Source organism: Lepidochelys kempii, chromosome 11 (genome assembly GCF_965140285.1).
Source record: "Lepidochelys kempii isolate rLepKem1 chromosome 11, rLepKem1.hap1, whole genome shotgun sequence".
NCBI classification, from domain to species: domain Eukaryota; kingdom Metazoa; phylum Chordata; order Testudines; family Cheloniidae; genus Lepidochelys; species Lepidochelys kempii.
In genome coordinates, this window is record NC_136390.1 from 73,175,602 (window position 1) to 73,319,780 (window position 144,179).

Consider the following 144,179-nt stretch of genomic DNA (forward strand, 5'->3'; position numbering starts at 1 on the left):
ACATGTTAGTTTGAATGTTCCCAGGAAAGCTCAGATGTGGATTGGGATTTCCCAAAATTCATTGTCAGTTAAGTGTTTCTTGATTGGGCACTTACTTTGCAAATTCCTTTCTCAAGAAGCTGACCAAATGCTTCACTAATGCTATTTAGAATCAAACACATGGAGATACAAGTACATGGCCAATATTCATAACTTCAACTACAAAAATGGTACACACATACAGATAGCACAATTATAATCAGCAAATCATAACCTCTTCATAGACACCTTACATGACAACCTTTGTACAATATTTTCTGAAAATATATAACAGTGGTTGCAACAATGATCTATACGGTCAGAGTTCATGTCAATAATGTCACAACAATACATAATATTACCAAGATTTACATTATCTCTGATAGAGACAAGGAAGGTGAGGCCCAACAGAAGTTGATCCAGTAAAATATATTACCTCACCTACCTTGTCTCTCATATTCTGGGACCAACATGGCTATGTCAACACTGCAAACATTAGCATTGATAGACCTGTTCATGCAAAGCCCAGTGTCCAGGGCATAGTACCATATATATAATAAGAAAAGGAGTACTTGTGGCACCTTATAAGCTATGCTCAAATAAATTGTTTAGTTTCTAAGGTGCCACAAGTACTCCTTTTCTTTTTGCGAATACAGACTAACACGGCTGTTTTTCTGAAACCTGTCATATATATAATATTATATCATTATAATTTCTCTTCCTGAAGCTCCATTATACAGCAACACTTGCAAATATAGGTATTTCTAAGTTGGGGAGAAAGTCAAAATCCAACAAAAGTCACTGGAACACAATAGTTACAGCAGGCCCTTTTGCTTCTCACACTGCTCCACTGCTGAGCCCTGTCATCTGGCTCCAACTCCTCTTATTTATAAACTCCCCACTCCCCTTGAGTTCCCATTTAGTTCCATTTTCAGAGAGTGTGACAGGGTTTGGAGGGCAATCCAGAACAGCGAAGGGTTGTGTCACCACTTGCCTTGCAAACCTGAGTGCCTCACGATGCTTTGCTGCTATAGCTCCCAACCTGGGATGCTCCCAACCAACCTGCAAACATGCAAGTCACACCTTGAAGTGTCTGAGGGCTTAGATGGCCCTGGTTCAGCAGCTCTGACCAAAGCAACCTGTCTACAGCCCCACTCTGGCTTCCTCCAGCCTTGGTTACAACCAGCAAGGTGAGCCCAACACAGTCCCAATCTCAGATTTTCCCAAAACCATGTGCTCTGTAATGTTCAGCCCTTTCCTGGATAGTTCAGAGCTGTTTGTGCCCCTAAAGACAAAAAAGGACTCTGGCAAGTGTGAATGAAGACAGGGGTGTGCGCAAGCAAGTCAAACAAGTGTACAGGCCTCGCCAATCAGTGGGGGCACAGAACTCTTCTGGGGCGAGCAAGCGCCTCAGGGGCCGGGCTGGGGGATGACAGTTTCTAGGCCTGGGGAGAACCATGTTCTCTAGCTGCGGGGGGGGGGGTGGGGGTGAGCCAGGTCTTCTGGGAATGGCGGGGGGAGGGGAGACAGGAGAGAGGAGAGCCAGCTCCTCTGGAAGTGGGGGGCCCAGAAAGTGCCCCTCCAAAAGTGGCCAAATTTTTATTCCTGTGCATGCCCCCGCATGCAGGGTCCCCCCCAAAAAGATAAGAACTATGTATCCTTTCCACTGTATCTTCCTTTATTTACAACACTAAATGCTACAATACAAGTATGTGGGTACACAACCAGTCCACGCCTTGGTGGGAAAACCTGTGCCTAATCCTAGGAAACAGGAGATACATGGCAAAGATGGCATCACACTGTGCAGGAACTTGCCACCGAACAGGAATGGACAGTAATGATAAAGAAATGGGCACGTAGCTCTGTCCTGTGTTGATTGTATCTACCTCTGACAGATAACCTGACACGTTTCTTTTTACTGTCTGGCAATCCTTGCCTAAACCAGTCGGAGAACACTTCAATCTCTCTGGTCACGCAATTACAGACATGAAGGTCGCTATCTTACAACAAAAAAACTTCAAATCCAGACTCCAGCGAGAAACTGCTGAATTGGAATTCATTTGCAAATTGGATACTATTAATTTAGGCTTAAATAGAGACTGGGAGTGGCTAAGTCATTATGCAAGGTAGCCTATTTCCCCTTGTTTTTTCCTATCCCGCTCCCCTCAGACGTTCTGGTTAAACTTGGATTTATGCTGGAAATGGCCCACCTTGATTATCATACACATTGTAAGGAGAGTGGTCAGTTTGGATGAGCTATTACCAGCAGGAGAGTGAGTTTGTGTGGGGGGGGGTGGGGTGGGGTGAGAAGACCTGGATTTGTGCTGGAAATGGCCCACCTTGATTATCGTGCACATTGTGGGGAGAGTGGTCGCTTTGGATGGGCTGTTACCAGCAGGAGAGTGAGTTTGTGTGTGTATGGGGGTGGGGGGTTGAGAAAACCTGGATTTGTGCTGGAAATGGCCCTCCTTGATTATCATGTACATTGTAAGGAGAGTGATCACTTTAGATAAGCTATTACCAGCAGGAGAGTGGGGTGGGAGGAGGTATTGTTTCATGGTCTCTGTGTATATAATGTCTTCTGCAGTTTCCACAGTATGCATCCGATGAAGTGAGCTGTAGCTCACGAAAGCTTATGTTTAGATAAACTGGTTAGTCTCTAAAGTGCCACAAGTCCTCCTTTTCTTTTTGCGAATACAGACTAACACGGCTGCTACTCTGAAACCAATCCTTGTGTAGCTTGTCACACCAACCCCCCCCTAGTGAATTGAATGTATTAAGTATGGTGTCAGACTTGAATACTTAACCAATGGTGATTGCCATAGCTTTATTTTTCTTTAATACTGTATGCAAGGTGTCTGCGTTGTTTGGGGTAGCCTGTCTGCACTTTAAGTGTTAAACAGTGAAGATAGTTTGGGAATTAACATTGGTTACAGCTGCCTAGAGCAATGGGCAGGCAGACACCTGTACTCGTGCAGAGCACCACTTATTTCAAACGGTAACAGGGTGGGTCCGGGGGGGCAGAGGGGCTCCCCTATGGAGCTGATTGCAGGACAGTGGCGATAGCAAGTAAGCTCTCTGAAGACATGGCAGGGCCCTTATTTGCCCTTTGTTATGTGCAGAGCCATGCATGTCCTCAGGGTTAACAAATAACGGGTGGCCCTACAGCTGAGCTACCCCTCGCTGGCAAGTGAAGTGGGTTGCTCATCTCTCCTGCGGTGACCTAGGGAGTGCATGGCGATCATTACACCCCGTCCCACAGGTGCTTTATCCAGCCCCATCAGCATAGCAGCTGAGCCCTCCCTGCTTTTGAATCATTCCCTCCCCCCATGAGGCAGGGCAACAATGCCGCTGTCCCCACGGGGCACTTGGGGAAACTGAGGCACAGAGAGACTGGTGCTTTGGCCGAGGTCACAGGGGGAGTCTGTGGCAAAGCAGGGACTTGAACCTGGGCCTCTGAGGGCCTGGGTCACCCTTCCAGCCCGCAGAGAGGGGCCATGCTCGGGCACGGGCTCCCGGGTGGCGCCGTGGGGCCCGGAGCTCCCCACGCCCGGCCGAACGGGGCACTCCCCGTGGCGGCGAGGGGCCGCTCAGGAGAGAGGAACCAAGCAGAGGGGGGACTGAGAGCAGGCGCCTCGCCCCAACTCGCCCTCTCCACTCAGGCGCTCGCCGCAGTTACCTATGCACCGGGTCCTCTGACGTCATCTCCGCGCGGGCAGCCGGTTAGGCCCCCCTTGAGGGTCCTTCTGCTGGTGGCGTCGTGTCGGTCTCAGCGGAAGGGCGTCCTCCCGCTGCTGTGCTGGGTCCGCGATGTCCTTGCGGCTGGGGAAGCTCGCCCGCCCGGGGGCTGCGGCCGTTCGGGGCCGCCCGGGGCTCGGCGCCCTGCGAGTGGTGAGGCGGCCTCCCGCTGGCCGAACGGAGCGGCGGGCTTGTGGCCTTCCGCGCCCTAGGGCGGACCCTGGCCGGGGGACTGGGCGCTGTGCAGCGCCTGGCAGGCCGGGGCCAGCTCCCGTGCTCAGGGTCTGACCGATCCCCCTGCGGGGCGGGGGGGAGTTTCCCCCAGGAGAGACTGGCAGAGGCCTTGGCGGGTTCCCACCTTCCGCTGCAGCGTGGGGTGTGGGTCGCTTGCTAGGATCATCTGGGGAGAAATTCCTGCCATTGAGGGGGGCCTCGGGCACTGGTGCAGCTTGGTCCCTGCTGCGCTCCGCCTGTGGCACGTAATAGTCTAGTGTAGCCTGTAATGCTTAGGTCTCATTTTGGTGGCTGGGTTTAATGTGCAGGGGCTAGGTCATGGTGGTGATCTGTGATCTACAGGAAGTGGGACTAGTCCGTTCGGCCTTAAATTCTATGACTTCTTGTAGCCTTCAAATGTTACCTCAAGCTGTGTTTAGTAATAATCCTGGGGAGAAGTACTGGATCGGTACTGCATCTTGCTGTCACAAGTGACGGGATACCACAGAAGTGATGCAACTCGACCTTTTGCAAGGGTTCAGAGTGAAAAACGTGACATGAAGATTCTTTATAAAATTCATGTTTGGTAGCCACATTTTATTTATGTATATATATCTATGCACGCACACATCTAGGTGAACTTAATTCATATTCTAACCTGGAATTCATTACAAATCTGAAGACATTCCTTGTGTTTTCTAACAATTTGGCTACATGTTACACGTAATCATTGGCAGATCACTTGGACAGGAAGAATGGTTTTGTTATTAAGGCACAGGGCTGGGAGTCAGAAAATCGGCATTCTGCTCTTTGTTCTGACACAGGTTTCCTTTCACAAGTTATTTCAGCACTCCAGCACATTTTTTTTTCTGGACAATGGAGTCCCTGATACACTACTACAGTACTCTTCCAAAGACTTGAGGCTTGATTCACCCATATTTAGAAGGCACTTAGAAAGCTTTGGGTGGAGGCTACTATAGATTAGTAAAGCGCTGTTTATTTTCTTTATTGTTTGAGAGTAGCCTGAACTCTACATTTAAGAGCTCAGTCTTGCAAAAATGTTGTTCATTTTTACCAGTCTAAATACACAATCTTCTTGCCGATTCTTTTTGATGATGATGAAAAAACTAGTGATGTTTTGCTTACCTCTATAGGGGGAAAAAGCTGTTCAGAATGGACATTATGAGACTGTGCAGGCTGATCCCTTCAGTTTAATTGTAAATCTCTAAAAGTGGACATGCTGTTGCATAGAATATGATCGCTTACATAGCACTAGCATAGCAATGTAGCTCATGTTACGTGGATTGGAAACTGGTTAACTGACCAATCACAAAATAATTGTATGTGGGGAATCATCATCCAGTGGAGGTATTTTTAGCAGGTCCCGCTGAAGCTTTTGTTAGTGGCCTGGGAGAAATTTAAAATCATTGTTGGTAAAGTTTGCAGATGTTGTTCTTATTGGTCGAGTGGTAAATAATGATGGGGACTGGGTCAGTTATACAGAGTAATCTAGATTCATTGGAAAAGGGATCAATTGAAGAACACATGTTTTAGAACAGTCATATGAAGTGTTTGACCACTAGAAACAAAAAGTATAAGTCACACTTACAAGATAAAGGGTACTGTATCCTGGAATGCATTGATTCTGAAAAGTACTTATGGGTCATGGTAGATAACCAATTGAACAAGAGCTCCCAGTGATGTTCTGTAGCTTGGTAAAGATGATCCTTTGATATATAAACAGGGGAATAGCAAGTGGGAATATGGAATTGGTATTACTAGAGCCCTGCGCGGATACACAAATGTGTATCCGCATCCAATCTGCTATCCGCAAATAATTTTTGCGGATATCTGCGGATTTGCAGGGCTCAACACTGGGGGCTGGGCTGAGGCTCCCAGGCATCCCCCAGCCGGAGCCCGGTCGGGGAGAGCTGCGGGCAGCTGTAGGGAGCCCACGCAGAGTTGCGGACCCTCCGCCACCCAATGTCCCTGCCCCCCATCTCCTCCACCCAGGGCAGGTGGAGGAACCCAGATTCCCCACAGCTGCTAGCACAGCTCTCCCTGCTCCGGCGGTGGGGAGGGGGGACTCTGAGTCACAGCCCGGCCACAGTAATTGCCGGGCGGGGAGCTGTGGGGACCCACGGCAGACCGCTCCACCTGCCCTGGGCATGGGGCTCAAGCAGCCCACCCAACTAGTGTCCCTTTGCCGCAGTTCCTCCTAACTGCTTGCCCGGCTCTTACCGTCAGAGCCCTGCGCGGATACAAAATTTGTATTCACATCCGTGCTGTTATCCACAGAAATGGTCCACAGATATAAAGTGGATACCCATAGATTTCCATGGCTCTAGGTATTACCTCTGTATGTAGTACCAATGAGAGCATTACTAGAATGCTGTGTCCAGTCTTGATGTCCACACTTCAAAAGGGAATTGGAAAGATTGGAATGGGTTCAACAAGCACTCCAAGAATCATTAGAGATCTGGAACCCTGCCTTAGATTGAGTTTCCTTAGTCTCTCATTGTATTTAGTTTAGCCAAAGGAAGGTCAAGAGGTGACTTGATCATTTTCTGCTGGTATGAACACGGAGAAGCAATTTTTGTTAATAGATGGCCCTTTAATCTAGCAGAAAAAGGCACATAAGGTGATCCAATGGTTGGAAGTTGGAGCTTGACAATTTTGGAGTAGAAATTGGGAGCAAATTGACCATTAGAACAGCTTATCTAGGGATGTGGTGGTTTCTCTGTTGCTTGAAATCTTTAAAACAAATTTGTATATATTTCTGAAATATATGCTCTGGCTCAACAGATGCAGAAATTACTGTGTGAGATTCTATGGTCTGGTAAGCAGAAGATCCGTCAAGATGATCAGGATGGTCTCTTCTGGCCTTAAACTGAGTAGTGGACATAGATATGTATAAAATTATTAGTGAATTAATTGTCCCTTAAAATAAGTCATTAAAGATCTTTGGCACTTTTTAGACCAGGGATATCAATCCTTCTGGCCAAGTTCTATTTTGTGGTAACATATTGAATCACTTTAAATCATTCGTTATTTCTATTAAATACTATTTTCTTCACTTCCTGGGTTACGCTACAGTTAAACAAATTTAATCATTTCATAGATCCTGATTCTACAATCAGATCTGCAGGGCACATGGTTGTACTCTCATGGATCTGATTACAAGGTCAGGTCCTAAAACTGTAAACTCTCCAATGATGCCTTGAATTGTGTTAGGCGCTATACATACTAATGTAGGCATTGATCCTGATTGGGGCCTCTAGGTCATTGTATTAATATAAATATTATGTTAAAATCAACAACTTGAATTCATTAGTTTGGTGGTTGTTTTCTTGCAGGCAAAAATTCACGTGAGCTCTCAGCAGAAGTTGCGGTATGGCTGGTTGGCTTATATGCTGGGAGAGAGATCTACTAAAAAGTTCAATAAATACAGCAAAATCTTTACTGTGGATGGCAATTTATCTTCTGGGAAGGGCAAACTTGCACAACAAATAGCAGAAAAGCTAGGTATGGCTGATTCTTTTTATGGAACATAACACATTATTGCAATCCTTGTACAAGCAAAGGCACTGATTCATCAAGTATCAGTGATTTGGGGTGGCTCAAATAATTCTTTGCTGCCATAGTTAATGTAGTGGTTTGACCAGCAACGAGAATACCAAATATATAGCAAACTGGGATTTCTGGATGTCACGTTTTCCAAATGTGTGGGCAGTTGTAGGGGTGTTGATGGAAGAAATCCTGACCCTAATGAAGTTAGTGGGAGTTTTCTCAGTAGGTTGTCCTAGGTTACACTGCAGTAAAAATGTTCTTGCAGCAACAGAGTGGGGTTATAAGAACTTTGGAGAGGGAAGTGGCTGCTCAGAACAACAGTTTAGAGGCCATTTTGAAGAAGGAAGAAGAAATTGAAAGATATAGTTTTTAACTTGGTTGTGCATCTCTAATCATGATGGCATGGTGAAATTCATTGGAGAACATTGTATAGTAATATTTTGCTCAGAACTTGTGGAGATGAGTTATGCATGCTTGTAAATAAAATAATTTCACTTTAAACTACAGTTTTAAAAATAACTAAAATGAATAGGAAATGTCCAGTTTAAACCAAACAATTTTATGATCTTGATTCCTCTTTGTCTCAGGTATGCAGTATTTCCCAGAAGCAGATGCCCATTATTTGGACAGGGTCACAGGAGATGGAACACTACTTGATGAGAAATTTAATGGCCATTGTAGTCTAGAGAAATTTTACAATGATCCTAAATGTCCTGATGGAAATTCATATCGCCTACAAGCCTGGTTGTACAGTAACCGTGTTTTACAGTATTCTGACGCACTGGAGCTCCTCCTGTCTACAGGTTAAGTTTGGTTTCAAAATTAATTGGTGAATTTGGGTTCTAGAGTTGTTAAAATGATTAAGCTGCCTTTAACAGTTTGGCTACCCCCCATAGCTGTATTTTAAAATATAAAATCTCGTTATTCCATTAGTTTTTTGAATAGTCCTTTTTATAAAGTAGTGTTCAAAAATGAGAAACCTTCCGAATTATTAAAAAACAAAATAACAGTTCTATTGTTAATGTATATTCTGAATAATGTTTTTCTATGTTGTTTTTGATTATACCTGTCTAAAAGGCATCACACTGTGATGGTGAGCTTCATTAGTTCTTTCAGAGGGAGGGCAGAGTTACATTGGTAATCTGTCAGGTCAGCTTGGCAGAATTTTCCAGAGGAAACTGCACTTAGAAATGTTAATGTGGCTTTTTGAATATAATAATTAAGGTGGCACAGTTAAAATCAAAGTCGAAAAATACATAACTCAAATTGTATAGTCATCTTGCAGGATAAAAATGCACATTGTCTTGTAAGGCCCCATACCTGTGGCCACTCTGTGACTAAGCAGAATTGATCTGGAAGCTTAGGGGGCAAAAAAAGTGATTTTTCTAACATCCAGTCCTGCAAGCTTGACCTGGAACCTGAAAGTTAAGCTGTGGTGTTTCTGGCTCACACATCAGCAAGAATACAGATTCTGTCTCCCTTTTCAGTCGCTGTATCAGATTTGCCTCATTAACATAGATAAAAATTAACAATCTTACTGTAATCAGTGTAAAGTAAGCGAATGGATTGGTTAGGTAAGAAGTAAGGAATGGATTGGTTAGGTAAGAAGTTGCTATTTCTATAGCCACTTTTTTACCCTAACTATAAGGTTCCAGCAGCAGCATTAACTCAGCCATCTTTCACCTGCTAAATACATGTATCTAAGTGCCCTTTGCGTATTTGAGATACGAGAGCACTTTCCTATAAGGAGGAACAATAATATCCTTGCCTTCACTTTAACAAACTGCATTTCAGATGTGGGTCTCCTCATGATGTATTGCTTATTGCATCACTGGAAGGCATTTGGATATCATGGTGATAGGTGTGGTATAAAAACCTTAATAGAATCGATCAATACGTATGTTCAGTAGTGTTAGAGATGTATGTTCGTTTGAACTATGCCTGGTATTATGTTGAGGGGTGAAATCTTTACTCTTTTGGTATGTTAACTTGGTTAGAGAAGAGTGTGTTCCAAGATGATGTAATCACAAGAGCCTGACTGTTGCTTATTATCTAATAGATATGACTTGACATGTTGTTGCAGCGTAGTTTTATTGAGCCTTTCATGATTAGAACCTGTTTGTAATCATAGGACAAGGTGTAGTGATGGAACGCTCCGTCTACAGCGACTTTGTGTTCATGGAGGCGATGTTTCAACAAGGCTATATCCACAAAAGATGTAAGTTCCTATCTGCAAAAAGAAACTTAATTTGTAACACTGTCTGTGAGGAATATGGTGGCCATGTAAACAGATGGAAAGGCAGCAAGTCTGAATCCTTAATGTCTGAAGGTGTCATTTAGCCAGTGGGCCATGCTACTGACCTGTACGCCAAGGAACTCTCTAGCTGCAGGATTCCAGTCCCTTTTGTTCAGTGCTTCAGTTTTATTTCTTTAACATTAAAATGGTTGAACACAAGTTCTTCCTATCAATTATGTTCTTTTCCCTGATTCGGGAACATCTGCAGAAGCTCTCCTGTTCCTTGCAACTCTCCCCCTAATTGTGCTTTTGCTGCCTCTTATGAGGACCAGGTGATCTTCAAGCTATTTACCTGATCTCTGGCCACATAACGCCAGCTGATTCGAGCTATGCCCAATTCCACTTAAAGGGCAAGCCATCTTGTGAGAGTGTTTAAAGGTATTCTTAACAAATCAAATGAAGTTGCTTCTACAGTCTTTTAATGATTACCCAAGCCTCTTAATCTGTGGTGTGATGTTCTTCTATGTTTCCTTTCACACTTCTTATCACAACATCTGAGTGCATATAGGGGACAGTTCTGCTGTGGTTATTCCCTTAGTCTTGCCTGGATTCAGTGATACCCTACTTTTTTTTTCTTTCATGAAATCATAACCTATTGTTATGGAAATAGTCCCTGAGTAAATCTGAAAGGGAAAGGGGTAGATTAGGAGAAAGAGCTAACTTGGTGATCAGCAGGCAGGAGAAAGATACAATGCAATATTAAAAGGGGGTTCCAAAGAGGATGGCTCTAGACTGTTCTCAATGGTAGCAGATGACAGAACGAGGAGTAATGGTCTCAAGTTGCAGTGGGGGAGGTTTAGATCGGATATTAGGAAAAACTTTTTCACTAAGAGGGTGGTGAAACACTGGAATGCGTTACCTAGGGAGGTGGTAGAATCTCCTTCCTTAGAGGTTTTTAAGGTCAGGCTTGACAAAGCCCTGGCTGGGATGATTTAACTGGGAATTGGTCCTGCTTTGAGCAGGGGGTTGGACTAGATGACCTTCTGGGGTCCCTTCCAACCCTGATATTCTATGATTCTATGATTATTAAATCCACACTGTCGCACAGCTGGGAATAAAACTCAGGAGTTTCTGGCTCCCAGCTCTCTGCTAGGTGCACTTGACCATGCTGCATTTGGTGCCTGCCTTCCCTGCTCCTGATAGAATTATTGAGATGCTTCAACTCAGAAGTTGAACTAACAAGAAGAATTTTTGCTATAAAATGGGGGATTTATCAGTTGGAAGTGACTGAAGAGGAGAGAGACCTGGATGTAGTGGTTGATCACAGGGTGACTATGAGCCACCAATGTGATTCAGCTGTGAAAAAGGCTAATGCAGTGCTAGGATGCATCAGGTGTGCTATTATGAGTAGAGACAGGGAACTATCAGTAACATTATACAAGACACTAGTGAGACTTCAGCTGTAATATTGTGTGTAAGAAAGATGAATTCAGACTGGAACAGGTACAGAAAAGGCTACTAGGATGATCTGAGGACTGGAAAACCTGCCTTATTAGAGGAGACTTAGAGCTTGGTTTGTTTAGCCTAACCAAACGAAGGCTGAGGGGAGATATGATTGCTCTCTGTAAATACATCAGAGGGATAAAAGCTAGGGAGGGAGAGGAGTTATTTAAGTTAAGCACCAATGTGGACGCAAGAACAAATGGCTATAAACTGGCCATTAACAAGTTTAGTCTTGAAATTAGATGGTTTCTCAACATCAGAGGAGTCAAGTTCTGGAACAGCCTTTCAAGGGGAGCAGTGAGGGCAAAAAACCTAACTGGTGTCAAGACTGAGCTTGATCAGTGTATGGAGGGAATGGTATGATGAAACTGCATACATGCTCATTGTAGGCAATCTGTGACTGCTAACAGTAAATATCTCCAGCGGCTGGTGATGGGACACTAGATGGGGAGGGCTCTGAGTTACTACAGAGAATTCTTTCCCAGATGTGTGTGGTGGGTTTATCCCACATGCTCAGGGTCTAACTGATTGCCATGTTTTGGGTCGGGAAGGAATTTTCCCCTGGGTCAGATTGGCAGAGACCCTGAGGGGCTTTCGCCTTCCTATGGAGCATGGGTCACTTGGAGGTAATGTAAATGGTGAATTCTCTGTCACTTGAAGTCTTTAAATCATGATTTGAGGACTTCAGTAACTCAGCCAGAGGTTAGGGGTCTATTACAGGAGTGGGTGGGTGAGGTTCCTTGGCCTACAATGTGCAGGAGGTCAGACTAGATGATCATGATGGTCCCTTCTGGTTTTCAAGTTTGTTTGAGTCTATGAGGAGTGAGGCAGCTTCTTGAGCCATGTAGGAGTATTTCCTACTAGCTGAGAATGGTCCTTAGAAGCTCCAAGGCGGAGCTCCTGGGCTACTGAAAGATTCAGAAGTCTGTAGAAATGACTCTGAAATGAAGCATCAAACCTTCCCCAAAATCAGTTCTTATTGCATGGTTGTTTTTATCAAGTACAGTTTGGAATTTGTTTAAACCAGTGTGGAATTTGTTTCTGAAGTGATGTTTCGGAAAGTGAAAACCCCTTGTCTGTCTTACCCTGTATGTTTCAAATGTCTTGTCTCATTCATGTCGGATTTAGTTAAAAACAAAATCACCTGTTGTAAGAGACCACTGTCATATTGTGGGATGCAGTCCAGACCAGTGCAGAGTTGTCATAGAATCATAGAATATCAGGGTTGGAAGGGACCCCAGAAGGTCATCTAGTCCAACCCCCTGCTCAAAGCAGGACCAATTCCCAGTTAAATCATCCCAGCCAGGGCTTTGTCAAGCCTGACCTTAAAAACCTCTAAGGAAGGAGATTCTACCACCTCCCTAGGTAACGCATTCCAGTGTTTCACCACCCTCTTAGTGAAAAAGTTTTTCCTAATATCCGATCTAAACCTCCCCCACTGCAACTTGAGACCATTACTCCTCGTTCTGTCATCTGCTACCATTGAGAACAGTCTAGAGCCATCCTCTTTGGAACCCCCTTTCAGGTAGTTGAAAGCAGCTATCAAATCCCCCCTCATTCTTCTCTTCTGCAGGCTAAACAATCCCAGCTCCCTCAGCCTCTCCTCATAACTCATGTGTTCCAGTCCCCTAATCATTTTTGTTGCCCTTCGCTGGACTCTCTCCAATTTATCCACATCCTTCTTGAAGTGTGGGGCCCAAAACTGGACACAGTACTCCAGATGAGGCCTCAGTACTCCACCTCTTACCTGTAATGTTGAGTGCCTCACAATATTTTGCTATCATAGTTCTCATGCGTGCAGGTCACACCCCAAAGTGTCTGTGTACTAGACCAGAGGCACTCAAACAGGGAGGCACGGAATGTATTCTGGTGTGTGTGTGTGTGTGTGTGTGTGTGTGAGTGTGAGAAACTTTCGAGGGGGGGAACTTACTGTGAATGTTTTACTCACAGCAATGAATAACTCTTCAAGTTTGAGGGGGACAGAGCATCCGTCGTAGACCCTGGCAGCTGTTCAATATGCCGCCTTTACTTCTGCACTGCTGCTGGTGGCAGCACTGCCTTCAGAGTTGGGTGTCTGGCCAGCAGCAGCTACTCTTTGGCCGTCCAGCTCTGAAGGCAGAGTGGAGAGTGGTATTGATATGGTATTGCCACCCTTCTGCTCCGCTGCTGGCGGTGGCACTGCCTTCAGAGCTGGGTGCCCAGCCAGCAGCCACCGATCTCTCGCTGCCCACCTCTGAAGGTAGCACAGAAGTAAGGGTGGCAACAAGTGACCCCCCACAATAGGCTGGCAATCCCCTTTTTGGTCAGGAACGCGTTTGAGAAACGCTGCTCTATATACTTAAATAGCTGTGTTTGAATCAGTGCCTTACTGTTTTTCATATTTAGTGAGAGTTGAAAGACCCATCTTTCTCAGCTTGTAAGAGCTATATTTCCTTGTATCTGTCTAGTGATGGATGCCAAAGATGGCTTCAGTCCTTGCTTATATCACCAAACATTCAATGACTTTGTTTCAAGAGGCATGATAATACTCAGGGTTCTTTTCCCATCCGATGAAGTGAGCTGTAGCTCACGAAAGCTTATGCTCAAATAAATTTGTTAGTCTCTAAGGTGCCACAAGTCCTCCTTTTCTTTTTCCCATCCTATGAGTGTCCTATCCCCCTGCTGATCTCTATATAAATGCAGCTTCCATTGTTTCTGGGCAGACCTGACTTAATTTAAATAGCTGTAACATTCCCTCCTGTCCGGGTGGGAACTGTTGCTTCCTTTGTTGTCCGGGTGGGAACTGTTGCTTCCTTTGTTCAACCAATGCTTTAAAACATAATATTAATGAGTATCTATAATTCCTTCTGTAGTGTTAATATATAAATTTAATAGCCCTGGTCTACACTACGGGGTTAGGTCAAATTTAGCCGCATTAGGTCGATTTTAAAAATGGCTGCGTCCATACAACCAACCCCGTTCTGTCGACCTAAAAGGATCTTAAAATCAACTCCTGTACTCCTCCCTGATGAGGGGAGTAGAAATAAAATCAACCTTGCTGGGTCAAACTTGGGGTAGTGCAGACACAAATCGACGGTATTGGCCTCCAGGAGCTATCCCAGAGTGCTCCATTGTGACCACCCTGGACAGCACTTTGAACTCTGATACACTAACCAGGCACACAGGAAAAGCCCCGGGAACTTTTGAATTTAATTTCCTGTTTGGTCAGTGTGGCGAACTCAGCAGCACAGGTGACCATGCAGTCCCCCCAGAATCGTAGAATGTTTCTACACTCCCCCCATCATCTCCATCCCTGAGGTTATCGCAGATTAGAAGGTGAAAAAACTGCATTCACGATGACATGTTTTCCGAGCTCATGCAGTCCTCCCGCACTGATAGGGCACAGCTTAATGCATGGAGGCATTCAGTGGCAGAGGCCAGGAAAGAATTAAGTGAGCGCGAAGAGCGGAGGCAGGATGCGATGCTGACGTTAATGGGGAAGCAAACGGACATGATGAAGCGTCTGTTGGGGGAGCAAATGGACATGAAGTGTCTGTTGGAGCTGCAGGAAAGCCAACAAGAGCACAGACCCTCACTGCATCAACTGTATAACTGCCTACCCTCCTCCCCATGTTCCATAGCCTCCTCACCCAGACGCCCAAGAACGTGGGGGGTGGAGGCTCTGGGCACCCAGCCACGCCACTCCACTCCAGAGGATGGCCCAAGCAACAGATGGCTTTCATTCAAAAAGTTTGATTTTCAGTGTGGCTACAGTAAGCAATGTGGCCTTGTCCTTCCCTCCTTCCAAGCCCCACCTGGGCTACCTTGTCCATTATCTCTTCTTTTTTTTTAAGTAATAAAGAAAGAATGCATGGTTTCAAAACAATAGTTTCTTTATTTCGAAGCGGGGAGGGTGGTTGGCTTACAGGGAATTAAAATCAACAAAGGGGGTGGGTTTGTATCAAGGAGAAACACACAAACTGTCACACCGAAGCCTGGCCCGTCATGAAACTGTTTTTCAACGTCTCTCTGATGTGCAGTGTACCTTGCTGTGCTCTTCTAATCCCCCTGTGTCTGGCTGCGCGTATTCAGCAGGCAGGCGAATTGCCTCAACCTCCCACCCCGCCATAAACATTTCCCCCTTACTCTCACAGATATTATGGAGCACACAGCAAGCAGCAATAACAATGGGAATGTTGATTGTGCTCAGATCTGACCATCAGCGCCAGCGAGCTTTAAATGTCCAAAGGCACTTTCTACCACCATTCTGCACTTGCTCAGCCTACAGTTGAACTGCTCCTTACTACTGTCCAGGCTTCATGAGCCATGGGAGCAAGGGGTAGGCTGGGGTAGGTGCGACTGCTCGGTGCTGCTAGCTGGGAGAGCAGCCTGAGGCAGAAGCCTCCAGCTCGCAGGAGAGTAGAGTTACAGCGGAAGCGATGGAGCCATACACCATGCCCTGGAGGTTGCTAGGAGCCGGGCAGGGAAGACGTTCCCAGAACCCCCGGTCAAGCTACATGTCCAACAAGGATGGCTACCAGTCCTACTGCACCGTCTGCTGCAGAGTTGCAGGAGAGCAGAGTTCCAGCGGAAGCGGTGGAGCCGTACACCATGGACGAGGACGGCTAGCAGTCCTACTGCACCGTCTGCTGCGAAGGCACCCAGGAGCTGCTGCTGTGTAGCAATGCCAGCTGCTGCAGGTGTTTCTGTGTCGAATGCTTGGAGGTCCTGGAAGGGCAAGGTACCTCGGACAAGGCAAAAGAGCAAGAGCCCTGGAGCCGTTACATGTGTCAACCACAGAAGTGCTATGTGGTGTTTACAGCGCTGACTGGACTGGAATGTATGGCTGCAAGACGTCTTCACCAGTGACAAAGGACAGGAATATGATGCACCTACAATCTAAAAAGGCCCACACATTTCCCAGAGTCATTACCCTTGATAACAGAACGTCAATGATTGCATTGGCTACTTGGATCACAGCAGCCCCCCACAGTAGACTTGCCCACAACAGCAGCGGTGACGGTGAGCTGAGTGAGCTCCATGCTTGCTGTGGTATGGCATCTGCATGGGTAAACCAGGAAAAAAGGTACGAAACAATTGTCTGCTGTTGCTTTCATGGAGGGAGGGGGTGACTGACTACATGTACCCAAAACCACCCGTGACAATGTTTTTGCCCCATCAGGCATTGGGAGCTTAACCCAGAATTCCAGTGGGTGACACAGACTGCGGGAACTGTGGGATAGCTACCAACAGTGCACCGCTCTGTAAGTCAATGCTAGCCACAGTAGTGAGGATGCACTCCGCCGACTTAATGCGCTTAGTGTGGACATATGCAATCGACTGCTTTAAAATCGACCTAATTTCATAGTGTAGACATACCCACAGTGATATTAATCACTAGTGTGGCATTTGCTTTGAGAGAAGACCTTACTTTGTACACTTACACTACAGTAATGTTGCATGCGATCAGTTGACTTAGTTGCTTACCACTTGAGATTCAGCCCCCCGTCTTTATAGACCAGTAAATCTTTGAAATGACTTCTTTGAGACCAAGCTTCTCTCTCCTGCTTGGTGTAGATGCCATGTTGTCTTCTCCCCCACTTGCTAGTGTGAAGTTTGCTTCCATCCCTCATTAGTTTGATGTCTGTTTGCTGCTTATACGTAAAATTGAGGAGGAACACATGTTCCTTTGCTTAGGATTGACCCGTTTAACAACTCCCCTTACATACCTGTCTTAAATATTTTAGTTATTCCTGCATGTGTCCATATCTCTTAATACCCACCATGTACATACATGATACAAAATGGTAATACACAAGGCATATTATGTACAAAGATTATTACAATAGCGTGTAGGGTGTGAATAAAGTGGTGCTTAGTGTCACAACCATAGAGGAGAAATTTCATGCTGAATGGATTTGTTTGGAGGAATTTTGTGAAGAAAGATGTGTGTCAAAATAAGGCTTATAATAGAAAGTTAGTTACAACCCACTGTGTTGCTCTAATGACTCATGTTGATCATGCTCAGGAGCTTAGAACAATAATATCTTGTTTAGGAACACACCCTTGTGCATAAATCTTCTTTTATAGGAAGCAACTAATCTGTTAAGAAACATCCAGCAATACTGATCTCCTTAAACAAGAAATACTGTACTAACCATAAATATGGACATCCCAGTAAAGACCGGTATCAATGGTGCTAAAGATCAACTTGCAAAACTGGAAATATCTCCAACTATTTGGTTTAGATAGAACACAATAAAATATATGTAGCCAAATTCACCCTTAATTTCCACTGACTTTATTGGAACGGCACTAAAGATGAATTTAATGGAGGCATTCTGGGCTACAGTTGAAAAATCTACTACAGAAGAAAAGATTGGCATAGAAATCTGTTCATGGATGGTTATTTCTGGTTGTGCCCTAAGACCTTGGTCATGGTTTGAGTGAAGGGAGAGGGGCCCAGACTCCAGCCCGAGCCTGAACGTCTGCAGTGCAGTTAAACAGTGCTATAGCCTGAGCCCCATAAGCCCGAGTCAGCTGACCCAGGCCAGCCGCGGGTGTTTAACTGCAGTGTACACATACCCAGAGGGTCTTTTTTTACTGCAGGCTGAATCTGGGTTTTAACTAGTCATCCTCCACCCAACCATCCACACAGGAAAAAAAACAGGTTTGGAGGTGCTTTAAGCCCAGGCTAATTTACTTGACTGTGGCTGTGCGTTAGAGCCCAGGTTCCACTTTAACTCTGGCTGGAATCCATCAATTTTGCTGTGAGGATGCAGGCAAGATCATTCAAGTGTAGATAGTTCTCCCATGCCTTCCAACAGTTCTTTGCAAAGTACAGATTCTCCCACAATGGCCTGGGGAAGAACCCTAAAGCTTCTCTGCACAAAGAACCCTGGGCTATGCCCCTAGACCTGCAAGGGCAAGTGTAGAAAGTCTGAGGGCATAGTATGGCTTCATTGTGGGAATGCTTACACGTGGACTAAGCTAGATCAGGTGCTTAACCTGGGTAATCACCACCCGGTCTAACTTCTTTCCCAATGGGAGAGCACAGAGCTGTTGGGAAAGTAGCACTAGAGCAGCAGTTCTCAACCCGCTGCCCGTGGACTGCATGCCGCCCAATTAGCTCAAAGTTGTGACCCAGCTCAGGTGTGTGCTGAAGGCCGGCCCGCGTGCTGGGGTCCGCCAGGTTCCCGGCTGCCTGGCGCAGAGTGGGCCGGGCTGTCCCACTGCCCAGCACAGCTGGGTTGGGGTTGAGGCAGCTGCCCGGCCCTGCAAGCTCCAGGGTCCAGGGTAGCCAGCTGGCCTCTGTGGCCTGAGTAACAAATTGTGGGCTGCATCTGCAGCCAACAATGTGTAATAAGTTGAGAACCACTGCAGTAGAGAGTCGGGGCTCCACGGACTGTAGTGGGAGGGAACACTGAGCTCACAGCTCAGTGCACTCAGGTGTTGGGCACCCTGACAACATTTCCCTTCCTCCGAGACGTCCCTGTTGGCGGGGGTGGGGAGGTGTGTTGTGGGAGGGCAGATGTGCCTCTCACACTTCCCCTCAGATTTCTTTGAGATGGGATAGGATGGGGTTTTTGTGAAGTGAAGTGACGTGACGTGGTTATTCCTCCGTTTCTTCCCTAGACTCCCTAGAACCCGCTTTGCCCCGCTGCCATGTTGTCAGTGGGTGCAGCTTTCCTCATACTGTGGCTATTGGAAGTAGCAGCCTGCAGCCTTCAGGCAGTCTCTACAGCTGCCTCTGCCAGTGCCCTCTGCTGTTTATATAAGAACCTACCTGTGCAGGTTGGGGGAAGGGTCACCTTTCTGCAAGTTCATGAAAGGAGGGAGGGTTAGGGGGCAAAATGGCTAATGCAAAATAATTAAAGGGAACTGGGATTTGTGGCTTGTTGGGCTGAGGCACTTCCTGTTAATAACATTGACCTCAGTGAATCTGGCGACATTTAAGTCGGAAGTAAACTACCCTATAATGTTGTTTGTTGCTTATTTTCTATTTCTATAAGGCTATTTCAGCTTTAAATTTGCTAAATCCCCTTGCTTGGGATAAAAACCCAACCTGAAATGTGTATTCCAGCTGAAATCTTTGCAGAGAGGTAAGACTTCATAAACACTTCTACTGGGCAGACAGACTCTTCTGAAAATGAAATGCAGTTACAAATGCTAACAGAATCCTTTCAAGAGGCTGTGTTGATCATTTACCTGGTGGATGGGATGATGGTGATCAAAATCAAATCGTTTCTTTTCTGTATGTTCTTGAGCTTCATTACATATATGGTGAATACAGATGGTTATGTATTTCTATTTAAGGAATTCCCTGCTCTATTTTTGTTTTTTAGGTGTTGATCATTATAATGAAGTCAAGGGCATCAGTATCTGTGAATTTCTGCCACCTCATTTGGTGATCTATGTTGATGTACCAGTCTCAGAGGTACAGAAAAGGATCCAAGAGAAAGGAAAGGTAATTCTAGCTGTTAGCTTGCTTTTTTATGTTAAAATGTCATGATCAGGGCCTATTGCATGAATCATGCGGCTAAGGAACTTGCTGCCTAGTCTGTCTCTCTGCTGCAGAATTGTGCTCCAGAATCTTAAGTGTTTTTTTTTTAATTGTGTTTCTTCCTCTTGTGAAGAAAACCTTCAGAAATGTTCAGAGTCCCATCAGTGAGGTTCTGTCTTCCTGGCATACAATTAGAATCAAAGAATAGCAGGTTTGGAAGGGACCTCAGGAGGTCATCTAGTCTAACCCCCTGCTCAAAGCAGGACCAATCCCCAACTAAATCATCCCAGCCAGGGCTTTGTCAAGCCTGACCTTAAAAACGTCAAAGGAAGGAGATTCCACCACCTCCCTAGGTAACCCATTCCAGTGTTTCACCACTCTCCTAGTGAAAAAGATTTTCCTAATATCCAACCTAAACCTCCCCCACTGCAACTTGAGACCATTACTCCTTGTTCTGTCCTCTGCTACCACTGAGAACAGTCTAGATCCATCCTCTTTGGAACCCCCTTTCAGGTAGTTGAAAGCAGCTATCAAATCCCCCCTCATTCCTCTCTTCCGCAGACTAAACAATCCCACTTCCCTCAGCCTCTCCTCATAAGTCATGTGTTCCAGTCCCCTAATCATTTTTGTTGCCCTCCGTTGGATGTTTTCCAATTTTTCTACATCCTTCTTGCAGTGTGGGGCCCAAAACTGGACACAGTACTCCAGATGAGGCCGCACCAGTGTCGAATAGAGGGGAATAGTCACGACCCTCGATCTGCTGGCAATGCCCCTACATATACATCCCAAAATGCCATTGGCCTTCTTGGCAACAAGGGCACACTGTTGACTCATATCCAGCTTCTCGTCCACTGTCACCCCTCGGTCCTTTTCTGCAGAACTACTGCCGAGCCATTCGGTCCCTAGTCTGTAGCAGTGCATGGGATTCTTCCGTCCTAAGTGCAGGACTCTGCACTTGTCCTTGTTGAACCTCATCAGATTTCTTTTGGCCCAATCCTCTCATTTGTCTAGGTCCCTCTGTATCCTATCCCTACCCTCCAGCATATCTACCTCTCCTCCCAGTTTAGTGTCATCTGCAAACTTGCTGAGGGTGCAATCCACACCATCCTCCAGATCATTTATGAAGATACTGAACAAAACTGGCCCAAGGACCGACCCTTGGGGCACTCCACTTGATACCGGCTGCCAACTAGACATGGAGCCATTGATCACTACCCGTTGAGCCCGACAATCTAGCCAACTCTGTGTCCATCTCATAGTCCATTCATCCAGCCCATACTTCTTTAACTTGCTGGCAAGAATAGTGTGGGAGACCGTGTCAAAAGCTTTGCTAAAGTCAAGGAACAACACGTCCACCGCTTTCCCCTCACCCACAGAGCCACTTATCTCGTCATAGAAGGCAATTAGATTAGTCAGGCTTGACTTGAATCCATGCTGAATCCATGCTGACTGTTCCTGATCACTTTCCTCTCCTCTAAGTGCTTCAGAATTGATTCCTTGAGGACCTGCTCCATGATTTTTCCAGGGACTGAGGTGAGGCTGACTGGCCTTTAGTTCCCAGGATCCTCCTTCTTCCCTTTTTAAAAGATGGGCACTACATTAGCCTTTTTCCAGTTGTCCGGGACTTCCCCCGATCGCCATGAGTTTTCAAACGTGATGGCCAATGGCTCTGCAATCACATCCGCCAACTCCTTTAGCACTCTCGGATGCAACGCATCTGGCCCCATGGACTTGTGCTCGTCCAGCTTTTCTAAATAGTCCCGAACCACTTCTTTCTCCAGAGAGGGCTGGTCACCTCCTCCTCATGCGGTGCTGCCCAGCGCAGCAGTCTGGGAGCTGACCTTGTTCGTGAAGACGGAAAAAAAGCATTGAATACATTAGCTTTTTCCACATCCTCTGTCACTGGGTTGCCTCCCTCCTTCAGTAAGGGCCCACACTTTCCTTGACTTTCTTCTTGTTGCTAACATACCTGAAGAAACCCTTCTTGTTACTCTTAACATCTCTTGCTAGCTGCAACTCCAGGTGTGATTTGGCTTTCCTGATTTCACTCCTGCATGCCCGAGCAATATTTTTATACTCTTCCCTGGTCATTTGTCCAGTCTTCCATTTCTCGTAAGCTTCTTTTTCGTGTTTAAGGTCAGCAAGGATTTCACTGTTAAGCCAAGCTGGTCGCCTGCCATATTTAGTATTCTTTCTACACGTCATGATGGTTTGTCCCTGTAACCTCAATAAGGATTCTTTAAAATACAGCCAGCTCTCCTGGCATGTCAGCTCTGACAGGTGAATTGCCCTGACTATCTCTGTGGGGCATTAGTGCTGCCACAGAAAGTTGACTGACTGTTAAAAATTGTGCATTGCAAACTCTTTTGGCTAGAATTAGAGCCTGGGAAAATTAGATGCCTAACTTCTATTGGAAATTGTGGCCTTCACTGCTAATCATTTTAGTACAGACCTCCTACTCTGACTGGGCTTATCCCAAAAGCCTTAGCAACTTCCCCACTCAGCTGCAGCCTCCCCTTCTGACAACCCTTTGGGTGCAGTTATATATCGTCAGCATGTGGTCAGTGTAAAATGAATAAAACTTGGTATTCAGATAAATAACATGAGGGCTACTATTCTGATTGCTATTAACTTTCATCTTTGATTCAGTAAGAATCTTTTTTTTATATTTAAATCAAATTGCCATAGATGTTTCCACATGCTGCAGAAACCAGAGGGCCTTGTTGCTGGTTCTTAAGTCCAGCTCATTGCAGAGCACACAGAGACTTGGCTATTTTTTCAGTTATTCAGTGTAACATAGAAATGATTTCTCTTCCTAGTCTGAAATTCTGGTACTTGAACTCTCTTGAGACTGGGATATTCTGTGAAACTCAAGGGTGTTCTCCCTTTTGTTTTCAAAGTCTTCTAAAAGCAGGATAGTTTCTGTGGGCGAACAGAGAGAATCTGCCTTTTGTTAACATATGGTACTGAAAGAAGAATAACGGTTTTGTTGACTGCTTTGACTTCTGGTATTCTGAAGCAACATGTTTTAAAATTACCCCTCTAAGGGTTCCAGAAATTTGGGTCAGTAACATCTTCTGAGAGCAGGAGAGTTGTGGAGTGTTTTCATTTAACAGATAATCTGAGGTAGCCTCCCCCCGCCCCCCGAAAATGGTATTGATCCATGTATCAGTAACTGTTCCCAGATGTGCTACAAGAGCCAAATGATGTTTACCCTGCACCTTGTTCAAAGGTTACAGGAAATTGGATCTGAGTGAGGAATTTAACGATGAGAAGTCTAATTTTTTTTTTAAAAGCCTTTTATTGAGATCTTTACAAACATTTGACCACATCTGTTTTCCAAAGCCCTTTGTGTATATGGTATATGGGAGGGCAGCTTTGGTGACAGGCTTGGAAATTGCTGTACTCGTGTCAAACAAAGTTGACCATTGTTAAGGAAAGGTGTATATGGCAGTGGAAAATAAAAAAAAACACAGGCAGTTTTTTGTAACTTCACTGTGATAACATTCTGCTAAGATAGGTTTGTCACTGGCCTGAGTTGCGTTGTCTATCAGTCTTGCACTTCTTTAATATAATAAAATGCCAGACAGATATTCAAACCATGACTGAACGTTACTCTTTTGCTTAAAGAACAGGATGTTACTTTATGCAACAGTAATAATGGGCCGTTCCTTTACTAGAGGAGAGCGTCTCTCTTTAAATTAAGCTGCTTTTTTGAATGATACCTTATGAAGCACTATGAGAGGTTTCTAATTTTTATCTCCCTCTGCTTATCTTGGGGAAAACAGAACTGGTCTCCTTGACCCTGCAGTCCTTTTTATTCTGGCACAAACTGCTCCTACAATAACATTTCTCAGGGGTAGAGGCTTTGAAGGGTGAATGTATTTATTAATATATCATTGTTTGTTAGCAGCAGCCCCTGGAACTCTTCTGTCTGTTTACATTAATGGCTTGTAGTTGGCATTGACTGAACAATTATTAGAGGCTTGGAATAGAAAATACTTCTGTGTGCTCAACTGACGGAGGAGCCTAATTCTCCAAGGTGCTGCACATCATCTCTGACATACAGGTGTGAGCATTCTGTACCTCACAGGCAGGATCAGGCTGTAAATGGGTAGGGAAAGAGCAGAACAGTTCTGCTCTTAAGGGAAGAAGGAAATCATGATGAACCGTGCACTCAGGAAATGTGATGAAAGAGCTGTATAGAGTAACTGATGCCTGCCATTGATGGGTAACCCCTTGACAGTAGAATTGCAGTCCACTTAATTTATAAGAAAAAGTTGTTTGGCTTTGTATTGAGTGCACTGTTGCTCATCTGTCTGCCTAAAAATTAGGGAGGATTATATTTGGGGTGCACGCTGTAATCATGCATGTCCTAATCAATCCTCAAGAGAAGAAATGATGGTTAGTTGGCCCATTTGGTTTAACTTGCTGAAAGGGTCGATGTGGGCAATCCTTTTTTCTTTTTTTTTTTAAACCAGCTGACTATACGTAACTTCCTTAAATGTGCAGGTGGGTAGGATTAGTCATTTGTTTAGAAATTAAACTGTCTGGAGCCTGTTCTTGGTTGGTAATTCTGTTTGTGTAAGCTTAGAAAAATTGAGATTCTTCCACCGTTCATCTCAGCCTGGTAGAGAAGTGTCACTTTGTGCTTTCTTCAGTAGTACTTGCCTTTTTCTGTCTTTCTAGACTCTCTTATATACCAAGGGAATCCTATTATTCCGCATCATTATTAAAGGAATTGCAAAACAAATATGTTCAACTTTATGGAGAACATACAAAAAAGTACAGTGAACAGCTATGATTCTACAGCAGCTGCAGTTTATTCTGTTTGCCACATATGTAGTGTTCTATATGTTAATACAATATTCTGTAATCCCAAATACTCCATATGTTAGTCATAATTTTGAAGTCTTCATAAATGCATGTGGATGTAAATGACTGTTTGGCTGTTTAATGCAGGAGCTATGTTTCAACAGATGGTGTGGGAGTCGTGGCTTCTACTTGCGATCTCTGGAATCTGTACCAGTGTAAAAAGAAAACAAACACACACATTTCACAGTGTTTTGTTTTCCTTGTGTTTAGCCCCATGAGAAAAAGGTGTCTCCTGCATACCTCCAGAGCATTGAAGATATCTACAAGAAATCTTTCCTGCCAGAGATCAGGTTAGCAGCTTCAGCCTTTTTGTGTGACAAATATTTATGCAAAACTATTTGTGCGTGTAGAGCTAGAATCGCCACACATACACTTGATTCAAACTGCTAGTATGTAAAAATCCTCCTTGTGTTTTGTTACCATATTAAACTCTGGATGTAGTAAGTTACGCACCTACACAGTTGGATCCCTATGCTAGTGCTGAAATTTACCCTTTTGAAATTATTCATTGCAGTTACCCGTCATGTCAGGGAACATCATAGAATCTTAGGAGTGGAGGGGACCTCGAGAGGTCATCTAGTCCAGTCCCCTGCACTCATGGCAGGCCTAAATGTTAACTACATCACCCCGACAGGTGTTTGTCTAACTTGCTCTTAAAAATCTCCAGTAACGGAGATTCCACAACCTCCCTGGGCAATTTATTCCAGTGCTTTACTACCCTGACAGTAAGGGCTTGTCTATACTGGTACTTTACAGCGCTGCAACTTCTTGCTCAGGGGTGTGAACCCCCCCGCCCCCCCAGCGCTGCAGGTTTCAGCGCTGTAAAGTGCCGCACTTCCAGTGTGGTAGCTACTCCCCTCGTGGAGGTGGGGTTTTTTACAGAAGCCACGTTAAACTTTTTTCTGAGTTTCAGATCACTGAAGATCTCATGGTCTCTTGCCATACTTCCTATCTTTCCTACGCAGTGGGATAGTTTGCTCTTGTGCCCTTAATAATGTCTCTTTGAAAAACTGCCAACTCTATTGAACTGTTTTTCCCCTTAGACTTGTTTCAATGGGCTTAAGAAAGATAAAAGATTTTATTTGAACTTTTAGGTTTCAATAGCTTTCTATAAGCATAAAATTATTTTTTGGGGGGCGGAGTAGTTGCTAATGGTCACTTGGATTGTATCTCAACTGGATTTCAAGACTGAACTCAAATTCCTATGTGGCAGAAACATTGAATATATTACAAGGTTTATGGACCCAAATCCGTAATTCAGTGCCTTTTGTCCTAGTATCTCCGAGCACATTATAAACAGCCTCACAACTCCACAGTCAGGTGGGGAAGTACTATCGCATTTTACAGAAGGGTGCACAATAGTGCAAAGAGTTTCTGGCTTGCTCACAACCACACAGTGAGTCAGGGATAAAGCAAGTAATAAATCCCAGGATCGGAGATTGCTGTCCCCTTTACACCAACTATGAGTGTGGCGGTTCAGTGATGAGACAGAACACAGCTTTATGCAAGCAAACAGGCTGGTCAGCGGAGATGGGCTGTTCTGCCCCCCCGCCTTCCACCTTCTCCTTTTATTATATTTCTCCCCCTAAGCATTACACACTGCTACACAAAGGAATGTATGACGTTGATTCATATGCTTAGTTACCATCCTCTATCTACTACAATCCTGGTTCTCAGGCCTTGAGCCCAGGCTAAAAAAGCCTCCCACAGTTGCTGTCCAAACAATCAAGTTCTCAGGGTTCATATCTAGCCCTTGTCCTTGGATAGAGCAATGTGTGCATTGCTTCTAGGAAACAGTCAGGGTGTGCCCCGCCTGCTTCCAGGTGGAATAGCTAGACATTAACCCTTCATATGAGAGATTCATATATATTAAGGTCAGAAGGGACCATTATGATCATCTAGTCCGACCTCCTGCACAATGCAGGCTACAGAATCTCACCCATCCACTCCTGCAATAAACCTCTCACCTATGTCTGAGCTATTGAAGTCTTTAAACCGTGATTTGAGGACTTCAAGGAGCAGAGAATCCTCTAGCAAGTGACCCATGCTTCAGAGGAAGGTGAAAAACCTCCAGGGCCTCTTCCAATCTGCCCTGGAGGAAAATTCCTTCCCGACCCCAAATATGGCGATCAGCTGAACCCTGAGCATATGGGCAAGATTCACCAGCCAGATACCCAGGAAAGAATTTTCTGTAGTAACTCAGATCCCGCCCCATCTAACATCCCATCACAGGGTATTGGGCCTATTTACCATGAATAGTTAAAGATCAATTAATTGCCAAAATCATGTTATCCCATCATACCATCTCCTCCATAAACTTATCGAGTTTAATCTTAAAGCCAGATAGGTCTTTTGTCCCCACTGCTTCCCTTGGAAAGCTATTCCAAAACTTCACTCCTCTGATGGTTAGAAACCTTTGTCTAATTTAGAGTCTAAACTTCCCGATGACCAGTTTATATCCATTTGTTCTTGTGTCACCATTGGTACTGAGCTTAAAAAATTCCTCTCCCTCTCCGGTATTTATCCCTCTGATATATTTATAGAGAGCAGTCATTATCTCTTCTCAACCTTCTTTTGGTTAGGCTAAATAAGTCAAGCTCCTTGAGTCTCCTTTCATAAGACAGGTTTTCCATTCCTCGAATCATCCTAGTAGCCCTTCTCTGTACCTGTTCCAGTTTGAATTCATCCTTCTTAAACATGGGAGACCAGAACTGCACACAGTATTCCAGGTGAGGTCTCACCAGTGCCTTGTATAACGGTACTAAAACCTCCTTATCTCTACTGGAAATACCTCGCCAAATGCATCCCAAGACCACATTAGCTTTTTTCACAGCCATATCACATTGGCAGCTCATAGTCATCCTGTGGTCAACCAATACTCCAAGGTCGTCGTCCTCTTCCATGACTTCTAATTGATGCATCCCCAGCTTATAACTAAAATTCTTGTTAACCCCTAAATGCATGACCTTACACTTCTCACTATTAAATTTCATCCTACTACTCCAGTTTACAAGGTCATCCAGATTTTCCTGTATGATATCCCTGTCTCTCTCTAAATTGGCAATACCTCCCAGCTTTGTATCCTCTGCAAACTTTATTAGCACACTCCCACTTTGTGCCGAGGTCAGTAATAAAAAGATTGGTCCCAAAACCGATCCCTGAGGAACTCCATTGGTAACTTCCCTCCAGCCTGACAGTTCACCTTTCAGAATGACCTGCTGTAGTCTCCCTGTTAACCAATTCCTTATCCACCTTTCAGTTTTCATATTGATCCCCATCTTTTCCAATTTAACTAACCGTTCCCCATGTGGCACAGTATCAAACACCTTACTGAAATCTAGGTAAATTAGATCCACTGAGTTTCCTTTGTCTAAAAAAATCTGTTACTTTCTCAAAGAAGGAGATCAGGTTGGTTTGGCACGATCTACCTTTTGTAAAACCATGTTGTATTTTGTCCCATTTACCATTGACCTCAATGTCCTTCAAAATTTTTTCCAAGACCTTGTATACTACAGATGTCAAACTAACAGGCCTGTAGTTACCCGGATCACTTTTTTTTCCTTTCTTAAAAATAGGAACTATATTAGCAATTCTCCAATCATACTGTAGAACCCCTGAGTTTACAGATTCTTTACAAATTTTTGCTAATGGGCTCGCAATTTCATGTGCCAATTTCTTTAATAATCTTGGATGAATTATCTGGACCCCCCCGATTTAGTCCCATTAAACTGTTCGAGTTTTGCTTCTACCTCAGATATGGTAATATCTACCTCCATATCCTCATTCCCATTTGTCATGCTACCATTATCCCTAAGATCCTCATTAGCCTTATTAAAGACTGAGACAAAGTATTTGTTTAGATATTGGGCCATGCCTAGATTATCCTTGACCTCCACTCCATCCTCAGTGTTTAGCGGTCCCACTTCTTCTTCTTTCTTTGTTTTCTTCCTATTTATATGGCTATAGAACCTTTTACTATTGGTTTTAATTCCCTTTGCAAGGTTCAACTCTACTTGACTTTTAGCCTGTCTCACTTTATCCCTACATGTTCTAACCTCAATAAGGTAGCTTTCCTTGCTGATCCCTCCCATCTTCCACTCCCTGTACGCTTTCTGCTTTTTCTTAATCACCTCTCTGAGATGCTTGCTCATCCAGCTTGGTCTACAACTCCTGCCTATGAATTTTTTCCCCTTTCTTGGGATGCAGGCTTCCGATAGCTTCTGCAGCTTTGACTTAAAGTAATCCCAGGCCTCCTCTGCCTTTAGATCCATAAATTCTTCAGTCCAATCCACTTCCCTAACTAATTTCTTTAATTTTCGAAAGTCAGCCCTTTTGAAATCAAAAACCCTAGTTGCAGATTTATTTTTGTTTATCCTTCCATTCACTTTGAACTGAATTAGCTCATGATCACTTGAACCAAGATTATCCCCTACAACCATTTCTTCTATGATGTCCTCACTACTCACCAAAACCAAATCTAAAATGGCATCCCCTCTAGTCGGTTCAGCAACTACTTGATGAAGGAATCCATCAGCTATCGCATCTAGGAAAATCTGAGCCCTATTATTATTACTAGCACTCGTCCTCCAGTCTATATCTGGGAAGTTAAAGTCTCCCATGATCACGCAGTTTCCATTAGTATTTACTTCATTAAAAACATTGAAAAGGGCTCTATCCATATCCAAATTAGATCCCGGCGGTCTATAGCACACCCCAAGCATTATCCCAGGGGAGGCTCCAGTAGTTTTCTTCCCCAATGTATTTTTGCTCAGACGGACTCTGTCTTATCCATTCCATCGTTTCTTATTTCTTTACATTCTACCTCATCCTCGATATACAATGCTGCTCCACCACCTTTACCTTTATTCTGTCTTTCCTAAACAGCACATGCCCTTCAATACCCGTAGTCCAGTCATGACGACTATTCCGCCATGTCTCTGTTCTCCCTAGAATAGCTGGTTTCACTTCCTGCACCAGTAGCTCTAGTTCCTCCATTTTGTTACCGAGGCTCCTCGCGTTGGTGAACAAACATCTTCATTTTTGCTGTTTGGCCTCGCTCACATTCTGTACCCGATTAGGCACGGACATTCTACAGCCAGTATGACCTATTGGACTGGTACCCACACTGCCCTTCCTCCTTATGTCCATTCTCCTACCCACGGCTGTATCCTTTCTTGCTTTGTTTTCTTCCCTCTCAATGCTAAAATCCGGCATGGAGATCACCTGGACATCTCCCAACCATCTCCCCCAGATTCCTAGTTTAAAGCTCTCTTAATCAGTTGTGCCAGCCTCCATCCTAGAAGTCTATTTCCTTCCCTACTCAGATGAAGTCCATCCCGAGAGAACTGTCCTCTGTCCATGAATGCCTCCCAGTGGCCATACATCCCAAAGCCCTCCTTATAGCACCACTGCCTGAGCCATCTGTTGATAGTCAAAATCTTGTCCACACCTTTGTTGCCCTTCTCTAGGAACAGGCAATCCCACTAAAGATCACCTGAGCCTCGATCTCCTTAAGCGTCTTCCCCAGCCTAGCATAGTCTCCCTTGATACGTTCCGGCGAGAATCTACCAGTATCATTTGTTCTCACATGAAGGATAAGTAGGGGATTCTTTCCCGCTCCCTTTAGGATCCTTTTCAACCTCAGTTCTACATCCTGTATCTTAGCACCTGGAAGACAGCACACTGTTGCCAGCACCCAGTGCCTAGAGGCAAAACAACAGCAGGGGTTCGTTACCCGGTGTGTTTCACTCAATAATCACAACGGGGTGGAGAAGCAGAAAAGTTTATTTGCAGCTGCAAACAAGGTACAGGGAGAATAGAATCTCAAATCCTGCACACCAGAGCAGGTCATTACACACACTTTTATATTCCTTAATGCTACTGCACTACACATCAGCCAATTAAAACTTTGCACAAATACTCTGCCTTCCTTATATGGGTTACAACAATGTTTATTTCCTGCAACCTCTAACAAGCATTCCTAACAACTTAAACAACCAGCACATTCTGTCTGGCCTTGTAACTATCTCCTATTATTTTTAGCTTGGCGTCAGCAAACCTTACACTATGAGGCATTATCTGCGGCTGCAACATTGTTTTAAGAGCAAAAGAGCTTACTCAAACCAGCCAGGCCTGAATTCTATTAAGGGGGGTTGAGAAGAAGCCCTTAGGCCTTCAGCAGGGAGACTTCCTCGACCCTTATGGCCTTCCATCCCTTCAACTTAACTAGTGGCCATGCCCTGGGGTCTCCAACAACACCCTTCTGTTCTCTGGATCAGCTCTGGTTACAGGCCTGTCTATTCTTCTCAGTAAAGAGTCCCCGATCATGTAGACCTGCCTTTTCCTGGTGACGGTGCTATTCTCCAGTCTATCCCCTGTTCCCTCTGGTTGCAAGTTCTTTCTATTCCTATTCTCCCTTGAAATCCTCTTCAACCCATCCTGTATCCTCCTGGGGCTCATATTTGGTGTAGTCTTCATTAACTCTTCCCCTTTTCCTATAGGACTAGCCGCTCTTCTCTTTTTCCTTGCCCTTCCACCTTCAGTGACCACATGCTGAGCCCCTTCTTCATTTTCCAACTCTGCAAACCTATTCTTGAGCTCTGTTTCTCCTTTCCTCTCTTCTGGTGATGTACCGTGGGCGTTTGGCATTAGCATCCTGGCTGCTTATCCGGTTGACAAGATATTGTGGACAACTTATAGAGATGAAGAGAGCACTTTCCTAGAGTGGGGTCTAGTGGCTTTAGCTCTTTATTGTTGTGTGTGTTTGTGGGGGAGAGGGCATTGCAAGATGAGGAGGAGCAGAGGTTTCCTAATATGATCACCTGTCCGATTTTGTTTGGAGAGAATACTTGCTCCCCTCCTCCCGCCCCGAATGTTCTCATGTGGTAGCTCTGTAATAGCAACTGATGATTAAAAAAAAAAAAAAAAAAATTGAGGGGGATTTTCACATCCTTTTCTTGCTTTAACTCTCTAGCCTCGTATCCCATGCGGCAACCACTTTCTGAGCATACTTCTGTGGCCAGAAAGGACTCCTTAGTTGATTTTGTGGAGCTTCTGTTAAATGACACTTACTCCTCCCTAACCTGTTAGACTGGAGGTGCTCTTCTCCACAACACTCCTAGCTCTGTCCAAGTAGGAAGGACGGACCTAGGAACTGAATTTGAGTATGGCAGCTCTGAGCAGTATCGTGGAGACAGTTTCAGTTTTTCCCCTATCCCAGTTCTGATTTTAATGAGTCTCTCACATAAGAACTATCTTGTGAGCTAAATTTGCGTGAAAGTAAGTGCCTTTGGGGCAATTAACATAGGCCATTTCTACACTACAGGTGCTGTAGTGGCAGTTATGACTCTGTAGTGTTGATGCTTCCTACATTGAAGGGAGGGGTTTTTCCATCACTGTAGCTAATCTGTGTCTCTGAACAGCAGTAGCTAGTTTGATGGAAAAATTCTTCTGTTGACCTAGACACATCTACTTAAGTAAGCTTAACTGTGGTGATCTGGGGGATGAATTTTTCACACCCCTGAACACAGTACCTATATTATCTAACTTTTAAGTGTAGACCAGGTCATTATCGTGGCGTGTTGTGGTGTGATGACTCTGGTCAGGAAGGGTAACTTTCAAAGGTCACAAAGCTAATCCTGCTTTGTATTAAAACAAGGTAAGTATAATCAAGCTGGGGTTGGCTTCTAAGTTCCCTCTAAGCTGCGTGGCCGCCTATTAAGCCTCGTGCAGGGGCTGAGGGCTGCGGCGGGGAGAGATGCCTCTCCCCCAGCATGGACCTGCTGCGGCGGGGAGAGGCACCCCTCCCCCAACCCAGCCCTGGCACGGACCTGCCGCGGCCAGGAGAGGCGCCTCCCTACCCAGTCCAGGTGCTGCTGTGGGGAGAGAGAGCTAGGAGGAGTCCTCTCCCCACCGGAGGCCCTGGGAAACCTCCACCCCAAACCCCTCATCCCTGGCCCTACCCCAGAGCCCGCACCCCCAGCCAGAGCCCTCACCCCAATCCTCTGCCCCAGCCCTGAGCCCCTCTCCCACATGCGTGGGAAAAATTAGAGGGAACGCTGGTTGGCTTGTGTATGCATCTGGTTATCTAGTCTCATTGATGTAAGTCAGAACAAACCTTAAAGTGTGTCATCCATCTCCTCTTGTTTTCTTGCTGCAACTCCCAAGATAAATCAGGGTAATTGTGCTGCCAGCAATTGAAATGAATAATTTCATTCCGTCATCCTGAAGCCTGTCTGTCATCTGGGGCATGAGATGTTGATGCAGCTAAGGTCAGCTGCCTCCCTTGGTGAGTTCACCCCCCATTGATTAGCAGCTAGTGCACAGCTGTAAGAACAAAGCTGGAACTAAAGGCTGAAGAGAGAGGGTGGGAAACCTTAGGACTCCCATCCCTGAGGGCAGAATTGTTTTAATTGACCAGTGAGGAGAAAAATGTTGTTTGTTCTTTGGATCAAATCGAGCCCCTGAAACATACCATTGTTACTTCATTCAGGTTACATCCTGATCTAGCTGGTCCTCCTGTGATTTCAACTCTTCATCTGTATGTGGTTTAATACACTTTTTAAGCAGTCACTCTGCTTGGCATCTCCAGTGTATGGGTTTATAACAACCTGTCAAATGAAGTTTGTACTCAGTTTCGAAGGAGGACACATCTGCCCCATGATGTTAAAAGTTTTAACATATATGACAGTCAAGTTTCACACAACGATGGAATTCATCAGTAGTTTATGTATTAGACGAAAACAGGAGGTTGATGTCATACTGGAGATACCAGAACCTTTCCGTGCGTCATCTGATAGTCTCATAAATGACTAATGCTGGGATAGGTGCTCCTCTTCATCATATTGAACAGATCACTTCAGTCTTTTTGGTAGTCTTTTCCTGGCCAGAAGCCTAAAATTGCAAATCTGTTCTTTTAGAGTAACAGTTGTGTTAGTCTGTATTCGCAAAAAGAAAAGGAGTACTTGTGGCACCTTAGAGACTAACCAATTTATTTGAGCATAAGCTTTCGTGAGCTACAGCTCACTTCATCGGATGCATACTGTGGAAAGTATAGAAGATCTTTTTATACACACACAGCATGAAAAAATGGGTGTTTACCACTACAAAAGGTTTTCTCTCCCCCCACCCCACTCTCCTGCTGGTAATAGCTTATCTAAAGTGATCACTCTCCTTACAATGTGTATGATAATCAAGTTGGGCCATTTCCAGCACAAAGTGATCACTTTAGATAAGCTATTACCAGCAGGAGAGTGGGGTGGGGGGAGAGAAAACCTTTTGTAGTGGTAAACACCCATTTTTTTCATGCTTTGTGTGTATAAAAAGATCTTCTATACTTTCCACAGTATGCATCCGATGAAGTGAGCTGTAGCTCACGAAAGCTTATGCTCAAATAAATTGGTTAGTCTCTAAGGTGCCACAAGTACTCCTTTTCTTTTTGCGAATCTGTTCTTAATCTTCATATCCAATTCTGCTACCACTGAGCAGCTGCTGCTGCTTTGTGAAAGCCTGCAAAGAATCAAGAGGCTTGATCCACTCTGTATTTGATCAAAACCCACTATCCTTTGTTTAGTGAAACTTGAAACTGAAAATGCAAAAGTCTGTGCTGCATTGTGATGACAGTCCCCTTTGGGAAGGAAAAAAGTAAGACCGTTTTGTTCCTCTGCCAGTTGACTGTAGGGCGATGAACGTTGGAGTTGAGAATTTCAAGAATCCTGCAGCTTCTTTGAGTAGCGTCCCTATGGGTGCTCCATTGTAGGTGTGCTTGTGTCCTTGCGCTGCTGATCAGAGAACTTTGGTAGCAGTGTCCGTTCGGCCTGCATGTGCTCTGTCTCCCCTCGTGCCCCTCTCACTGAATTTTTGGGTCAAACAGCTGCTAATAGTTTGGAGAGCGGTTGTCTGAATTGAATAGGAGCAGAAGTGCATAATTAGGACAAGTCTCATATTAGCAAACTCTTAGTTAGTTTTCAGTTAATTCTGACATTGGGAATTTTAAACACTTTCATCGCAGGGAAGAAACATTGAGCAATCCAGGGAGTGTTCTACTGCAACAACTTCTCCAAATAACTCCTCCACAAAAAAAAAAAATCTTAATTTGAAATTATTCCATTTATCTTGGTGTATTACATCTTAATTTCATTTCAGCATGAATAATTGGGGTCTTTTTTTTTCTGGGAGGCAAGGTAGCTATATCCAGTAAATTTAATATTATTTATTTTCTTTGCAGTGAGACCTCTGAGGTTTTGCAGTACACAGCGAGTGCGGCACAGGATGTAGAGAAGGTAAAAGAGCTTGCTGCATGGAGTTGATATCGTTAAGCTTTGATTAGGGAAATCTGTTTTTTGAAATGCATTGTTCTGGCCATCTTTTGTAGTTAATCTTGGATTTGCAATTTAGTCATGTCTTTTAGAGTAACAGCAACATAAAATAATCCACTCTTAAAAGAAACTAGTTCCAAGACTAGTTAAAGGGAATATCAAGTTATTTTATTACTTTGCTAGACAACTACTAGTGGATCTAAAGTTTGACTCCTTTTACAATCCCACGGATTTTTTGCTCTGAGAAAAATGTTTGTGATAACTGTAAGGGCCAACTGCTGGAAGGTAATCATGCAACCACAAATGCTGAGACTGCTAAAAGGCCAGTCACTTGATCTGTATTGACAGTTGTATATGGTATCTGTGAATTGCAGTTCTTCTCTCCAAATGGATTGATGCAGACCAGTGTGGACGTGGGGAAAATCAACCAAACTGCAGGGTAATAGGCCAGTTTACAGTATCCAATTCGATTAGCCTGGGATTCTGTATGTGTCTTTATTCTGGAAAAATGCAATCCACTTGGTCACAGTGTGGGGAGAATTCAGAGAAGATTGTAGAGGATTGATAATGGGATAATTAAGGCCTTTCACCTCTTGTTTCTACAGTTGCGGCTAATTTCTAATGCCTACTTACTGTCTTATATAGCTTTGGACCAGTTTGTAGTAGATTTGATCCTTCATCAAATGATGATCTTTCATTTTCAGTACACAGCCTGTTAAAGTACTATCAAATTTTGTACAAGTGATAAGGTTCTGCACAGCTCCTAAGAGCTACATCATCCATATCTTTTTTTTTTTTTTTCCAATCTATTGAACCCCATTCTCCCCACGCATCTTGCTTTGAAGGCCTGATATTATGGGGACCTTCCTTGTGACTTCATCAGGAGCTTGTCTAACTTAACTCTTTTCATCTGCTAGAGAAAGAGAGAGGTGCAAAGAATCCTTCCCAGGGCTGATTGCATAGCCCAAGAGATGAGACCCAGACCCCTGCATGGTAGCATGTTGCTTACTGCTGAAGGAGGAGGTGTGATGGGTTGGATCACAGAAACCCCCCTGGGGTTGATAGCTGTTGTGCCAAGACTACTTCTGCCCCTGCTTTCCCTGCCAGCATGGGACACCAGCACCCTGTCTTGCTGGGCCAGACACGCCAGTCTGCTCCAACACAGACCCAGGGTCTGAACCGCATGCCCCAAAGCTGCAGACTTAACTGAAAGTAACTTAAGTAGTGTTCCGGTCTTAAATGCTCAGATGCTCAACTCCCAAAGGGGTCTAAACCCCAAATAAATCTGTTTTACCCTGTATAAAGCTTATACAGGGTAAACTCATAAATTGTTCGCCCTCTATAACACTGATAGAGAGAGATGCACAGCAGTTTGCACCACCCCCCCCCCAGGTATTTATACATACCCTGGGTTAATTAATAAGTAAAAAGTGATTTTATTAAATACAGAAAGTAGTATTTAAGCAGTTCCAAGTAGTAACAGACAGAACAAAGTGAATTAGACAGACTTGTGTGTTTTTTATTTTGCTTGGTAAGAAAACTGAATACAGATAAAAACCTCACCCAGTAAGCTTCCTTTTACAGACTAGTCTCCTAGTCTGGGTCCAGCAATCACTCACATCCCCCGTAGTTACTGTCCTTTGCTCCAGTTTCTTTCAGGTATCCTTGGGGGTGGAGAGGCTATCTCTTGAGCAAGCTGAAGACAAAATGGAGGGGTCTTCCACAGGCTTAAATAGACTTTCTCTTGTGGGTGGAGACCCCCTCCTCTTTCCTATGCAAAGTCCAGCTCCAAGATGGAATTTTGGAGTCATATGGACAAGTCACATGTCCATGCATGACTCAGTTTTTTCAGGCAGCAGCCATTGCTTACCTTGAATGTCCTCAAGTAGACTTCTTATGTGGATTGGAGCATTACAAGTTTCATTGTCCTTTAAGTGTTTCTTGATTGGGCACTTAATTTGCACATTCCTTTCTCAAGAAGCTGACCAAATGCTCTACAAAGTCTACTTAGAAATCAAGCAAGTATACAGCCAATATTCATGACTTCAAGTACAAAAATGATATGTGCATACAAATGGGATTAATAGATTCAGTAGATCATAACCTTTACAGAGATATGTTACATGGCATATGTAGCATAAAACATATTCTAGTTATGTCATAATTCATAAGCATATTTCCATAAAGCCTTATGGGGTGCACTATCACAGAAGGGTTGGGAAGAGAGGATTTACAGAGGGAGATGGGGACCTAATTGGTTCAGGTAATCCTCCTAGTTAAACCCAGACTTTGCTATGGATGAAACTTTCTCAGGAACAGCACAGTTGATGCATGGGCATGGAGAATGTTCTATCCAGGTTTCCATGGCAAGTGTGGAGTGGGAGGTTTTCATCAACATTTGATAAATTAGACACAGGGATGTATATTGGTCTTAGAAAATGTGCTTATGCACAGCTGTTGCCAACAGAAATTTAAACATACACATTAATAATACAGTTTCTGCCATCATGTGAAAAGGATCTTGCTCCTTCACCCTTAGGGTATGTTTGTGCAGCACCTGAGGTTGTGTTTCCCAGTATGGGTAGACAGACACTCACCAGCTCCGCTTGAGCTAATTCGCTAAGAATAGCTGTGTGGCCACAGTGGATTGTTCCAACTACCTGAGTACAAACCCACCTGACCCTCTGCATGTGTATTTGGGTGGTGAACCCGAGCTGCTGTGGCCACATTCCTATTTTTAGCACTCTAGCTCAAATAGAGCTCACATACTTCTGTCTACCCATGCTGGGAAGTGCCATCCCAGGTGCAATATAGACACACCCCTAAAAGTTGAAGAATTCAGACATCTCATAACTTCCATGAATTTCCTGCTGCTGTGGAAAGCCCACTTTCCATTTGGTGATCAATGTGTAAATAAACACATTTGAGGACCAGTCCAGAAATGCTTAAATAAAAGTTTTAAGTAGTTAACATGGGCAGGTTCAGCCATAATATTCCATTATGCTATGTCTTGTTCTGATCAAAAACGAAGCCTCATAAGAGATTGGAGACTTTCTAACGGTGACAGCGTACTTCAAAGATGTGCGGGAGATGTGAATTTCAGCTTTACATGGTTGCTGAGCAATCAGACAGCAGAGCAAAGTTGTAGCTTTGTAATTTTCAGAGCTCTGCCTCTTGATAAGGCTGAAAACATGAACAGAAATTTAACACTGTGAATTCATGTTGGAGCAGTTCATTACTCTGATTTTATTTTTAATGAGAAGTGATGCATTTTTGTAGGGAGTGGTCTATAAGAGCCTGGATATAATGGGATGTACATTTGAATTCAGTGCAGCACTCAGATCCAAGTATACCTCTATTTTCCACCTCTATACAACTGGGGGGGTGCCAAACTGATTTTGTTTTAGCTATGAAAATAGCTTATCCACAAGTCTTTTACATAACTTTGCAGACTGTGTAATCTTAACTGTAATAAAAACATTGTTTTTCAGTGCTGTGTGGTAATTTCAGAGTGCTTTTCTATGAAGGACAGCACATCTAAATTTGCCTTGGGAGTGATTTTTATAGCATTCAGGTTCGTATGCTAATACCATGCTGCTGGTTCTTTCTTCCCCATACAATGATCTTGAGTTCCTCTTCTCCACCTGGTCTGCAATGAGATGCTTAACTGAAGATATTTAAATGTAGATAGTCAGTTAATAGTAAAAGAGGCTCCTGACCTGGCTACCTTACTGCTACCTTTGTGAAGTTGTTATACTAGGATTTTTGCTTTTCAGCGTTAAACAGCTTTAAAATCTTTGTTGAAGGTCACCTGCTGTCCCTGCGCCTTGCTCATTGATAATGGCATAATGCCACATCAGGGTACAAATGAACCATGGAAATCCTGAAATCAATTGCTTTTGGAGTCTCTAGAGAAAACAAATTGTGAACTGGAGCCGAATAGCCTCTGTCAGGCAGCAGGAAAGTCTTTGTGCCACCCAATTTCTGTTGGAATCATCTCTGTAATTCCTATTAAATCATGTTAGTTAATATTTTTATAAATTCCACTTTCTGAATTGCAGAATGAGATAGGACTGTGTTTTGACCAGGAGCGGTACAAGGCAGAGAATGGGAGGAATGTGATGTAACGCCTACTTCCAATTGGTAGATCTCTCTAATTTGCAGGTATTGCAGCCTGTGTTTTAGTTGCATCTCATAAAAAAAAAGTGTAAAATGAAACCTCATCCCAGGTGATGTGTGTTTAACTGTTTAATCCAGATGGTAAAGTCTAATAATTTGGTCCAATCTCCCCTTTCTTATTGATTAGTTTTGATGGGATGAGCAAACTGGCATTATTTATGTCCTGTCAACTCTATTAAAATCTTGGGTTGGGGAACCTAGTTACCTCCATGGTCATGCTCAACACAGTTGGGTGTAGAGCAGTGGTTCTCAACCTATTTATCATTGTGGGCCACAGGTTGAGAACCACAGCGTCCCCCTCAAAACTCCACACACTCCCCTATGCCTAGCATCCCCCGCCCAGAGACCCCTCCACAGAGAGACCAAGAGCGGAGCCGTGGGGCCGAGCAGCCTAAAACCTGGGAGTGCTGCAGCACCACCACAAACTCCTGGTTCTCAGTACCTCCCACCCCCTCGCTGCCCAGAACACCCCCTCCCCCAAATCTGCCCAGAGACCCACACTCCTGCACCCTACCCCCCTGATGCACTCACCAACCCCCTGGTGGCAGGTGTGCTCCAGCAGGCTGCCAGATGCTGTCTTCCCCTCAACTGGCCCTGCCCCCTTTCAGACCAAAGTGGCAAATTTTGAATTTTTTTTAGCATACAGCTATGTGCTAATTGAGAACCACTGGTGTAGAGGAGTTCGGACTGTTCAACTGGATTACTGAGTTGTGTGAAAACCTTGGGCTTAATTATCCCTGTTACTACACTTCGCTGCACATTTTAGTCCATTTTATGTTGGTAATACAGATGTGTGTTGGATACTACTGTGTTGCAACCAGATTCCCTAACACTGTAGGTTTTGGTACCATAAATGAGGTCTTAGTGTCTCCTTGAATCCCTTTTGAATAAGCAAAGACTAATTAAGAAAATCTCATTTAAGTGGTTGGTTGAGGGACTTGTCAGGCAGCTTGATTTCAAAATTACAAACAGGGCTGGTTGTTCCAGTGTGCATATGATAATGGAGCTTGTTAACCATTTCCCCAGAACACGCATTTATAAGCAATGATTTGCGTCTCATGTTGGTGGTTATTAAATGATTGTCAAAATAATTATTGTAGAGATAAAGATGTGTAATAGCTATCATTGAAAGCTTGCTTGAACTTGTGCATAAATTGTGTTTGTTTTTTTTTAAAAAAAAGAAAAAGTTCTTTGCATACCTTCTAAGATCCAATCTTATTTATGTATCTGATTACTGAGAGTCTTTACGATTGGCAGTCTGACATTGTGGAGTAGGAAATAGTTCTTAAGAGTTAACATTAATCCTCTACCTAATTTAAGAAAATAAACACTCAAATTTTGGTTTTTTAACTTTTAAATGATCTATCCAAACTGCTGTTTAAATAGGCCTCAGTCCTGCAGACACTCACAAGTGAGCAGTCTCTGGTCTCCATTTGACTCCTTCGGTGCATAAAAAAAGTTACGCACCTGTTGAAGTGTTTGCAGGATTGGGGTCCTTAATTTGTGCATGTCTAGATGGATACATAGTCTGTGCAGCACCTCTGATCTGTATTCCACTGTATTATGTTCAGCTACTACAGCCGCCACACTCACTGTGGCCGTATTGGTGTGAAACATCCAGTTTAAGTACTGCCTGCAGATTTAGGAAGTGTAGTTCCTTCTTTTCTATTCTAATCTTGATGCTATTCCTAGATTTGCTACTGGCTTGCTGTTTGTTGAGTTACAAGTCTGTATAGTGCCCAAATCAGATGTTTCATAGTTGTACAACTACAGGTGTGAGTTTGCTGTAATGTTAACCTTTATTTCTGTTTCCCTTTCTAGAAAATAGGGATCGTACAACTTCCCTGGTGCTCACAAGTGTTATGAGGCTTAATTCATCTGTGTTTTAATGCATACTGGGGTCTTTGATAAACAGTTGCTATAGACATGCAAGATATGATCAAGAAAGTGGTCTATGCTGTGACAAAGCTCTGTCCTTGTCTCTGTGGGTCCCGCATTTCCTGGCAGATTTCGCTAGCCTCAGAGGCTCACTGTGACCCTCCACATAACCCTTCTTTCTCTAGAGACAAGGGTCACAGTCTACTGAGCCTTTTTCATCATAAGCCAGAGAGGGAGGTGAGGAGAAGCTATCCTCCCTTGCACAGTCTCTGTTGTCTCCCAGTCTCAGTGATTAATCAGGGAGGGGGCAAACGGGGAGCCCAAGCCCGCCCTCTACTCCAGGCTCCAGCCCAGGGACCCTAATAGTATCCACTATGGTAGCTGACCTTTTAGAAACAGGACACATACAATTCCCTGGGCTACTTCCCCACAACAGCCCCCACTTCCTCAGGCTCCACTTCACCCTTACCTCAGGGCCTCCTTCCTTGTGCCTGATATGGTGTGTACTGCTCAGTTTCTCCAACAGCGCAACTTCCTCACACAGCTCCTGACATCCACACCCACCTGACCAACTGGGAGGCTTTTAACTAATTTCAGTCAGTCCCTGATTGGCTTCAGGTGTCCCAATCAACCTAGCATTCTCCCTGCCTTCTGGAAAGTTCTTAATTGACCTGGAGCAGCTGCCCTTTAACTTATCCTGGTACCAGGGATTTGTTTAGCCTGGAGCTAATATATCTATCTCCCACTACTTTTCCATAGCCATCTGGCCTTGCCCCGTCACAATGTATATAAATCCACACAAGGCTGGTACAATAGGAGCACAAAAATAGCATTGTTTTGGTATGAAACTAATTCCTAAGTAATTCCTAACTAATTCCTAAGCTTACAGTCTAAATTACTAAAATGGAACATGCTGGGAAGCATTGACAGAGCCAGAAGAGTACCCAGAAGTCACCTACTACAGGGCAGGCCCAATAAAGAAAGTAACAGAATGCCACTAGCCGTCACCTTCAGCCCGCAGCTAAAACCTCTCCAGCACATCATCAAGGATCTACAACCTATCCTGAAGGGCGACCCATCGCTCTCACAGATCTTAGGAGACAGGCCAGTCCTTGCTTACAGACAGCCCCCCAACCTGAAGCAAATACTCACCAGCAACCACACAACAAAAACACTAACCCAGGAACCTATCCTTGCAACAAAGCCTGTTGCCAACTGTGTCCATATATCTATTCAGGGGCCACCATCATAGTGTGGCTGATGTGATTAGGCCCTATCCGAGGCTCGTTCACCTGCACATCTACCAATGTGATACTGGGGGGGGAGGGATAGCTCAGTGGTTTGAGCATTGGCCTGCTAAACCCAGGGTTGTGAGTTCAATCCTTGAGGGGGCCATCTAGGGATCTGGGACAAAAATTGGGGATTGTTCCTGTTCTGAGCAGGGGATTGGACTAGATGACCTCCTGAGGTCCCTTCCAACCCTGATATTCTATGATATGTGTCAGCAATGCCCCTCTGCCATGTACATTGGCCAGACCGGACAGTCTCTATGTAAAAGAATAAATGGACACAAATCAGATGTCAAGAATTATAACAAAAACCAGTCGGAGAACACTTCAGTCTCTCTGGTCACTTGATTACAGTGGCAATATTACAACAAAAAAACTTCAAAAACAGACTCCAACGTGAGACTGCTGAATTGGAATTAATTTGCAAACTGGACACCATTAAATTAGGCTTGAATAAAGACTGGGAGTGGATGTGTCATTACACAAAGTAAAACTATTTCCCCATGTTTATTTCTCCCCCCTACTGTTCCTCACACGTTCTTGTCAGCTGCTGGAAATGGCCCACCTTGATTATCACTACAAAAGGTTTTTTTTTTTCTCTCCTTCTGGTAATAGCTCATCTTACCTGATCACTCTCGTTACAATGTGTATGGAAACACCCATTGTTTCATGTTCTCTGTGTATATAAAATCTCCACACTGTATTTTCCACTGCATGCATCCAATGAAGTGAGCTGTAGTTCACGAAAGCTTATGCTCAAATAAATTTGTTAATCTCTAAGGTGCCACAACTATTCCTTTTCTTTTTACACAGGAGATTGTAACTTAAGATGGTTCTGGTGGTGTTAGCTCACTTCCTGCAGCTGCCACAAAAGAAAAGAGTCTAGAAGAGTCTTGACTAAGGAGATGAAGATAATTTAAGCTATGGCTACACTATGAGGCTTTTAGCGACATGGCTGTGCCGCTAAAAGGCACACAGTGTAGCTAGTGTTTGTCGGCAGGAGAGAGCTCTCCTGCTGACAAAGCGCTGTTCACACTGCTGCTTTTCGTCGACAAAACTTTTGTCGTTCGGGGTGTTAAAAAGCCACCCCCAAATGACAAAAGTTTTACTGACTAATTGCCAGTGTAGACAAATCCTTAGTGAGCCACGATGGGGAGAGCATCCATCGAGCAGTATAAAAAAGGTAGCATTGAGATTAATAGGGTGACAAGGTAGATGTCATTGATGGAGGTGGGGCTGGAGAATATGAAAGGAGGTCAGATGCAGGAGCAGATTTGTGTATGACCTTTAGAGGCAAAAGAAAAAGGTCTTAAATCTGAGTTGTTGGACAATGTGGTGCAAGTGAAGTGATTCAGGAAGTCTTGTGATGCAGTCAGATCAACAGGCAAGGAATAACATGTTCAGTACTTCATTTTGGGTGCACTAAGGAGAGATGTTATGGGTGTCAGATATGCAAGGGAGGAGGAGGCTTCAAGAAACAGGAGGAAATAAATAAGCAGGGTGTTGATGAAAGGAACAGTTGGATTTTCAATATTTTGCAGAGGAAGATACCGCAAGATTTGGCAGGACCTGCATGTGTGGGAAAGGGTGGGAGGAATCAAAAGATGATCCCAGGTTGTATGGCTATGGATGGGGATAGTCACAGGCTCAATAGGGAAGTGGAGAGGCTTTAGGAGAAAAAAATTACATCCCTTCTACTCCTTCCTGGTAACAGTTAGCAAATCCCATTGCTGACAATTTTATTTTAATCCTGTAAATTGGGGTTTAAAGTAGTCTAAAGCTCTTATTGCTCAAGCAGATATTCCTCCGGGCCAGCAATATTACATCATCACAGTACGTGGCCAGGGAGTGTATTGATGACCATGTCAAATTTGGGTTTGAGCAGCTCTGGAGTAGAGTAGGAATTTATTATTTGCAGTCATTATTTGCAAGAATAGCATACAATTTTGCAAGTTAGATGCCAAGTGGGAACCATAAACATGGGTATTAATTCTGCTTAGAAGGAACTTGTACTATATTTTCTCTTTTGAGATTGTTTCCCATTAAAGTGAAATTTTCCTTAAAAGCTGTTGGAAGATGGACAAAATCATTTGCAGTCTATAGATTCTGTAGACAAAAATACATGCACACTGTCACCCACCCACAGTAATACAATGATGTGATCTGGATAAGAAGCTGCTGAAAAGATGCTCTTTCCTACAGTCACTTGAATAAATGCAACTGATTAGAAAACTGATTGATTTCACACATACTGATTCATGATGTTTTTAGAAATTAATGCGCAGGCTCTTTCTCCAGCCATTAAATGGCAGTGATTAAAGGGTTACCTCGGCATGAAAAATAATTGCTTTCTCATTTGTCAAGTGGAACATATGGTATCTAATTTGAGTATTTGGAATCTAAAATTAAGAATAAGGAAGGGGCATTTAAACTAACTTGCCATACCATTCCCCAAGAAATATTTAGTGAAATCAAAGACAGTGAAATATAGGATATTATATAATGCTAAAAGAAAAGGAGTACTCTTTTTCTTTTTGCGAATACAGACTAACACGGCTGCTACTCTGAAACCTATATAATGCTAAGGTACATGCTTTATAAGTCATAGACATTGTAGAGTTTGGCACAGTTAATTTAGCTCCTTATCTTTCCAATGTTGCACCTAGTAACAGATCAACAGTGGGCATAGAGAATTCAGGGTTTTCTTTAGATTCTGTCAGATTTTGAGACTATCGCACATCAACCATCTGTTTATAAGTTTACATCAGCTAAATGATCGTAAGAGAAATGTACACTTCAATGCTCAAAGTAAAATGATGATAAAAGGTTAGTAATACCTGTGTAAATCAACTCTTGTTCCTACTTAACATGAGGAACAAAGCAGAATTATTTAGGTAATATAGAGCCTTTTGTAATGTAAACAATGGATACCTTTGCCACCCCTTTCTGCCAAGAAGCATTTGTTGCTCTGTGAGGTATAGGGAAGTGATTACTATACTATGTAGCATAGAATAGAAATGTGTGTCTGTCTGTCTGTCTAAGTAAGTGTCAGTAAATAGATAAATAAGAGTGGGCTGGAACCTCTGCTGCTGTAGATTATCGCTCCCTTGAAGTCAATGGAGCTATAACAATTACACCTGCTCAGGTTCTGGCCTTGTAGATATATTACTGTTTCATCTAAAGCAGTGGTTCTCAGTCAGGGGTGCATGTACCCTTGGGGGTACACAGAGGTCTTCCAGGAGGGTACATCAGCTCATCTAGATATTTGCCTTGTTTTATAACAGGCTACATAAAAAGCACTAGCAAAGTCAGTACAAACTAAAATTTCATACAGACAATGACTTGTTTATACTGCTCTATATTACTACACACTGAAATTTAAGTCCAATATTTACATTCCAAGTGATTTATTTAATAATTATATGGTAAAAATGAGAAAGCAAGCCATTTTTCAGTAATAGTGTACTGTGACACTTTTGTATTTTTATGTCTGATTTTATAAGCAAGTAGTTTTTAATTGAGGTGAAACTTGGGGGTACGCAAGACAAATCAGATTCCTGAAAGGGATACATTAATCTAGAAAGTTGAGAGCCACTGATCTAAAGGGTCTTCTTGGAAGACCTGTTAGGAACTACCCTCTTCACTACATCCTCCCAGATTTTCCCCAGCTGTTAATCCCTACCTCATAAGAATGGCCATACTGTATCAGACTAAAGGTCCATCTAGCCCAGTATCCTGTCTTCCGACACTGGCCTATGTCAGGTGCCCCAGAGGGAATAAACAGAACAGGTAATCATTATGTGATCCATCCCTGGTCGCCCATTCCCAGCTTCTGGCAAACACAGGCTAGGGACGCCAACCCTGCCCATCCTGGCTAATAGCCATTGATGGACCTATCCTCCATGAATGTATCTAGTTCTTTTTTGAATCCTATTATAGTTTTGTCCTTCACAACATCCTCTGTTTAACTAACTTCCTCCTTTTTGTGTAGTCCCGTTTTTGAAATTAAGTGCTACAGTGTTGGGCTGCTGTAGTGTTTTCCCTGCCACAGGGATGTTACATTTGATTATATTATGGTCACTATTACCAAGCGGTCCAGCAATATTCACTTCTTGGACCAGATTCTGTGCTCCACTTAACACTAAATCAAGAATTGCCTTTCCTCTTGTGGGTTCGAGGACTAGCTGCTCCATTTAAGGTGTCAAGAAACTTTATCTCTGCATCCCATCCTGAGGGGACATGTACCCAGTCTGTATGGGGATAGTTGAAATCCCGCATTATTACTGAGTTCTTTATTTTTATAGTCTCTCTAATCTCCCTGAGCATTTCACCATCCTGGTCAGGTGGTCGGTAATATATCCCTACTGCTATGCTCTTCTTATTCGAGCATGGAATTACTATCCATAGAGATTCTATGGTACAGTTTGGTTCAGCTAAGATTTTTACTTCATTTGATTCTATACTTTCTTCTACATATAGTGCCACTCCCCCATCAGCATGACCTGTTTTGTCCTTCTGATACAGTAATACCAGGGTACAAAATATATCCCATTGATTATTCTCATTCCGCCAAGTTTCTGTGATGCCTATGATATCAATATCTCATTTAATATGAGGCACTCTTGTTCCCCATCTTATTATTTAGACTTCCGGCTTTGGTATATAAGCACTTTAAAAACTTGTCACTTTTTAGCTGTCTGCCATTACATAATGTAATTGAATGGGCCTCTTTTTCATTTGACTGTTTCTCATCAGATCCTACCTGTATTTTATAATCTTCCATCTTCTCCTTCTTACTGGGATGTAGAGAATCTCCATTAATAGATCCTCCCCTAAGGGATGCCTCTGTATAACAGCTGCAGTCTGGACTATGTGTGCATCTAGTCAACATCATAGCCAGTCACTTTGGAGTGTTTTGAGAGTAGCACAAACAAAGTCCCTACCAGCACCCTAAGTATTCCCCCCCCACCTATCACTCCATGGGGATGTAAAGCATCAGTAAGTGAACTCAGCAAGAGTTCCTCAAGGACTCTGGTCACTGCCTGTGGGGTGTCCTGAACATGTAATTGTTACTAACGTTTTGCATTACTGTTGGAAGGTAATAGCAAATCACCTGTTGGGATGGCTTTGTTGTTTAATTGCATGTATTGTTTGCTTGACTGACTTTTATTTTTCTTGACTGAGGATATATATTTTGATAAACTCTTGTAATTGTAACGTATGCCTCTCTTTCAGGTAGTTGAAGATATTGAGTATCTGAAGTTTGATAAGGGACCTTGGCTGGAACAAGATGATGTTAGTTTCCATCACTTGAGGCTTTAGTAAGTAAACCTAATCCTATTCAATGTTGCCAGTAAGGAGAAACTTTTATTGTCTTTTACTTTGAAAAAGAAATTGCATATTTGCACCAAGACTTAGTTTTATACATTGTCCGTCAGAGGTAAACAATGAGAGGATGGTTGCCACTAATCTGGTCTGGGACCACCAACTTTTAGTAAGCCGGATATCAGATGGTGGTGGCTTTTTGGTTACTACCAACTTGAGCTAGATTCAGCCAGAGACCCACAGATAAAGGCTCCATATCCAATTAATCAATCCCCAAACCACAGAATTCTATGCTTATTTCATAATATAAGAGTTTTGCCATGAACTGTGGCTTTTTGAGCTGTAGGAAATTGTGTTTGATGTGCAAGTTATATCAGTGGAATTATTCTTGTCCCCAAACAATTACTGTACCAAGATGAGAGCGTAAAGACTTAAAAAAACAAATGCCAGGAGCACATCAAATTTGAAGCAATCAAATTTTTGAATTGCTCTGCTCCAGCACCAGTAGTGACTGCTCCAGCTCCATTCCAACTCAAATTAATTTTTAACTAAATAAAAAAGTGCAAACTGAAATTTTGAAAAAAACATTATTTTTATCCAGACTTTTAAAACCATTTAAATGTCATCAACAATGATACAAACTAGAATCATTCATAATTCATTCTGTAAAAAATTATTGCAGCAATCAAGTCGTCTTTCATAGCCTGCCGCAAATCATTTAAAATGAACTTTAAAACCAAAAACAGTCGCTCTATACTAGCTTGAATTGTTGGCATGCTCGAAGCAATTCTACAGGCAGCCTGAATGCAGTGTGGGTAGCTGTGAATGGCTTCGAAAACAGACTTAACTTTTAGCCTACCAATAGACTCCATCGCCTCACAATCTTCCCAAAAGTTTCTCTTGAATAATGCTTCATTACAATTATGAATGACAGAAACTTGCTGGCTTCTTTCTTGTTTATCCAATTCCTTTTTGAAGGCATCATCTTCTGAAGAATTGGTGCATGAATTATCTCCATTTCCCTGTGATGGTTGAAGTTGTCTCAGGGATGGATGCTCGAACAAGTTCAGAGTGGAGACGGAAATTTGAGAACAGCCTGCTATTTCTGAAGGATGTGAACTTTCTGAAACCGCAGATTCAATTGTTGATGACTCCTTTTGTTGTGTTTCATTTTCTTCAACTTCTTTCGCTGAGTTCAAATGTAGCAATAGATTTTGTTTTTTGAGTTGTCGAGCAATATCAAGGAGTCCTTCCTTTGCCTTTGGTATTTTCCTTGAGGTAAGAAGAATCCGATACCGTGGGTCAACATAAACTCCAGCAAGGAAATGAATATTGTCAAAAAGCTTCTCATCGTGCTTCTGCATGGAGGATAGAATTCCTTCTGCAATTTGTCCACCATTTTCTTGCAAAAATTTTGACAGTTTTTGCCATTCCTTCATTAAAACTCCCAGGATTACATCAACGGCTTGAAGATTCACGATTGTTTTGGTTTGGCTTTGCCAAGAGGTCTCACAGGTTCTTCACTTTGGCCCACTCAGCTTTTTTTAACTTGAGTTCTCTTGTTCCAGCAGCAGCCACTTGTTCACAGTAAGATTGAAAAACGAGAAGCTGATCAATCATCACAAATGTTGAACCCCAGCGAGTCACAGTATCCAATGATTGTTACCCCGTGTAGATCAAGCAGAACACTTCGAATACTTGGGGTTCGTAGTTTGACAACAACTTGTCGAATTTTTGCCAGGAATTTCTTCGCATGTTCAGTCTGGATTGCCAACTGAAGCGTGTGAATATCACACCTCATCAGTTGGACTTTTGAGTTGTCCTCATGAAGCCATGTTGGAAGTATGAGGCTAGGGTCATTAACCCATTGCGCAGCAGCATCCATGTTGAGTTCGATTTCATCCATTCCTTTAGTTCCTTCATCAGGTAAAATTGCTTCAGTTCTGTCCACATCCCTGTTCTCAGAGGTAGAAATGATTTCATTGTCCTTGCTGAAATTTTTGATGGCACACGTCATGTTTGCTGCATTGTCAACGCAGATGCTCAGCACTTGCATTTCACTGATCCCAAATTTTTCTAAAACAGCTTTTACTTGACTTTTCACATACAAAGAATTGTGATGCCCTTCAGTGTCGATTATGTCCAAGGTTTTTACCACTGCTTTATCTTTTCCTTCTTCGTAGTACTGAGCATTGATTGCAAGGAAATTTCTGTTTTCAGGGTTTGCATCCATTTTCAGGTTGCACAATTTTTGCTCCAAAGCTTTCTTGAGCTCTTCGCGACCAAACTCAGCTGTGCTGACAACTAAATGACGAACCACATCGTGCTCCATCGAAACGCCAAGCTGCTGACCCATTTCACGAGCAATTTTTTGGAATTCTTTGTTCTTTAGCCTGAAGGTAGTGATCAGTGTTGAACTCAAGCAAACCATTTCCATCAGCCCTTCATGGAAAGTATTGGCATCCATGGTGACTGTAACCTTTGAGGACTTCAAATATGAGTCAAGTTTTGTTTGCGCAATTTTGGGTTTCTTTTCAGATGAAGCGCCGCAAAAAATCTTTTCTCCAGGAGTTTTGAAAGAGCCAGATGAACATTGTTTAGCCACGTCAGCTTTCTGTTTTGCCTCATCTTCCTGGTCCTTTTTTGTAACCAGAGCCACATAGTTTTCAGGATGGTTATGTTTTACATGCCGCCAAAGGTTGAAACTTTTCACGGCACTTGCCTCACTTGTCTTGAAGCTACATGGTTTGAGCTCGCCATTCACTTCCTTTTCCACCTTACACGTTGCCAATTTCTTCTTTGCTTTTCCCAAAAGCCCAAATTGGGGTTTTTCAAATTCAGAATTAAGATGTCGTTGAGATCCTTTTCCGTAAATCGGCTATCAATCATGTGGGGCAGATTTGATTTTTTTGTTGAAGCCCCGGCCAAATCTTCTTGTGCTGGTACCGCATCCAAATGTTTCTTGTTATGATCTTCGAAAAGCAATGAGCAAAAGCATTACATTATAAAAAAATGTACCTGCTTGTGATATCTTAACCACTTAAGGTACTTGGAATTTATCTTGGATTTTCTGGAAAAAAATGATCACATTTTCTTTCTACACAAAATTATTATTAAAGTATATTTTAATATTTTAACATGTTTCTTCCAGTTTTAATGAAGTAAGTACTTTTAATATACATAATATAAATTTGTATTTATAAATTGCAAGTTCATTTTTCTTATGAAATTTTGCGGTAAAAATATTAGAAATATTTTCCAAGTTTTTGATTAATATCTCAAAAACGCTTTAATATAGATATCTCAATGAAATTTGGTATGTGCCGAAGCGTTAATACGTGCTGTCGCTGTTCTACAACATTGTTGGGAAGTAACGAGGCTACACGTTACAAGGTTAAAAATAAACTTTTAACGGGAAAGCGGATTCAAATTGCAAGCAGAGTCCTTTTAGTAAAGAGTGCAAATTTTTGGAAATACGTTTTTGCTTCATCAGCCTGAATAGATTATACAAGATAGAATGTGTTAATTGCTCTATCTTGTATAATGTTTCCAGCCTGATGAAGCAAAAACATATTTCCAAAAATTTCCTCTCTTTACTAAAAGGACTGTGCTTGCAGTTTGAATCTGCTTTCCTGTTAAACTTTATTTCCAACGTTCTATCGTACAACATCATTCAAATAAAATTATTTAAACTGCAGGCGTCGTGAACTGGGGGGACTGGGCCAATTTTATTTAATATTTTTCAACTCTTTGACTATTTAACAGATGCGACTCTGGAATATGATTTAATGCTCAAACATGCATCTTAATTCATTTTGTATAATTAACCGTTTCCGAGAAAACTGTTCAAAAATTTTAATCTGCTTAGCTGCTTAGAATGATAATGATGATACTTATTACTTATTTTTCAACTTTAGAACCATAAATTTTAAACATAATAATAAATAACCAAAAATTAACAACTTATTATGGAACATAATCAGTCGACGACAAGCCTTTCTTGAAATATGAAATAAAAATGACCAACCACCAGTTCGGGATGCCTATGGTTTAAATAATTTTGGATAATGTAATACGGTAACACATACTAATGCTAAGACACGGACATACTTTCATTACTTTATCTTAAAACGTTTTTGAGATATTAATTAGAAATTAACTTTTCATCACCTCCTTGAAGGGACTGTAGCTCCCTTAGGAAGAATTTTAGGACACAGAAACGTTTTTTCTTAAGATGACCTAAGAATTCACCCCCAAAGTTGTGTTGGACATTTTCCAATCACTCTGGATATATCACAGAAATCACTCCTAATTTATGCAAAAATGTTTACTGTGTATTTATATGCCTGCTGCACACGACTTTTTCAGTAAATTTAAAATTACAAACAAAGCTACCAAAAGACTGTTGAACAGACGACATATAAAATAAGTCCATCAGAGTGATACGGGAGCATGTACAAATGAACAAATGTATCAGTAACTGGAGCTTGAGTGAGAAATGAGCTTAAGTGGTTGATATCTTTTGCGATATCTTAATACATCAATAAACAAAAACATTATTTTTTTTGCAATATACCTGTTTGTGATATATTAAATGTTGCGTCTTGCTTCACGCTTTTCCGTAATTGCAGCACTCAGCGCGTCTCGTTGATGAACCCTTACAAAAGAAGTATCAGCACATACTAATTTAACTATCTAACTAATCTATGCGAGTACGTACTCGTCTAACCTTGGCACAAGGGTGGGAGCAGTCTGCAGTGTTGCCTGATGTCTGATAATTATCTGATTCTTTAATAAAACATATCTCCAAAAACTTCGTAATTTTGTATCTGTACATTAAATCTTGATGGACGAAGTGAGAAGAACTGTGACATATTATGTAAAGTGGTAAAGTAGATGTTAATATCAATTGTTATGCAATCTGAAACTTTTTGGCACCTTTAGGACTTTCTTGCTAAATATCATTCATTTTGGATTGAAAATGGAAAAAAAAACAAAGCTGGAGCAGTGGAGCAGTCAAGATTTTCTGTGCTCCAGCTCCACTCCAGCTCCTGGCAAAAACCTGCAGCTCCACTGCTGTGCTCCAGCTCTGGGCTTCGCTCCAAAGCCCTGCAATGTGCAGTTAGCTACCCTGTGTCTTTCACTGTCCCCTTTGTGGGGAGGTGATGACAAACTAAAACTTGCTGAGTTGTGTTGCTGTTAAATTATAATGCAGCCAATCTTAAAGATTTGGGGGGAGGAGGCCCTTGCGTGCTGCACTTCCATTTCTGTTTTCAGATCTCTGCTGTTCAGGGAGAGCAACCAACAAGGAGGCTAAAGGGAATGTAGGGGAAGAAATGCAATTTATGCCAACTTGGATGGATGACAGGAACACAGTCACTCAATCAATACTGGTTTTCCAATAAATAATCCTAGATAAAGAGCCTTAATTAATCCTAATCTAGGTTTTAGAGTATTGCCAGTTTTGTGTCTTTCACGCTCAATTATTCAAAGATTTTAGAAGATTGCTGTTTCAGGACATTTTTAAAAAGGTTTCTGTTTAATTGGATCAATAGAGATAGAATCAGAAGAGAGAAGACCTTACTGAAATAATCTGTCAATGTGATCTTTCTTTCTTAGGCTAGATTGTCAGTGAATATCTACATTAAGCTCTTCAGTAGTGCGGTAGGTATTGATACTAGTGCAAAGAGTACCTGACATACAATTAACTGCCTGGACGGTCCATTTGTTCACAGAGAGATCCAGTGCGCACGTGCTGAGATAGGAGCAGGGGATTGGCTGCTTTGCTGACGAACTGTGATCCTCTTGGTGCCCTTGCTACTCTGGCAGTGCTCTCACTGACTTCGGTGGGAGTTCTGCCTGAGTGTGGAGGGCCGGTTCCAAGCGCTGTCAGTTGTCGGAAAGGGAGATGCAGCACTACTTACTCCAAGCGTGGTGGGATCATATCTATAGGTGCAAGAGAGTTGAGGGAAGAGAACAGCATTGGAACACTTGCATGATAAAGAGCAGGGGCTGCAGTGTTGTGACTCTCTGAATGCACATGCTGGCAAACACAACCCACGCCAGGGATCTTGCCCCTAATTCAGTTAAGCGTGGACACAAATTTCGTTTAATACCTCAGTTTATTTCTGAAATTACATCGGCCATTTGCACTGATTTTGCTATCTGTGAACCAACTCTAGAGCTGGAAACACTCTAACAGATCAGCTAGTCCCTCTCCTTTCATGTGCAGGATTGCCATTGGGTAAATTTACTAGTGTTTTCTGCAAGACTAGATTTAAATGGTGAATTGGTCCAGTTCCCTTGGGAGACTATTCCATAGGCAAGTAGATCCATGGGCAAATTTTTCTTGATATTTTTCCTTTCTGAATTTCTGTAGTATTGTAAAAGACACTACAGTGACGAACAGGTTCTTCTATTGCTGTAGTAAATCCACTTCTCCAAGAGGCAGTAGCTAGGAAGATTTCTTCTAGTCTATGGTAGAGCTATGGTTGGCTTAAGTATGTCTTTCAGGGGGTGAATTTTTCACACCGCTGAGCAATGTGGTTTATTTCTGTGGAAATTCTGTGCCAAAAAAATTAAAAATTCTGCACACAATATTTTAAAATTCTGCATTTTGTCAAAATAACAATATAATCACACCAGTTTCAATTATTTTGGTAATTTACTTCAAAATACCTGTCAGCAAGTATGTCTGGAACAATACAGATAACAAAAAAGATTCAGGAAATACTTTTTGACAAATAGATTCCTTACTAGGCATATTAATACAGATCTCTGAGTAATAATTCATTTAAACTACAGTACAGAAACATATTTCCTGCACCCCTCAGAAGCAGTGCAAAGGCTTGGGGGAGTCCATTACCCCCAATGGAGGACCCGACGGAGAAGGAAGTAATTGCTGGGCAGGAGCCTGGGTGTGAACTTGGAGGGTTGTTGTCTGTGGATGGGAGAACTATAGAACAGGTTTTTTTGGTGGCAGGGAGGGATTGTTAGGGAGCTGACCCTGGCTGACCTCTAGCCTCTCTCATTCAGTCAAGCACATCTGCCCCTGTCCCCAGGTGTCCCTGCACCCACCACTCAGCCACCCCCTCCCCTCATCCCCATGTGACCATGCATACTCTAAGCATTTAAAATTGGCAATAACTAAAGTATGATCAATATTTAAAATATAATATATAATAAGCCAATTAATAATACAGCTGTTTATATAGCTCTAGCCACCAATGATATAAATAAATCCTTTACATCCTGTAATCTACAGCAAGCTCCTTTCCTGAATGCCCAGAGTTAAAAAACTATGGAGAGCTTTCCTCAGCAGAACTCAAGGAGCCTGCCCTGGGCGCACAAGCCCTATTTATGTGTGACTTATCAAGTGTTAAACGCTTTTATTTGTTATGGAAGAATCTACTTATATATTTCTCGTGTGTGAGCTGCTGTCCATGTTTGTGCACATGCTGCCCCCATGTGGACATTAAAAGGGATAAGCTATTAACTTAAAGCCTCATTCTTTGGTGGAGTTACATAGGTTATAGGACTCTAAGGGACATCTTGGATCACCAAGTCCAGTTCCCTTCTGTTGCAGACAACACCATAGAATCATAGAATATCAGGGTTGGAAGGGACCTCAGGAGGCCATCTAGTCCAACCCCCTTCTCAAAGCAGGACCAATCCCCAACTAAATCATCCCAGCCAGGGCTTTGTCAAGCCTGACCTTAAAAACTTCTAAGGAAGGAGATTCTACCACCTCCCTAGGTAACGCATTCCAGTGCTTCACCACCCTCCTAGTAAAAAAGTTTTTCCTAATATCCAACCTAAACCTCCCCCACTGCAACTTGGGACCATTACTCCTTGTTCTGTCATCTGCTACCACTGAGAACAGTCTAGAGCCATCCTCTTTGGAACCCCCTTTCAGGTAGTTGAAAGCAGCTATCAAATCCCTCCCTCATTCTTCTCTTCCCCAGACAAAACAATCCCAGTTCCCTCAGCCTCTCCTCATAAGTCATGTCAAGAATACTGTGGGAGACCGTGTCAAAAGCTTTGCTAAAGTCAAGGAACAGCACGTCCACTGCTTTCCCCTCATCCACAGAGCCAGTTATCTCGTCATAGAAGGCAATTAGATTAGTCAGGCTTGACTTGCCCTTCATGAATCCATGCTGACTGTTCTTGATCACTTTCCTCTCCTCTAAGTGCTTCAGAATTGATTCCTTGAGGACCTGCTCCATTATTTTTCCAGGGACTGAGGTGAAGCTGACTGGCCTGTAGTTCCCAGGATCCTCCTCCTTCCCTTTTTTAAAGATAGGCACTACATTAGCCTTTTCCAGTTGTCCGGGACCTCCCCCGATTGCCATGAGTTTTCAAAGATAATGGCCAATGGCTCTGCAATCACATCCGCCAACTCCTTTAGCACCCTCAGATGCAGCGCATCCGGCCCCATGGACTTGTGCTCATCCAACTTTTCTAAATAGTCCCGAACCACTTCTTTCTCCAGAGAGGGCTTGTCACCTCCTCCCCATGCAGTGCTGCCCAGTGCAGTAGTCTGGGAGCTGACCTTGTGCGTGAAGACAGAGGCAAAAAAAGCATTGAGTACATTAGCTTTTTCCACATCCTCTGCCACTAGGTTGCCTCCCTCATTCAGTAAAAGGCCCACACTTTCCTTGACTTTCTTCTTGTTGCTAACATACCTGAAGAAACCTTTCTTGTTACTCTTAACATCTCTTGCTATCTGCAACTCCAGGTGTGATTTGGCGTTCCTGATTTCACTCCTGCATGCCCGAGCAATATTTTTATACTCTTCCCTGGTCATTTGTCCAATCTTCCACTTCTTGTAAGCTTCTTTTTTGGGTTTGAGATTAGCAGGGATTTCACTGATAAGCCATGCTGGTCGCCTGCCGTATTTACTATTCTTTCTGCACATCGGGATGGTTTGTCCCTGTAACCTCCATAAGGCTTCTTTAAAATACAGCCAGCTCTCCTGGACTCCTTTCCCCCTCATATTATTCTCCCAGGGGACCCTGCCTATCAGTTCCCTGAGGTTGTCAAAGTCTGCTTTTCTGAAGTCCAGAGTCCGTATTCTGCTGCTCTCCTTTCTTCCTTGTGTCAGGATCCTGAACTCGACCATCTAATGGTCACTGCCTCCCAGGTTCCCATCCACTTTTGCTTCCCCTATCATAGAGTCCTGTCCATAAAGTTAATTCTCAAATACAGCATGATGCATTTTATAATTTTACATCATGATCATTCACAACAAATTCCTTCCAGTTTGTGTAGAGTAACACTAGCCCCTTAAGTTTGATTTAATGTGAAAGAAGCCTGTTCTAGGTTTCCTGCCATTAACTAAAATACAGATCTGGTGGCTAAGGCACAGGTCTGGAAAACTAGACCTGGGTTCTATTCCCAGCTTTGGTGGTGGCCTGCAGGGACCCCTTGAGCAAGTCACTTCCCACCTCTGTGCTTCTATTTCCCCTCTCACCTTTGTCTGACTTGTAAGCTCTTTGGGACAGGGACTGTCTTTAACTGAGTTTGTGCAAAGGCCAGCACAACAGGGCTGTTATGCATAAGAATGGCCATACTGGGTCAGATCAAAGGTCTTTTTAGCCCAGTATCCTGTCTTCTGATAGTGGCCAATGGCAGGTGCCCCAGAAGGAATGAACAGAATAGGTAATCATCAAGTGATCCATCCCCTGTTGCCCATTCCCACCTTCTGGCAAACAGAGGCTAGGGACACCATCCCTGGCTAATAGCCATTGATGGACCTATCCTTCATTAATTTATCTAGTTCTTTTTTTAACTCTGTTATAGTCAACCTGTGGAAATCCTTGCCAGAGGATGTTGTGAAGGCCAAGACTATGTTGTGTGAAAAGATACTTCCTTTTATTTGTTTTAAACCTGCTGCCTATTCATTTTATTTGGTTCCCCCTAATTGTGTTATGAGAAGGAAGAAATAACACTTCTTTATTTACTTTCTCCACACCAGTCATGATTTGATAGACCTCTATCATATCCCCCCTTAGTCGTGTCTTTTCCAAGCTGGAAAAGTCCCAGTCTTATTAATCTCTCCTCATATGGCAGCCGTTCCATACCCCTAATAATTTTTGTTGCCCTTTTCTGAACCTTTTCCAATTCCAATATATCTTTTTTGAGATGGGGTCACCACATCTGCATGCAGTATTCAAGATGTCAGCGTATCATGTATTTATATAAAAGCACTATGATATTTTCTGTTTTATTATCTATCCCTTTCTTAATGATTCCCAACAAATAATATGCAAATAATAAATAAGTTAAACAAAAGGGCAGACTCCCTCCCACATATAACAAACCTTGTGTAATAAAATCTCTTACCTCCCTGTCCTCTTTTCCTTCCCAAAACACTTGTGAGGGGAGGCGGGGGAAGGGCCTCTGCATCATAGCCTGAAGGTAAAAGATCATGACTATTTCAATGTGGGGGGGGAAGAGGGGGTCAGAAGTCCAAGGGCCCTCTCAGAGAATGCTTTACCAGTATCTCCCATCCCTATGTTTCAAGACTCCCATTGACTTCAACAGGCTTTGGATCACACCCAAAGAGAAGCCCCAGTGTGATTGCTATCTGAAATAGAGAGAGGTTCTCTCTCAAGTGGCAGATCCCAGGCCATTTAAGGCAGCATTAACACCTTTAAACTCCAAAAACCAATGGGCCTGAAGTGCACCTCATGAGTACTGTTGACATACTCACTTAACATGAAAAGAAAAGGAGTACTAGTGGCACCTTAGAGACTAACCAATTTATTTGAGCATAAGCTTTTGTGAGCTACAGCTCATTTCATGCATTCAGCTCACGAAAGCTTATGCTCAAATAAATTGGTTAGTCTCTAAGGTACCACAAGTCCTCCTTTTCTTTTTGCGAATACAGACTAACACGGCTGTTACTCTGAAACCTGTCACTTAACATGTGGGCTGCTGGATTCCACTCTAGCTTCAGCTTCTGACTGGAGTTAATTCCTAGTAGCTTGTGGAGCATACGATAATCCAGTTCGGAGGAGACAAAGGAGTATCTTCTGTTCCAGGACTTGTGTGTGTGTGTGTAAATAAGTTACTGTTGGAATATTCCCAGACGGAGTGTTGCTTCCCTTGGGAAGCTAATCTGCCAAGCCCAGGATATCTGCTATGGTTTGGCAGAGGGTCAGTGCTGCTGTTAGAATGAGACACGGCTATTGATAAATTGGAGGATGATATAAAGCCAGTGCCTTTAGGGCCCAAGGCAGAAAGATGCTTAAGCACCATGCCTAATGCTAACCATGTGTAAAGTCCTATTGAAGTCAGGAGCCATAGTTTGATATCTTGTAAACAGCTAGTTTAAGAGGAAATTGCTGTATGAATGGATGGAAGTGCTGGCTGCACAATGAAAATGCAGATTATAACTCACTATTTTATTTTATGTATTACCATAATGCCTCAGAGACCTAATCATGGGTCTCCGAGACCTAATTGTGGTAAGTTCTGTATAAATACAGACCAAAGAGACGGTCCCTGCCATAGAGCGTTTACACTCTATAGTGCTGACAGACTTTCCTTAAAAGGGGCTGTGCGTAGATGTGAAAAGAGTCACTACTTGGAGAGATCCCTTCTGCATGGGAGGAGGCTAAGTTAATTCCACTTGAATGGCACTGGGTGTTCCAGCTTGTCCCTGTTCTACAGAACCTATATGGACCAGATTTAACATGTGGCAAGGACAGAAATGCTCTTTGCTGAGCCAGTGGAATTCACAATGGGAATTGATGTGATTTTTATAATATTCTTTCAAGCAAAACTTACTCTGCCTTCAGTTCCTGCTTCTCTTGGGGTGGGAGATGAAGGTATGGGAGAGTCATTGGCAGCGTGGCTCCTAAAAGACCCATATTTGTCTTGGCTAGAGGGCCCATCTTCCTGTCCTGTAACTTGTGGATGGTGCTGGCTTTGGAAACCTGGCTTCCTTGTTACACCCAGAACTCCTCTGGTTTTCCTGGTAAACACCATCTTGGAGATAGGGTTATAAACCCCCAAACCTGTTCTTAAAAAAAATCCCAAAAAACAATACCAGTCCTCTCCTGCCCCACTATACTAAATTGGAAGGGAAAAAGTTATCTCTGATTAAGGAAAAATCACAGTTTTGTGATAAGTAGTATGAACAATGTTTTTTCAGTTGTAGGAGAATTTCTTTGACATTATTTCATCCTAACTTTGCCAAATGATGCCAAATGAGCATTTATTTTTATTCATTTTCTGACCTTGGAATAATATTCAGGTTGTTAGTTCAGTGTTGTTTTTATGTTATCTATCTGTAATAGAGTGGCACGTAGATTTATATCTTAACACACAAACCATTTGGGTTTGTATTCAGTTGTGAATTAGCTAGCTAACTACTCATGGGGCAGGGACTGTGTTCTTCTATGTTCTAGACAGCACTGAGCACAGCGAGGTCCTGATTTGAACTCTTGGAGTACTACTGTAATACAAATGATTAACAGTAGTAATTGTAATTGAGTAACCGTTTTCTGCACCATATTACTCCTTTGCATTCTTGTGTAAATGTTTCTAGAGAAATGACAGTCCCTGAAAACCAAAAGCACAGCTGTGTTTGTGTACCTCTGTTTTTGAATTCATTGTCAATTGCAACGTCATGATTGGTGTGATGTCCTCAGACTTTATATAGATGGCACTGTTCCTCTGTATATAATTTCTTCATCTAAATAGTTGTGCGTTTCTAGCAGTTTCTTAAGCTCTTCAAAAAATGTTAGATTTTTGAATGTGCTTAGTGTTGCCACAGAGTATCCCTTTTATGGTGGATTGCTGCTTATATCTGTACTGATCAGAGCTGAACTGCAGCAAAATCCTAATAGCACAGCAAGGTATCTCTAAATGTTTCCATTCTGGTAAAGGGACACTGTTGACTTCAAAATCATGTTTCCAGCTGAAATTCTGTTACTGTTTGTTACATTAACCCTCAATGTTACAGGCAAATAAAACATTTGGGATAGGAATTTTGGGGAGACAAGCATGAATCTAATATTTTTGTTCTGTTTGGGTCTACTTGGCAATATTTTTTATATAAATCTTATGATGAAATGTCACAAAGTGATGAATTTGATATAGGAATAAAGCAAGGGAGTACTGTACAATGTGAATTTTCTTTATATGAAATTAATGCAATATATATTTTAAAACTATTTCAACTTCAAAACTTTTGAAACACTTGGAGCAGATATTGAAAAGTATGGAAATGCAGGGTTATGTTACTCAGTGTTATCTATATCCCCAGGATGCACTGTTTCTGGGCATAGCAATTTTTTTGTGATACTAAGTTCCAAAAGCCGGACCACTTCTACACAAGTCAATAACTTCTCTTGCTTCTGTCTTCTCCTGAGTGTCTTGTCCAGCTAGCACCTCATCTTTCCCCAGTCCTATCCTCCTCCTCAGATGAAAAAGAGGGCTTGTTAGGAGCTCATTAGTATGATATTCCGGGGTGCAATCCTGACGATTGAGGGGCTGTATCACCACCTGCCCTGCAACTTGGGTGCCTCACAATGCTTTGCTGCTGTAGGTCTCACTTGGGCCACTCGCGGACAGCATGCTGGTAACACCCTGAGTGTCTGTAGAGCCACAGTCCCGGTCCAGCAGTTCTGCCCCCTGCAGCCTGTCAGCAACTCACCAGCCGCACTCTGGCTTCTAGCAGCCTTGGTTACTGCCTGCAGGGTGACCCCAACACACTGCCAGCCCTGGGTTTTCCCCCCAAAATATGTGTTCTGCATTGTCCAGCCCTCTCCTGGACAGTCCAGATGGTCCCATTGCCCTCTGAGTAGATCCATATACAACAGTTTGCTACTCTAAATGGAGTTACTTACACAATTTTGTTTAAAGACAACACTGGATTCGTTTTAATTAAAGAATAAAACAAGTTTATTTAACTATAAAGAGTTTGTGAGTACCACTATAAGGCATTTAAGTGAGCAATGGTTACAAGAGAAATAAAGATAAAATGCTTTCTAAACTTAACTAACTAGATTTGGGTCAAGTTGAAGTCCATTCCCACTAACATTGTTGATCAAATTCTCAGGTTGGCATCTATTTCCAAAGTCCAACACCTGTTTCTTTTGTCATCTGAGGTGAAAAGAGAGAGATGGATAGGGAGAGAGAACTTGGGGCATTTTGCCCATCACTTTCATAGTTCAGTCATCCTTTGAAATACATTGTACTGAGGATTACCCTATTAAAGTTCATTCAGACAGTAAAGAAGGCAACATGGTGTCCGGTGGTGAAAGAGGTTGCACACAATTTCTTCTCACCTCGGCTGAAATGCAGATTTTCCTTATCTCCTGTCTTCTCCCTCTCACTATCTGAGGACCCTGTTTACAACTTGCATGTAAATTGAGGTAAACACATATTTCTGAAGATCTGCTTGACCAGTCCTGCCTAACTGGGGCTACATGGGTTTGAATATGTGCTACCAACATCATTCAAGGAGAATTCATAACTTTATATATAATGTTGCTACACACATTTCATCATTGTTATTGACCAGTGAGTGATTAGTTTTCAAATGATACCTCACTAGGCATATTTTTCACAAAGATTATTACAATGGTGTGTAGGTTGTGAATACTGGGTACAAGCAATCACAATTGGGCACTTGTAGAGAGCGCGGAAACATACTGCTGTCATTGGCACTTGTCTTTCTAGTTTCCCCTCTTGTTGTTTTCTTTCCCATGACCCCCTGCCATGACATCTTGTTGAGAGACTAGAGAACGATTGCCTAATGTAATCTGAGCTAACCTAAGGAACACTGTAGCTTCACACAGCGGTAAAACAGAGTTTTGCTGTGAAGAATGGTAGCACACCCTCTATGCATTGAGCATATTTCCTCTACTCTAGCCTCAGATCCCACCAGCTGAGAGATTGCCAGTAATTGAAGATGGTGTTGTATGTGACCATGTCAAGAGCTACTATTGGGCCAGTTCTTGTTCTGTTGAATATTTGTGCACATGGATCACCTGGTATGTTGCCAGGTACATTTAAAAACACTTCCATACAAACTCTTTACTGAAAAAGTAATAGAATTTAGATGCTGCATATTGATAGCCTCGTAATGGAAGAGGAGACCATGAGTGTATTAAATTATTTTGAATGCATTTAGAATAAAATGCAAGTAAGATCTCTATTTCATTAGTTGGGCTAAACTTAATCTACACAATTTAAGCGAACTCAATTAAAAAAAAAACAATATGAAGCTATTGTATTAAGCTCAAATTTTATCTGGGACAGAGCCATATGTGTGCGATTTGTTCATTTCACTAGAGATGGAAATATAGATTAATATTGATGAGAAAAGCATCCTTCCACTGCAAATGAAATGCCAGCGCATGGACGCTATTTGCAAAACATTAACGGAGTACAAAAAATCCATCTGTTTTATTTATATCTGTTACTGAGTTACAAAACCGAAACGTTCATAGAAGCAAGTAGTTGCAGCTCTCTGACACACCAGGCTTCCAGCAACTTCAGAGCTACCATTAGAAGAGTTAGCCTTTCTTTCAAATAAAGGCCAAATGGGAAAAGGGCTATATTGAAATGGGATAGGGAAGGGTGCAAGGGGCAGTCAGTTCATGCATACAGTAGAACCGAAAGAGGACCCTACATCTGCAGAAATATAGTTTAAGTAGGAAAAAAAAATCATTTTTTTGTATTTGGTTTGCCTGAAGTAATGACTTCTTTATTGTCCTTTGCATCCAGATTACTAATGCATTTCAGTTTTCCAATATCTCTCTGAATTTCAAAGTTGATTGAATTATTTCCAAGAAGGATGGACATAACTGTGGTTTTTTTGTTTTGTTTTTTTCCCTTTTTTAGTATGGAGGACAAACATAAAGTGGTGAACCCTACAACTATCCCTCGCTACATCCCAGAAATCACAATTGGAGGCAATGAATTTGATAAAATATATTACCAATACAGATCGGTAAGAAATGTCTGGAGGGAATGAAAATGTTGTGGACAGGAAAGGTGTGGGAATGGAGAAGATATTCCAGACTATGGCCCCAACCCTGCAAAGGCTTGAGCCCACACATAAAGCGCTCTGTGTAGCTCAAAAGCTTCTTTTTCACCAACAGAAGTTGATTCAATAAAAGTTATTACCTCGCCCACTTTGTCTTCCTAATATGCCAGGGCAAGTACAGCTAGAACCACACTGCATAACTCAGTTATGTCAATTTTATGCATAATATGCTGATGTCTTTCCAGGAGTGGGGCCTCTTATCATATGTGCTAGCTTTGTATAGAACCCAACTTTTCTTAAAATCTAGCTCCTATTTAGGGGAAATAATGAAGCAGATTATTAGGTTGATAAGCGGATTCTTTTTTTCTCTCTCTAAATTTGGACGAAAAGGTAAATCCTTTTTTAATTCATCTTTCTGCCCTCTGATAAATCTAAAATATTCCTTAAAGTCCAAAGAGAAAATTGAATCCCCATTGAAACACCTTTTTTGATACAACTATAAAATACTTGTTGCTTTCGAAAAGTAGGTGCTGAGGATGTGAACGTTTCATTGGTTCAGTGAAATGTTATTGCTTTAAATAAACATGTTCCTATGAGCCTGCAACCTGCTGCACCCCTTCCTGCAGCCCACAGACGATATGTCTACACTGCAGTTAAAAACCCATGGCTGGCCTGTGGCAGCTGACTCAGGCTCAGATCTAAGGGACTGTTTAATTGAGGTGTCAACGTTTGCGCTCAGGCTGGAGCCTGGACTCTAGGATCCTGCAAGGGTCCCCTTAGCCAGAACCCCGCAAGCCCGAGTCAGCCAGCTTGCCTCTAATTTCAGTGTAAATGTACCCAGAGATTCCCAACCACATTAGCTGCTTACCTTGCTAGTTTTGGAGATAATGGCTTGAAATTGGCTTCCTACCTTTATGCAGTCAGTCCTGTGGTATGATCTGCATGGGATCTTGTGGGACTTGGTGAAAATTAACATCACCTGCTCTTCAAGGTACTCTGCAGAATTTCTGTAGGACTTACTACTATAAGTTCTTAGTTTGTACAAATTGAACAGCCAGCTGATGGTGGTGTCTGTATATTTTTAAACTGTGTGGAAACTTTTTCTCTGCTGGCTGCTTGGGGAAACTAGGGCAGGTAAAAGTCCAAGGAAACTGTATTTGGAAGTTGTAGTGAACTATAATCTGCAGAGTCAAAACAGTTTAATTAGTGCACTAGCAAGGTTAGAAAAATCACTTGTGGTAAGTATCATTAAAGTGTAAAATTCTGGTATTTGAGAGACTGTGAACTTTTGAAAAAAAAATGTCTATTATGCATCAGGTTTAGAATTTCCAATAAATATTACCCCTTCTCTGCTCCTCCTCAGACTGTGCAGACGGGGCTGTAGAGAAAGATGCTCTGGGTTCATACAATTCCACATCTTTTTGAGATCTGTATTAGAAAGCATTTTCTCCGGCTTGTAAATGGGATTAGAATCACAGAAGGCTTCTCGCTGTTGCATAAGTTCAAATCAGTTGATGGCTTTGAATACTCCCTAATAAGTTCAAGGAAAAAATATTTTCAGAATTAAACACCTTTATGGTAGCTTTTGGCATCATTTCCAGCATGAATCTGAAACTTTGGACTTGATGACTAAGTATATTTGTTCCAAGAATTAGGATTCTTGTGTTTCAAAATTAAACAGAAACCTTTGTGTGCATTATTGCATATTTAAGGGTGTTGTTCTGGTATGTGCATTGTCATAGTGCATCATCTAATCTATACCTACTATGCCTGTTTTGCGTAAGACAACGGACTTTCCCTGCTAAAGGATCACGTGGTGGTGGAGTTCAGAACTGTAGGTGTGTGTTGAGCTCTCTCAGTAGGTGACCTCAGTGCATCATATTGGGAACTAGGGATGCGAGTTCTAAATACACTTTTTTCCTAACTTTTGTAATTGACAATCTTGCGTTCGGCAACAAGGCAAGGGTGCCCTGACTCAGTTGGAAATTGGCTTTCAAATAGTGAGATCCACTTCCCAGATATGATGGAAGGATATCTGGCAGGAAGAACTGTGTAAGCCATCTCTAGAAAGGAAGACAGGAAGCTCAAGTCACACAGTTTCTCCCTGATGCCAATCAAAAACGGCATGATATTCTTAGGGACCAAAACCATCCCATGAGACTGTGCTTAAGTACTTTCCTGTATTGGGGCTGTACTTCCTACTGCTGTTTCTCTTCGTCTTTTCTTTTTACTTGGCCAGTATGTTTAAATTATAGTCATAACCCTTCTGTACTCTCACATGGCCGCTCTAGAGAAGGATTCCTACCCAAATGATGTATCTGCCCTCAATCTGGCCTTCAACTTCTGGGCTCTTTTTCTCTTCCTTCCCCACTTCCCTCCTGCAAATGTGACCCAGCAGCTCCCTTTTTCCTCCTCCCACTCATATCTGAAACCTGTCTGCTCCTAGGTAACGTCCCTCCTTTCCTCACAGGCCTGTCCCTGCATAGGTGCGGCATAAGAAGCATCTCTTCCTCCAGCCAACCAGCTGCCCCTACACTAGGAAACACCCCTAGAGTTAGGGGGCCACACGAGCCACAAGTGGCTAGGGAAGCCCAGGGCCAGTGTCATGGAGGGGGCGTAACAGAGCACAATGCTACAGAAAGTCTGAGCTTGTAGGCCTAGTCAGCTAGTAACTCCAGGCTTAATGATCCTGTAATTAAAACATCACAAGAATAGTAAACTTTTCATTTTGGACAATGTGTGCATGTTTAAAGTTAGTGGAAGTAATACTGTGAAGTGTGTCCTCCTTTGTAAGTGTGTCCTCCACCCTTTGTAAGTGTGTCCTCCATTGCATAAACCTTTCACATGTGGCTGGTTCCCCCCCCCCACCCCCGGTGCACTGAGGACCTGTGCAAATACCTTCCTAAGAACCCAGAAGGTTTAAGGCATACCCAACTTTTTTTTTTTTTAACAGTAGTGAGGCAGCTGCAGAAAATTTTTGTTTTTACCTTTTTCAAACTCAGTCAGTCATAGAAGTATTGGACTGGAAGGGAGCTTGAGAGGTCATCAGGACCTGCACTGAGGCAGGACCAAATAAACCTAGACAGTCCCTGACTCGTGTTTGTCCAACCTGTTCTTAAAAACCTTCAATGATTAGGATTCTAGAATTTAACTACCCTTAACTACCCTTCCTTCCATTTTTTTATTTTTTGTTGTTGTTAAATGATCTCTCCATTTCTGAGACAAGGCTTGCTGCATCTTTCTTTTACTATTAAGTAAGTTGTCTGGCTTGGTTCAGCAGCTTTTCATAAATTTTAAAGATGTGTTGGGAGGTAAAAGGAAACTCAGTAAAAAAAATAATTTTGTGTCAAGTCATGTAGATCACTGGAAGATAAGCATGTTAATTCTGACAGGAAGCAGCAAAGACTTGCAAATTCTTTAACAAGTGCCCCTTCGCTCTTTCCAATGATAGACTTTTGACAGAGAATACTCCAAAGTCCTCAGGCTTCCTGGGATACTGGGAGTACTTAGAGGTGTCCGCAGAGGGGAAGGAATCAAATAACACTACGCTTCACACTCCCAAACTCAATCCGTGAGTGCTGCTGGAACCTTCTAGGGATTTCTTTTCTCACCCCTCCAAACATGTCCTCTCTCTTCTCCCAAAATTGGGCAGATGGTTATCTGAAGGGAAACATTAACACAAGCAGCATTTGTATCTCAGAAACCAGAGCTGGATAATTCCTCTCTTCTCACTGCAGATCACAGGAAGACTAGTCGGTGTTTCCTGTGTATATGTACGCGCGTGCGCACACACACACACACACAACCTTTGATATTGCTGTTAATTGAGAACTAAATAAAATTAGTGGGGGCTAATTATCACTAGTCATCCTCAAGTCTGAGGCAGCAGACGAATGTAGGATAACTTGTCTCCCTGTAACTCTTGTCTTGATCCCTACTAGAGATCTAGCTTAAGCCCTGAAACGTGAAGTTTAATATCTTTTCCCATTTATTTAGGCATTAACTGACATAGTTGTGGATATTCTTGTCATCCTTACAAATGTCCATTCCCTCTTAGAATCTTGTTCAATGACATCTTGTGGCAATTAGTTTCACAGTCTAATTACATGTTGTGTGAAAAAGTATTTCCTTTGATTAGTTTTGAATTTACCACCATTCAATTTCACTGAATGCCTACTCCTCCTTCCCCAGCAAAAAAACCCAAACCCTAAAGATAAGATTTCTATAAAGAGAGATGTTTTTACTGTATAGTGATACTAGCCCAAGAAGATACAGCCTGGGCCCTCACTTTGTGTGAAGTGCTACTCAGACACATTCTAACAGCTCTGGTTGGGGTGGGGATGATGCCTAGAATGGGAATAAACACTCAGGCAGGCCTCCAATCTTCCCATCCTTCTTCATTAGTACAGAGCACTCTCAGGGCTTCCATACTAATCCTCCCTTTACAATAAATACAAGGACACCACAGAGAAAATACTTTTAGATGCTGGGGATTCCAGAGTCCGGGCGAGCAACAGGGAGGTTGTCTCAGAATAAAGAAAAGGAGTACTTGTGGCACCTTAGAGACTAACCAATTTATTTGAGCATAAGCTTTCGTGAGCTGCAGCTACAGCTCACAAAAGCTTATGCTCAAATAAATTGGTTAGTCTCTAAGGTGCCACAAGTACTCCTTTTCTTTTTGCGAATACAGACTAACACGGCTGTTACTCTGAAATGTGTCAGAATAATACATGTAGGGTTAACTCCGAAATAATTGTACTGTGGAATAATAAACGTTTTGGCCATTGATCTCAGATTTTAGATATGGTGATTGAAACAAACACCATGTTACCTACACAGAAAATGTCCTCAATACGTTGAAAAGAAAAAATTATTTCCAAGCCAGACATTGTCAATGTTTTTAGAACACTGCAGCTCTTTTTCTTTAGTGTAAGTAATTACATTGTAAATTGTGTTTCAGTTTAGCCTCTCTCTGTTTTTCCAAAATTAAGGAGGCTAATTATTGTTAGGGTAACTCCCTCCCTTCTTACGTATGACTTTATCAAAGACAGCTGCTATGGCAACACCGTCTTCTGTTTTCTCCCCCCTGCTATTTTTTCCTTTGCCATCTTTAGTTGTTTTCATTTTTCTGGATCAAGGTCTCCCTTTCCATTTTTTATTTTAATGGAGATATTTGACAGCTTTAATACAGAGCGTGGTCTGTTCTCAGAGCTAGGAAGAAAAAGTTTAATAAAGACAGACGTGCAATAAGCAAGAAAAGGCTCTAATTTCTAAGTGTTCTGCTTTGTGAAATGTTTGTCTCTTCAAAATTACTTGTTTAGCAGATTCCAAACTAGAGTAAATAAAATTGTTCTTGCCACCAAATTTAATGTTTGTGCATATTATATGAAAATACCATTGTCTGATAAAATATCCTTATGAGTCTAACAAACAAAACCCAGTAGATTTTAAATGAACTACCAAACTATCTTTAAAGCTGACCTGCAAAGGGGGAAAATGGGTGTTCTGTGCTTTTCTTTTCTTCACTTATAAAATGGAGCATAAAATTTTTGTTTATTTGTTCTGCTTTGCTTTTTGCTTTAGAATCTGTAGACAGCTAGAGAAATGGTAGGATTATAAAGTAGAGTACAAAGGAAGTGAAACCAGTGTAAGTGATGAGTTTGAAGGCTTGGTAGACTGCTTCAGAACTTTTTGGGGACTTTTTGGTAACACCAGTTGGTTTATTTAAATTTAAATGATAAAAATGTCTATCCAAGGATTTGGATTCCATGATGCATCATTACTAATACAATAAAATAAAATGCCAGCACCCTTAAAATATTCATTTCAAACAGGAACTCGGTCAGCAAGAAACCTAAAAAAAACCCCAAACTTCTCTCTTCATCATTGTGAGAAGCGTGCCGTCAGCCCCCTCCAACGACCCTGTTGAGCGGATGTCTTTTGCAGCATGCCTGTAAAGTCACCAAATTCAGGCTGTATTGGACCAAGCAAGTTCCAGAGTTCTGTAGCCCTCACAGAGAGTGCCTCCTTTATAACAAGGGAGACCAAGCTTGAGTGTTTCTACTGACCACTATGGCCATGATGTGGGGAGAGGTGATTCCTCAGATATGCCTATTTAACTCAAACAAATAGCTGTGAAGAAAGTTTTGTTAAAGATTAAAATCCCAGCTATGTCACTTCTGGGATGAGAGAGCTCCAACTCCCCTCCTCTGGGCCACCCAGGAGGCTAGCAAAATCAGGGAGGACAAAATTTGATGATGATCCTAGTATCTCTTAGACTAGAAACTATTTCTTAGAATGGGGAAAGACTTCAGGCTGCCTTTTTTTAGATCCTTTACTGTGCAAAGGACACTGGCCCCATTATTTTCCCTTTGGTTATTCCTGACTTGCTCTGTAAGGCTGGATTCTGCAGGGCTTTCAAATAATTGAAAATATTGCATTGTTTATATGCTGGATTTTGCATAGGCTAAAACTGAAGGGTCAGTTTTAATTTCTGAATTTCTTGATTTGTGAAGTACGTTGTTTTGAAAGCTCTCACTGATGAGAAGCACTTCCGACAACACACAAATTGAATTATGTGTAGAGCTAACTTTCTGGTATTAAAACTGGCATTTCTAAAGCCTGCTGCTACCTTGCTAAAATATATTAATGTGGCACTAACCATAAGTTAGCCTAGAGGTAAGAGGCTTCAGATGCATTTTAGTACTGACTAATCAGAAAAATAAATACGCAGTTACAATAATCACTTTATTCAGCATGGCACTAGTCAGTTGGTTCTACAGCTTCTCTCTGTGGTGTCATGTGGTGGTCTGGGTCTGCTCCACACTCTGCCACTGGCCTGATGGGTGACCTGCAACAAGACACTTCATCTCCCGGTGCCTCAGTTTCCCCATCTGTAAACTGGGGATAATGATACTGTATTGTATCATTGTAAAGTGCTTTGAGATTTACTGATGACAAGTGCTAGATAAGAGCTAGGTATTACCTTACTGACTAAAGTCAATGTTTACTATTAGCACTGTTCTGCTAAGAAAGAGCAAGGTGGATTCTGTTCCGCTGTGTATATCAGCGCCTAGAATAGAAGTTGTAGTGATTTGCCATTATAGAAGTATATAATTTTGTTACTAATCTCTTTTAATCAGCTAAATTCTGCTGTCTGAATCTTTATTACTGGCAGTGTTGTAAAAGCAAGAACACAGCCGTACTCTAGGTTGTCTATAGTGCTGATAGTTGGAGAAATCAACTATTAATTTGAGCAAGTTTGGTAAGTTAATCGGTGAAAGAATACGAACAAGGAGTCCCAAAGATGTCATTGTTAATGACTCTTCTCAGCACTCGAATATCTTAAGTAGTTTTCTGACAGTTGACCCAATATGAGTACTGGATGGAAAATATTTCACCTGGCATTGTACTCTTATGCTGCTGGAACTACAGATGTTGTTTTTCAGCATTCTGGATATGCCAGCAGAGAAGACTCATAATTTCTAATTGATGACCAAAATCTTTATAATACAGCTCAGTTTATATGCAGCAACATACATCTATGTAAAATTTCAGAACATATCAGCAAGAAAAAGTGTTGTGAACGTCGGTGTTACTTTAATAAAAAATTGTATGATTTCATTTTCTTTATTTTTTAGCAATAATATAGAAAATATTTGGATTGCCCTGACATTACTCTTGCTTATATTGGCATCATAACTGCAGCTTAGATCACCCTTTTCATGCTTGTCTATACATGTATTAGGCCAAGACCCACCCTTTGAAAATCAGGGCCCTTTAAGGTGTTGTCAAGTTGGGCGCCCAAAATGAAATCACTGATGAGAATCTTGACACATTTTATGCATTAAGAACCTAGAGGAAACCAGAGATAAGTAATAACTGTTCTACTAACGAGCCTGTCAGCGTAGCAGAACAGTTGCTCGTCTGTTCATATTGTAACTTTTTTTATGTCCATGAAGAATAGGTTACTTTAATATTAGGTCAGTACTCCTTATTCAGGCTAAAAAACCCATTGACTTCATTGGGAGTTCTGCCAAAATCAGGAATTGTAGCAGCGCCTTAAAAATTAGCATCCTAATTAGTATGCTATTCTTCTGAAGCGTGTGTATCTAGCTTACAGGTTTTTTATTTTCTATTAATTTTCTATAATTTTGCACTGGAGCAAGTAATACCAAGCCTACCCCAATAAGTGCAGCACAACCAATATTTAAAGAGTTCTAAGAAGAAATGGTATCTGAAGTGAAAACCATGCACTTTAATTTACAGCCAGTTAAAATAAACCACCTTAGCTATAAACCTCTGAAAAGCAGGGCTTCTAATGGAAACAGCAATAGACCTTAACTAATAGCAGCAATGACAGGTGCTGCTATGGTACTTACTATAAATGGTCAGCAAATGAAAAGGCTTGGAGATTGGTACAAGCCTTTGTGCTTTCCAGGGTGATGCCTTGTGTTTTTAAATACTCTTTGATCAACAGCCTTCAAACCCTGTTATTTATGGACCTATTTTAGCTGTTAAGCATAGCGGTGTAATGAAAGCAGCCAAGGAGTTGGGGGAAGGAGAGTAGTTCTTCTCTTTGGTCCAGAAATTCTGGAAAATAAGACAGGCTCCAAACTCCATGATGGATTTAGACATTTCCAGATTGTTTAAACTCTCAGGCAGCTCTGGCTCTGCATGTCTGATTTTCACTTTTTTTGAGGATCTGTGAAATGCAACTGTAGTGTACCGTAAACACCTCATTGAAGCTGTTCATTATTCTACAACATATACCATTTTAAAGGGGCATTTCATCATATTCATGGTCTTGACACACACTTCTGTGGTATAGTTTTTTATTTAATTATTAAAGTGATCTTTTATTTTTTATGTAATTTGCTTTTTAAAAATCTGAAGAAATTAATTCCTTTGTATGAGTCAGTTCTGTCTTCGGAGCAGCAATTCAGTTTGAAGAGTTGATGTGTAACATACTTTTGTTAAGGTGGGCCCTTTGGTCAAGTTTAATTAATTCAGTGCAGTGTTACGTGGGAGATCCAGACTTGATTCCTGGTCTCATACTTCTCTCTGCTAGGATAATAGAAAAGGCTTTGCTGGGAATGGGCGATGCGATGGATCACTTGGTGATGACCTGTTCTGTTCATTCCCTTGGGGCACCTGGCATTGGCCACTGTGGGAAGACAGGATACTGAGCTAGGTGGACCTTTGGTCTGACCCAGTATGGCCATTCTTATATTTTGCATTACTCAGCAGTGACTATGCTGGAAGGCACATTTCTGTTTTGCAAGGGAGATGTACTAGAATGATATTTCCATTGCTCATTTGTTTCTGTCATCCCATCTTGTGTTTGACTGGAAGCTCTTTAGGGCAGACGCTTTTTTACTATGTTTGCACAGCATCTGGCCAAGGCCTCTAGATGTTGTTGCAGTAGTACAGATAACTTGGCTTTGTTTACTTTATCACAAGGTGGTTTCTGGGATTTGTGTATGAAGATAAACTGCACTCCACAATCCTCTTCTACTTGGGAACCTTCGGGCATGGCTACACTTGCAGATGTAGAGCGCTGTGAGTTGAAGCAGCCCTCAGAGACCACAGCAGGGAAAGCGCTGCAGTGTGCTCCCACTGTCAGCTGCAGGCGCACTGGCGTGGCCACATTTGCAGCACTTGCAGCGGCATTGGGAGCGGTGCATTATCACCTTTTCCCATTCTGGCGCTGTGGCTTGTGGGAAGGGTGTGGGCGAGGGTGCGGGGCATTATGGGTCCTGTTCCAATGCCCCGTGATGCATCACTTCGCATTCCAGCAATCCCTGTGCTTCCGTCCACATTTGGTGCCACCGTTCAACTTTTTTTTGTACTGCGCGCTCTGTCTTCCCTTTTGGTCTGCAGGAATGGACCCCGAATTGCTGAGGAATATGCTGATGGGTCACGCCAGCACGTCACAAATTGCAGTAGAGTTACTCCTTAAGCTACAAACTTACAGTGAGGAGTCTGACGGTGATGTCGACTCGCATAACACATATGACACTAGATTGCTTGTGGCATTCACGGACATGCTGACCACAGTGGAACACTGCTTTTGGGCTCGGGAAACAAGCACTGAGTGGTGGGATCACATCATCATGCAAGTCTGGGATGACGAGCAGTGGCTACAGAACTTTCAGATGAGAAAAGCCACTTTCATGGGACTATGTGATGAGCTCGCCCCCACCCGGCGGCGCAAGGATACGAGATTGAGAGCTGCCCTGCCAGTGGAGAAGCGGGTGGCTGTTGCAGTCTGGAAGCTGCCAACTCCAGACAGCTACCTATCGGTCGCTAACCAGATTGGAGCGGAAAAGTCGACCGTTGGAATCGTGTTGATGCAAGTTTGCAGGGCCATTAATCGCATCCTGTTCAGAAGAACTGTGACTCTGGGTAACGTGCGTGACATTGTGGTTGGCTTTGCACAAATGGGTTTCTCTAACTGTGGAGGGGCAATAGATGGGATGTATATTCCAGTTCTGGCACCAGCCCACCTAGCCTCAGAGTACATAAATTGGAAGGGGTATTTCTCTGTGGTTCTCCAGGTGCTTGTGGATCACCGTTGGCATTTCATTGACATTGTTTCATTGATGCAGGCTGGTCTGGAAAGGTGCATGACACACATCTTTCGGAACACAGGCCTGTTCAGGAAGCTGCAAGCCAGGACTTTTTTCCCAGACCAGAAGATCACCGTAGGGGAAGTTGAAATGCCCATTGTGATCCTTGGAGATCCCGCTTACTCTTTAATACCGTGGCTCATGAAACCCTACACAGGGAGCCTCCTTGACAGCAGCAAGGAGTGGTTCAACAACAGGCTGAGTTGGTGCAGAATGACTGTGGAGTGTGCTTTTGGCCGTTTAAATGGCCGCTAGCGCTGTCTGTATGGGAAGCTGGACCTGGCCAAAGACAACATCCCCGTGGTTATATCTGCGTACTGTACCCTCCATAACATTTGTGAAGAGAAGGGTGGAAGATTCACTCAGGCATGGACCTCAGAGGTTCAACACCTGAAGGCTGAATTTGAACAGCCAGAGAGTAGGGCTGTTAGAGGGGCCCAGTGCGGGGCTGCAAGGATTAGGGATGCCTTGAGGGAGCAATTTGAGGCTGAAAGCCACCAGTAATGTCTGGTGTCCTGCACAGGAGTGAAGTGCAGTGGTTCCAATGTTAATAGGAATCTGTTTTTGCTACTATGATGCACTGACTTGTAGTGCCTGTTGCTTTCCTGGGCTACGGTATGTTTTACTTAATGCAATCATAAAAAATGTTTTCAAAGCCAAAAAATTCATTTATTGAAAAGAAAATTAATTTCTTGAAAAGAAACACAACTGCTTGGGAAACAAAGGGCATGACATATCTGTGCTGTGTGGGACGAGGGAAGGGGGTGCGGTGGGGAACGGTACAATCACAGATTTGTGTATGTCCTGTTATCATACTCAGCCTTCCTGTCTGGAGCGCTGTGCAATGAGTGCTGCACTTCAGGTTGGCTAAAATGCATGGTGATGGAGGTTGAGTGCTGTGGGTAAGGGTCGTAGTTTGCAGGGCTGGGTGATGAAGCTATAGGTGTTGGAGGCAGCTGGTGGTGATAAGAACATAGATGTTGGGGAAAGTGGATTGGAGGTGACATGGGGGAACAAGAGAGAGAGTTTTGGGACAAAGGCTGCGGGGGGAGGGGAGGAGGCACGGAAGTGCACCGCCTGTATTGCTACGAGCACCTGTATCAAGTCCGCTTGGCGCTCCATGATGCTTAGCAGCCGCTCTGTGCTTTGATGCCAGTGATCCGCCTTCTGCTGGCGGACCCACCTTTCACTCTCCCACCACTCCTGCACTTCTTTATTTTCATTAGAGACTGCTGCATTACTTCACACAGCAGGTCCTGTTTGCTTCTTTGTGGACGCTTCCTGATTCTTTGGAGTCTTTCGGCCTTTGATAACAAGGATGGCTGGGATCTCAAGGTTGCATCTGTAAAGCCAAAATGCAACACTTAACAGAGGCAGCATTGTTCACACCAGACAGAGCAATGATTCGCCTGTACTTAAAGACAAGCACAGTGTAAACAGTAGCAGAAATTGCCCATCCCAAAGCGAGCGCGCACAACCTACAGGAGCCCCAAAATGATGAGTAAGCACAGGGGTAAGGGGACTGATTTGTTTCACGGCCGTACTGTCCTCTGGGGTTCTGTGCCTTGGGGAGAGCCAACAGCTGCAGGGGGCCCCTATACTGAACACTGTCCCCACATTTTCCACAGGATGAGTTCGTTCTGGAAGATATCTCGCCGCTGAGGGTGGCCTGGGAAGCAAGGGAGGGTCTTCTACTACAATGCGGCTTCCGCTCTGGCCCATATGCAGCTTTCGTGTGTGCAGCAATGGTCCCCCTGCCCCTCACGGCACAGTGGCGCAGACATGTTAGCCTTACTTGGACAAGGAGCACAGTAGCTCTGCCAAGGAACCTGCACAAGTGGATTGCCCAGCTTCTGTATGAGACCTTTGAAGAGATCACTGAGGCCGATTACTGCGATGAGAGAGCACATCAGTGCCCTGTTCCGCATCGAGACATGCATGCAGCCCTAATGCTCTTTGCCCCAAGAGCCCTCACCAAACAACTTCCTTCCCAAAATAAAAGCCGCTTACTGGGCACCTCCTCTGCTGTGTGTTCTTCCACAAGCACTGTCCGTTGTGACTGGCCAACTTTCTCCTGGCTTGAAAACAGCTCTTGGCTGCATGTTTCTAGGGATGCCGGGCTGTCCCCCTCCTCCTCAGCACCCTTGCTCCCGCTTTCCACCTCCTCCTGCCTTGTTGCACTGGGCTCTGAAGTGTCTGTGGTGGCCTTCAGAGTGGAGGTGGGGTCGCCCCCAAGTATTGTGTCCAGCTCTTTGTAGAAACGGCAGGTTGCAGGGGCAGCACCAGAGCGGTGGTTTGCCTTGCGGGCTTTGCAATAGGCATTCCCCAGCTCCTTCACTTTAGCCCTGCACTGCAGTGCATCCCAATCATGGCCCCTTTCCATCATGTCCCTTGGTATCTGCCCGAAGGTATCGTAATTCCTATGTATGGAGCACAGCTGGGCCTGGACAGCTTGCTCCCCCCAAACACTGATGAGGTCCAGCACCTCACCATTGGTCCATCGTGGGGGATTGCTTGGCGCATGGAGGCATGGTCACCTGGAAAGATTCGCTGAGAGCACTCCACGCCTGGATGAGCAAACAGGAAGGGGATTTTCAAAATTCCCAGAGAATTTAAAGGGTGGGTCTGACGGTTGGTCACTTGAGGGCAGGGCAGTAGAGTTCAAAGTGATGACCAGAGTGGCTAGAACAGGCATTGTGGGATACTTCTAGAGGCCAATCAGAGCGCATTAATAGACCAGGGCATCCACACTGGCACCGCGGCACTCCTGCTGGGGCGCAGAAAGCGTTGTGCTTCTCGTGGAGGTGGATTACCAGGAGCACTCCAGCCACGGAGTGTGCGCGCTCTACGTGCCTTGCCAGTGTGGATGTGTCATGAGTTAGGGTGCCCGGGGCTGCTTTAATGCGCTCTAACTCACAAGTGAAGCCAAGCCCTGTGTAATGACAGAGTCCACAGATCTGGCCATGCTGTGTGCAGTGCAAGGCCCAGGAGGAATTAAAAGGACAAAGGTGGCTTTGACTGTGTTTCATACCTCTCCTCCCTCCCTAATCATGGCACTTAAGGTTGCCTTTGTTCCCAGGGGCAATTCAAACAGTTGGGGATAGGCAGAGATAGCAGTGTTCCAGCTACACCCCTTTCCCTGGCCGCACACCCTATGCTAAAGGCTACAAGAGAGGGTGACATAGGTTCAACTATGCTGCTTCTGCCCCACCGGAGAAATCCTCTAAACCGGGGATTCTTTGGCTGGCCATTTATGTCATCACAAAACAGATGTAATTGGGACAAGATCCTGGCCCTAAATGTTTCCCTCTTAATTGTATGAGGAGACGCTTGTTCTGATTTTTACCTTGCCAGTCAGCTGCATCTTCCCTTTAGTCTAATTCAAGCCTTAGTGAAATCGACTAGTTTTCTCAAGCACAGAGTAGTACTGCAAACGGGCCAGCCACTCTCATTAATTATGTGGATTAACTGATTTTCATTACTGCTCTCTGAGAAGTTGTTTATTATCCATTGCATAATGACAGGTTTCAGGGTAGCAGCCATGTTAGTCTGTATCCGCAAAAAGAAAAGGAGGACTTGTGGCACCTTAGAGACTAACAAATTTATCTGAGCATAAGCTTTCGTGAGCTGCTCGCGAAAGCTTATGCTCAAATAAATTTGTTAATCTCTAAGGTGCCAGAAGTACTCCTTTTCTTTTTATTATCCATGAGACTTAGAACTTTTCTAACTCCTGTTAGAACAAAAGGGAATGTAGCAGGTAATCAGGACGATCTTTCCGCACCTCTGACCAAAAAGGTGTGGGTGTAGGTAGGTAAGATGGAACCCCCTCCTAGGAGCCCAGGTTGTTGTTTTTTTTTGTTTTTGTTTTTTGGGTGGGGGAGGACAGGGAATGGGACTGAGATGCAGTGCATTTCAAGTTCTTCTTCTGCCTATTACATAAAGAAAAAAAGTTGACTTATGACTAAAATGTACTTACCCACAAGTTATTTTTAAATGCATGTTTAAATGACATAAAAGGACTTCACTAGAATCACTGGAAAATATTTTCTCAGACATTCTACATTCACAGGAAGGTGGCATTCTCTGTGAAGTGTGTTCAGAACAAACCATATCTATATTCTTGTAATAATTTTGGAGTTACATCACTTTTTCAGTTAAGTCCTCTTGTATCCACTTCATTGCTGCAGGTTTGTTTTCTGAGTTGTTGCTACATGGCATGGCTTACTAGATACGTTACTTCATTTAACTGTATTATTTTCCCTTTGAATTTTAAGCAGTTTAAGAGCCTGTCTAGTAATACGTCCTCAAATTCATATAATCTTGGCTCTGTATTTTAACAAATGTCTTTGCCAAGGCCCAATGTGAAAGCCTGACTGAACAACTCAGTCCCTCCTTCAATTAATACATATTATAACAATGGCTTTGATGTACTTTATATCTCTAACAAAAAACACATGGCATCTTTGTACTGGATAATTTGAACTGTGGTGGGGTTACAATATGGGGTTTTTTAGAGTGGATATTTACTCAGAAATGAAATAATAAAATTCATGTTTTTTTCCCAGAGACCCCCTTTGCTTTAATAATCTGGGAATTTCTTTAAATCTGCCTTAACAAGGCTGGGGAGAGCAATTTTTGTGCTAGAATTAATAGATGCAGGCTGAACACACCAGCCCTGATGCCCTGAGAGATTTTTTTTTTTTTCTCCAGCTTTCCACTGTAAATTTGTGTTGCAGAGATGGAAACAAATGACTTGCTATCACAAATCTACTCTTCAATCAGCAGGAGTTGCTGTTAACAGGACTGCATGATTGCGTCTGATATTTAGACAAGACATTAAGAGGCAACTTTTAAATTAAAAACCTTAGAGAATCTGATCAAGGGTGACTTGTAATAGTTTCTACTAGGTGGGTTGTGTGTGTGTTCGTGTTCAAGACATGGAAACTATTTGTGACTCATTTGATCTCTGTCGTAACAGACGTTGCTTTCTTACCTTAATCCAGGATGAGGCCATTTTTGTTAAATACATAAATACTCTGTGGCATAGCAAACTGCTATCGACCACATCAATACCTAATTGGACCCCTCTTCCCATGCTGTGAACAGGTGCACTTACTCTAAATAGTTCTTTGTTCAGACTTCATTTGTTCTTTAAAAAAAGAAAAATGATAAGCCTGTGGTTCTTGCTATATCACCGCTATCTATGTGGGGAAACGAGGCAGGGAAGTGTTTTGTACATCAGAGATCAATGTTTGGCATTTAAAAAGAAATCGTTGAGATCACAGTAGATTTTTACAGTTACGTTTTCTTCACATGCTGAGCATCATCTTACAGAACTGTGATGTACTTTGTATATTTGATGATAGTTATGTACCAGCTCATTAGAGGGGTAGACGGCTTTTGTTATCTAATGGGAACCTGAGAACTTCTGTCATTCTTAGGTCATTGTCCGTGCCTCCTTCAAAGGCATTGTTAACAGCTGGGAGTTTAAAAAGGCTGAGATGTATTTACCTCTGTTTGGCCTCTCACTGGATTTGGGGGATTTGTTGCCAAAGTAGGTATTTGATGTCTGGTTTCACCCATATGGATCAGACTGTAGACTCAGGCCTCAGTATGTGTCCACTGAGTACGTTCAGTATTATAGATGTGTTGGTCCCAAGACTTGAAGAGCTCTTGTGTAAGTTCGAAAGCTTGTCTCTCTCACCAGCAGAAGCTGGTCCAATCAGGTATTACCTCACCCACGTTGTCTCTCTACTGGGTGTGTTAGTTTGCACTGGGTCTATGTTAAAACTTTCACTAGTTTATTAATATTGGCTAGGGGTGTAACTTTTCTTATGTTTCTATACCAACCATAGGCCTTATAAAGTCGCAGTTTTAGTGGCATAAAAGTGCATTTGCTGATGTACCTTCTTTCACTTGGGGAACTGAAATAAGCTTTGACAGCCAGAGCACCTTTTTGCCAATATCTGTTCTGTCAGGATAGCTATCCCAGCAAACCTTTCCTAGTTTAGGCCTGGCCTTAGACACTATAATTTGTAACCCTTTAAAAATGCTGATACTCGAAACACCCTACGGCCCCCACCCCAAAATCTTAGCAGCTTGAAATTTAATTCTGTATTGCAGTTGGATTTTTCACTGTGTACTCTGGGGTGGTTTTGTGCTGTTCCTGGATACTGAAAATGTAGGCTGTGTAATGCTTTGGTTCTACTTCCTGTTCACGTGCACAGGCAGGGGACTGTGCTGTCCTGGCATTGCTCCGCAAGTCTGCCTGCGCTTCTTTCCTTCCACCTCCTTGCAGGAAGTAGTTCTTGAAGTAGAAGAGTTGTGTGTGTACTGAGAAACTGCATGAGACTGTCCATAAAGGGATTGTCTTTTTTAATGTTGCACTTGAATTTTCCATGCTCTTGCTCACGCTCAGAAGGTCTGCTGATCCCCTGCCCAGCTCAGACATGGATCCCAGAGTTGCTTCCCATTAAAGCGTCCCATCCTACCAAGCAATAGGATTCTTGTTCAGCTCTTCCCATGCACCTTTGCTTTACTTCCATCTATAACCCCCCTTCCTGTCCTCTCTCAAGTTAGGATTTATCCTGCTGCGCTATCTCCTTTCCTAGCAATCCTGGCCACTCCCCTTTTCTCTGCACTCCCCACCTGTTCCTTGGTTTTCACAATTGCACACTTCTCTCCACTCATTCCTCTTACCAGTCAGCTTCAAGTCCTGATCATAGAATCATAGACTATCAGGGTTGGAAGGGACCTCAGGAGGTCATCTAGTCCAACCCCCTGCAGGACCAATCCCCAATTTTTGCCCTAGATCCCTAAATGGCCCCCTCAAGGATTGAACTCACAACCCTGGGTTTAGCAGGCCAATGCTCAAACCACTGAGCTATCCCTCCCCCCCTCAGTTTCCCTTTCCCTTATGGTCTTAGGCCAACACATCCTAGAGGGTTGGGCCTGGGCTATACCACAGAAATGGTCAGCCAGAACTGTTTTTAGATAAGTAACTGTCTAAAAAGTTGGATCATGCCAGCTGGAGGGTCCATTGGGATCCCACTTGAAGGGGACATGAGATGTTTGGGCAGACTGAACTTTCTAGAATGTTAAGGGGAGAGCTGTCTAAAATCTATCCAGAAGGCTGGTTTCCATTTAAAAGGGAAGCTAAAGTGGATGGGACCCTGGGAGGCAGTGACCATGAGATGCTTGAGTTCAGGATCCTGACACAGGGAAGAAAGGAGAGCAGCAGAATACGGACTCTGGACTTCAGAAAAGCAGACTTTGACTCCCTCAGGGAACTGATGGGCAGGATCTCCTGGGAGAATAACATGAGGGAGAAAGGAGTCCAGGAGTGTTGGCTGTATTTTAAAGAATCTTTATTGAGGTTACAGGGACAAACCATCCCGATGTGTAGAAAGAATAGTAAATATGGCAGGCGACCAGCTTGGCTTAACAGTGAAATCCTTGCTGATCTTAAACACAAAAAAGAAGCTTACAAGAAGTGGAAGATTGGACAAATGACCAGGGAAGCATATAAAAATATTGCTCGGGCATGCAGGAGTGAAATCAGGAAGGCCAAATCACACTTGGAGTTGCAGCTAGCAAGAGACGTTAAGAATAACAAGAAGGGTTTCTTCAGGTATGTTAGCAACAAGAAGAAAGTCAAGGAAAGTGTGGGCCCCTTACTGAATGAGGGAGGCAACATAGTGACAGAGGATGTGGAAAAAGCTAATGTACTCAATGCTTTCTTTGCCTCTGTCTTCACGAACAAGGTCAGCTCCCAGACCACTGTACTGGGCAGCACAGCATGGGGAGGAGGTGACCAGCCCTCTCTGGAGAAAGAAGTGGTTCGGGACTATTTAGAAAAGCTGGACGAGCACAAGTCCATGGGGCCGGATGCGGTGCATTCGAGATTGCTAAAGGAGTTGGCGGATGTGATTGCAGAGCCATTGGCCATTATCTTTGAAAACTCATGGCGATCGGGGGAAGTCCCGGACGACTGGAAAAAGGCTAATGTAGTGCCCATCTTTAAAAAAGGGAAGAAGGAGGATCCTGGGAACTACAGGCAATTCAGCCTCACCTCAGTCCCTGGAAAAATCATGAAGCAGGTCCTCAAGGAATCCATGCTGAAGCACTTAGAGGAGAGGAAAGTGATCAGGAACAGTCAGCATGGATTCACCAAGGGCAGGTCATGCCTGACTAATCTAATTGCCTTCTGTGACGAGATAACTGGCTCTGTGGATGAGGGGAAAGTGGTGGACGTGTTGTTCCTTGACTTCAGCAAAGCTTTTGACACGGTCTTCCTCAGTGTTCTTGCCAGCAAATTAAAGAAGTATGGGCTGGATGAATGGACTATAAGGTGGATAGAAAGTTGGCTAGATTGTCAGGCTCAACGGGTAGTGATCAATGGCTCCATGTCTAGTTGGCAGCGGTATCAAGTGGAGTGCCCCAAGGGTCTGTCCTCAGGCCGGTTTTGTTCGATATCTTCATAAATGATCTGGAGGATGGTGTGGATTGCACCCTCAGCAAGTTTGCAGATGACACTAAACTGAGAGGAGAGGTAGATACGCTGGAGTGTAGGGATAGGATACAGAGGGACCTAGACAAATGAGAGGATTGGGCCAAAAGAAATCTGATGAGGTTCAACAAGGACAAGTGCAGAGTCCTGCACTTAGGACAGAAGAATCCCATGCACTGCTACAGACTAGGGACCGAATGGCTCGGCAGCAGTTCTGCAGAAAAGGACCTAGGGGTTACAGTGGACAAAAAGCTGGATATGAGTCAACAGTGTGTCCTTGTTGCCAAGAAGGCCAATGGCATTTTGGGATCTATATGGTGGGGCATTGCCAGCAGATCGAGGGACGTGATCATTCCCCTCTATTTGACATTGGTGAGGCCTCATCTGGAGTACTGTGTCCAGTTTTGGGCCCCACACTACAAGAAGGATGTGGAAAAATTGGAGAGAGTCCAGCGGAGGGCAACAAAAATGATTAGGGGACTGGAACACATGGCTTATGAGGAGAAGCTGAGGGAACTGGGATTGTTTAGTCTGCGGAAGAGAAGAATGCGGGGGGATTTGATAGCTGCTTTCAACTACCTGAAAGGGGGTTCCAAAGAGGATGGATCTAGACTGTTCTCAGTGGTAGCTGATGACAGAACAAGGAGTAATGGTCTCAAGTTGCAGTGGGGGAGGTTTAGGTTGGATATTAGGAAAAACTTTTTCACTAGGAAGGTGGTAAAACACTGGAATGCATTACCTAGGGAGGTGGTGGAATCTCCTTCCTTAGATATTTTTAACGTCAGGCTTGACAAAGCCCTGGCTGGGATGCTTTAGTTGGGGATTGGTCCTGCTTTGAGCAGGGGGTTGGACTAGATGACCTCCTGAGGTCCCTTCCAACCCTGATATTCTATGATTCTATGACAGTGTGTCAAGTAATATTCTATTTGGAAATGCATTACACTGTGTATAGGTAGCATGTAGTAATAAAATTGTGATGTGTCCCAACCAAAGATTGTCATCACTTTGTTTTCAGATGAAGTTGTTGAGACCTGAATAAATGGTATGAGGAACTTTAGCTGCCATGTTTCAGAGGAGCAGCCATGTTAGTCTGTATTCGCAAAAAGAAAAGAAGTACTTGTGGCACCTTAGAGACTAACAAATTTGTTTGAGCATAAGCTTTCGTGAGCTACAGCTCACTTCATCGGATGCATTCAGTGGAAAATACAGTGGGGAGATTGATATACACAGAGAACATGAAACAATAGGTGTTACCATATACACTGAACCAGAGTGATCAGGTAAGGTGAGCTATTACCAGCAGGAGAGCGGGGTGGGGGCGGGGGGGAACCTTTTGTAGTGATAATCAAGGTGGGCCATTTCCAGCTGTTGACAAGAACGTCTGAGGAACAGTGGGGAGTGGCAGCGGCGGGGATAAACATGGGGAAATAGTTTTACTTTGTGTAATGACCCATCCACTCCCAGTCTCTATTCAAGCGTAAGTTAATTGTATCCAGTTTGTAAATTAATTCCAATTCAGCAGTCTCTCGTTGGAGTCTGTTTTTGAAGTTTTTTTGTTGAAGAATTGCCACTTTTAGGTCTGAAATTGAGTGACCAGAGAGATTGAAGTGTTCTCCAACTGGTTTTTGAATGTTATAATTCTTGACGTCTGATTTGTGTCCATTTATTCTTTTACGTAGAGACTGTCCAGTTTGACCAATGTACATGGCAGAGGGGCATTGCTGGCACATGATGGCATGTATCATATTGGTAGATGTGCAGGTGAACAAGCCTCTGATATTGTGGCTGATGTGATTAGGCCCTATGATGGTGTCCCCTGAATAGATATGTGGACACAGTTGGCAACGGGCTTTGTTGCAAGGATAGGTTCCTGGGTTAGTGGTTCTGTTGTGTGGTGTGTGGTTGCTTGTGAGTATTTGCTTCAGATTGGGGGGGGCTGTCTGTAGGCAAGGACTGGCCTGTCTCCCAAGATCTGTGAGAGTGATGGGTCGTCCTTCAGGATAGGTTGTAGATCCTTGATGATGTGTTGGAGAGGTTTTAGTTGGGGGCTGAAGGTGATGGCTAGTGGCGTTCTGTTATTTTCTTTGTTGGGCCTGTCCTGTAGTTGGTGACTTCTGGGTACTCTTCTGGCTCTGTCAATCTGTTCCATGCAAATTAGGAAACAGTTGTCTGTTAAATGCAAATTGACAATGCAATGAAAACAGTGACCCCTGGAAAAAGTTTTCTGTTTTAATAAATTCAAGTTAGATCTGCATATAAAGGCTGAATATTAATGTGTTTTAAATGGATTAGTTTTACTGTAATAATTAACTGGATTTTTCATGCATGCCATCTTTTGTATTTTTAATTTGCATTTAGTTTGGGATTAGTTTCTACACTCTTACTCCGTTTCTGTGGGACAAACTACAATGAACCCTTTAAACGTTTAGGATCCCTTCTCATTAAGATTACTTGTTAGGATATCCTAGGAAGGTGTCCAGGTTTCTGAAGCTGTCAACCAAGAGAAATATTGGCCAATGGTATTTTTAAAGCAACTTCTCATTGTGGATGCCCATTTGAAGTTACTTTAAAGAGGCCTGATGTTCAGGAAGTAATGAGCGGTCTCCCCCTGAAAATTGGGCACCCAAAAATCACTTGTCTTTTTTTAAATTGAAATCCTGGCCAAACGTGTTGGGGGTGGGGAGGTGAAGTGTGGAAGAAGAAGAAGAAATGATTTATCATCATAAATGGCCTAGCCCTGACCGGACTTGTTTGTTTTTCTCTAGCTTCCTGGTCGCAATTTTGACAAAGGTTACAACTCCGAGGTGGGGGACAAGTGGATCTGGCTGAAATGAAACCCGCCGTGCTTTGAAGCCCTGACACTGAATGACCACAGAACTTGAATGATATAGAAGCTGCTTTCAGTCTCTCTGCTCACCATTGACTGTATATGTAGCACAAAGAACACACATGTAAATGGTCGGGAAATTAGAGTGTAAGAGAATGGTCTCAAAGTAAACCAAACCACCGTAATATTTAAGGAAATGTCTTGCCTCTTCATGGAATTCAGCTCATTTTTATTTTAGAATGATCCACAATAATTGTAATAATATGACATTGCAGTGGTAGCCTTTCTAAGATCAACAGGGAATCGTCATCAAAACGGGGGCTTAATATTATACAGGATTGTGATTGTTTGACTGAACTGAAAAGAAATAAAACCTGTATCCTAATGATTTTTTCAATTTATATTTCCATCCCCGTGTCATACACAGTTCTGTTAGGCACACCATTCTGATGCAGCTATATTTCTATAAATAGGTCTTTCATAGGTATTGACATCAAAGCAAACAAATATATATATTTTTAAAAACACCACCAAGAGAAGGAAAGTGGGTAGTGCTCACTTTTAAACAAAGTATTTTTTGCACTTAAAACTGTAAAGATTTCATAATAATTGCCAGCTGTTGAGCACTAATTTCTTCCTCTAATATAAAACCATAAATCAAAATGTTGGAGTATAAAAGGCAAAGTAAAAGTCATTATTATTTTATATGTCTCTAAAAATCTAAGTTACAGAGTTCTTTTAAATAAATGATTCATTTGGCTTTATTTCAGAGTAACAGCCGTGTTAGTCTGTATTCGCAAAAAGAAAAGGAGTACTTGTGGCACCTTAGAGACTAACCAATTTATTTGAGCATGAGCTTTCGTGAGCTACAGCTCACTTCATCAGATGCATGCCGTGGAAACTGCAGCAGACTTTATTTATACACAGAGAATATGAAAAAATACCTCCTCCCACCCCACTGTCCTGCTGGTAATAGCTTATCTAAAGTGATCATCAGGTGGGCCATTTCCAGCACAAATCCAGGTTTTCTCACCCTCCACCCCCCACACACAAATTCACTCTCCTGCTGGTGATAGCCCATCCAAAGTGACAACTCTTTACACAATGTGCATGATAATAAAGTGGGGCCATTTCCTGCACAAATCCAGGTTCTCTCACCCCCTCACCCCCCTCCCAAAAACCACACACAGAAACTCACTATCCTGCTGGTAATAGCTCATCCAAAGTGACCATTCTCCCTACAATGTGCATAATTAAGGTGGGCCATTTCCAGCACAAATCCAGGTTTTCTCACATCCCCCCCACCCCCATACACACACAAACTCACTCTCCTGCTGGTAATAGCTCATCCAAACTGACCACTCTCCAAGTTTAAATCCAAGTTAAACCAGAACATCTGGTGGGGGGGAGGGGGGGGAGGAAAAAACAAGAGGAAATAGGCTACCTTGCATAATGACTTAGCCACTCCCAGTCTCTATTTAAGCCTAAATTAATAGTATCCAATTTGCAAATGAATTCCAATTCAGCAGTTTCTCGCTGGAGTCTGGATTTGAAGTTTTTTTGTTTTAAGATAGCGACCTTCATGTCTGTGATTGCGTGACCAGAGAGATTGAAGTGTTCTCTGACTGGTTTATGAATGTTATAATTCTTGACATCTGATTTGTGTCCATTTATTCTTTTACGTAGAGACTGTCCAGTTTGACCAATGTACATGGCAGAGGGGCATTGCTGGCACATGATGGCATATATCACATTGGTGGATGTGCAGGTATACGAGCCTCTGATAGTGTGGCTGATGTTATTAGGCCCTGTGATGGTGTCCCCTGAATAGATATGTGGGCACAATTGGCAACGGGCTTTGTTGCAAGGATAAGTTCCTGGGTTAGTGGTTCTGTTGTGTGGTATGTGGTTGTTGGTGAGTATTTGCTTCAGATTGGGGGGGCTGTCTGTAGGCAAGGACTGGCCTGTCTCCCAAGATTTGTGAGAGTGTTGGGTCATCCTTTAGGATAGGTTGTAGATCCTTAATAATGCGTTGGAGGGGTTTTAGTTGGGGGCTGAAGGTGACAGCTAGTGGCTTTAGTTACCAGTCATAAAAATTAGGCTTCCTGGCATTACTTCTAGCAGCGCTGTCCAGATTCAGTCTGTCATAATTCGGCATTTTCTGCTATGGGCTAAGTACTTTAATCATTGAATGAAAGTGCTGCCAGGCATTCCAACATTTAGGGCAATGCTCTTGTCTAAGCAACCACGTCTGGCCAGCTCCCTTTTCTTGCACTAAGCCTATTGTGAAAAGACTTCTTTAAAAACTGCCTTGGGGGCCATGTTAGATGTTGAGATAGGCAGGAAGGGGGCTTGCCTATTTCCTTGGGCTGATCAAAAATCAGCCTTTTTGCTCGTGTATTGCTAACTCCCCGATCACAACCAAGGCTTCAGATCAGCTTCTGCAGTTCCAGCGTAATGTCAGATGTGCAAGTAAAGCAGGAAAGTCCTTAGAGACAAATGTATGTGCCCAACCACCTGGGCTACAGTTCCCCATTCCAGACCGGCCTGTAGCACTGCAGAGCTCTCAGGCTGTGGGCCTCAACAGATCCTCCAGCCTCAAAGCTGGAGCTTGGCATTTCCCCCTGTGGAAATGCGCATATGCTGGTACCACTCAGAAACTTATCTGCCACAGGAGAGAGGCAGGTCTAGGGGCCAAAGAGTGCAGCAGTAATTGGCAACACAGTCACACAGTTCCTTAGTCCTCACACATATCCAGATGGCTGTATGCCAGCTCTCCCTTCAGCATAGGCCAGTTTTGAGGCTCCTCTTGCCACCTAGACCATTGTATTAGCCTTGAGATGAGATGCGAGCTGAACGGTAAGTGTGCTAGGATATATTTTACTAGCTTTTCCTTCTGGGCTTTGAGTGCCACCCTACAGCAATCATTAAGGAAGGGTGGAGGAGAGATGACATCTGCTGGGTTTGCTGTGAACCTTAAAAGTCCTTTTTTGAGAGGTCCAACTCTGTTTTCATAAGCTAATCCTCAGGGTTTTGCAGACCTTGGTAACTCACTTGGCATTGCGTGTGCAAGTGTGATATAAACCCCTCTGCTGGAATGTGAAGTTCTGGTATTTGGAATGCTGGAAAAGGCGCTCTGTTTAATTTTCCATTGTGGGTGCTCTGTCTTTGTGTGGTGTGGAGTGGTTGGAAGCAAAGAAACAAATCTTCCCCTAAAATTCCAAGAGTCCTGTTTGACGAAGTGCATGTCCCCCAAGCCCTGCTTTAGATGGAACATAATTCCAGTCAGAAAATTCCACACAGCTTACATTATGACACAAAACATACAGCATAAACCTTCTCTCCAGATTTAACTGGAGCTTCAAGAACTGTAAACTAAATATATAAGAAAAGCAATGTTCCTCCTTCTGATTCCGACTTCTTTACATTTGCTGTTACTTTTTCCTTTCTAGGAAAAGAGTTCCCTCTGAACCAATACTGAAAAAGGTATTTAGATTCTAATTCCATTAATTAGCATTCAGTGTCATGCCAACGTCAACTTACAGATCCCTGGTCAACTCTCTCCTGCCTTTTAGTAGATTTGAAAAGGTTAAGAATCTACAGTCATCAAGACACCTTTGGTTAAAGTTTGTTCTGTAGTATCCAGCGTCTCTGCAATATAGGCTTTAGTCTGTGCTGTCACCAAGATCTCTTGCCATTTGCAGAGTGCGAATCCGATTGGAGTTTAAAGTCTCCAAAATGCTACAGCTATGAACCGAACCAATCACTGGGTGAAGTTCCCTAGCCTGTGCTATCCAGAAGTTCAGACTAGATGATTGCAATGGGCCTTTTTGGCTGTTAAAATCTGAGTTGATGGCAACCCCTGTCCAATTATAAAACTAAGGGTATGGCTACACTAGAGAGCTTACAGCAGTGCTGCCGCATCAGAGGGCTCTCCCGCCACTCATTGGGGGTAGATTAATTATGTTGTCAGGAGAAGCTATCCTGCCGACATAGTACTGTCCACACTGGTGCTTAGGTCAGTGTAACTTATCTTGCTCAGGGGGGTGGCTTATTCAACCCCCAAGCAACATAACTTATACCAACGTAAGTGGTAGCGTAGACAGAGCCTTAGTTCACATGGGTTTATGGAGTTCTGGGTTCCCAGTAAACCCTCCCACTCCAACCAGCGCTGCAGTTGACAACTGGCTTGTGTTTTTGCACTTGAATTGTCCATTAGTAGTTTCCGTATCAGTTGATGGAGAGTTGAAATATTGCAGTGTTTAACAGGGTCAGTCTGTCTGCATTCGTTATCTCCATGCACTCTGAACCACAGAGCAAACGCTGTATTTAAACTTGACATTTTAATTCCACACCTTCCCTCCCTCCTAAAAAAAAAAAAAAATGCTTCCCTTTTAGAGAATGAGCAATGACACTTGGCTCAGGGGCCATGGCTATGGGATCCAATGAGTTTTTCTGTTCCCTATCTTAAGGTGCCTCCTTACGTTTTCAAACAAGATGGTTTTTATAGAATCATAGAAGATTAGGGTTGGAAGGGACCTCAGGAGGTCATCTAGTTCAACCCCCTTCTCAAAGCAGGACCAATCCCCAACTAAATGATCCCAGCCAGGGCTTTGTCAAGCCTGACCTTAAAAACTTCTAAGGAAGGAGATTCCACCACCTCCCTAGGTAACGCATTCCAGTGCTTCACCACCCTCCTAGTGAAAAAGTTTTTCCTAATATCCAACCTAAACCTCCCCCACTGCAACTTGAGACCATTACTCCTCGTTCTGTCATCTGCTACCACTGAGAACAGTCGAGATGTTAACCACACGGCTTTTTTGTTGAGAGTGAATGCAGTGATAAACTATACTCTGCTGAAATAGAACAGAAGACAAACTTGCTGTACCCCCACCCCAGACAAAATTAAAACCATTCCCCTCTGTGGAAAAGCTTGCTTGGTGTCAGGTCTACACGAGAAGTGCTACGTTGACGCTGCTGTAGCGCGTCTGGTGAAGACGCTCTGTGTGAATAGGAGAGCGTCTCCTGTAGACAGAGCGGTGGTGTGGACAGCGCTTCAGTCTGTGTAACATGCGTCGCTCGTGGGCGTGTCTTTTTCATCCCCGAGCGACATAAGTTACCTCAATTTCAGCAGCAGCATAGACCTGTCCTAAGCGAATGTAATGTAGATCCACAACACATTCTAGCAGACTAGGGATGTTATTTACAAAAGAATGGGCAGAACACCATTTGTGTAAAGGTTAATAGAAACAAGTGTAGCAGAGGCTAAGTAGGGGAGTGGTAACTAGGGAGCTCTCAGTTCAAGCCTTGGGGGTAAAACCACAAGTGTACTGAGGTCAGCGGTCTCAACTCCTCCTGCTGGGAGAACCACAGCATTATTTGGCCATCTGTCATTACAAGAACTTATGTCCAGGATTAATGTGCTCTGACTACACTTCATGGGGAACGACTGCATACAGCCTAGCTACATGACACCTGATTTTAAGACATGGAAGTTACTTAACAAAACCATGTGGAAGTCAGGGCTTCCTTCTTTTCCTGGCCTTTTCATGGGGTTATATGGGATCCTGGGCAGGTAATTTTGGACCTGATTTTCAGAGCTGTTAAACACCTGCAGCTCTCATTGATCTCAACTGGAGATATGGGTGCTCTACATGTCTGAAAATCAGGCCTTTATCCTCTGTCTCTTTGATTTCCTCAAGGGTTGGTTGTAAAACTACTGTGTCTAAAGCAGTGATCCCCAAACAGTGGGATGCACCCCCCTGGGGGGCAAGGAAGAATGCTTGGATGGTGATGGGGTATACTCATCCTGCACTAGACTGAGATGGGCTAATGTGGGCTGAGGAAGCCACACCCACCAAGCCCTGCTGGGCATGCTCCAAGTGTGGCAGTAGTATAAAGAGGAGCAGCTCAGTCTGGGCAGACGGCTAAAGGGGAAGGATCGGCTCCACTCCAGGAAGCACCAGAGGCTCCGACAGCAGGAGGCAGACACGCTGAGACCCAGGCAGAGAGGCAGACATCTAGGAGAACCCAGGATCACTGGGAGCCATCTGTGCCAACGAGCCTGGAGATGTCTGGACCATGACTACAAGGGACAGAGTAGGAAGTAGCCCGGGGGGGGACACCAGCCTCAGGGCTGAGAATTGTCCCTGTGTTGCGGTTAGATCCCCGTTAACTCTGTGATGGAGACCCTTGCCACTGACAGGGCCCTGGGCTGGGACCCGATGAAGTAGGGGGGACTCTTAGGCCTTATAACTCAGAGAGTTAGAACAGTGTGGTGAACCTATTTGTGGATTGGGAACACCCCTTTGCATGCAAGGAGGATGGGGAGCACCCACCTTGCACTAGATGTGTCCCCACCCCATCACAAGGGGGTGGAGCAAGGCCTGGGCTAGACCCCACAGGGGGCAAGGAAGGAGCACCACCCAGCCATGCCCTAGCCATGGCTTGGCCCACAATCACAGCCATGGCCCCGGTTCAGCCCGTCGCTCCCAGCCTAGTCCCCAACCATGGCCCTGCTCTTGACCGCGGCCCCACTTCTGGCCCAGGCTCCCAACCACTGCTCCTAGGACTTGTGGACAGATCACGTTACAGGTAAGGGGGTAAAAAGTTTGGGGACAATTGGTCTAAAGCATTGGGATAATATGTGCTATGGGAATACAGAGGAGTTTACCAATATCCTTCAGTGATACCAATCTGTTGCATTAACACACCTCTCCAAAGGAGCAATAGAAGGTCTTTTAGTGTAACAAGATGCTATGCAATAAAATACTTAGATCTAAAAGAAGTAAACAAGTGTCTTTGTAAGGGTCTGCAGAGTTCCAGGTGGTGGTGGGGTCTCCCAGTCACACACATCCTCACCCTGTTTAACATGAACGAATCTTTTGGGGGCTAAGACTTGTCTGGTCTGTAGAGTAGATTCCCTCCTGGTCAGAGCACTGCAAGGAAGATTGCCCAGCACTCTTCTTGGCCTGCAGATAAAGGGAGCGCATCAACCTTCAGGGAGTTCTGGTGTGTGGTGCATACGACACCAAGGGCATGTCTACATGGTGCCACAGTGTGAATCAAAAGGGGAGTGCTCTAATGTGGGTGCACTCTAAATGCCTTGTGTAGACCCTGCTGGTATGCTCTAAAAGTGCACATTAAAAATAACCACGTTTGAAATGGGACGACAGCAATGCGATCTAGGTACCTTTTAGTGTGTGCCAGCAGGGTTTACACGGGGGAGCGGTTCTGCAGTTCACCCCCCTCTAGTTTGCACTGCAGAAGTGGTAATTGTGCTTGCATCCACACTTGAGCTGAAGCACATCATTGGAGCATCACTGTCCTCTGGGGATCTATTCCACAGTCCCTCAGGGCAGTGACTTGTGGGACACTTCAAAAGGCCTTCTGGGATCTCAGCGAATGGTAAGAAAAGAGGTCAAACTCCCATAACTTCTTGGGGACTGACACCAATTCCAGCTAGGCTGGGCTGACTGATCTGCAGGAGGTGCTGGGGGGGTGGAGGGTATCCTGGCGGAGAGTTGAGTTTGGAGTTAGTATTGCACAGATGTATGGCTGCCGTGGCTGTGCACAGCCCCGCACTGCAATAGCCAGTACTTGAAGCTGCTGCTCACTGGGTGAGGCATGTCTGGGGTCCAGCCCGTGACCACAGCCAGGTGGGAGTGGCGTTGCTCATGACTGGAGTTGAGCAGCAACGGCGTGTGGCGAGCTAGCCCTGATGTTACAGCACCAGGCCATGGGGGTGGACGGTCCCCTCACCAAGGGAATGGGAGTGGCAATCGATCACCCTGTGGAAACTAGCTGGTGGTGTTACTGATCAGTTGAGCACCAGTTTGGGCTTGGGACATCAGCGCTGTTGTGGTGGGGAATGCATGGCAACGCACACTGTGTGCAAGGCGAGTGTGCCGGAGATGGATCCCTGAGACATTTGAACAATTGGGTTTTCTAAATAGCACAGGAGCTACCAATAGAGCCCTGTGCCCATTCCCCCTTGCCTGCTAGAAAGGTGCTTTAAACATGAGGCTTAAATGATCAACAGAGCAGGTTCTTGGGTGGGTTTGTAGCACGGCCAGAGGGCATGTGGCAATGCATGATGACCCTGCACACCAGCGCTCATGAAAACCATTCCCAGACTATGTGCACGTGGAGAAACACTGTCTCCACTACCATTCCTAGATCATGGGATGTGGGTGTCTCCTGAGCCAGCCCATGTGCATCTGGTTTCCCTGGTCCTAGTGTTCTTCCCCTGCCCGCTCTTTCCTCTCCATGGCATTGTCTGGAGCCTGCCTGCTACACAGAAGCACACTAGACTAGGGTGAGAGCCGAAAACTGAGGAATCAGTCAAGCTCCTCACAGACCAGGCATGTTTTCCACCCTGCACTGGAGCTAGGAGTACCATGCCCACTCTGGTTGTACTGAGCCACAAGGCTCTTGATCTTTCCACGGTACTGCGTGCAGCTCAGAGTGAAGCCAACACACCGTGTGGTCGCTCTGACACGTGGCCATGGACCAAAGGATTCCTTATGAATGCCTCCAGCTGGGCTTGGATTTCACCCCCAGGGGCCGCATGTCTGTTGCAGAGTAGCTGCTGGGCAGCGTGCTCAGAGCAAGGCCACCAAGGAGCAAGGCTCTACCAAATTCACAGTCCATTTCGGTCAATTTCATGGCCATAAGATTTTAAAAATTGTAAAGTTCATGATTTCAGCTATTTAAATCTGAGGTTTCATGGGGCTGTAACTAGCGGTCCTGGCCCGAAAAGGAGCTCTGTGTGTGTGTGTGTGTGTGTGGGCGGGGGGTTGCGGTGCTGCTACCGTTACTTCTGCACTGCTGTTGGCAGCAGTGCGGCCTCCAGAGCTGCGTCACTGGAGAGCGGAGGCTGCTGGCCGGGAGCCCAGCTCTGAAGACGGAGCCACTGCCAGCAGCAGTAGCGGAGAAGTAAGGACGGCCTGGTGTGGGACTGGCACCCTTGGTTCTCTGCTGCTACCTGCAGAGCTGGGCCCTCAGTCAGCATCTGCCACTAACCGGCCGCCCAGCTCTGAAGGCAGCAGTACAGAAGTAAGGGTGGCATGGTAGGTATTGTTAGCCTTACTCTGGGCTGCTGCTGGCGGGGCGCTGCCTTCAGGGCTGGGTGCCTGGCCAACAGCTGCCGCTCTCCAGCTGCCCAGCTCTGAAGCCAGTGCAGAAGGGTGGCAATATCATGACCACCCTAAAGTAACCTGGTGACCCCCCCTGCAACTCCCTTTTTGGGTCAGGACACCCAATTTGAGAAACACGGGTCTCCCCCATAAAATCTGTATAGTATAGGGAAAAATCACACAAAAGACCAGACTTCACAGGGGAAGACCAGATTTCACTGTCCGTGATGTGTTTTTCACGACCATGAATTTGGTAGGGTTCTACCAATGAGACAGGATGGTGGCAGAAGCAGGACGAATCCAGTCGCTGCTGAGGAATCTGATTTGCTTGGGAAACTAGCATCTAGCAGAGTCCCGTGATATCTGCTGTGAGTGTGGGGAGCGGAGTAGAGTGGACCCAGGGAGCAGTGCACTGTGGACCAGGAGTGGGGGGGGATTACTTGCGCTGTTTGGGCTATTAGGCCAGCAGATCCTGGCATGGCACTGCTGGTGACTGGCCCAGGGAAGGACCACACCCTGGGTAGCCTTGCCTGAAGTCAACATGACCACCTGAGTCCTGCTGGGCGTGTCTGTATGTGTGTGTGGACGTATGGCAGCTGGGCCAGCCCTTGGGTACCAGTGGCAGATGCTCAGTGAGCACAGTCACTGGCATAGTTAACTGAGAGCTGAAAACTGGCATTTTCAACAGAGTTTAAGGGCATTCGGTGAACAACTCCCATAGAAATTCAGTAGCAGCTGGGTACCCAGCTCCTAGGCTGTTCTGAAAATCTAGCTTTAAGTATTGCGTGTAGGATCCCACCCTGCCCCTCCAGGAGCTGCTGGGCATGGTGCAGAGCTGCAGCTATTGCTTCATAGGCTGGAGATGGCTATCGCGCTAGCAAACTGAGCCCAGACGCCACGCTAGGGAGCTCTTCTGAGAAAAGGGAAACCATTTCCCCCTCACAAGCAGTCAGCAAGAACCACTTAGGTTGATCTGACCCTTTTAACCCCGATAAGACGGCAGCGTTCCGCCCAGAGTTATTAGGCAGATAGCATCGTGGTGTTTGCTCGAGAGGCACCTGGGGAGCACAACGTGGGCAGGTTCTGCTTCGTTGAGCTGCCAGCTGAAATGTTTTGTTTTCCAAACACATAGTCACAGCAAGATCACAACAGGATGTCGTCTGTGCTTAACCTCCCAGTGCCTAAATCTCCAGCTGGTTGTGTTGCTGGTGGGCTTCTTTCTTTGTGCGTTTCTGCCACTCTAACCCTAACCCTTAACATGATGTCAGGCTTCAGCCAATACCCACACTCTGCGGGTGCACAAGAAGACGCCATCTCTGTTAGCTTAGTGCGTACTGAGCATGGCCAGAGATGTTAAGGCTCCCTAACCAGTCCCATGCAGGCTGTTTCCCTAAAGGAAAGACACAGAACCACCACCCCCACACCGCGAATGTTGGTGCATTTAGTGCACAGCACTGCCATGGAGAGAGAATCCCAGACAGCAGTGCTGGGAAGGAGCTAAGGCCTGTGTCCTTTGTTCAGTGCGCCTCTTGCTGTACCGAAGGAGAGCACGTTCTCAATGCTGAATTCTCTCCTTCACACCCATTCCTGCTCCTGCTGGGGCATTGGCAGTGGATTTAGTGGCACAGCACCCAGCAGTGTTCCTGCTTTTAGTGCTCTCTCACTGTTGTAAAGTACCCACCCTTTCCCCGCAACTTGCCTACCTTGATCTGACAGATGAGAGAGCCGGGCCTTTGTCCTGATCAGTATTCATTGACTGAAAACAAACCTGCCTCGGGGCACCTGAGAAATCCAGCTCTTCCCATTGCCTTCCACGAGTAAGTGTGGATCTTCCCCAGCACCCACTAGGTGTCACTGTAGTCCTGTTTTCCAGAGGAGGGTGGTGCTGGGATGGGATTGCCAGGCTGGCCCGTGTTTCTCTGCCTTCGGATTTTCCAGTGAATTCAGTGCTTGCGCTGGACAGCCAAAGTCCTCAAAACAGATCCATGCTGGGCAGTGATGAGCTGCCAGAAGCTCAAGAACCGGTTCCTTCACTCGCTCTGGGTCTTCGGCGGCACTGAAGGACCCGCCGCCGAAATGCTGCCGAAGGCTCGGAGTGCCACCTGGTCAGTAAAAATTCACATGGGAGCCTCCCCAGCCAAGAGCTCAGACGGGATGGTCCCGCGGGCCACATCCTGTCTGTCCCTCCTGAGCTTCCCCACCCCTTTAACAACCAGTTCTAAACCGGCTTCAAAATTTAACAACTGGTTTGCGTGAACCGGTGCAAACCGGCTCCAGCTCACCACTAATGCTGGGCACTCCCTAGTGCTGCCTCTCTCATTTGTAAGAGCCCTGTGTAATTTGGTGCCTAGGTGGTTCTTACTGCTGAGATGCCCCATTGTTAAGTCCATTAGGAACATGGCCAAGGCCTCCAACATGCTTTCCATAGGCCATTGACCAGCTGTCAGCTACTAACGGCTTCCAACACCTCCTGCTGGTGCTGGGATTTGAACCAGCAACCTAACAGCAAGTGGTGCCATAGCCCAATCCCAGTGCTAATTCCCTTCCCTGTTCTGTAACCACACATGAGGCTTTTGCAGCTCTTGGAGCATGGATTTTCAGTCGTCTTTGCTTGGTATGACACAGGGCTCATCCAAGGAATTTGCTTCTCCTCTGGCTGTAGTGTCCGAGGTGCAGACTCCATGGGTGTTCCAGGGCTGGAGCACCCATGGAAAAAAAGGAGCATGTGCTTAGCAACCACTGGCAGCCAAGTTTCCCCCCCCCCCCCCCCCGCAGCACCTCTTGCCCGCTGGAAACCCCTTGTCCATGGGCAACCTCCCCCCCGCCCCTCCAGCATCTTCCACCACCACAATCAGCTGTTCCGGGAGGTGCGGGGAGGGTGGGGGAGGAGCAGGGGACAGGGCACACTTGGGGTAGGGAGCAGAGAGGGAAGAGTCAGAGCAGGGGTGGGGGCAGGGCCTGGGGTGGGGTGGGGTGGGAGTCAAGCACCCCCCTGCCACTGGGGGGTGCTTGACCCTGCCTCCTATTCAAGAACGTCACAGACTTTCCTCTCCAGCTGCCATCTTGACTGACACTGGGGATTGAACCGGGGCTGGCCAGTAGTAAAAGATTAAGTTAAAGAGCCAGACTCTGTCGCTGAGGGCTGTAACAGGCTCACAACCTCTGAGGATCAGCCCCTGAGGGTGACAAGTGACGCACACTGACCTGTGGGTTACACCTGTTCACTGAGGTGCTGGTGAACAAGTAAATAAGGCCCCGATCCAGCCAAGCATTTAACAGGTGCTTCACTTTGAGCAGGTGCCATTAATGAAATGACTCCAGCTTGGCTAAGTGCATAATGAAGAGTTAATGTTTTCCACTAAAAATATTTCTTGTTTTCAGGGTGAGGAAGTATCTGAATTTTCAGCACCAGGGATCATAGCCTGTCTTTGTTAAGGAAGGAAAATGCCTGTCTTCAGACTTTTAAGCTATCTAGTGGAATGGTATTATTATTATTTATTACTTCTTTGTATAACTGTGGCGCCCAGGAGCCCCAGCCATGGAGTAGGACCCTATTGTGCTAGGTGCTGTACAAAGAATACAACAAGAAACAACAGATGGAGACAGACAGACAGATGGGAGAGAACAAGGAAACAATGAGACCATGCTGGTCAGCATGACAGGCAGTGATCAGAGCACACCAGCTGTCTAACCATTGTGAAGGTTTAATGGTCTGTGGGTTTTTTTGGGTGTGGTTTTTGTTCTGTCAAACAATCAGCGAGCTGAGCCATCTCTGTGATGTCACTCTCTTTCACTGTTGTGCATGCCGTGACATCGCCTCTTCCTTGTTTAAGTAGGATTTTATCTGGAGATCAGAAAACATTTGGGGCTGGATCTTTCGAATGGAATAGCATTTCATGGCAACCTGGCCAAAGGAAGTTGAGTAATGTTAATACATAATATTTCCTAGCGGCATAATTAGCAGCAGCTGCTTTGGAACTGAAACAAATTACCCTTAAAGAAAGAGTTTAAACTGGAGAGAACTTTGAACTGAATGACGGCATAATCTACTGCATTATAAATCCTTTTGTTTTATGACGAGGGAGTGGAGTTTGGTGCTTAGAACAGGGCTAGAGGAATCGGGCTGCCTATGTGCTTTATGCAGCTCTGGCAACGTGTGAGTCATTAAGGCCCGAAGTGCCCACTAAATTTTGGGCACCCTGGGTGCCCAGCCTGGAATGCAAATAAAGACACTTCTGAGTGTTAACGGCAAGGGTAATTAACCACTGGCACAGAGTAGCAGAGTAAGTGGGTGATGCCCCATTGCTTTCCCTCTCTAATTCAAGTTTGGATGGCTTTGTCAAGCCAAGCTGTTGTCGTGCAATTCCAGGTTATTGGCTTGATAGTGGGAAGAACAATTCTTTCCACTGCAGGCATCATTTGGTGGAATTCTCTGGCTTGTGTTATACAGGAAGTCAGGCTAGATGATCATGATGGTCCCTTCTGGCCTTGGGATCTAAGAAATACCCAGGGTTTAACGCTCCAGTAATTCGGTTGTTGGGTCACAACTCTGACATGTTTCAGAGGAACAGCCGTGTTAGTCTGTATTCGCAAAAAGAAAAGGAGTACTTGTGGCACCTTAGAGACTAACCAATTTATTTGAGCATGAGCTTTCGTGAGCTACAGCTCACTTCATCAGATGTTTACCGTGGAAACTGCAGCAGACTTTATATACACACAGAAATCATGAAACAATACCTCCTCCCACCCCACTGTCAGGTTGGGCACCCAGAAATAACAGACACTCAGAAATGCTGGCCTAGACTTCTGTTGGTCTGCACAGCAATAAGAGACTCGAGGCAGGCCCGGCTCGGCTAACTTTGGCGCACAGGGCTCAGATTGTGGAGCTGTAAAATTTCAGTGTGGATGTTTGCACTCAGGCTGGAACACTGGCTCTGGGACCCTGGCTCTGGGAGTAGAGGTGGTCTCAGAGCCCAGGCTCCAGCCCAAACCCAAACCCAAATATCTACACTGCAATTTTAGCCCTGCAGCCTGAGCCCGAGTCAGCTGGACTCAGAGACTCGGTACTGTGGGTTTTTTGTCACTGTGCAGAAGTGCCAAGGTCTGTTTCCCCATCTCTAGGCAGTTGACCTACAAGATGGTGGTATGGAAAGGCTTAATTAATTACTCTTTGCACGTACGATACTGACACCTTCCTCCTGAGGATTTCAAAGTGTTTTACAAAATATTCATAGTAACTGCCCTTTTTCAAATAATTTACTGCCAGGCTGTGAATCATCAAACATATTGTGCTCCAGCTGCTTCCCTCTACTCCATGGATTTTCAAGCCAGAAGGAACAACTGTGATCGTATCGTCTGCTCTTCTCCGTAACACAGGCCAGAGAATGTCACCAAGTGGCTCCTCCAATCACAAGCCCTAGTAGTTGGGGATGAACTACTCCAGTCTCTCTTTTAGAAAGGAGCCCAGTCTGGATTTCAAGTCTCCAAGTGATGGAGAATTTACTACATCGCTACATAAGTGGCTCTGGTGGTTAATTACTGGCATTGCTAAAATTGTGCCTTATTTCTAATCTGAATTTGTTCCAGCCATTGGACCGTAGTATGCCTTTGTGCAATAGATTAGAGAGCTCTACTACCAGCAATTTTCTCCCAAGGTAGGTATTTAAAGATTGTGACCAAGTCACCTCTTAACTCTCCCTCCAGTAGCTGTGATGGCTCAGCCCTGACCGAAGGCCCAAAATGTGCAAAAATGGGGAGGCAGGTGGGTGCCTGTCCCTGCCCCTGCCCAGCAAAGTCTCTCTGTGTTGCCACGGTGCAGTAGATACCTTGCAGGTTTGGGGGTAGGAGAGTAGCAGTGGTGGAGAGGAACACACATCCCTCAGGTGGTTGTGACCTTACAAGCACAAATCCAATTGGGCATTACCGTTGGCTGAGCTACCAAGGTTTCTTCTCTGTGTTGGCCCACCCCCCAATCCAAGTGAAAGCCAGAGGGGGTGGGGACAGCTGTTCCTCCCAGGTGGTGGGGACTCTGTGTAGATGCCATTTGACCCTTCCCCTCCAGTGTTTAAAGACAGTCCTCGTCTCTTCTCACTGACAACTGGAGCTGAAGTCGCGGATGAACAGACGGAGCCTTAGACCGGGTGTGGGGGCGGAGCTGCAGTGAGAGAATGTAGAGGAGGCAGCAGGAGTGAAGATCTGCACTACCTGTTGAAGTCACTGTGGACAGGGGTAGGTGGTGGAGGCTCAGGACACAGCCTCACAACTAAAGGCAGTGTATTGGCAGCAGGGCACCCTCTACCCAGCAGCCCCAGTACTGTGATAACTTATCGCTGGGCTAGTGCTGTGGGTCTGGACAGTGGGCAGCAGCAAGACGCGTTACTCCCACCCCATGGGGCAGGAGGTGAACCACTTGAACGCAGTCCCAGTGGGTGCTGGGACTTTGGTGACCCCAAACAACAAACCCTGAGTGGGATGCAGCAGAGGAAAGGGGGAGTGGTGTGTGAAAGGGACAGTCGTCCACTGGACTCTCACATCACAAGGTGGGAAACTGAAGCAAAACTGCCCCAGGTACGGTGGGGTGGGTGTTCTACTTCAGGCTGCATACTTTCTAAGTCATTGCTGCAGTATTTTCCCAGCCTAATGTTGTGTTCCCTCTCCCCTTAATAAAAGTTGTTTGTTGTTTTTTAAACGTAGATTCAGAGCTTGCGAGTCAGAAGCATTGCTTCTTAGAGGCGTCCAGCGGGTGGTTGTTTAGTTTCCCCAGTTTTCTGCATGAGATCGTGAGCCGGTTCTGTTCTGTAATGCTAAGAGGGAACCCCTAGATATTGGATCCTGTCTTTGTTGCTGCTAACACCTCCTGGCAGAAGGATTACATCATTAAAAATTGGGTTTTCTTTTGCAAGAGAAAAGACTCTCTCTCTCTCTTCCTCTTTTTTGAAACTTTTCCTCCCTCTAAAACAGGAGTAATAAAGCAAGAGAGTAATTTTCCCCGTGCTGAAACAAAACAATTTTTTAAAAAATCACAAAATTTGGAATTTTTTCATTGAAAAACAAAAACTTTTCATTAAAAAGGAGTTTTTTGGTCAAAAAGGCACTTTTCTTTTTAAAAAAAATATTGATGGATTTTTTTTGACCATGTATAATACTGAAGGTTTTAAAAACTATAAAATGCCTAAGTTCTTCTTGTGGCCCATTGTCTCCCAGGGGAAATATGATAGAGTAATTTGCCAAATGCTATTTTATAACATGTACACAAGAATGGCCTATCGACACTGAAGAGCAGGAGAATCCCAGTCACTGTCCTTTGATGTTGCAACAAAAGTCTGTTTAAGTATATTTGTTAAATGCATGAGATCTTTAAAGAGAAAAAATATTGGAAGAAATTGTACTGAAAATCCAGGCCCTGTGCAGCTGTCCCAGTGCTACACAAAGTAGACCTACTTTGAGTTAAACTAAACAGGTTTAGATTAACCTCAGCAGGACCAAGTCTACTGGTCGATAAATACAATAGAAAGGTGTTGAGAATGCAACATCCCCTTTTGCTGGGTCATTGTTGGGCTTTTTTCCAACACCCCAAGTGCCTGAGACTGCAGATAGAATCTGTGATTGAAGCAAAGGGCTGGAAGTCATGTGATATGGGTTCTAAGCTTGGCTATACGGTCAATTTGCTGTGTGACATTGGCAAGGTCATTTAACTGGTGAGTGTCTGTTTTCCCATCTGTGCAATGGGAGTGAGACTATTCCTTTATGTCAGAGGGGGTTGGGAGAACCCAGCAAGTTAAAGAAGTATGGGCTGGACTATAAGGTGAACTATAAGGTGGATAGAAACCTGGCTAGATCGTCGGGCTCAACAGGTAGTGATCAATGGTTCCATGTCTAGTTGGCAGCCGGTATCAAGTGGAGTGCCCCAAGGGTCAGTCCTCAGGTTTTGTTCAATATCTTCATTAACAGTCTGGAGGATGGTGTGGATTGCACCCTCAGCAAGTTTGCGGATGACACTAAACTGGGAGGAGCGGTAGATACGCTGGAGGGTAGGGATAGGATACAGAGGGACCTAGACAAATTAGAGGATTGGGCCAAAAGAAATCTGATGAGGTTCAACAAGGAAAGTGCAGAATCCTGCACTTAGGACGGAAGAATCCCATGCTCCACTACAGACTAGGGACCGAGCGGCTAGGCAGCAGTTCTGCAGCAAAGGACCTAGGGATTACAGTGGACGAGAGGCTGGATATGAGTCAACAGTGTGTCCTTGTTGCCAAGAAGCCTCACGGCATTTTGGGCTGTATAAGTAGGGGCACTGCCAGCAGATCGAAGGACGTGATCACTCCCCTCTATTCAGCATTGGTGAGGCCTCATCTGGAGTACTGTGTCCAGTTTTGGGCCCCACACTACAAGGAGGCTGTGGAAAAATTGGAAAGAGTCTAGCGAAGGGCAACAAAAATGATTAGGGGGGTGGAGCATATGACTTATGAGGAGAGGCTGAAGGAACTGGGATTGTTTAGTCTGCGGAAGAGAAGAATGAGGGGGGATTTGATAGCTGTCTTCAACTACCTGAAAGGGGGTTCCAAAGAGGATGGATCTAGACTGTTCTCAGTGGTAGCAGATGACAGAACAAGGAGTAATGGTCTCAAATTGCAATGGAGGAGATTTAGGTTTGATATTAGGAAAAACTTTTTGACTCAGATGTGGTGAAGCACTGGAATGGGTTACCTAGGGAGGTGGTGGATTTTCCTTCCTTAGAGGTTTTTAAGGTCAGGCTTGACAAAGCCCTGGCTGGGATGATTTAATTGGGGACTGGTCCTGCTTTAAGCAGGGAGTTGGCCTAGATGGCCTCCTAAGATCCCTTCCAACCCTGATATTCTATGATTCCTTGTAAAGTGCTCAAAGCTCCTCTGAGGAAAAATGCAATGTCTACATCCCAGGCTAGTGTAAATTGCCATTCTTCCACTGGAGTGACTGGGCCAGATCCCCAGCTGGTATACATCACTGTATCTCCACTGATGCCAACACCAATTTACACCATCTAAGAATCTGGCCCACTGTTTTTAAACATGTATCTGCTACTAGAGGAGGAGAAGAGGCGCAGAAGAAGGTGTTGGCAGCAGCAGGGGCTTACTCATAAACTAGATAAATTAAACCACATAAGAAAGAACTTCTTGAGGCTGCAATGGGCCGTATTTCATCATGGGCTGACTGCACAGTTTGTGTTTGAGACTTTTATCAGAGGCTCTGTATGCTTGACAAAGCTCAATTGTTAGTCTTGCATCATCTGTTGCAGGTAAAGATATGTCTATCTAATGAAGGAGGAGACCAGTGGCAACATCACACAAGAGATGCGTGACAGAGCTGGGAATAAACTTCAGATGTCTTGAACACCAGTTCTTTGATTTAAAAGCTAGAGACCAGGGCCCAGACCCTCAGCTGGCATAAAATCACATAGCAAATTTATACTGGCTGAGGATCAGGCCCTAAGCTTCGTAATTAATCAAACACTGATGGATGCAGAAGAGCAGAGCCAAACCTGGGACTGGTTCAGGAAGTGGTATGTGAAAGTAGGGCACAAAATACAGCCCTCGGCTTTCACCATCAAGCCCCCTGCTCAGAGCAGCTCACCTGGCTCTGTCAGAGCTGCTTCACAGGGGAGCCAGTGACCGTGAAGTATGTACTCTGCTTCCCCTTCTGCCTGGGAGTTAGTGGATGCATGTGAGGCTCTGCCCTTCCCTTCCCAAGTTCTGTAGGGAGCCTATGGGCTTGTCTACTCTCAGAAGTTGACTGGTGTCAATGATATTGTTTTGAAAACCCATCCAGTTAAACTGATGCACACCCCCGTTTGGACACTGATTTTGCTTTAAAAGTTGCTTATTTTGGTTTAGCTTAAACCAATTCCTAAAGTCTGGTCTATACAGAGAGAGGCACTGGTTTAACTTAAGGTGTGATTTTTAAACTGGTTTAGTGAAAGCGGGGCAAAAGGCGGCGTGGCTGCTCTGATTTCAGCTTAAAACTGAAATAAGCCTGGTTATTTTAAACTGATTAGGAATCCGCTTAAGCTAAACCAAAATAAGCTACTCTGAAACGGAACTAGAAGTGTGTTGGGATCTGCAGCCTGCTGGCCATCAGGGCAAGCAGTGGGTCAAACAGTTTCCTGAGCTGCTGTTGGTCCGTCTCCTACCACTCCTCCCATGCCAGCTGGTGCTTCTGGAATTCATATGGTGGTCCAGCCTGTGGCTTAAATTCTGCATTTCTTAGAGCAGGTCATCCTTGATCCTTTCCCTTTCCTCCAGTTATTCAAGGTCCTCACCCCAGGAGGTTGGGTGGCTGCCTCGGGCCAGCAGAGGTGAAAGGCTCTGCCACGGCCAAGTGTGAGGTTTTTATGTCCATGGAAAGACAGAAAAGTTTCTCCTTTTTAAAGTTCTGCGTCACAGCAAGACCACAAATTGACATTTTTATCTTCTCGCTAGACTTTTATTAGTATGCATGATATTAGTATGCATTAAACACACAATATTAATAACAATTATATAGCCCAAATTAGCCTATATCTTTTATAATTCTGCATCCCATAACACCCTGCATTAGCTGAAGTAAGTTTTGCCTGCGGTGAATAGGAAAACTGTCAGAATCAGGATATATGAGGTTTTTTTTACCATAGCAACAAGTAGGTGTCACTCTAATAGGTCAGTACTGGATTGTCCCCCCAAAAGGACAGGACATACCCTAGTACAAACCTCGGAGGTGACTTCACAGATCAGTACCTGCAATGCTTATATCCAAGACAAAGATAAGGACAGGAACAGACCAACAAGTAAAGAACTGGGAAAAATTGATGGGTTGGATTTTAGTGACATGTAAAGAGATATGTAATCTTATTCCTGGGGCAATTCTGCGCCAAAAAAATTAAAATTCTGTGCACAATATTTTATAATTCAGAAAAACTCTGCATATTTTATTTGTCAAAATAACACTATATAGTCACACCAGTTTCAATTATTTTGGTAATTTATTGCAAAATACCCATCAGTAAGTATGTCTGTAATAATACAGACACACACAAAAATCCCCCCAGGAGTTGAGAGTTAAAGAAACCCCTATGACAACCCAGTTCCTGTTTCTCTGCCCCCAGAGCCCAGCCATGGGACACCCCCTAGCCCAGATACCTGCACCCTTCCTCCCCATTTTGCGTACTGCTGCTTCAAACAGGAGTAAGTCAAAGCACGCTGGGGAACTTTCAGTGCACAGCAGCAGGGTCCACATGGACATATAGAGTGCAGCACGCTGGAGTGCTGTAGATTTACACCCCACTGGGCCATGGATTAATTCCTTGTACATAAATGTCTTCATTTAGCAGTCAGCAGGTAAACCCCAGCTAGAATAAATCACTGGGTGCATGTAATTTTCTCCCCACTTGGAATCCATCTTGGATCACACATTATAGGGGGGAGGAAGGGTGTGGCTTCCGTGCTCAACTGAAGCAAAGTCCACTCCATCACACTTACTATGCTCTATGACAATAATTCCATTGGTCATAAACAGTTAAAATGCTCCGACTTCTGCTGCAACTCCCGCCCAGGCTATAACAGAAATGGTGGGGGTTTCTTACCCAGCTGTGACTCTGCTTCTGAAGCTGCTTCTTCTCTGTTCTGTTCCCCAGGCCCTTCCCCAGACAGGTCTATGGACTGGAGGACATCCTCCAGTCGGCCTGGCTGCATGGTCTGGTCTGGGGGCTGTTCCTGCTTCCTCAGCTGCCCGGGTCTCCTCTGGCTCGGCTGGTCCCTCTCTCCTAGTCTAAAAATCAGACTGATTCACTTTAATAGCCCATCAAGCCAGGTACTGGGCACCGGGCTTAGGGCAGGGCTGAGCACCTGGCCCTACTCTTAGTAGGGGCAAGTGAATGAGGGAATCCAGATTTGCCACTGGTGTCCTTTGCCTTGAAGTATATGCCCTTAGCAGTATTTTATTTCTCTGCTGGCACTGAGGTGCACTCATCTTAGTCTTCTCCTCCAGCCTCTCAGCAACGCTGTTGTAGAGCAGCTGATTTTGGGTGCACCTCCTGCAATCGTGGCAATGACTGGACCCACAGCAGAGGTCCACCGGACCCTGGGTGTGCACCTCTGGCCAACTGGCAGCCTGCTGGGATGAAGCGGTCCTGGGCAGCATTGTGGTACCAGCGAGCTGTGAGGGAACGGGACAGGCTGTGCAGAGGGAGGGGCGTGACCACTGACCAGGTGTATTTAAACTGGGAGGGACACCAGAAGTGAGGAGGAAGAAAGGCAGGAACGACAGCCCTGGGGGAATGGTGGGAAGGCCTTGGAGAACTATCACAACCCGACCTCTGTGACCCAAGGCTTCTGCTGTATCCTGAGCGCCAAACTTATACCCACAGCTGGGCAAGCAAGCTCAGGTTCAGTGCCATATTGAGCTGGGTAAAAGTGCTTCTGTGTGGATATTTGGGGAGGTTGGGCTAAACCACGGGTAAGAGCCTGTGTTAAGTGTGTAGTGAAGGCCAAAAGAAATCTGAGGTTAAACAAGGACAAGTGCAGAGTCCTGCACTTAGGAAGGAAGAATCCCATGCACCGCTACAGGCTGGGGACCGGCTAAGCAGCAGTTCTGCAGAAAGAGAGCTGGGGATTACAGTGGATGAGAAGTTGGATATGAGTCAGCAGTGTGCCCTTGTTGCCAAGAAGGCTAACGGCATATTGGGCTGCATTAGTAGGAGCATTGCCAGCAGATCGAGGGCAGTGATTATTCCCCTCTATTCGGCACAGGTGAGGCCACACCTGGAGTAGTGCGTCCAGTTTTGGTCCCGCCCACTATAGAAGGGATGTGGACAAATTGGAGAGAGTCCAGGGGAGGGCAATGAAAATGGTTAGGGGGATGGGGCACATGACTTATGAGGAGAGGCTTGTTTAGTCTCCAGAAGAGAAGAGTGAGGGGGGATTTGATAGCAGAGTTCAACTACCTGAAGGGGGGTTCCAAAGAGGGTGGAGCTCGGCTGTTCTCAGTGGTAGCTGATGACAGAACAAGGAGTAATGGTCTCAAGTTGCAGTGGGGGAGGTCTAGGTTGGATATTAGGAAACACTGTTTCAGTAGGAGGGTGGTGAAACACTGGAATGCAGGGAATCTAGGGAGGTGGTGGAATCTCCATCCTTAGATGTTTTTAAGGCCTGGCTTGACAACGCCTAGGCTGGGATGATTTAGTTGGTGTTGGTCCTGCTTTGAGCAGGGGATTGGACTAGATGACCTCCTGAGGTCTCTATGATTCTATGATACAATGGACCCCACTAGCTCCTGCAGTGACAAACTACGGCACCTCCTTTGCAAGGTTGCTCTTGTCAGACGTCAGCTTGTTTGCCATTACAGAGAAATACAGGTAATGTTCCTGTAAAGCTGTCATTCCTAATGGGAACTCGGTGTGGTTACAGCCCCGCTGGGGCAGCAAGAGAGCTAGATTTCTAACCTTAAAATCAGCCAAGTGTAGTAAGTTAATGATTAGATTTATTCTACAGCAATCTAATGAGAAGCAATACAGCTAAACACTTTCCATGCAGTGACGCAAATCTGAATCTTAATAGAAGCTGACAGCCTGACCCTGCTACCACGCTCTGGCCAAGGAAAATTATCTTGATCGCTCCCTGGAGAAACTAGCCAGGGCTTTAATACGCTTTTTCAAAACGTTTATTTGACCAGCTTTAAAAAAAAATAATCCTGTAGTGATTCAGGGCTGGCTTACATGACCTCCACTAGCTCTTCCCTTTCTAGAGTCATTGCTGTGTAGGATGCTCAAGATAATAAGGTGGACCACAAAAATTCTTCGGCAATACCAGTGACCTAGTGGAAGGAGTCACAACAATGGCTAGGCAAAATGCTGGTAAAGAATTGTGGGTGAGCATTAAAGTAATCCAGCTCATGTAAATTATAGATGCATGGAAAAGTGTGGGTGCCTGTTATATATATGTGATTATGAATATTAGTTCCTGTGAAGATTATCTCCATGGGCTGGGATTTTCAAAGAAGGAGCCAAGTCACTTAGATGCTGTTGAAAATCTGACCCCAATTCCCGCTGCTGTTCAGTGGGGTTGGGCACCTTAGAGTAAATCACAACCCACTAATATTTCAACCATTTCCATGTCAACGTTCCCTTCCTGCCTCTTCCCTGCTTTCTTCTCAGGTGATGGGAAATACAGCCAGCTCCCTTGAGCCAGCCTGGTCTGAGCTCACCATTAGTAGAAAGGCAAGGAGCAGTGGAAGCATGGCTAAGAAGTCATTAAGCTTTGATTTGAGATTGCAGAAGCAGAAGAGGAAAATTAAAACCATGGCTATGAGCTTTATTATGGGATAGTAAATCGTTCTTAGCAAGTCACTGACTCCATTTTTCTGCTCAGATTTAAGCTTTCTTTTTCAGGAATTGTGTCTTTCCTTCAGGTTTGCACAGCACCTAGTTTGATGGGGCCTGCCTGGGGCTGATCTAATTTAAATACTAACTCCTCCATAGCTATTCACCAAATAAAGTCTATGAATCCTTTTTGCTTTCTGGACTGTGGGTGAGCTATTTTTTGTGAGTAGTCATTAATTTAAGTTTGAGCTGTGTTAGTTTGATTTGATGCAGGTCATGTGGTCTGGCTTCTGTTCACATGTTATATTCATGCACAAAAGCCATGCCCAGTTGGTGTGGCATTCTTCCCCCCTCTGCTGGTAGCTAGGCCACCTAGAGATTGATGTGTCTGCTACCAGCTTGGCTATCCCACACAAGTGTTTTTAGCTCAGACAGGAGACACTCAGGAATTGAGAACTGATGTCCTAGGTTTAATTCCCACTGTTGGTGACCTAGCCAGGACACTGGTATGACATATGTAAGGTCCTGTAGCCTGAAGCCTTCAAGAGCAGAGAGCTCACTATTGACACCTGTTGACATACAGGGAGAAGAATGGCTCAGAGCTGCTTGGGAACTCCAGATGAACTGAGGCTACACAGGGGAGGGAGCTATTTGATGCCATCTGTTGGGGAACAAGGGTAAATGACTGAGTGGGCCACATCTCATTTGCGTTTCAGCTATGTGACAGTTTGGGGCACTTTTGGTTAACATACAGTTGAGTTTTGAGCCTGGGGGAAATAAAATGCTGTTGCCCCTGTTGGGAAATGAAGGGATGAGAGAACTGCACCAAATGTGCTTGGGGTGAGGGGTCACCCTGACTGCAACTGTAATCGGGCATGATTGGGTAAAGGAGCTCGGCGAGGGTAGGCTCTGGTTCTACTTCCATGGGACTCTTTGGGGATGAAGTACTCTGTTAAGGATTCTATATGCTATTTATTTCTATCTAAAAAGTTAAATAGCAAATGCAGTACAACAGTGAATGGTAAAGAGCTTACTTGACAGATGAATCTACCAATAGGATTCTGGTTTAAGCCTCCCTTCCTAGTAATTAAAGCTGAAAGCACCTCAGCTGGGTCATATAGTAGAGCCCTTGTAGCAGCTCAGACACCACTGACCTCATAGAATCCTTGGACTCTATCACTCTAGGACAACAAACAACTGAGTGGGGAGCAGGGATATGGTAGAATGCATCAGCCACTTACAACTACCAGAGGAGGAGTGAGGTTGTTGGGACTATTGCTGAGACACCTGAGGTGGCTGGGGGAATTTTACATAAAACTGTTCATTTATTAATTGCTGGTTTTCCCAAATTCATTCTGTTGTCCATGTGCTTTTCTCTCTCCCTCCCCACCCAGTAAAGTTCTCTTGGTTTTAAACCCCTGCACTCAATGCTTGTGAGTGAGGAAGTATTGCCTATCAAGGGCACACAAGGCGGTATATATATATTTTCCCAGGTTTCGGGGGGGGGCTTGAGCTGGTGTTGCTTGGCTTTAGAAAGAACCCCTACAGAATTGAACCTAGCCCTTTTTGCTGCTGACAAGACCTGGTAGAAATGGTTGCACGTGTAAGTCTTATACCAGAAGCCTGACTGTGAATATTCCTATTTCTAAACTTCAGATTTGCTTTCTGTGACTACTCTTTAGCATTCATGTCGATTTCCCTGTTTGGTGAGTATCTCTGCCAGCCAACTTCTTCCCTAGAATATTTTCAGGAATGCGTCATGAGAAGGGGCCCGCAGAGCCAAAGTGAATTGGATGATTTTATTCCAGGGAATCTTTTTGGAAACTTGTTGCAGTGACAACCTAAAACCCAGCCAAAATTAACCACTTCCCTCTCTGGGATGCCTTTGACCAGGAAGGAATGAAACCTATAATCCTGATGTCCGCTAGGAGGGCAAGGTGGAGATCAACTTGCGCTACAGCTAGCCTTACCATTTGGTCTATGAAATGATGTAGACAAACCCCCAACATTACTGATGCCTGTCGGCCGCAACCACACCACTATGCACAGCACCCAAGAGGCTGGGTCTGGAACTGTTCATGCTTAGTTGAGCAATATAAAAATGGAACTTTCCTTCTTTACCCAACCTGTGTAAGGGGCCGTTCCCACAGCCCAGGGGTGACTAAAATAGTGAGTATAGTCTCCCTGCCCTTGTGGCCGGTGCCCCAAGAGGACTCACTGAGGGGTAAACTGCTCAATGACGTCAGCCCCATGGAGTGCATGAGATTCCATCAAGGCTGTGGGCAGGCGTGATGTGGACTGGGAGTAAATTCCTGCTACATGACATTTGGCAGCCCTCCTCTCCTGAGGGCATGGGGTGTGTGGAATATACTGGTAGATTCTGGCTCTCCAACTTATCCAGGCTAGTGAATGGGATGGGAAGCCCTGCAGTCACCAGGTTTTTGTCACAGAAAATGGAAGGAATTGATCGTACCCAATGTGGTCTGCCTAGACATGCTCTTCAAGTGACCGAGTGCAGCAGGGTGCATCAGAACAGCCCATGCCAGCTACCCAGCCCAATGATCCAGTGCCCAGTTTCCTTGAAGCCCCGTTCGGGTCTGTCCACAGTGAGGGTCTCTGCTGCATATTGGGAACTAAATCAGCACATGAAATTTCCACTGACTTAAATGGTCGTTTCCCCCTCGGAACCAGTACAAATTATTCCCCAGAGCTGTGCCCTGAGGGTTACGCTTCTGAAGGGCTCATTAGAGAGGGAAATTCTGGCCTGGATGAATACCTCGTAAAGGCATCATTAAATATTAATAGGCCATATCTCCTGCACCTTTGGAGCTGGAGCCAACTCGCAGAGAATGGTTACCTGCTTCTCAGAGACTGTCTTTTTTCCTATAAAAAGACACTGGCCTTTGAAATAAAAACCAGAATAAAGCATCACTGGGGCGGGGGGCTCTGAGTCTAAACATTCAAGAGCCAGGGAATTCAGTGCTGAGGGTGGTAACTCTGACCAGTCCTCCAGCCATATATAAATGCACCCTGATTCTGGAAGAATCCAAACCCAGCTCTGGTTTCACATTCTATAAGGGTTCCTGAACCAAAACTTCATTTAGCAACTTCCCAAAACGTTGGAGCATTTGAAGAGTGATGGTCATTAAGGAACAACTTAGCTGGGAGACATGGTGGATTCTCCATCCTTAGTCTTTAAATCAAGACTGGATCAGCCTTTCTAAAATATATGCTCTAGCTCAACCACCAGATATGGGCTGGATTCAGGAATGTGGGGTGAAATCCTCTGGCCTGTGCTATGCAGGTCAGACTAGATGATCCCTTCTGGCCTTAAAATGGATAAATCTCTGAATTCTTCCTCCCTGGCTTGAGCCATCTCTAACATTAAGCTAGGCCGAGCTTGAGGCACTTGGCAAGGTTTATAACTGTAAGGCTGGACTGTGCCTTAGAAGCACTCTATGTGGGGGATTGATACTGTTATCCCCCCTCACCTGCAGGGAAGCCAGTATCCTTCAAGGAAATATACCAGTCTCCAGAGCTCCCTGGCATGCAAAGTGTGATGCAGCATCTGCTTTTCCCTGAAGCTGAAGCAGCGTGTCCTCTGCAGCTCAGCCGTGCCACTGGGAGCCCTGGCCTGTTTCTGCAGGACTGCAATTGTGCCAGAGAGATGACTCTAGGAATGGAAGATGTTGGCACCCCGGCATGCCCATATCACCACCTTGCACCTCCACACAGGGGCAGAGCACGGGGCAGGGGTTGGGGGGTGGGTGGGAAACAGCTTCCTTTACCTGAAAAGGGGACCATGTGCTAATTAGATCCCGAAGCCTCTGGAGTTTGCTAGGATACAGCTTGGATGTGGCTCTGCTCTGACGATGTTAATGGGAGATGTTCTGTTGGGACGGTGCAGCTCACGCTGGACTGTTTCTCAGTAATGCACATTTTGACTGGAAAATGATGCTACACCTGCTGGAGTGTCACTAGGGGGTGCAGCAGCACACAGACTGGACTCAGCAATTAGTATAACGTCACTTAAAAAATTGCCCCTCCTTGAAAATCCTCTATTCTTAAGGCCACCGCAGAACTGTATCTTTCCCCCTCTGTAGACGTTTGCAGGAATGGCCATTTCACAGCCATTCTGGCCACACACAAAATTCCTTGTTCGACTAGCACACGGCTGTCTCCTGCCCAGGACAGGCGTGCACCGTCTTCTGCAGGGTGCCGGTGGCGTGCGTAGAAGGCAGGAGTGGCTAGGGTCTCAGCAGCACTGGGGGCACTAGCCTGCAAGTTAGGAGCCCAGAATTCAATTCCTTCATCCGCAACAGGCTTTTGGAGTGACTTGGGGGAGAGCCACTCGGGATTGGCTCCTCAAAGGAATTGCCTCTGTAACTCAGTTCTCCATCTGACATGGGGACCATAATGCTGCCCTCCCTCACAGGGGTGTTGGGAGGATAAATTAATTGAAGACTGGGAGGTGCTCAGATACTATGGTACCGGGGACCTCGAAAATATATTAGAGAGAGATTTTCCCCATGTTTGGGGGAGTATTTGGGCCTAATTGGGAACAGGATCCGAAAGGCTTTGGTTTACTTTACATTTAAAAGAGTGAATAAAAGCCACAGGCAAAACACCAATCAGCTGGGAATATGGTGGAGCTGTGTGAAATATTTGCAGAGAAATCCAAGGAAAAGGTAACTCTGTGGAAAGATGGAGGGTCTTCCTTGGGCTGCAGGCAGTGAGTCTGAAGCCTTACAGCCTACAATATTCTTGGCTAGGCTGCAGACCACCTGTGTGATGGTAGCCAAGTCACTTGGGCCAGATCCTCAGAGGTGTTTATTTTATACTTTAATTCTTCTGGGCCTTCATGTCTTTTAGTCTCTCTGTGCCTTGGTTTTTCTATCTGTAAACTAGGGATTAAAGCAAATATACTGATTTACCTCATCTCGTTTGGTTACAAACTTGAAACCCGCCCTAGGTTTGCCTAAACATTCATGGAAGGTCTGTGAAGCTCAAATGAACCTGAGCCTTCTTGGAAAAATGTACACAGACCTCACAGGTTTGCCTGCTTTCCCCTCAAACCAGGGACTGGGTCCTGCAGGTCTTTCCCCAGGCAAGTTGTCCTTACTCATGCTTGTAATCCATTGATGCTGATATCGGCTCACCTCTGACAAGAAGGTCACTTCTGTAGGCGCCTACATATGGATTTTGATGCCTCATTGTGGGCTTTCACTTTGAAGATTTTGGACATAATATTTAGCACTGAAGTTGTCCACATGTGGTACAGACATTAGCTAGTCCTCACACCTGTCAGACAGGTTTTATAGTTGGGGAAACTGAGGTAGAAGATGAAGTAAGTCATGGCCACTAAGGGTACTAGCCTTAAAAAAAAAAAAAAAAAAAAGCTCCCTGTAGCAGTGATTCTGCGAGCCGAGAGGTACACCTGCACTGCTATTTTTAGCCCCCGAGCACGAACCCTGAGAGCCTGAGTCAGTTGTCCTGGATTCTGAGACTCACTGTCATATTTTCTGCAATGTAAATGTACCCTCAGTGAATTAGTGATGGAGTTCAAATGAAAGCAAAGGATATTCTGCCTGTCTGTCCTGCTTGCTTTCATTCCTCTGGACAGGAACAGGCCCCTTCCTAACTGGCTAAGACTTGTTGCAGCTCAGTGCATGGAGCATCAGGACAGGCAATTCTGAGGGTCCTAGAGGAGCCGAGATCAGTTGCACAACAGCTGCAACTCACAGAACTCCTCCTGGATGCAGCTTTCTGGTCATACCCTATCCCAAAGGCCTTGGTAATATGAGATAACATGCAGCCAGATACTCAGCTCGTGTAAATGAGCGTAGCTCCAAGGGTTTCAGGGTAGCTGCTCTTTTACAGCAGCTGGAGAGCTCACCCTTTGACTTCAATGGAACAGTGCCAATGTATACTATTGGCTCTAATAGAGCTACATGGATTTACACCAGTTGGGGGTCCGGCCCATAATGGGATACTTGCAATTTCTAAAAATTCTGTTTTGGTTTGTACCCCTTCCAATCGCTGTTAAATAAGTTACAGTGGCTTGCTGGGTTCTTGGAATTTTGCTATCCCATCCAAATCAGAACTCTTGGAGTTATGTATGAATGGCATATTTCAGGAATTAAGCGTTTTTTCTCTTTTAAGCCAAAAATCTGAGTAAAGTGCTGAACATTTTGCCTGTGTATAAAGCCAAGCATGAAATTCAAGAGTTGCCCCGGTGCGAGTCAAGTCTGTAGCTATAGTCATAACATTGGTTGCAGAGAGAACTGCCCCAAAATAATTCCTAGGGCAGATCTTTCAGAGAAACATCCTTTCAGAGAAACATCAGAGAAACACTCTTGATTTACAAATTGTCAGCGACGGAGAGTCCACCACAGACTTTGGTATGTCTAATAACACCTCCAGCTCCAATGCCCAGGTGCCCTTTGACTCTCTCGGCCCTCTGACAAAGATTTAAAATCTACTTCCAAAGTGAGGCACAAAAAGGAAGTGCTGAGATTGGGATCCAAACAAGGCAACTCTGGCCTAGCTGCATTTCTCTAGAGGCTGGTGAAGGGGGATATCCAAGGGTTTGGTTTGGGCCTAGGCCTGGTTCCCATGTATAAATTTGTCCGCTGTGGGATATTGCTTTCTTATTCTTCTAACGGTTCCCCAGCTCAGTATGGCCAACCCCAGGCATTCAAGAAATATGAGTTGGACTCCACCCCCACCATTATGAGAAAGAGAGACACACACACTTTGGATTCTTTTTTATTTGCCTTCTGGTATTTGAAGTGAGTCCATGTCCCCCTGATTGAAATGCTTAAGGCTTTAACTGCCTGAATGACAGAACCAGACACCTTAGCTCAAATCTAGTAGCAGGCTCATCAGCTGCTCCATATGGAGTAACCACGGGGGGCACAGGGAGCTACTGGGTTAGGCCTGGGTACTCAGGCATATGCCGCCCATGTAGTGTATGTTTGATGACAAAAACAGTAAACCAAGTACACGTTTAACCAGGAAATTAAAAGGAAAAGAGACCCCCACATATGTGATGTGCTGAGCTTAATATTGGAGGTGAAACCTTAGCTTCTGCAATTCCTAACTTAAAAATTAATGAACAAATAAATAATAATAAAGCCCAACAATGAAGCAAAATAAGGCAAACAAATACGAAAATCCAAAACTATTGTAAGCTTTGGGATATTTAGATCAGTGAACCAAGTTTTATTAACAGGGCAGAGTGAAAGAGGAATTAAGCAGGGCTAGTTTATTCCTAAATTAATGTAGGTTAGGCAGTGAAAAATTCTGGTCAAAATTATCAACCCCAGGTGCCTACATTTCAGCTCCTAACTCTGTGTTAAACCCCCCCCCCCCCCCCCCCACTTCCTCCCTGGGTTACTCGGCCCTTGACAGGCAACACTCCCCTTGACAGTAAAGAAAATCCTGAGTATCCCAGTGGTGATGCTGGATGGGTGGGAATCCTCTGTCCACCCCTCTGCTGCAGTCCTTTTACTTGTAAAGGAAACTGATCCTAAATGAGCCTCCAGGAGTAAACCTGAGCTTATCTATGCATTGGATCTAGCTCAGAAGTAGCAATTATAACCAACAGACAAATAATATCCTCTTAGACTACCTTAGACACACCTTTACTTATCCTTTTAGAAAACCATAAGGTAACAAACTGAGGTTAATTAAAATGTCACAACCCCTTTAAATCAGCAGGGGCACTTCAGTAAATCAATTAATAAACGGCAGTTTACATCAGTAAATAAAATGTAACCAACTGCCCATTCACACCAGTTACCCCACCCCGGAGTGTGCACCCCTCTGACTGTCAAAGGTCTAAACACTTGCGTGGGCGATTGTGAAGATCTTGAAGCCCAGGACAGCCCTCTGTGGGTCTGGTAAAGCAGTCCAGCGAACACAGCAAGGGGCAGAGTGATTTTCCCATAGGATCATTCCATGCTGTTATCACCAGAGGTCAGTAACCCTGGATCTTGGTTAGATCTCAGGCTCAGGGAAACCTCTTGCTGTCCCCCTTCCCCTGCAAGCACTTTGCCAAACAACAAGGTGGTGGTTACTCCCATTGCCTTCATGCAAGGCCACCTCAGTCAGATCTGGGCACCGCAACAGTCTTGGCCCTGGCTCCTGTGAGGCCCAGCAATAGCCTCCGGGGCTCTCTGCTTGGTTAAAGCCCAGCAGTTTCCCAGACCCAGCTGCTGTCTTGCTCCACAAAGCAATCTCCACTCCTTTGGCCAGGATCTCCGCTCCCCGCCAAGAGGGAGCCCACCACATGTTTCCCCACAGAAGTCTCTCTCTTCCCCAAGGCACCATGGGAACTGTAGGTTGGGTGCAGCACTGAGGATCTTCCTGGCTGGCATGGTCCCAATGATGTTCAGAGGCCCCTCTAGCAGAGGGTGCCTATATCCATGTTTAGGTTCCTAAATAAAAGTGGTCTGATTTTCAGAGGTGCTTAACTCCTGTGCTGACTGCACTGGCTTTGCAGGTGCTCAGCAGTAGGATTACCAGGTGTCCGGTTTTCAACTGGAACGCCCGGTCAAAAAGGGACCCTGGCGGCTCTGGTCAGCACCACTGACTGCGCTGTTAAAGTCCAGTTGGCAGTGCTGCAGGGCTAAGGCAGGCTAGTCCCTGCCTCTCTTGGTTCCGCGCTGCACCCCTGGAAGCAGCCAGCAGGTCTGGCTCCTAAGTGGGGGGCCCACAGGTCTCAGCGCGCTGCCCCAACCCAGAGCACTGGCTCCGCACTCCCATTGGCCAGGAACCTCAGCCAATGGGAGCTGGGGGGGCGTTGCCTGAGGGTGAGAGCAGCACCTGGAGCCTCCTCTTCCCACTGCCTAGGTGCCGGACCTGCTGGCCGCCTCTGGGGTGCAGTGTGGAACCAGGAGACGCAGACAGCCTGCCTTAGCCCCCCTGTGCCACTGACCAGAGCTGCCCGAGGTAAGCCTGTGCCCCAACCCTGAGCCCCAACCCCCTGCCCTAGCTCTGAGCCCCCCCCCAAACCCGGAGCTCTCTCCTGCACCCAAAACCCCACATCCCTGGCCCCACCCCAGAGGCACAGACAGCTGCAGCGGCACAGGAGCTAGCAAACAGAGCTGTAAACAGGGGAGTTTGAGTGGGAGTTTGAAAGCGGAGTTTGTCTTGTGGTGCTTGTGTGGGGTTTGGTTTTGCTGTGGGTGGTGGTGTTTTGGTGGGGTTTGTGTTTCCCAGATTAACAGGATTTAGGTGGGAAGGCTATGACAGATTCAGAGGTGGCAGTGGGAGTGACCCATGTAGCAGATGACACAATGAAGATGACTGGATGTGGAAGCTGTGGTATGTACATGATCCTGGAGGGGGCACCTGGTAAGAGTTTTGTCTGCATGAAATGCCGTCTGATAGAGCTGATGGAGGAAAAGATCAGAGGTTTGGAGATGCAGGTGGAAAGTCTGGTAGAGTTTAGGAAGGGGTTTGAGCAGATTATGGAGCAAAGACATGAGGTATCTGAAGGGAAAAGCTCAGACTTGCAGATGGAAGCAGGACTAGGGAATTCTGAGGGGAGACTGGGTGAGGAAAGTGGTCAGTGGAAGCATGTGACTAAAAGAACTAGGCAGAGGAAAAGACGGGCTAGTGAAGGAGAAATAGAGCTTCAGAATAGGTTTGCAGAGTTGGAAAATGAAGAAGGGGCTCAGCAGGTAGTCACTGAAGGTGACAGGGCAAGGAAGAAGAGAAGAGCGGTTAGTCCTATAGGAAAAGGGGAAGAGTTAATGGAGATTACACCAAATATGAGCCCCAGGAGGATACAGGATGGGTTAAAAAGGATTACAAGGGAGAATGGGAATGGAAAAAACTTGCAGCCAGAGGGAACAGGGGATAGACTGGAGAATAGCACCGTCACTAGGAAAAGGCAGGTCTATGTGATTGGGGACTCTTTACTGAGAAGAATAGCTCTGTAACCAGAGCTGATCCAGAAAATAGGAGGGTGTGCTGTCTTCCAGGTGCTAAGATACGGGATGTAGACCTGAGGTTGAAAAGGATTCTAAAGGGAGCGGGAAAGAATCCCCTAATTATCCTTCATGTGGGAACAAATGATATGGCTAGATTCTCGCTGGAAAGTATTAAGGGAGACTATGCTAGGCTGGGGAGGACGCTTAAGGAAATTGAGGCTCAGGTGATCTTTAGTGGGATTCTGCCTGTTCCTAGAGAAGGGCAACAAAGGTGTGACAAGATTATGACTATCAATAGATGGCTTAGGCAGTGGTGCTATAAGGAGGGCTTTGGGATGTATGGCCATTGGGAGGCATTCATGGATAGAGGACAGTTCTCTCGGGATGGACTTCATCTGAGTAGGGAAGGAAATAGACTTCTAGGATGGAGGCTGGCACAACTGATTAAGAGAGCTTTAAACTAGGAATTTGGGGGAGATGGTTGGGAGATGTCCAGGTAATCGCCACGCCAGAATTTAGCATAGAGTGGAAAGAAAATGAAGTAAGAGTGGATACAGCTGTAGGTAGGAGGAAGGGCAGTGTAGATACAAGTCTAATAGGTTATACTGGTAGTAAAATAACCGTGCCTAATAGGGTACAGAATGTGAGTGAGGCCAAACAGCAAAAATTAAGATGTTTGTACACTAATGCAAGGAGCCTAGGTAACAAAATGGAGGAACTAGAGTTACTGGTGCAGGAAGTGAAACCAGATATTATAGGTATAACAGAGACCTGGTGGAATAGTCGTCATGACTGGGCTACAGGTATTGAGGGGTATGTGCTGTTTAGGAAAGACCGAAATAAAGGTAAAGGTGGTGGAGTAGCACTGTATATCAATGATGAGATAGAATGTAAAGAAATAAGAAGCGATGAAATGGATATGACTGAGTCTGTCTGGGCAACAATTAAATTGGGGAAGAAAACTATTAGAGCCTCCCCTGGGATAGTGCTTGGGGTGTGCTATAGACCGCCGGGATCTAATTTGGATATGGATAGAGCCCTTTTTAATGTTTTTAATAAAGTAAATACTAATGGAAACTGTGTGATCATGGGAGACTTTAACTTCCCAGATATAGACTGGAGGACGAGTGCTAGTAATAATAATAGGGCTCAGATTTTCCTAGATGCGATAGCTGATGGATTCCTTCAGCAAGTAGTTGCTGAACCGACTAGAGGGGATGCCATTTTAGATTTGGTCTTGGTGAGTAATGAGGACCTCATAGAGGAAATGGTTGTAGGGGATAATCTTGGCTCAAGTGATCATGAGCTAATTCAGTTCAAATTGAATGGAAGGATTAACAAAAATAAATCTGCAACTAGGGTTTTTGATTTCAAAAGGGCTGACTTTCAAAAATTAAGGAAATTAGTTAGGGAAGTGGATTGGACTGAAGAATTTATGGGTTTAAAGGTAGAGGAGGCCTGGGATTATTTTAAATTAAAGCTGCAGAAGCTATCGGAAGCCTGCATCCCAAGAAAGGGGAAAAAATTCATAGGCAGGAGTTGTAGACCAAGCTGGATGAGCAAGCATCTTAGAGAGGTAATTAAGAAAAAGCAGAAAGCATATAGGGAGTGGAAGAAGGGAGGGATCAGTAAGGAAAGCTACCTTATTGAGGTCAGAATATGTAGGGATAAAGAGAGACAGGCTAAAAGTCAAGTAGAGTTGGACCTTGCAAAGGGAATTAAAACCAATAGTAAAAGGTTCTATAGTCATATAAATAGGAAGAAAACAAAGAAAGAAGAAGAAGTGGGACCGCTAAACACTGAGGATGGAGTGGAGGTCAAGGATAATCTAGGCATGGCCCAATATCTAAACAAATACTTTGCCTCAGTCTTTAATAAGACTAAAGAGGATCTTAGGGATAATGGTAGCATGATAAATGGGAATGAGGATATGGAGGTAGACATCACCATATCTGAGGTAGAAGCGAAACTCAAACAGCTTAATGGGACTAAATCGGGGGGCCCAGATAATCTTCATCCAAGAATATTAAAAGAATTGGCACAAGAAATTGCAAGCCCATTAGCAAGAATTTTTAATGAATCTGTAAACTCAGGGGTTGTACCGTATGATTGGAGAATTGCTAACATAGTTCCTATTTTTAAGAAAGGGAAAAAAAGTGATCCAAGTAATTATAGGCCTGTTAGTTTGACATCTGTAGTATGCAAGGTCTTGGAAAAAATTTTGAAGGAGAAGGTAGTTAAGGACATTGAAGTCAATGGTAAATGGGACAAAATACAACATGGTTTTACAAAAGGTAGATTGTGCCAAACCAACCTGATCTCCTTCTTTGAGAGAGTAACAGATTTTTTAGATAAAGGAAACGCAGTGGATCTAATTTACTTAGATTTTAGTAAGGCGTTTGATACTGTGCCACATGGGGAATTATTAGTTAAATTGGATAAGATGGGCATCAATAGGAAAATTGAAAGGTGGATAGGGAATTGGTTAAAGGGGAGACTACAACGGGTCCTACTGAAAGGTGAACTGTCAAGTTGGAGGGAGGTTACCAGTGGAGTTCCTCAAGGATCAGTTTTGGGACCAATCTTATTTAATCTTTTTATTACTGACCTGGGCACAAAAAGTGGGAGTGTGCTAATAAAGTTTGCAGATGATACAAAGCTGGGAGGTATTGCTAATTTAGAGAAGGACAGGGATACCCTACAGGAGGATCTGGATGACCTTGTAAACTGGAGTAATAGGAATAGGATGAAATTTAATAGTGAGAAGTGTAAGGTCATGCATTTAGGGATTAATAACAAGAATTTTAGTTATAAGCTAGGGACGCATCAACTAGAAGTAACGGAGGAGGAAAAGGACCTTGGAGTATTGGTTGATCATAGGATGACTATGAGCTGCCAATGTGATATGGCTGTGAAAAAAGCTAATGTCGTCTTGGGATGCATCAGGAGAGGTATTTCCAGTAGGGATAAGGAGGTTTTAGTACCGTTATATAAGGCACTGGTGAGACCTCACCTGGAATACTGTGTGCAGTTCTGGTCTCCCATGTTTAAGAAGGATGAATTCAAACTGGAACAGGTACAGAGAAGGGCTACTAGGATGATCCGAGGAATGGAAAACTTGTCTTATGAAAGGAGACTCAGGGAGCTTGGCTTGTTTAGCCTAACTAAAAGAAGGTTGAGGGGAGATATGATTGCTCTCTATAAATATATCAGAGGGATAAATACCAGAGAGGGAGAGGAATTATTTAAACTCAGTACCAATGTGGACACAAGAACAAATGGATATAAACTGGCCACTAGGAAATTTAGATTAGAAATTAGACGAAGGTTTCTAACCATCAGAGGAGTGAAGTTTTGGAATAGCCTTCCGAGGGAAGTAGTGGGGGCAAAAGATCTATCTTGCTTTAAGATTAAACTCGATAAGTTTATGGAGGAGATGGTATGATGGGATAACATGGTTTTGGTAATTAAATATTCATGGTAAATAGGCCCAATGGCCCGTGATGGGTTTTTAGATGGGGTAAGATCCAAGTTACCCAGGAAAGAATTTTCTGTAGTATCTGGCTGATGAATCTTGCCCATATGCTCAGGGTTTAGCTGATCGCCATATTTGGGGTCGGGAAGGAATTTTCCTCCAGGGCAGATTGGAAGGCCCTGGAGGTTTTTCGCCTTCCTCTGTAGCATGGGGCACGGGTCACTTGCTGGAGGATTCTCTGCTCCTTGAGGTCTTCAAACTACAATTTGAGGACTTCAATAGCACAGATATAGGTGTGAGGTCTTTTTTAGGAGTGGTGGGTGAAATTCTGTGGCCTGCATTGTGCAGGAGGTCAGACTAGATGATCATAATGGTCCCTTCTGACCTAAATATCTATGAATCTAGGCTGCACCCACAGCCAGAGCCCTCACTCCCCCCTGTACCCCAACCCCCAGCCCCAGCCCAGAGCCCCCTCTGACACCCTGAAGCCCTCATCCCGGGCCCCAGCCCAGAGCCCGGACCCCCAGCCCACAGCCCCTACCCCCTCCTGCACCCCAACCCCCCGTCTCAACCCGTAGCTCTCTCCCACACTCAGAATCCCTCAGCCCCACCCCGCAGCCTGGAGACCCCTCCTGCATTCCAAACCCCTCATCCCCGGCCCCACCCCAGAGCCCACACCCCCAGGCCAGAGCCCTCACCCCCTCCCATACCCCAACCCCCTGCCTCAACCTTTATCCCACACCCCAACTCCTTGCCCCAGCCCAGAGCCCCCTCCCACACCCTGAACTCCTCATTTCTGGCCACACCCTGGAGCCCGCACCCCCAGTTAGAGCCCTCACCCCATCCCGCACCCCAGCCTTCTGCCCCAGCCCAATGAGTGAGGGTGGGGGAGACTGAGCCACCGAGGGAGGGGGAATGTAGTGAGTGGGGGCGGGGCCTCAGGGAAGGGGCCAGGCTCTGGTGTTCAGTTTTGTGCGATTAGAAAGTTGGCAACCCTACTCAGCAGCCAGGCCTCTTCTTTTTAGATGCCTAAATCTGGATTTTGGAGTCAAACTATAGGCACCCCCATCTGACAATTTGCAAGGCAGACTTTCTTCTAATAAGAAGATATGCAGCTGGACTCGGAATACTATATTCTCAGACGGACCTGAGAAATGCAAACCACGGGTGCTAACCCATTTAGAAAATCCTGCTCTTCCTAAACGCAGGAGCTGCCCCGTTTCTTCTTTTCCAACACTCCCTTCCCCTCTGAATTCACATATTGTTCCACCCACCCAAGGCTGCAGTGTCAGTTTTCAGGTGGATACAATATGTCATGTAAGTACCGTTCTACGATGCAGCTTCCCAAACCTACACAGCTTGTGGGAACTAGTTTGTGTGCAACCAGATAATGAGGCAATTAGGTGTTTCTTATTCTCCAATTCTGAGATTCTTTTTAAAAAACGTGGCTTCTCCCCCACTACACTGCAGACAATATCTGATCTCAAGCAGGCGAGCCCTACACAAGACCCTTACTTTAGGGTTGGTGACTTGTCAGCATAGTGCATGTGGTGTTCTGTATTTTCCATGTTGCTTCTAGTTACTAAATAAAGTCATTTTTTAAATGGACCAAATGAAATAAAGGCATGTAGCTTAAAATGGTCACAAACATTTGTGTAGCGTGCATGTGTGTGTGTGTAATAAATATTTTTAATTCACATGTTAAGATAGCAACAAAAGAGTGGTAATTTACTGTACAACTATGGCAGTAACTAGCTCTACAAATACAGTGGTAATCAAGTGTGAAAATGCACAGAGTGCTATATTCACTCTTGGCAACATGCAGCTAGGTGCAAAATGTCTACACAGGGTTGAATGGGGTACACTTACCCCAGCAGTAGAACTGCACAGAGGAGGTGCTGTCGGGGGAACAATCACCCAGAACAGTAGCTGCACCCCCTGTGCACTATAAAGGAGGGTCTCCAGGCCACTCCATGGGGGTGGTTGGAGGTGGGCTGGGGAGTGGTGCACAATGTCTTCTCTGACCTGGATCCATTGAGCCAAACCTCCCTATAAGGGATGCTGAATAGCCATAGAAGGGCTGTGTTGCAACCTTGCACCTTTCCAGGGGCTGGAGGCTGAATTCCATCTTTCATGATTCCCTGCACCAAGTTTGACTGCTTATGAAAAGTACAAACTGCAGTGGAACTGTATGGGGAAGTGGGAGACTAGCTCTGCTAGGCCCTCCATGTCACAGGGCTGGGCACTGCAACAATTCTCACTGTAGTGCTGCTCGCTAGTGGCCAGCCCCACTGAAAATATGTTGAAGAACTCTTCAGCAGATCCATTCTGGACATGAACCGATGCAATGAAGTGTAGAACACACTTGAGCTCTGGCATTTGTGTCTGGAAGCTCACTGCTGGTGGGCTGATCCAGACATTCTGCTTTTTCATTATACATCTGCAGGTGAATGGTGGCCTATTGAGACACAGTAGTGACTAAAGATGAGCTGGAACCTGAGCCCAATTTGGGGGCTGGTCCTTATCTCACTAATGAGCCAAACCCTTCTGAACTTTGAGAAGGTTCCGCTCTTAAACTGTCCCTTGCTCCTTGGACCTCTCTCTTGCAGCTTCCCTCCCAATCAGAAAAGCTGTCTTCAAATCCATCTTCCTTTTAAGGAAGGCATTTAAGGAATGTCTTTATGTCTGGGCATCCCCAGTGCTTCTTTAACCTGTGCAAGATTGCCACTGCCTGTAACTGAGGTGGGGAAGGGATAGTATGCAGTGTATAATGTACTACATCTGTTTGTACTCATTACACAGAGATGTGTTTAACAACTATGCAACTGTGCCCCCTACTCTCTATTTCATAGAATCATAGAATATCAGGATTGGAAGGGACCTCAAGAGGTCATCTAGTCCAACCCCCTGCTCAAAGCAGGACCGATCCCCGACTAAATCATCCCAGCCAGGGCTTTGTCAAGCCTGACCTTAAAAACTTCTAGGGAAGGAGATTCCACCACCTCCCTAGGTAACGCATTCCAGTGTTTCACCACCCTCCTAATGAAAAAGTTTTTCCTAATATCCAGCCTAAATCTCCCCCACTGCACCTTGAGACCATTACTCCTTGTTCGTTCATCTGCTACCACTGAGAACAGTCTAGAGCCATCCTCTTTGGAACCCCCTTTCAGGTAGTTGAAAGCAGCTATCAAATCCCCCCTCATTCTTCTCTTCCGCAGACTAAACAATCCCAGTTCCCTCAGCCTCTCCTCATAAGTCATGTGTTCCAGTCCCCTAATCATTTTTGTTGCCCTCCGCTGGACTCTTTCCAATTTTTCCACATCCTTCTTGTAGTGTGGGGCCCAAAACTGGACACAGTACTCCAGATGAGGCCTCACCAATGCTGAATAGAGGGGAACAATCACGTCCCTTGATCTGCTGGCAATGCCCCTACTTATACATCCCAAAATGCCATTGGTCTTCTTGGCAACAAGGGCACACTGTTGACTCATATCCAACTTCTTGTCCACTGTAACCCCTAGGTCCTTTTCTGCAGAACTGCTGCCGAGCCATTCGGTCCCTAGTTTGTAGCGGTGCATTGGATTCTTCCATCCTAAGTGCAGGACTCTGCACTTGTCCTTGTTGAACCTCATTAGATTTCTTTTGGCCCAATCCTCCAATTTGTCTAGGTCCCTCTGTATCCTATCCCTACCCTTCAGCGTATCTACCACTCCTCCCAGTTTAGTGTCATCTGCAAACTTGCTGAGGATGCAATCCACACCATCCTCTAGATCATTTATGAAGATATTGAACAAAACCGGCCCCAGGACCGACCCCTGGGGCACTCCACTTGATACTGGCTGCCAACTAGACATGGAGCCATTGATCACTACCTGTTGAGCCTGACAATCTAGCCAGCTTTCTATCCACCTTATAGTCCATTCATCCAGCCCATACTTCTTTAACTTGCTGGCAAGAATACTGTGGGACCCATCTCTGCTTTATGTGAATGAGACAATTATCTTAGGAGAGGGTTTCGGTTATACATGGAATGAGCTGGAGGACTGATAGGTTTGGAGGTGTTTGTTCTCCATATGAATACAAACAGCACTGACTGTTTTTTATTGGTTGTCTGTAGAGGATATTGGCCTTTCTATGGATGTTTTTGTGGGCATTGAGAGCTATAGTTGAGTGTGTCATCTGTTGCCTGATCTTCAAAGATGTTTTTAGTGTCCCGCTCCCTTTTTATTTCCCATCTTTTGAAGTTGCATTTCTGCGTCCCAGCACAAACCCTGGAGAACCAAAAGGCTGAGATGCAATTATCTTCCAGTGCATTTCAACAGACAACCAGGTGGGTTCTTTGTATCAGCACTAATTTTGCAACAGGACTATATTTATGCTGCACAAACATGAAAATTGCATGGAACTTTTAACCAATGTCCATGTAAGCATGTGACTCCTGGCCAAAGCATCCCCTGGTGGCCAGGCAAGGTGCAACAGGCTCTCCTCCTTTAGTGCCCCCTGCAGTGGTCTGCTTCTTGCAACTCAGCACTCAGTCCCCTACAGTCCCTCCCCTTCCAATAGTCCAACAAAACAGGCAAACTCAGTGTTTCATGGACTCTATGCCAGACGCTCAGCCCCCATCTGGGACCCACTGTTCTTGGCCTCTTTCAGTCTTGAAGCCTGTACTTCCCCTCTGGGACTGAAGGAGATAATTGAACCCAGGCCCACCCTCTCCTCTGTGTCCAGCCCAGGGACCCTGGTTAGATGGCTGTAGACTCTTCCTTCACTCCCCCAGCACTTCCCTGGGCTGCTCCTACCTTTTCCTGCTTGTCAGCACCTCCCACAGACCAGTGAATGCCACTGTGGATTGGTGGCTCCTTGTGGCTTCTTCCTAGCTAGTGACTGAGACGCTCCCTCTGAGTTGCTCCCAGTAGCGGCAGCAGGGCTGTATTCCAAACAGTCCTTCTGGCTTCCTTCTCACAACAGGAGTCACCCAGCTCTCCTCCTTGAAGCTGGATGTGTAGCATTGGCCAGATGTAGGGAATAGCCAGCTTCTCCTTCAGCTGGCCCCTTCTCCCCAGTTTGTCACAAGGCTCCTAGGATTCAGCAGGCAGGCCAGCCCTCTCCGGCTGCATGACAGCCAGCCATCTGCTGTCCTTTCTAGTCAGCCCCAACCTGGACACTGATTGAGGTGTAGCAGAGCAGGGCTGATTGCAGCTACAGGCTCTCCTTAACTCCTTCAGGCCTATTGTGACGAATGGGCATGGGACCTGAACTATAAACTATCAAACTGCTCACTCCTATACCTTATCCCTCCAAGATCTGGTTGGAGATGTTTATGCTGCTGTTTCCTTTGCTATGCTTATTCTGTGGGTAGAAAGAAAATGTCTATTGTCAGAGCTGTCAGTACTGCCATCAAAACAGCAAATACAAATGTGCATGCAAGATTTTTTGTTTGGTTTTTGCTTTATATTTTTTTAAGTAAAAATTAGTTTGAAACGAAGAATATCTGCAGGTAGGGCATGGAATGCCAGAGGGTGTTACAAGGAATGGCACCAGGGAGCTTTTCCATCTCTGTGTTTTTGCTCCACGTTAGCATTAAGCTCTATGCGCAGACTGGGGAACAAAATCTCTGATAGGTATATTCTGATAGGAACATATATGCAAGTAGAAATACAGGCAGCTCTGAAATGACATTTTGGAGGGCAAAGTCATGAGTGTTTATCACAGATGAAATTTTAAAACTTGAACAAAACAACTGTGAGAAGCGCAAATGTTCTGGAGAATTTGTGACATCAGGAGAAATATTGCCTAGAAAAAATATTCTGAAATTGGACCACAGTTTGAAATTTGCAAGGTTTCAATTTTGCCATGTAAATAACAAAGGTTCCATCTGGTAATCTGAGCTGTTCAGGGTTTTCTGGGGAGATCTGAATGCTCACTACCAGCACCTAAAGCTGCTTCTGAAGAAGTATGAGCTGGCACAAGCCAAAGATCTGCACTAATTTTTTAAAAGCCTTTTATTTATTAAACTTCTCTGGATTAAGGTTCACTTTCTTTGCGCTCAATATTTATTATTACTTCACCTGCCTTGAACCAGGAGCTGCAAGCACTTTGATAAATGGATTGTGCTTCCTGGAACAATGTCCCATTGTCTTCCAATTCTTCAGCATAATTGCCAAAGTATCACTCTAACCTGTTCTTTCACCACTGAGAGCTGCTCACCTCCTCCCCATACTGTGCTGCCCAGTGCAGCAGTCTGGGAGTTGCCCTTGTCTGTGAAGACCAAGACAAAAAAAAAACATTGAGTATTTCAGCTTTTTGCACATCATCTGTCACTAGATTGCCTCCCCCATTCAGTAAGGGTCCCACACTTTCCCAGACCACCTTCTTGTTGCTAACATACCTGTAGAAACCCTTCTTGTTACCCTTCACATCCCTTGCTAACTGCAACTCCAATTGTGCTTTGGTTTGATTACATCCCTGCATGCTTGAGCAATATTTTTATACTCCTCCCTAGTCATCTGTCCAAGTTTCCACTTCTTGTAAGCATCCTTTTTCTGTTTAAGCTCACTGAAGATTTCACTGTTAAGCCAATCTGGTCGCCTGCCATATTTGCTATTCTTTCTGCATCTCGGGATGGTTTGTTCCTGTGCTTCTTTAAAATACAGCCAGCTCTCCTGGACTCCTTTCCCCCTCATATTAGCTTCCCAGGGGATCCTGCCCGTCAGTTCCCTGAGGAAATCAAAGTCTGCTTTTCTGAAGTCCAGGGTCCATATTCTGCTGCTCTCCTTTCTTCCTTTTGTCAGGATCCTGACATCTCATGGTCACTGCTGCCCAGGTTGCCACCCACTTCTACTTCCCTTACCAATTCTTCCCTGTTTGTGAGCAGCAGGTCAAAAGGAGCTCTGCCCCTAGTTGGTTCCTCCAGCACTTGCACCAGGAAGTTGTCCCCAACACTTTCCAAAAACTTCCTTGTTTATCTGTGCACTGTTGTATTGTTCTCCCAGCATATGTCAGGGTGATTGAAGTCCATCATCCGAACCAGAGTCTGTGATCTGGAAATTTGTTAGTTGTCCAAAGAAAACATCGTCTACCTCATCCTCCTGGTCCGGTGGTTGATAGGAGACACCCACCACAACACCAGCTTTGTTGCTCTCGCTGCTAAACTTAACCCAAAGACTCTCAACAGGCTTTTCTCCAGTTTCATACTGGAGCTCTGAGCAATCATACTGCTCCCTTACATACAGTGCAACTCCTCCAGCTTTTCTCCCCTGCCTCTCCTTCTTGAACAGTTTATACCCAGGGGTCCAGTCATGTGAGTTACACCATCAAGTCTCTGTTCTTCTAATTACATCATAGTTCCTTGACTGTGTCAGGACTTCCAATTCTTCCTGCTTGTTTCCCAGGCTTCTTGCATTCGTGTACAGGCACCTAAGATAACTTAGGTTATATCCTTAGTATCTCTAGTTTATTTATAGTATGTACACCAGTCCTGGAACAGAGCTAGTCACCAATGGCATGCAGGGAAACTCCTCATTCAGGAATCTCAGTCAAACACCAGAGTCCCATCCCCAGAGAGCATCTCTGTGCTAAGAATCAACTCTAGTTAGAGAGATTAAGGCAGAAATTCTTGCTGTTTGCAACCATTTTCCCCAAAGAATCTACATCACAAAACTAACAACAATATACATTTCTTCCAAGAGTGCCCACTGTTCTCATATGAAGGAAAAGAACTTGTAAGACTGTGTGTAACAGTGTCATCTGGTGGCTTCTGCCCTAATAATACAGTTCTCCACATGCAGGCCAAGATTGCTTGAAGAGTGAAGTACTACTCATCTCATGAGTGATCAGTACCTAAATTAATGATGCATATGGGTGTGACTTAATTAGGATAAGTTTGGTTTCGGACTGATGTTCTGGTTTGGACCACAATGTCTGGCTAACTGGAACCCAAACCCTGACACCTCCACCAGCCTATACTCCAGGGATGCGGATCTGGAGATGGGCCCTGTCACAGGCAAATCAGCTAGCGGGCCCTTGCTCATGTATCTATGATGGTTCTCAGGGTACCCAGGAATGTGAGTCGGCTTGTTACCCCCTGCCTCCAGCATAAGGGAGTCTTGCTTGAGCCTGGCTCGGTGTTAGCTTGCTAACACCACCAGCCTGTTAGCCACTCAAGCACTCTTCCCTGGGCTATGCCAGCCCTGTAAACAACTTGCAAATTAATAATAAGTGTACCCCAGTCCCTGAGCCCCTTTGAAGCATTCCCCTGGGATATCCAGCCCCTGACACTGGCTACTCACAGAATTGCCGTGTCTGCTGTTCCCAAAGGAACTGCATATATACCAGCTTTTGTGATTCAACTCAGAATCAGCACTTTGCTAAATGTATCAGCACTTAAATGTATTTATAGTGAAAACAAGAATAGGTTTATTATCAAAGATTCAAGTGATAGTGAGTAAGGATACTGGAAACAAAGGGTTACAGATATCAAAATCATCTAGTCCTTTTCTAGAGACTAAACTTAACTAACAGGTGAACCAAGACGTTCATGTCACCCAAAGCCCTCTGCTGCATTTTCAGCCCAGGTTGGCTGAGAGTCTGTTTTCATGTATGTTAACACACTGTTTACTTCCTAGGTGCAGGATGGTGGGGTGTTTCCTTTGCTTCCTAGATAGACCCCCTAAAGATCATTGTCTTCGCAAACAGCCAGGGCAACCACCTGTGGCTTGTTTTTTCCTATGTGTTATGTTCCTGTTGACTTCATATCTTTTCAAGGATTTCATATGGAAATGGGTATCCATTGTGTAAGCTTACAATGCTTAATTTACATCTCAGCAGAGAGTTAAGTGAATGAACCTACCCGACAGAGACAGGTGAATGAACATCTCTTGTCTGGCCAAAAACCTGTTTTTCACCTCTGCTGATGATAACTAAGGCTGCGAGTTTGTCATGGAGGTTATGGAAGTCACAGACTCCGTGACTTTCTGTGACCTCCATGACTTCTGAAGAGGCTGGTGCACCTGGCCTGGGGACCACCTGAGCAGCTCAGGCAGCCCCTGGGCCAGTGGCACTGGCCATTGCTGGGGCAGTCTTGGGCCACTGCGCCCCCTGCCCTCTCCAGCAGCAGCAGGAGTTTGGGTGTGGGAGGGCGCAGGGGGTTGGGGCACGGGATGGGATGAGGCAGGTTCCGGACAGCACTTACCTCGGGTGGCTCCCCAGAAGTGGTGATATCCCCCTCGCTCAGCTCCTAAGGGGAGGCATGGCCAGGGAGCTCTGCGCACTGCCTTCACCTGCAGTCACCATGACCAGTGGGAGCTGTGGAGCCGGCGTGTGGGGTGGAGGCAGCACACAGAGCTGCCTGGCCACACCTCCATCTGGGAACTGAGTGAGGAGAATGTCACCACTTCCTGGGAAGTGTGGGAGCGAGGTAGGAACCTGCCAGTCTCGCCAACTTCCTGCCCCCCCCCCGAGCACCCGCAGGGGTCCTGGGCTGTCCCACCTCCAGCACCGACGGCACCCTTTGGGTTGCCTCCCTCAGCACCAATTAATTAATTGCCCCAACAATTAATTGCACCAACTCCCCAACAATTAATTAATTGCCCTCCTGCCCCAAGATTTAGTCAGGGGTATATAGTAGAAGTCATGGACAGGTCATGGGCTGTGAATTTTTGTTTACTGCCCGTGACCTGTCCATGACTTTTATTAAAAATACCTGTGACTAAAATGTAGCCTTAGTGATCATAGAATACCAGGGTTGGAAGGGACCTCAGGAGGTCATCTAGTCCAACCCCCTGCTCAGAGGAGGACCAATCCCCAATTTTTGCCCTGATCCCAAATGGCCCCCTCAAGGATTGAACTCACAACCCTGGTTTAGCAGGCCAATGCTCAAACCACTGAGCTATCCCTCCCCCATTAGTTATTAGGTATGATAACTAATACCTTGCACAGATTATAAGAACATAGTTTCAGTGTATATACATAATTCCTTACATAGTATCTGTACATACATTTCACAAAGATAGTAATAGCCAGTGTGAGGTCAGTTTTAATCTGAGACCTCACATGACGTTCCTTGGGGGAACAGAATGTACACGCTGACTTCTGGGACTTCTGTAGCCCCTTGCCAGTTGGCATGGAGAGTCCTGAGTCACCGTCGTGCAATGCAATGGGGCCTTATTTTCAGAGGAGCTGACACCTGCCCCTCTGAGTGCTGTCAGGTGGAGTTTTGGGTGCTCGCCCTCTGAAAAGCAGGCATAGGAGACGTGCCCTGCAGTGGCACAGGTCGGAGTCTGATGCAGAGGGGCCCAAGAAGCGGTGGCTCTGTTGGGCGGGCAGAAGACCCCAGCCTTTTCCTTCCACGGGGAGGATGGACGAGAACACCACTTGCGCCTCAAACTCCTTTATCCTTCTTCCCAGAGCCACGTAGTCCGTAGTGATTCGCTCAAGGTCATTCTTGGCAGTATCATTGGTGCCCACGTGAAGAAGCAGGAAGGGGTAGCGATCCGAGGGCTTGATGAGTCTCGGCAGTCTCTCCGTCACATCGCGAATCTTAGCTCCTGGGAAGCAGCAGACTTCTCTGTTTTCCCAGCCAGGGCGACAGATAGATGACTCAGTCCCCCTGAGGAGAGAGTCCCCGACCACCACCACCCGCCTCCTTCTCTTGGGAGTGGTGGTCGTGGAACCCCCAACCTCAGGACCTCGCATCTCATGCCTTCCAACCAGCGGAGTCTCCTTCTGCTTTCTCCCCCCAGACGTATCATCTAGTCCACTCTCTGCAATGGTACCTGTGGAGAGAACATGAAAACAGTTACTTACCTGTGTCTGCGTTGCTGGTACCCGGACATTCCCCCTTCTTCTTCTGGAGGTCACATGTTGCCAAGCTTCTTCACTGGCCTCTTGGCTCCGCTGTGCAACCTGCTCTAAATCTTTAGAGCTTTGTGCCCGTAGAAGCATATCCTGACTTTTGTCCAGGAAATCCTCAGATTCTCGTATGCAACGCAGGGTTGATATCTGTTGCTCCAGACCTTCAATCTTCTCTTCCAATATGGATACTAGCTTGCACTTTGTACAGACAAAGTCGCTTCTGTCCTGTGGAAGAAAGACAAACATGGCACATCCAGTGCAGGTCACAATAGCTGAACACCCCCCCTCCATATCACCTTCCTACTATGAGCTTCCTCAAAGAAGCTGGCAAGATGTAAGCCTCACTGGGCTCACCCCAGGCGAACTCCCAGGCAAACTCCCAGGCAAACTCCTGCTGTGTGCTGCTCTTGTTTGAGGTTAGTTTTAAGCTCTGGTTATTGCTAGCACTATCTTTGATTTGATCTGATCCCAAGTCTTGCGACATCTGCTATATTTGGTAAAGCCCCAGCATCCGCAGTCATGTGATCACAGGAGACTCTCCCCTTTCATTTTAAAAAAAAAGACGTTTCTAGCTCTCATGGTTGTGAGAAACGCTTGTGAACATCACCTGAGTGTGTCCCTAAAGGTTCAAACTCCGGAGGTCTATAACAAGAACCCCAACTGTATTTCTGTAAAGTTTCATGATTTTGGTGGGCCCGCCTCCTGATTTTTGGCGGCTTTGGGTTGGCAGTACTGCTGCACCCTCTCTTCAAGAGCATCTCTGCCCCTGCCAACAGCCCTCTGGCCGCCGCGACTGTAGTCTCCCTAGGTAGCGCTTATTTCTGTAGCCTTGGACTTCTCTAATGACTTACAGTGAGAGCTGGGTGCCAAACTCCTTTACTTGCCGTAATTCGCACCTCATAGTGCTTCTCCAGCCTCTGTATTTTACAAACATTAACTGAACAATGATACCAGTACTGAATGCTCCGTGTGGAGATTTACTGCAGCTCTGGAAGTATTCAGTAGGTGACACCGACAGTTGTTTTAATGGAGCTATGGAAAAGACCGACCTATAATTCTTACCTAGCTCTGCCCGGAGGGCTTCAATGATTGCTGAGAATCATCTCATGATAACCCTTCGTCCGGCGTGAGGTCTCGTCATAGAAAGCTGCTTTACCCAGGATGCATGTGCCTCACTCCTGTGAATGTTAACGGGGGTTGTACATGTGCCTCAACGGAAGGTTACATCATGTTAATTTGTCTTCAGAAAAAAAACATTGTGCTTCCATTTTCTTCTCTGCCTTCATGTCAGGGCCCGTAACACTGTCCCTTTTCGTCTATAGCGAGCTAAATTGGGCATTAAGCCTCCTATGGAATATGCATGGGGGGAAGATAATTTAAACAAGTGTTCTTGTGCTAGTTGATAGATCTTCAGCACAGACCTCTATTTCCCCTGAATGCACTTGGACTCAGTGGAGCGGTAAATGGCTGGCAAGGAAGAGCTCTGGTAGCTAGCCTACTGGTGCAATGGCTAGCAGCCCACTGCTGTGTGCTAGATGTGGCTTTGATGGCTTTGCTCCCTGGATGTGGGTAGCCCATTCATATGTCAGAGGGGATGTGCTTAGCTATGTGCATGAGCAGTGGAGCGAGCAACTGCCACCTGGCGTAGGAGTACCTCTGTCTTTATCGTTAATGTATCCACCCATCAGCCTCAGGAGAGGCTGCAGCCTACTCCCGGGCAACCTCCACCTTCTGAGAGAGAGGCCAGTACAGACACCACCACTGATCATGCTGACCAGGATTGTCTCATCATTTCCTTGTCCTCCCACGTCTGTCTGTTTGTCTGTCTCCACCTGTTGTCTTTTCCTCATACATCAATGGTCAGCTCTTTGGGGCAGGGCCAGTTTTTTGTTCTGTGTCTGCACAGCACCTAGCAAAATAGGGCCCTGGTCTACAGCTTCTAGGTGCTATGGTAAGACAAGAATAAATAGCCACTGTGGGGGATGGGGCCAGCAGAACCAAGTACAGGTGTAGCAGCCATGCGAGATGAGCCCTAGCCTCCCAGGAATCTAGGGGTACCCTCCCCAAGGGACACTTTAGAGTTGGGTGGTTAACCTTGGTTCCTTGCAAGTTCTTGAGGGCTTCATACCCACTCCACTGCAGCGGCTAGTGCCTGGAGAACTGCACACCAGGAATTTTTCTGCAGGACATTCCATGCAAGCACTGTGTCCTGACCCTTCCAGCCCAGAAAGTTTCAGAGTGCAAATCACTAGCAGGGCATCTGGGCATATGCAACCCACCTCTGGGGAAAGGAAACACAGATCATGCCGGGAGACTGAGGTATGTCTACAGAGCAATCGGGAGGTGTGATTGCAGCACGTGTAGGCAAACCTGAGCCGGCTTGGATCGATTTAACTTGCTAAAAATAGCAGTGTGGCCCCAACTGCATGGGCTAACCACCAGGGGCATGTGCAGGCATAAAAATTTGACCACTTTTGGAGGGGCACTTTCTGTGCCCCCTGTGGCCAGAGGAGCTGGCTCTTCTCCCCACCCTGAGGAGCTGGCTGTCCTCCCTTACCCCTCCCCATTGCCAGAGGAGCTGGCTCTCCTCCCCTCTCCCTCCATGGCCAGAGGAGCAGGATCTCCTCCCCCACATGCCCCGCAGCTGGAGGAGCTGGTTCTCCCCACCGCCCTGGGGCTGGTGGAGCTTGCTCTCTCCGCCCCGGCCCCAGAGGAGTTCTGACTGGGGGGACCCATGCTCCTGTTCCCCCTTGTGCATGTCCCTGTTAACCTCCTGAACACATGCTCAAGCTGCTGTGGGTTTGCAACTAGTTTTAGCAGGCTGGCTAGATCAAGGCTACCAACTTGTTTCCACTGCAAGGAGATTACAAACACCTGCGCGAGCAGAAAGCTTTGCTGCCATTCACATCCAATCCCAAGAGTGTCTCTGGATCTATCCTGGATCCAGGGCCACACAGATGTTCAGAGCTCCTCTTACCCTTCCCAAAAAATTTGGGGAAATGGAGGTGGTGGGAAGTGAGCTGTAGAGCAGGCTTGCCCCACACTCACCCCTCAGGGACAGCTCCCATCCTGTGGGGCTGGACCCAGCTCCAGGCCTCATAGCACCACTAAAGCTTGGACTGGCCTCCCCTCTGTCATGGCATCCAGGCCAAGCCTGAGTGGACTTGGGACCCCATGTGGCAGGTCACAATGCCACTCAATTTGGGGACCCTCTCAAGCTGCCCCTTTTGCCTCCCCCCCGGGAGGCCCTGCCCATATACTCCACTGAATCAACCTCGCGTCAGAGCGTTGTTTGTCTCCGCATTGCTGGGTTGTGGCCCTTTGTAGGCATTGAGGACAATTGGTGGAAAAGCTAAGGCAACGTAATTCCAGCACCAGTAAATCTAGCAGAGCACAGGGAGTGCCCCAGCCTAGACCTTTGACTTTTTCTAGTGTTTCAGCAACTCCTTTGGGGTGTATTTCTTGTATTGGCTCTCCACTGGGTGTCCTGGAAAGCACAGGCACCGACTTCCTCTCTACCTGGGGGGTGCTCGATTCCCCCTCAGGCCCCACCCCCAATCCACGCCTTCCCCCAAACCTCCACCTCCACCCTGCCTCTTCCTGCCCCCGCTCTGCCCCTGCCCCCGCTCTGCCCCTTCCCCAAGGCCCCACCCCCACCTCTTCCCTGCCCCACTCCATCCCCGCCCCACCTCTTCCCCACCTCCCCCCCCGAAATGCGCCTCATCCCTGCTCCTCCCTGTCCCTCCCAGCGCCTCCGGCATGGAGCGGAACAGCTGATCGCAGCGGGCAGGAGGAGCTGGGAGTGAGGGGGAGGAGTTGATCAGTAGGGTCGCTGGTGAGCAAGAGGCGCTGGGGGGGTGCGGATGGGGGGGTACTTGGCTGCTGGTAGGTGCTAAGCACCCATTAATTTTTTTCTGTGGGTGCGCTAGCAAAATTGGTTCCTATCCATAAGTAACCAGAGGTTAATCTCATTTAACAGTGAGAAAAAAAGAATTTAGCAGCTTGTCAGTTGCTAACAGCTTGTGATAAAATGTGAGACCAACAACTGACTCCTAATTAGTTGCTTTACTTTTTTTTTGGCTTCCAATATTTTCTTGAAATGCCTATAAATCCTCATGCTTCCCTGACAGGCTGTGCAGATTCCACCAGGGAAATAGTTAACCCTTTTTCCTGGTGAAAGGTTAGACCTGTCTCGGCTTTATTGCAGAGATCCTCAGGACAGGATAGAAATCGGAAGGCCTTCTTCCTCTTAGTCAGGTTCCTTTCTCTCCTGGTGTAAGCCACAGCCTCACCATGCAGTGCATACAACTGTGTGGTAACCCTCTGTACTGGCAGATTAGGGTTGCCAACCCTCCAGGATTATCCTGGAGTCTCCAGGAATTAAAGATTCATCTTTCATTAAAGATTATGTTCCGTGATGAAACTTCCAAGAATACATCCAATCAAAACTGGCAACCCTATTTATTTCTGATGCCTTTGAGTGACTGTCTAGTTTTGTCTTAACTAAGGCGAGTAAACATTGGTTTATAGTTAAACTTGGCTGCAAACTAAGTAGGGCAAACATGCATACAGACAAACTGGGGTACTTCAATAGCAATTAAAGTCATTGGACATGTTTTTAAGGGTGTCCTGTTTACATAAATGCAAAATGTCAGTCATCTGTATAAACCCCCTTATGTGCATGTGTAGATTGGGTTGTTGCCTGAATTGTCTGTGCACAGCTCCAGTAGCTGAGTGTGCAAACAGGCGCACATGCAAATTCAGAGCTCTCAGCGATCCGCTGAGGCTAACTTTCAGAAACAGTCTCCCGTTTTGCCAGTGTGTTTTTGCAAGCACAGATAAATGCTGTCACTTGCACTCGCTCTTACACACCGACCTGCCTGACTTGTCACTATCAGGCCGGTAGATACATGTGACATCATTGTGCCCACATGGTTGTCAGGGCAAGAAGCTCTTAAAAAAATCAGATCCTGTATGTCAGAGCCACACTTCAGTTAGAGTTCTACCCACCCACCACTGTCTAATCCCTTTTTTACAACATACAAAGCTATTACAGCTTAACAATTGCTTGGCAAAGAGATGACTAAGAGGAGATATAACTGTCTACTCTAGCAGCAGAGGAACAAGTGTGTAGGATTCTTAAAGGAGAAATTACTAGCAGGAATAAGAAGAAATTATGAAAAGGGAAGTTTGGGTTAAACCTTAGGAAAAAATATCCTAATAGTGAAAACAGTACATCTATGGGATATCTTTCAAGGGGAGGTTTTGAAGCTCTTGTTGCTCAGAATTAATCTGATCAATATCTGTGCAGGGCAATATAGTGACCAGGTTGGATGGTGGGTAGGTGTTCTAGGTCTTCTGCTGTAGAAAAGGAACAAGCAGTAGTGTCGTCAAGGATAAACGTGGGTAAATGGAGTTGATCCACTTCCCATCTGGGGACATGGAGTTTAATTTACTCCTTTTTTTTTTTCACCACTGGGCACAAGGAGGTCGCATTTGGGTTCTGTAAATCAGGCCTGAGTTTTGCCAAAGCAGAGTGAGAGTGGTTCAGACCGAGGTTCCATTTCATCCAAACCAGCAATGGCTGGGCCTCAGGAGTTGTATGAGAAGGGCTCCAGTTCTGATCCATCTTGAGCATGCGCTGTCCTGAAGACTCCTAATTCTGTGGGTGCTTTGGTAGCCTGTGAGTTTCGATGATTGACCCTGAAGGCCCAAGGTGAGACAATCAAGCTCTGCTAAGGCTATTGGGTGCTATTCAGTCAGAGCCCTGTGAGGACACATCAGGCTACCCTGCTGCACTGGGGGCATCCGAAGGTGTTCTGCCTCACTAAGACCCCGTGCCTCCCACAGCCCTTCAGTCAAGGAGTAATTTGCTTCAGCCCTTTAATAAGTGCTGCATATTTCCCCCAGTAGCCATGCACATAGAGGGAGGGGAAACAGGCTGTGACCCTGCCTACTCTTCATCTGCGACATAACCCTCCCTCCCCCCCCCACTTCGGGCAAGCTGCTCTTGGCAGGCAGCGTGTCAGTCTCAGGCATAGGCAGTCGTTGTGACGGCTGGACCCAGGCAGTGGTGAAAGTAACTCCAAAGACTTGCCAGTATGGGGGCTAGCTCCAGCCCCCGGAAGGGGCGGGGTCTCAGGTGGAAGGGGCATGGCTGGGGGTAAGCGTCCCCCAGCCAGCCCTTCCACTCCACCTGGCCTGCGCTGTCCGGTGCTCCAGTGGTGATTTAAAGGGCCTGGGGCTCCGGTGGGGCGGGGGTGGGAAGAGGTGGAGCAGGGATGGGGTGTTGGGAGAAGGGGTGAGGTGGGGGCGGGACTTGGGCGGAGCAGGGCCAGAAAGAGGCAGGGTGGGGGTGGGAGCGGGAGCTTGGGGGAAATGGTTGGGTGGGGGCGGGGCCTAGGGCAGAGCATGGGGGGTTGGAAGCTGGCCCCTGTGGTCTCAGTAATTCTTTAAACAACCTGGCCACTAAAATCATTAGGACATCTGGGTTTCCTGCTACAACGCTCTGCCCTGAAGAACAGCTCTCCCCAAGATAGGTTTCAGAGTAGCAGCCATGTTAGTCTGTATTTGCAAAAAGAAAAGGAGTACTTGTGGCACCTTAGAGACTAACCCATTTATTTGAGCATAAGCTTTCGTGAGCTACAGCTCACTTCATTGGATGCATTCAGTGGAAAATACAGTGAGGAGATTTATATACACACAGAACATGAAACAATGGGTGTTACCGTACACACTGTAAGGACAGTGATCACTTAAGATGAGCTATTACCAAGATGGAACCAGTTCATCAGCACCAATATCTGCACACTCTTCTCAGCAAAGCCACTGATACTTCTGATGAGGAGAGTCAGGGCAAGTCTACCCCAGAAAATTAAATCAACCTCAGTTACAGCAATGTACAGCCACCTCAGTAATTACGTTGCTTTTGCATGTCCTCCTTCTGTCGGCAGTGCGCGTCCTCACCAGGAGCACTTGCACCAATTTAACTGCCAGTGTGGGACAGCTTCTGAAAGAGAGCAAACGGCAATGTAAGCCACTACACTGACAGTGCATTGACCTAACTACATCGACCTCAGTGCTACGCCTCTCACGGAGGTGGAGTTATTAAGTCAGTGTAGGGGGCGAGTTACATCTGAGGGAGCTTCATTTTAATGTAGACGCCTATACAGATAGGTCAATGTAAACTGCATTATATTGACCTAACTCTGTAGTATAGACCTGGCCTAAGTGGCCTTCTGGATGGGCTAAGATTAATGCTGCTCCAAAGTCAGCTTCCAGAGGCCAGAAAGTGCTAGAGAATCAAGAAACCACTACTCCCCACCATACAGTGCCAAAACCCCAGTCCATCAGTTTCTACAGGGTGGTCATGTCTACCATTGACATGGTCCTCTCTTTTTAAAGCCACTGATACTTCTGGTTAGGATACCACTGTCGCCTCATTTAATGATCATGAATGTTTGTATGGAGAAGATCTTGGTTGAAAACTAATTCCTTTGGCCTTTTTGAGATTGTTTACTACATTCTCTCTTCACTGATTACTTGGAAGCTGGAGCTCATAGTTTCTGATTGGCCCAGAGAGATCAGAACATCTGCAGCTCCCTCTGACATCCAAGGGAGCTGTTGGTGCAAAGTTCCTCTGAAGATGGAGCACTTTAAGTGGCAACCATACTTCCAAACCCCTTTGAAAGAGGCCCTCTTGAACATTTCTTTACTGCTTTACTCTAACATTGACTCACACCTTCCTCCACAAATCTTCCCACTGGGACTACTCCTTGACCACTGCAGCACTCAACGTAAGAGTAACACAGTCTGGCCCTTCCAGTGACCTAGGTGGTACATGGGGAGCACAAAGATGGCATGGGTGTATTTACACAGATGCAGGCGTGAATATGACCAGTTACGCCCAAACTTTATTGCATCTGAATTCCCTGACTTTCTAATAGAATCAACAACAGACCAGGGACTGTCCTGTGATTGGAGGATGTGCCTGGAAAAAATAAATAAAAAAAAAATCTCTGCACAGTGGTCTGCTAATGTTTCTGACCTCTGAGCTGGAGGATCCATCTCAGGGTAGCTGAGGCATGGCAGTTTATGGATCAGTATGAAATACTATAAGAGAGGTTTGAGGATGAAGACATAAAATATGACTTCCCAACCTAGAGAGCCTGTAGCAGGAATAACGGTGCTAACGAGGAGCCTTCCACATTGCTGTCTGCACACACTCATTTTTCCCCTCCCTCTCGCTCAACAAAAATGGTTTAGGCCTTTTGGGTTTTTCCCTATGATTAAGACTAATGAGAAGAGATACTGAGGATCTATTAGTATCTGCTGGCTGATTTCAGTTTTACCTCTGTTGTGACAGAAGATCTAATGCTATTATTCCTAAGCAAGGACTTTATGCAATGTGACCGTGATCCTCATGGCAGTGTAAGGAACCCTTTGCCAAGACATCTTAACCCTTTTGCAGCCTACTCATGGGCAAGGATTGAGGCATGGTGTGTGCTGGCATGGCCAATGGAGCAACAAATGAAAAGAGCAGAAATCTGGGTGGAAGAAAACTATCTGAACCTTTTTTCAGAGTAACAGCCGTGTTAGTCTGTATTCGCAAAAAGAAAAGGAGGACTTGTGGCACCTTAGAGAAATTGGTTAGTCTCTAAGGTGCCACAAGTACTCCTTTTCTTTATCTGAACCTTGGCAGCATTGCCATGGTAACTGGAGAACATGCTGCTGGCTGTCATTGCAAATAGCATGGCTTGTAATATGTAGGTTCCCCAGCTTCTGCAGTGACCCGGATGCTATTGTTTTGCTTAGGAAATAAAGGCAAGCCCAAATAATAACTCATGGAGACATGTTGGAAGCCACTGACATTGCGATAGCTGGTTGTATTGTAACTGTAACCCTTCTGCCCGTCAGAGTTGGCAGCAACAAGGGCCGGGTTCAGTATCTAGGGGATCCATTCCAATAACACAATGCAAAACTGGCTCCAGCCCCCACCCAGTGACCTGGGACAAATATATACCACCCCCGCTGGGCGCCTCCAAGAGGCAATACTTCCCCTCTCGCAAGCACATAGTCTGAGTGTAGCAAAAAGCCTTTTAATAACCGAGAGAAACAATGTGGCATTATGTTGGGGAAACACCACCAACAGGATTCATAACACAACCCATGAGCAAAAAACCCACCCCAAGCAAATCAGGGCGTGCCCTTTCCCTTTGGTTCTTGAGTTCTGCAACCCAAAATCACCCAAAGTCCCAAAAGTCCAACAACCCAAAAGTCTCTGTCCCTGGTCAGGGCAGCCCCAGAGTTCAAAAGTTTATCTGCAGAGCTTTACCTCCCAACCTGGGTGGAGATTGGGTGTTAAGGGGTACTTTATGTGGTCCAAAGCTGATGGCCCCACCTCTCCATGGGGCTCCGCTCTGCCAGCCGCCCCATGAGCTGCTCTAGGCATCTGACAAACTGCTCTACTCCACCAGCCACTCTGCTCCACCAGCTACTCTGCTCGCCGTCCTGCAAACTGCTCTGCTCCACCAGCCATTCTGCTTGCTGTCCCGCAAACTCCTCCACCATACATCTTCAGGCTCCCCCACTACTTAACACAACACTCATGATTTCAGCTCTTAGTAAGTTTAGCTCTTTTGTGATTTCAGCTTGAAGTAGGGGAGCCTCACTGCTGGTGCACCATTAGCCCAAAGTGAATTCAGCTCAGCAGCCTGTAACTACACTCCTAATAGAATCAAAATTAGCTCTGATATTCCACAGTGGAGAGAGGAGGAAATGCAATTAGCATGTAAGGCCCTCATCGGGGGCCCATACCACCAAGTATTAATACCTGTCCCCAGCCTCTCTCTATTCACAGAGTTTTGGAACCCATGTACCTTGCCTAGCGAGTGCTACTAAGTTGATGGCGAGTCCCTCCATTATAACAAAAGGCCCAGTACAGTTCCACTGTCCTTGATTCCCATAATCAGAGTAATAACAATCTTCCTGCCCCTGCCCCAATAACAGGGACACTGGGGATCCCACAGCAGTCAAAGTGACCATTTGGGCAGCTATGGCCTCATTCTAGGTGGGGTGGGTGTGCCTATACAAATGAGATCGGCCCCTGAAGTTCTTTTCCGCACCAACTTGCCACACCTCACCACCAGATGTCGGGGTGGAACTCATCCTGACTCTGCTTACATAAGTATTATAGGAGATTATTATATTTAATCCATTTCATCTTTCTTCTTCTACAGTACCACACTGTTTCCGGATTATGACACATTCTAGAGGTGGGCCGACCTCCTGAATGCAAACCCCACTGCTGGATTCTGATCCAAGTTCACAGCTCGTCCACGTCTCTGTAAGTTGAATCGAACCCCAAGGCCCAAATTAGTGATTGATCCTAATTCCAAGCACCTCCATTAGGATTGTTCAGAGCTGTGGGTTTTGTTCTGCCTGCCATAGAGATGCAATGTTTGACGCCAGCTCTGGAGTTCAGATCCAGGTTTCTGGCACAGGGCCATCTACCAGTGTCTTCATCACCTTTGGTCTTTTTCACAGCTGTTTTCAGTAAAAAAAAGGCAGAAAAGAGGCAGTTTCAGACCTCTAAGTGACTCTTGCTTGACTCCCCCATCCTTAGCCCCCAGCGGCAGAACAACAGGAAGGGGAATGGCCCATGTAAAAACATCTTCTAAAGCCCATGTGTATGTTGACCCTGATTCTAATTTAACACACACCAGTGTCATTTGGGAGTAATTCCTTTGAAGTTAGACCAGTATAAATAGGGCTCACATCTTCTGAGTTTTGTAGTGGATCTTCCTACAGACTATCCTTTGTTTGAAAATCCTGTGCCTTAATTACTGGAAA

The 144,179-nt window shown here is 45.0% G+C and overlaps 1 protein-coding gene across 5 annotated transcripts; it reads left to right on the forward strand.

Annotated features, from left to right (window-relative positions):
• Positions 1-3,744: 3,744 nt before the first annotated feature.
• Positions 3,745-85,980, forward strand: NDUFA10 (NADH:ubiquinone oxidoreductase subunit A10). Of its 5 annotated transcripts, none has more exons than XM_073306821.1 (10): positions 3,749-3,909; positions 7,326-7,494; positions 8,127-8,342; positions 9,671-9,757; positions 19,603-19,724; positions 24,846-24,925; positions 34,861-34,915; positions 47,533-47,618; positions 63,484-63,592; positions 85,534-85,980. In XM_073306821.1, the coding sequence occupies exons 1-10, from the start codon at positions 3,829-3,831 to the stop codon at positions 85,600-85,602; spliced, it is 1,074 nt and encodes a 357-aa protein (XP_073162922.1). In that variant the 5' UTR covers positions 3,749-3,828; the 3' UTR covers positions 85,603-85,980. The 5 variants fall into 5 exon arrangements, with proteins under 5 accessions (XP_073162926.1, XP_073162923.1, XP_073162925.1 ...); XM_073306823.2 differs by lacking the exon at positions 3,749-3,909 and adding an exon at positions 3,945-4,555; XM_073306822.1 differs by lacking the exon at positions 63,484-63,592 and having other exon boundaries at positions 3,747-3,909.
• Positions 85,981-144,179: the final 58,199 nt, after the last annotated feature.

Excerpts from the sequence above, each read along its gene's own strand:
- NDUFA10 (XM_073306821.1), top strand. The coding sequence starts at position 3,829 with ATGTCCTTGCGGCTGGGGAAGCTCGCCCGCCCGGGGGCTGCGGCCGTT. Across the intron at positions 7,495-8,126 it reads ACAAATAGCAGAAAAGCTAG|GTATGCAGTATTTCCCAGAA; the intron begins GTATGGCTGATT and ends TCTTTGTCTCAG. Across the intron at positions 63,593-85,533 it reads TATATTACCAATACAGATCG|CTTCCTGGTCGCAATTTTGA; the intron begins GTAAGAAATGTC and ends GTTTTTCTCTAG.